Below are 142,982 nucleotides of genomic sequence, written 5' to 3' on the forward strand. Positions count from 1 at the left end.
CATTTTTTTTTTTTGCATATGCGTATCCAGTTTGCCCAGCACCATTTGTTGAAAAGACAATTTTTTTTTCCTTCAAATTGTCTTGTTAAAAAGCAACCTACTTGGGGCTGGGGTTGTGGCTCAGCCTTAGCACGTGTGAGGCCCTGGGTTCGATCCTCAGCACCACATAAAATAAAGACGTTGACCATCTACAACTAAAAAACCAAATTTAAATAAAGCAACCTACTTTTAACATTTAGTGTATTATGGGCATCTTTCTATACTAATAAATGGACAGAATAGCATCTTTTAAAAATAAATTTCTATAAAAATATAATGTCATAAAGGAAAATGCAAATATCATAATTGTAAAACTTGACCAATTTTCACAAAGTATTTGCACCATGCAACCACGATTCAGAGCAAAAATAGCACCCCAGAATTCCCCTTTGTCCCCGATCCTCGCCACCACCTCCAACCTCCGACCCCCTTCCCAGTGGTAGCTTCCACCCTGGCTCCTACCTCTGTAATTTGGCTTCCCCTGCTTTTGAGCTCTATGTAAACGATGTCTCACAGTTTGCATGCTCTTTGCACCTGGCTGCTTTCACCCAACATTCCACCAAGGCCGAGGGACTCCTAGGATGTGGAGTTATCACAGGTTGTTAGGTTTACAGCATCACTTCTTAGTATTTTTACTTTGCAAATATTTACTGCATGCCAGGCCCTGTTCTAGGCCCTGGGAGGGGGTGGGAACAAGGAAGAAGGTTCCTGATCCCTTAGAGTGAGAGAGACAGCAAAGGCTATAAATCAATAGAACACAGAGCCTGTTGTGTGGAGGTAAGTGCTAAAAAGGAAAACCCAAAATAAGGCCAGGAAAGGGGCAGTGGGGGATTGCAGTTGGACACCTAATAGTCAGGGAAGGCCTCACTGAGAAAATCACAGGTGAGCAAAGACCCGAAAGAGGTGAAGGAGCAAGCCATGTGGGTTTCTAAAGGAAGCGCATTCCAGGCAGAGGGGACAGCAAACGCAATGGAGACGGTGGCAGGTTTGCCATATCTCAGGAACAGCCGGGAGGCCAGTGTGGCTGGAGGAGTTGGAGTCAGGGGAAAGCGGGGCCGTGTTGGTCAGGGTTCTCCAGGGGGACAGAGCCCATGGGATAGGTAAGTAATTATAAAAGGGGAGGCACGTGGCTTACAGGGTCAGAGGCTGGGCACTCCCACAATGGCTGTCTATAGGCTAGAGAGCCGGAGGAGCCCGCAGCCGCTCAGTCCAAGAAGCTGAAGCCCCAGAAGAGGGACCAGTGAGGCAGCCCCCATCTGAGACAGAAGGTCTGGGAGCGCCACCGAGAGTCACCAACGTGAGTCCTCAATTAAAGGCAGAAGAAACTGGAATCTGCAGGTGGTGGCAGGAGCCAAAAAGAGCACTAGCTCAAGAAGAATGAGCTTCCTGTGCTGGCACCTCTCCCCTCCTTCTGCCTTTTGTCCCACTGGGGTCCACGTTGAAGGGAGCCCCCACCCACTTTGCTTACCCACATCCTGGTCATCTCTGCAGGCACATGTGACAGACAAGCTGGTGGTCAACATCCTAAGACAGATCTGTACCCACCCACTCAGGCCCCTAAAGCAGCATGTGCCCTCCTCAGCAGTGTGGGGTAGCGGTTAGAGCATGACCTCTGGTGTCAGAGTGTGGGGCTAATGTTGGCCTTGGCAGGTTACCTGGCTTTTATGTGCCTCAGTTTCTTTATCAGCCAATACCCAGTAGGTGGGATTAACTGAGTTAACCGTGTAAAAACGGATGATATATAGTAAGCACTACTCCAATGTCCGTTATTTCCTTATTTCTCATTATTTTTCTTTTGAGTTAGATTTTGCTTTTTTAAAATCCTCAAATAAGTGTTTTTTATTTTATTTTATTTTTTTTTATTGTTGGTCGTTCAAAACATTACATAGTTCTTAATACATCATATTTCACAGTTTGATTCAAGCGGGTTATGAACTCCCAACTTTACCCCGTATACAGATTGCTGTATCCCATCAGTTACCCTTCCATTAATTGACATATTGTCCTTCTAGTGTCTGATGTATTCTGCTGTCTGTCCTATTCTCTACTATCCCCCTCCCCTCCCCTCCCCTCCCCTCCCCTTTTCTCTCTCTACCCCTTCTACTATAAATCATTTCTTCCATTTATATTATCTTGTCTTACCCCTCCTTTCCTCTTATATATCATTTTGTATAACCCTGAGGATCGCCTTCCATTTCCATGCGGATTTCCCTTCTCACTCCCTTTCCCTCCCACCTTTCATCCCTGTTTAATGTAAATCTTCTTCTCAAGCTCTTCGTCCCTACCCTGTCCTTGTTTACTCCCCTTATATCAAAGGGGTCATTTGGTATTTGTTTAAAGATTGACTAGCTTCACTTAGCATATGGATAAAAAAATGTTTTTTATTTTAACACCTTAAATGTACAACCATCGTCGTCTGCTTGGAAGAATAAGTTCTAAAGTAACTCTCAATTAAACACAACCAAGCTCTTAAATTCCGGGAGGGACGGCTGCAGGGCCCGTAGGCCAGACTGCGAGAGGCCGGTGTTTAGGCCCCGTTAGTGCGCAACCTGCGTCCTCCGGCCTCAGCTTTCACAGGAAACTGAGCAAAGAGAAGCGGAAAGGCCCTGCCCACTCTGACCCAGCCTGTCATCTGGGTCGCGTACAGTAGGCTAAGGTGACTAAGACTTCTGGTCCCTCAACGGCGCGTCGTTTCCTGCTGACCACGGACTTTCCCAGCCTGTTGCACCGCGCAGGGCCCGGGGTGCGCGCGCGTCTCTGGGCGGGCCGGGGTGGGGCCTGCTGCCAGGACTCCCGTTCCCTCCGGGTTGACCACGTGGCCCTGAAGGTGGCACACACTTCGCCAGGGAACGCGGCCAGGGTCGCGCAGTCCCGCCGGCACCATGTCCTTAGGATCCACGCGGTCCCAGGAGAGGACCGGCCAGCCCACCCGAGGACCGCACGGAGCGGGAGGCGAACGGCCTCCTCGCCGCGGAGCAGGGCAGAAGTGGGCGGGGCCGAGGGCGGCCGAAGTGGGCGGGGCCAGGTGAGGCGGGGCCGAGGGCGGCCGAAGTGGGCGGGGCCCGGGAGGCGGGGCCGAGGGCGGCCGAAGTGGGCGGGGACGAGGGCGGCCGGAGTGGGCGGGGCCGAGGGCGGCAGAAGTGGGCGTGGCCCGGGGAGGCGGGGCCGGGGCGGGGCGAATCCTGGACCTGCCGGATCCCCTGGTGCAGGGGCGTCCCGCTGGGGCCCGAGGATCCGGGTGCCGGCCGCTGGGCGGTGAGTGCTCGTCCAGGCGCCAGGAAGGCAGGCGGACAGTGGGCACCGAGGGTCCCGCCCCGGGGTCACTTGGCTCCGGAGCCAGGCTGGCCGCCCGGCTTGGGGAGGAGTGGCCTCGGTTTCCCCCAGGGGAGGGAGAAGAACGGGGCGTCGCGAGGGCGGGAGCCCCCTGGCACGCTGCGGTCACCGAGGGTGAGGGCTCTGGGGTGTGGGCAAATTGGCTGGAGTCCCCAGCGGTCTCTGCAACCTGAGAGGCTGTGCCTTGGGGCTGGTGGGGGCTGTGGAGGGAGGAGACTGCGTCCTTTCTCTCCAGGGCCAGCGAGGGACATCGCTCACCCTGCCTGCGCCCTGTAACTCTTACTGGGCTCTCTGGCCTCTTCCTTCCCCCTTGGTGCGGAGAAGGCCCTGTTCAGATCCCGCCCCTGCCCAGACAGGCCCACCCACCCAGGCCTGCTGCTGTGGGCCTCTGCTTTGCCTCTCAGGTTGGGGGAGCAGCCACCTGGTCTTACCTGTCTTCAGGCAAATTGAAAACTCCCACTCCGCTGCCTTGGGGTGCGTCTTCCTGGAGCGTGGACCCAGGCTCTCAGATGCTCCGACTTTCCTGGCTCTTTCCCTAAGCTCTTTCCCTGTCGCCTGGCTGTCCATGGACCATGACCTGGTCTCCTCCAGGGTCCCTATTCTACAGAGGGGGAAAAGTTGGCCTGCCACCCCTCCTCTGGCCTCTTAGTGAAGACCAGGTTGCTATCCCCACTGGCCCTGTGTTATGGCACTGCCAGAGCCCCTGGTCTGTTGGTGACTCAAGCCCCCTTTGCCTCTCTCAATCTGAGCCTGAAAGTGCCCCGTCCAGCCACCTCCCTCCCACCCTGGTGGGAATTCCTCTGCAGCACAAGCCCCAACCCTGAGTGTGTTAGTTGTGAGGTGGCTGTTCAGTGTCCTGCAGCTGCAGCTCTTGTTTCATTCAGCTAGCGGCGGTGGCTTGCCTCTGTCACCCCCTTGGGTCCTCGTGTGCCATTGGAGCCACATAGAGCAAGTGCATTCTTTCATTCCTTCCAACAACCTTTCTCAATGCACCGAGGGAGACAGGGGAGACCAGGCAATGGAACATCAGACAGCACTCCTGCCCTGCTCTTGTGGAGTACACACTCTAGAAAGGAGCACCAGCCGAGAAGTAAGCAAACTCATGGCATCTCAGGGGGTGAGAAGAGCTATGGAGAAAAAGAAAACAGGCAAGGATGGGTGCTGTGGTTGGGGGTGGCAGTTTTGTATAGCATAGACAGGGAAGGCCTCTTGAGAGGGTGACCATGGAGCAAAGTCTTAAGGAGGTGAGGGACAAGCCAGGTGACTATTTTGGGGGGGGGGGCGTAGAGAGAATGCCCATCAAGCAAAGAGCTGGTGCAAATGTCCTGAGGCAGGAGTATGACAGGCAGGAGCAGGCCTGACTTGTTCTTGGAAGGAGGAGGAGGCCAGTGTAGCTGGGCCAGGAGTGGGTGAGGAATTAGGAGGAAGTGAGTGCAGAAAGGTAAGTGGCAGGGAGCTGAGTGTTCACTGCATGGGTCATTGAAGGTGACCGTGTGGGCCACCACAGGGCTCTGAGTGAGGGAGTCCACCTGCTCTGCCTTAGCAGGTTCAGCTAGCTGTGAGGCTGAGAGTGGACGGTAGGGCACGAGGGAACAGGAGGACACAGTGAAGGGGGACCACGCAGGACAGAGATTTCAGATTCAGTGAGTATGCTGAAGCTTGGGTTGCTAGGATGTGGGGTGCAGGAGAAAGGTAGAGCCTAGGAGGACGCTGAGGCTTTGGCTTGAGCATCTAGAAGTCTGGGGCTGCCATCGCTGAGATGGAGCTGTTTGGGGGAAGGTCAGGGCTTTGGTTTTGTGCTTTTCCAGCTTGAGATGCCCCCAGACATCCATGTGGTGTCGAGTGGGCCCTGGGAAGAGTGGGGGGTGGGACTGGAGCTGCTGAGGACAGTTAGGGTTCGTCACCAGGAGGCGGTATTTCAAGCCAGGAGAGCAGGTGGGCTCACTCGGGGAGCGGGTATGGAGGAGAGGTCCAGTCCTTGAGCTCTGGGGCCCCGGGACCAGGAACCAGCCAGAGAGAGAGAGAGAGGAGAGAGAGAGAGAGAGAGAAAGAGAGAGCGCATCCGGTGGGACGGGGGAGGAGTCGGAGTCTTGGGGGGAGCACATCAAGGGGGAGGAGAGCCGTGGGGGCCGACGCCTCTGGCAGAGGAGACCAGAGGAGACAGATGAGATTGTGTCATGGGAGGTCACGGGTGACCTCGACCAAAGTGGCCATGGGGGGTTGGGGGGTTGGAAGGGCCATTGGAGGGGACGAGCAGGAGGATTTGAGGACAGCTGTTCAGCCACAGACGGGGGCAAAGGGGCTTGGAGCTGACCGAGGACAGCCGCCAGGGAGGAGGAATCAGTCCCCTGTGTCCCGTGGGAGTGGTCTCGGAGGGAAGAGCAGCCAAGGGCAGGGGAGGGAGGAAGACCCTGTGGCCAGGGGAAGGAGGGATTGGATCTAATGGCCCAGGGGAGGCTTGGCCCCAGCTCGGACCCAGGCAGCCCTAGCTGGGCCTCCTGGGGCCTCCCTCTGCTTGTGTCTGCAGGGGTGGAGGCTAAGATCTCAACCCACCTGTTGTGACTGCAGAGAAGCCGGCAGGCTGTGATCAGGGAGGAAGGAGTGTGCGGGTGCAGGCCTGAGCTTGGGGGTAAGGGAGGTGCCACGTGGGTCACCTTGACCCTCTGTTTCACAAAGTGGTGCCTTTCTTTGCTTCAGCCTCCCCAAGTAGTGACTCCTAACCTCTAACAACTAGAGAAGAAAAGGCAATAGAGGCCGACTGAAGTATTGATCTAAAGAGGGGGAGTCTGCCCAGGTGGTAAAGGTGCAAGTGGTAGGATTTCAGGCACAGTTTTTATGGAATAAGCGATGAGTGAACATTTTTACCTATTTCCCTCCCTTCCAATTTAAATGGAAGCAGGAGTAACTTAAGCTAGATATAACGAAGAACTTCCTGAGTTTATGAACTTCCTGAGCTGGCTAGTGAGGTCAGTCTTCTTTGCCAGGTGTTTAAGAGGAGCTAGAGCCACGCCTGCTGAGAGGCGGGGCTGGCTGCGTGGGTCCCTGGGGATTCTCCTGGCTCTGAGGTTTCCACCAGATTGGCACAGATGGGATTTTCCCACGGCTGGCAGGAGGACAAATCACCAGGCCTCATGGCTTGGGCCAGCCTCTCCCTCTGAGTCCCTTATGTCCCTAGCCAGGCAGCCCCGGCCTTGGCATGTTTGGGAAGGGCCTGCTCCTTGCAGCTCCTGTCCCTGGGAGTGGGCACGTCTGCTGGGTGTGTCTCGGGTCTCCAGCGGGCCCTGTCCTGCCTTTCAGTGAGGGCCACCCTGGACGCACCAGGCTCTGGGCCAAGATCACGGTGCTCTGTGGCTGGCTCCGGCTTCCGGCCCATCCTTTCGGGATTTCCCCTGAAGGTGGGGTCTGTGGGCGACCCAGGACTGCCCGTCCAGTGCCCCGCTCTGCTCAAGGCTCACCCACAGGTGGCCTGGCCTGCCTGCTCCCCCGCTCCTCCTGGTGGGCTTTGCCGAGAGGCTGGGCTGGACTGTCCACATGAGAAGGCGGTAGCGGATGTCCCTCCCTGGGCATCCCCGGGTAAGAGGAGGGGCGCTGCCTGGGCTCGGCCTGGTCTTCACCGTCCCCTTCTCCTGGCTGCACCCTGCTTGCCAGGCTGAGGGCCGAGGAGGGTGCTGACCCCTCTTGTGGGCTACTCTCAGGGAGGGAGAGTGGGGGCAGTTACTGCCTAGGACTGGACAGGGGTTGGGGGCTAGTGTCTCTGCTGCTGAGACTACCCCAGGTCCCACCCAGAACTCCACCGCCCCTTGCTGTCCTCCCCTCCCTCGTCCCTGGTTGTTGGTGGCTCAGTGAGGACACCTTCTTGACCAAGGAGAGCTGTCTTAATTCCTGGTTTGCAGTGGCCTGTGCATAGGGACACCGTCTCCCCCACGCTGCCGGACACACAGGTCCAGGTGACATGCAGGCCAGGCATGAGGCCAGTCTGCATGTCGCTGTCTTATGAGAAGGTGCAGGATGCTCCCGTCCCCCCCCTCTCTGCTTGGAGGTTTGATTGATGACCCTTCCCAGGGTCCTCTGCTGGGCCAAGCACGTGCCAAGCTTAGGGATGGGGGCCAGGAAGGCTAGACCCAGGCTTTGCCATGGGCCCAGCAGGACAGAGGCGAAGCCCCCAGGCCACTTGCTGCCCGTGTCCCTCAGCTGTCCTCTTCCGTGCCTTTCTTCCTTTCACTTTCGTTTTCCCTGGGCGCTACACCAGCCCTTGTCCCTGACCCTGTGACAGTCACAGAACTGACCATGTTGAGAGATTTTCTCTGCCACTCAGGGGTGCTGCTAGGGCTTGGCGCTTCTGGAGGTCACTTCCCCTCAAATTCCCAGAGTCTGGGGGCTGAGCCCAGAGTAAGCCATTGATGACGGCCACAGTGACAGTGCCAGCCTGTGATGTGTGGTGGTGTGTGTGGAGGACGTGAGGGCTGGGGTGTGTGTGTGTGTGTGTGTGTGTGTGTGTGTGTGCGCGTGCGCGCGTGCAGACACTCTAGCAGGCTCTGAAACAACTTAGTCTGCACCACGGTTTTCCACCTCACCTCGCCTGGTGTCTCGGTAGCCACATTCCCCAGTTGGGTGGCTGTGGGTCACCCACACAGGGGTGGGCCCGAGGCCCTGTGGGGAACTCCAGTACAGGGGTTAAGGGGATGCCTCCTGAAGTCGTGCTGCGTGCCTTCAGGTCCCAGCTCTGCCTCGTGCATGGTTTGTGCAACCCTGTGTGCCTCAGTTTCTTCCTCTGTAAAAGGGGGCTGAGCACGGCACCGATTTCAGAGTGGCAGGCAGGCAAGTGGATTCACGCAGCAAAGCATTTAGGATGGTGCTCCCGCATTTATTGAAGCTGCTTGGCGGGAATCCGAGCTTGGTGGCAAGGTACTCTCTTCCTGCCTCAAAGAGAGCCAATTCCCTGATCCCCCAGGAGACACTGCTCCTCATCTTAGCTCCAGCCCTTTTGAACCTCTGAAGCTGGGGATGGAGCAGGAGATGGGAGCCAGGGATTCTTGATTCAGTTCTTGGCTGCTTCAATCTTGCCGTGGGACCTGGAGCTCGGGCCTGGTTTGCGGTCTGTACCGTGGAGAGCTTGGGGTGCGTAACGCTGGGGGGGGCGCCACGGTTGACCAGGTCCTGGGGTGGGCTGGCCGCCCCTCCCTGGCTCCTGGGGAAGCCTCCTGAGCCCTGCTCTCCGTCCTTCTCTCCCTAGGTTGTGAGATGTGCTCCCCGGAGGCTCTCCAGGCACAGAGGAGTCACCTGGTGGGGCTGCTGGTCTCCGGGTCCCTGGAGGGCTTCGAGAGCATCTTGGACTGGCTGCTGTCCTGGGAAGTCCTCTCCTGGGAGGACTACGAGAGCCTCAGCCTCCCAGGCCAGCCTCTTTCCCGCTTGGCCAGGCGCCTGCTGGACACTGTCGGGAACAAGGGCGCTTGGGGCTGTGAGAAGCTGGTCGCAGCTCTCCAGGAAGCCCAGGCCGGCGGTCAGTCCCCTGAGCCACGTGGCGGCTGGGACCCCCACTCACTCCACCCAGCCCGAGACCTGCAGAGTCACCGGCCGGCCATCGTCAGGAGACTGTACAGCCACGTGGAGGCTGTGCTGGACCTGGTGCGGGAGCGCGGCTTCATCAGCCAGTACGAGTGTGATGACATCAGACTGCCCATTTTCACGTCCTCCCAGAGGGTGAGGCATGGCCTAGGGTCGGCGTTCACAGGAAAGGCTCTTAGTCATCAGACTGACTGTGCCTGGGAGGGCAGCCCGTGGGGTAACGTGTCCCCGGGATTCCCCCTAAAGAGCAGCCAGGAGGGGAGGAGCTGCCCTTGGCTATTGGCAGTGAACCACTGCTGGTGAGGGCAGGAGGTGGGCTCCGGTTCTGGTGCCGGAATGATGCAGGGTCAAGGTCAGCTCGGGGTGCTTCCGACTTCTGTGTGGAACCTATGCATCCTTAGTCTCTCCTGTCTCAGTTTCCTCATCTGAACAGCACTCTAAATAGTTCCATACTTATCTTACGTGATTTTGGGGAGAATTTAATATGGCACATAGGAAGCACACATCCATGTCACCCCTGACTGCTGTTATAAGCCACGTTCTGTCCTTGCACGTGCTTATCGCTGTCTTTTAAATGAACAGCTCAACAGAGCATAACTCTTCACTATATTAAGTCTGTATCAATAATTGAAATAGCACGCAACGCACTAATGTGTCCTCGTAGGATTTCTAATGGGAAATCATGTTAGATCACAGGCGTTTGGAGCCGGGATGTAGCTGTCCCTGAAAATACGATGATTCAACGGAGACCGCAAGGACAGAAAAGCGTCTGTGGGTATTTTTTTGAAACGCTCTGTTTTATTTTCCTCAAACAGCGATGATTGTCAGGCCTCCAGATGGAAAAGAGGCATTCACATTCCACTTGACAGAATAGGGAATTAAGGCCCAGGAAAGTGGTTTGGATGACGGTGGCTGAGCAGAGAGCCACTGTGGGACCACAGCTTTGACCGTTCATTCACCACTAATTCATTCACTCATTTCTTCAGCCAGACGCTATTCAGAGCTTATCACATTCCAGGCTCTTACCTGACGTTGGTACTCAGAGTCCATGGTACTATGGTAAGTGCTCTGGAAACACTTGCTGCTGAAATGAATGGATTGCTGAGTGAATGAATGGAGTGGAGTTCAGTTGGAGTTTTAGAATGGTCTGAATTGGGGAAATTTGTAGTTTTTATTTTTGCCTGTTCTTAAACACATATTTGATGTGTGGACCTAGGCAAGGCTCGGTGGAGGATGATGAAATAAACGACTCTGTTTTCAGGTTGATTCAAGTTGGCTAACTATTCACAGTGCAGACACATTGTGGTCCTGTCTAACTGGTGCAGATAAGACCTACGCTCACACCCCGAGAGCCTACCTGTTCAAGTCTCTTGTGTTTTACTGGAGGGATAGAAGTGGCCCACCCAGGAAGTTACAGGCTAATGTCTGGTTGTCTCTGATCAAGTGATCAGCAGTGTGGTCTGGTCTGGATGCTCTGAGGGATTTGGAGAAGCTAGCTGAGATGCCTAGGGCCCAGACAGAGGAAGTATTTGGATTGGTAAAGAAAAAAAAATGGTATAGCTTATGGATCAAAGAAGAAATCATAGTGGAAATCAGAAAGTAATTAAGATCAAAATAATAATGAGAGCTGGGTGAGGTGGCCTGTAATTCCAGCAGCTTGGGAGGCTGAAGCAGGAGGATTGTGAGTTCAAAGCCAGTCTCAGCCAAAAAAAAAAAAAAAAAAAGCGAGGTGCTAAGCAACCCAGCGAGACTCTCTCTAAATAAAATACAAAATAGGGCTGGGGGTGTGGCTCAGTGGTTGGGCACCCTGAGTTCCATCCCTGGCACTGCCCCCCAAGTAAGAATATTATTATCAAAGTCTATGAGATGCAGCTAAAGCAGAATATAGAGGGAAACTAAGGACCTTAAAATGCTTAGGTTGGGACGAAGACGGGCTAGATTTCATAAACTAAGAATCCCTCCTGAGAAAGAACTAAGTGGACCGCAGAAGCCACATGGAAAGTGGGGACTGAGCTGAGCTGTGGAAGGGACAGTGGGGAGCAGAGCTGAGGACTGGGGGAGGGGCCAAGGGCGGCCCAGCGAGCTCTAGGTGTTTAGAATCCACCTTTCTCTGAGTTTCCTTCAAGTTGTGCTTTGGTGTTTGGTGCGCCCCCCCCCCCCCACGGCAGAATTTCGGATTCAGTGTGGGTGGTAACTGTGGTATGTCCTATTAACGTGACCCCCACGGGGAACCTTGCAATTTCCTACACAGAGGTGCTACCACTGACCATTGACAATGATATCAGGTTGGGGGCTGAAGAGGACTGTGGAATGAAACAAAATGCAAGCTAAGGAACTAAATCCATAAAGTAACCTTTGCTACTGTTGCTGCCTCAATGTGTCTGCACTATAAATAATCAGCCAGCTTGAAGACGGAGTAGTGTATTTCCTTATCCTCAACCTAGCCTTCCCTAGGCTCCCTTAAACATCAAATATGTGTTTAAAAGGACCTACTATGTGCCCCACGCTGTACTCAGCCTTTTCCCTCTACTACATCATTTAAGCCTCACTACGTCCTCCCAATGGTGTGGTGTGACTACAGTCTTCCTTGACAATGTGGAAACCATCCAAATTGCTCATCTGGGAAGGGGCCAGCTAGAATTTGAATCCAGGTCTGTTTTTCTCCAAAGTTTAAGTTGTTTCTTTCTTTTTTTTTTCCCTCGGGGAGTGAGGGGAGTATCAGGGGCACTCAACCACTGAGCCCTCTCCCCAGCCCTATTTTGTATTTTATAGAGAGACAGGGTCTCACTGAGTTGCTTAGCACCTCACTTTTGCTGAGGCTGGCTTTGAACTTGCCATCCTCCCGCCTCAGTGCCCTTCGCTGCTGGGATCATAGATGTGCACCACTGCATCCAGCTCTTGTGTTCTTTCTCTGTCATAAAATGTGAGGGCTTCCTGTGGTTTTGCTCAGTTGGGAATAACAGTTGTTAGGAAACCTGAGACTGGTAACACCAGCTGTGATATCAACTGTCCGTGTGACTCATGCAACTGCTAAAGTTAATGGGACTGGGGTGTCAGAGTGAACTCTGAATTGCTTGCTCCTGTCACAATATTAACTTAAACATTTTTAGATTGGGAAACATACCATGCCTACAGAGTAGTGGATAAATTTCATACATACCGGATAAATATGTTGCATCACCCCGATTAAGAAATAGAATGCTATCAGCACCCAGACCCTTCTTCAGTTGCAGCAACCAGAGCCAACGTCTGGCCTAACTTTGGTGTTAATCATTCCTTCACTTTATGGTTTTAGCACCTTTTAAACTAAACCCTTAAATGCTGGATTTTTTTTTTCTTTTGAAAAACTGAGTAGCAAGCCACACATTGTTGTGTGAGGAAAGGACCAAATTGCCCTTTCTAAGGTCAGTGTTCCCAGGTCAGGGAAGCCTAACAGGGTCTTGTGGATGTGGACTGGCCCTGCCTTCCCTGGGAGTTTATAGGGGACTCTGGGAGGTTGGTGGACAAGGTCAGGCTGGAGGATCAGGAAGCACTGGTATGAGAGTGGAGCTGCATGTCCAGTGGGAATATGGTCAGGGGACGTGGGTTTCTCTTTCACCCAGTTGTGAGCTCACTAAAAGCTATTCTGGCTCCCAGGAAGAGGTCAAGACAAGCGCTTCTGTGGGGTGAAATGAATGTCCTCAGCTGACTTAGCAGGGTTGAGAGGAATGATGCTAGCTCCTGGTGAAGACAAGTCACAGACAGATAAGGATGAGGGCCAGGCTTACCTGTGATCTCGGAGGTGACGGCCCTAAGATTTGAGTCAATGGTGATTCCGTCTAAACAGGTGGCCCTCTGTGTAGCCCCCAGCCATCATCCTGATATTGGCCTTCCTGTGTTGGGTTTCCTGTATCCTGAATACTAGTCTTCTTCTTTTATTATTTATTCCATTATGATAGATCATATGTCTTCTAGTAAATTCATTAGAAAGAATGTGTATCTGTCATTTCAACCACACTTTATTGACAGTTAGACTGGGTATGAAATTCTATATTGGCCATCATTTTTCTTTAGAATTCTGATGACATTATTCCGTTACCTTCTCTTCCGGATGTTGTTGCTAAGAACTCTAAAACCATTATATATGTCTTTCTGGAAGCTTTTCAGATTTTCTTTTGGTCTTCAACGTTCTGAAATTTCACACTTATGTGCCTCGGGTGCTGGATACCCAACAGGCTCTTTGAATGCAGAAGCTCATATCTTTATGTTCTGGGAAATTTAATTGATGAGTTTATTCCACTTTATTTTTTCTTTATGCAATTATAATTACTTGAATGTTATAATTTCTTGACTAACTCTTTAATTTCCTTCTATTTTCCATTTCTATTTTTTGCTCTATTTTATATATGATATTCTGTATTGTAAACTCTTAAATTTTTCATTTTTGCTATCACACTTTTAATATGCAAGGGCAATTTTGACTATTCCTTCATTATAGCATCTTGCTCTTGTTTTATGAATACAATCTTTTCTTTTCCTTAAAGATCACAATGATAGTTATTTTGTTGTGTTTTGTTTGCTTGGGTAGGTTAGGTTGTTTCCTTCATCACACATAAACTTTTCTATCCAACGAGTTGCTTTCCCTTTCCCCACTGGTTTGACTTTTACTTCCCATATTAAATATTTTCTTTGGGCATATGGTAGTCCTTGGTTGTCCTTCTTGTTATTGAAATAGAGAACTTTAAAATTCAATGACTTTGCAGGTAAAATTTGTCTGCTATGCATTCCACTGTAGAGATTTTGGGAAATGGCAGATTAAGATATCTATCTATCTATCTATCTATCTATCTATCTATCTATCTATCTATCTATCTATTTATCTGCATCTTTAGACTTTCCTTCTGGATTGACCAAATTCCTTGCCTAGACCCACCTGGAGGTAAAGGTCTGATAACCAGAGTCCTGGGAGCCCAGGGGCTGAGAGGCAGTGGGTGCTGGTAGGAAAAGTTTCAGTGTTCAGCGTTTGTTTGCACCGGGTCATTAAACCTGTGTTTGGTGTATGATTAATTTAATTGTGCCTGATGTCTCATAATCCAGAGATCCACCTCCCACTTCTTTTTTTTTGGTACCAGGGATTGAACCCATGGGCGCTTAACCACTGAGCCCCATCCTCAGCCCTTTTTTGTATTTTATTTGGAGACAGGATCTTACTGAATTGCGTAGGGCCTCACTAAATGGCTAAGACTGGCTTTGAACTTGTGATCCTCCTGCCTCAGTCTCCTGAGCTGCTGGGATTACAGGCATGTGCCTTCACGCCCGGCCAGGGATCCTCTCTTTACCCTTTCCAGAATATCAATAGGCCCACTTTGCCACAGCAGGCGGGGATATTTGCTGGTGGCCTGGAGTGGGCATCTGGAGACCTAGTTCACAGACCACTTTGACTCAGTGCTTGCCTTTGTCATTTTCTTTGGTTCCAGAGGTACCAGATGATGAGAGTCTCAGAGCCCCCTGACAGATTCTAGACCTATGCACTTCCTGACTTCCCTATTGTTGGCTTGGGATTTGGCTTCCCGGAGTCTTCTGAGTCCCATCTTGTTCCTTCATTCAGCCAGTTCTTGAGCCCTGGGAGTGGGCCCGGTACTCTTCTAGGGGCAGAAGGAATTGAGCTGCAGAGTGTGTTAGAAAGTGCTCGTGCCGCAGAGAGTGGGTGGAATGTTCTGGACGTGGAGAGGGTAGGGAGAGCAGGGAGCAAGTGAGTTCACGTTTAAATAGAGTAGTTGAGAGATCCCACTGGGAAGATGGAATCTGGGCAAAGAACTGGAGGAGGGGAGGGAATTCGCTGTGGCCCAGGTGGGGAGAGGGCAGTGCAGGCCGGGGATGCAGCCAGAACAGAGGCCCAGAGGCAGGAGCATGCTGGGATTCCCAGGGAATAGGAGGCCAGTGCTGAGTCGGGTGGGCAGGGGAGGTTGGGGTGCAGCTGAGAGCCAGACGGTTATGGACAGAGACTTTTGTCTGTTTTGTGCCATGAAGTTTACTGTGGACTCAGGGTTTGATGGTGCTGTTTAACAGGAGGTGTGAGGATCTTTTATTTATAAAGGAGATGATGGGGTAGGGACACAGAAGGGAGGCCCATTTGGCAGGCTCTGAGGTTTTCTAGGTGAGCAGGGTGTTCTAGAGCGGGTACGGGGGAATGGCGCGGCTCGGCAGCTGTCGACGAGGCCATGTGTGGGCACTGAGTGCTCAGAACACGTGGTCCACACGGATATTCTCTGAGTGCATAAGACACACCAGATTTTAGAGACAATATGGAGGAAAGAATGCTGCATTATCACACTCATTTTTTTTTTATAATACTGACTACGTATTGAAATGGTAATCCTTTGCATATCTTGGGTTAAATGGAATATATAGTTAAAATCAATTTCATCTTTTTAAACATTAAAGAAGGTGGCTGTTGGAAGATTTTAAATCTCGCACGTGGCTCACATTTGTAGTTGATTTCTAGTTCCATTGGGCAGTGTTCTAGGTATACTTAATGGTGCCCAAAGGATTTCTGGTGGATTGAAGCTTCAAGGGTGACTTCAAACCTCTGGGGCTAAGCACCTGGAAGATGGCGTTGACTTCAGCTGACATGTGGATGGCTCTAGGCTTGGCACATGTGTGGGTGTCTATGAGTGGAGATGGCAAATGGGCAATTGATGAGCCAGGCCCAGATTCAGGGACCAGTTCAGGCTGGGGCTCAAGAACAGAGATCATGTTCAAGCATGGAAGCCACGAGACTTGAAATCGCTTTTCTTTCAAGTCATCGACAGCATCTGGAACCATTTTCCTTCTCTTTGTACATTTGTTTATTTTTTTAGGTATTTACTTCTTGAGGGGGCTTGGAGAAGGAGCCAGATTGGATGAGTGTGTTCATTTCACCAGTCAATATTGTACCAACTTCTTTTAACTCCTGTGATAATTTATTTGTTTTTCAGGCCTTTGATTGTGATGGCAGAGAGATCCTATGGCGTTGTAGTTCATATAGAGTCTCTTTTATCTTAAATGCTTGAATCAGAAGTGTCTTGGTTTTCTATTTGTTTTTTTCAGATTTTGGAATATTTGCATATACATAATAAAACATCTTGGGGATGTTTTATTATGTAAATCTAAAAGTGCAATTCATTTATGTTTCATCTACACCTTACACACATAGCCTGAAGATAATCTTATACAATATTTCAAATAATTCTGTGCATGCAACAGTTTCATACTATGGAATCATCCCCTTGTGATGTCGTGTTGATGCTCAGAAAGTTTGGATTTGGGAGCATTTCCTATTTCAGGTTTGCAGATTAGAGATGCTCAACTTGTACTTGGTCGAAACCTTCCCACACCCCTCCTCAGCCCTTCTGGAGAAATAATGGCTTCTTCTTCTCCCACAGGCAAGGAGGCTGCTTGATCTTGCCGCAGTGAAGGCAAATGGATTGGCTGCTTTCCTTCTCCGGCACATTCTGGAGTTACCAGTCCCATTGCCCCTGCCTTTAGTGGGTATGTGTTTGTTCTTCTCAGTTTGTCAGAAAGGGAAAGGAAGTCAGCGCAGATTCATGGTTAGTAGCAGAGCATGCATCCGTTGGCACCCACATATTGGCTCTGCATCAGCCTCCCACGAGAGTCAGTTTCCTCATTTTAAAGCTAACATGGCTCCCGGACTCATCGGGCTTGCAGGGAGGGAATGAAAGGATGAAATTATTGACCTTGTCCCTTAGCTTTGATCACGTCCTGTGCTGCATCGTGATTACTGGAGCTGCCATGAAGCAAGGGCTAACCACAAGAGCTCCTTACCGTGCCAACTCTTGAAATCTGCACTAAGAAGATCCAGATTCACTTTTAGAGCTCTGAAATGTAGCTACTCATGATCAGAACCTCAGGGACCAAGTGGATTTAGGGAATGTGGCACCCCTCAGTGCCCATGCTCACCAACCCCACCCAGGAATGGGAGAGGCCTGTGCACACAGCTACCACACACCAGACAATAAATGCCCTTTGCAATAACCCTGGGAATTAGGTGTTTCCTCCACTTTACAGATGTGGAAACTGGGCAGGCAGGTTAAGTGACGAAGCAGTGGAGACGGGTGTGACTGCAAACTGTCCTCACCTGCACTGTCTTGAGGGGAGAAGAAATCTTCCATTGTAAAGAGAAGATGCAAGCCGGGCGCTCCCTGAGTCTTGTTCCAGCAGCCTCGAGAGGCAAAGCTCATCAGCACTGAAGGCCCTTGAGCTGTGTGCCTGGTGCTGACAGATGGGTTTCTCACCCTGAGTCCTGGCCTCTCAGCAGCAAGCGGGCCTGAGGGCAGGATGGCTGCAGGCCTGTGCTTGGCATGTGGCTGTGTGTCACCTCCTTCAAGAGCAGGATAGAGACATCAATGCACAGTACCCAGCTGTCCCTTGGTTAATGATTATTGATATCATCAAGCATAGCTGGCGAGGCAGGCACTGGGGACACCGTGCCATGGGGGCAGGTGCTGCTGAAGGTGACAAGTGATATGTCTATTGATATCTTTAAAATGAGAAATTTTTTTTTTGAGGAATTTGGTGTCGTTAACCATGGCATGTGAATCTGCGATGGAAGTCAGGGTATTGGAAAGAAAGGTCTATAGCTTCTGGTGTCTGCTTAGTGCTCTTGATATAGCCAAAGGGCAGAAAGAGCAACAGTAAGCATAGCTCTGGGAGCAAAAGAGGTGACACGTGTCTGTAGTCCCAGCCACAGGAGGACCACTTAGCCCAAGAGTTGGAGTCCAGTCTAGGCAGCACAGCAAGACTCCATCTTAAAAATGACCAAAAAGTAAAACATAAAAAAACATAGACACAGAGCAACTGCAAAATTCATTGAGCTGAGAGCTCTCTGCAAAAATTACCTGTTGGCTCCTGGGTCGAGAACAAGCAGGCCAGTTTGGTTGGGGGCAGTGCGACTCTGATGATGTAAGCGGTGCTGATGTCCTACCAGCCTAGCTCTTGGGACTGGCACTTCTCTATTTCCCAAAAGAGGAACTGACCCCTCACACAGGAAGTGGTTTGCACACACTGGAACCAGGATGATAAAGGAAAGCATCAGCCCTCTGGATGCACCCTGGGCACGCGAACTCTCCCTGCAGAGGGGACAAGAGGAGGATGGGGACGTTCAGGCAGAATCGGGAGGTCTTGTCTGAGTGCTTGGCCTGGGAACCACGGTGTCCTTGAGGCCCTCCAGTGCCCAGGCCCACTCAGATTTTTGCAGGTTCCTCTCACTGCAGCCACCTAATCCCTTTTACCATGTAAGGGAACGTAGTCACAGACTCCAGGAATCAGGATGAGGACATCTTTGGCCGGGGGCCACTGCAGTGCCTGTACCAGTAATGATAACAGTGAATACCACTTTTGGGTTGTTTACCAAGTGCCAGATATCCTTCTAAACCCCACTCATCTCACTGCTCCTGAAACAATTCTTCAAGATGTGGATTGTTCCCATTTCTATAGATCAGAAAACCAAGGCCTGGACAGGTTAGGTGGTGTCCCCAAATGAATGGTGGATGCAGGTTTTTTTATTTTTTATTTTTTATATTTTTAGGTAAAGATGGACACGATACCTTCATCTTATTTGCTTGTTTATTTATTTTTATGTGATGCTGAGGATGAAACCCAGTGCCTCACACGTGCTAGGCAAGCGCTCTACCCCTGAGCCAGAACCCCAGCCCCTGGACCCAGGTTTTAAACCCAGGTGTGTCTGACTGCAGAATCCTAAGCCCTTAGATCCTGCTTCCCTGCAGGAAGATGAGTGGTGAGGGGACTTGTGTGAAGCCACCGGGCCAACACGGTGGGAACAGCATCAGAACACAGGTCTCGTGACTCGAGCCCACTCCCCACAGTCAGTCTGGAGCCAGTAGTAGTCAGGGCACTGGCTGATGTCTTTGGAGCATTTACTTTGCGAGGGACGTTGTTCTTGGCATCGGACATACGTTATCTCAGTTGATGCGTGGTAAAGTTCCATAAGGTGGTGACCGCCAGTCTCCCCACATCACAGGGGAGGCAACTAAGGTTTAGGAAGGTTCTGTGGCTGTCTTCGAAGTCCCCAGCTAATGGGTGCCCACTGGCCCCTCTCTCCTATCAGCACGTTCCTCCGTGCAGCCTGCTCTGGCCGGGTCCCACCTTGACCACAGTCTCGTCCTCATCTGCTCTTCTGCTGTCTTCCAGCTGCAGATTGCCGGAAGTACGCCTCCAAGCTGAGGAGCACGGTGTCCGCGCAGTCCCGCTGCCTCAGCACTTACGACGGCGCGGAGAATCTGTGCCTGGACGACGTGTACACAGAGAACACCCTGGAGCTGCGCACGGAGGTGGGCACGGCCGGGGCCCTGCACAAGAGCCCCGCCACCCTGGGCCTGGAGGAGCTCTTCAGAGCCCAGGGACACCTCAACAAAGACGCGGACACCGTGCTGGTGGTGGGCGAGGCGGGCAGCGGCAAGAGCACACTCCTGCAGCGGCTGCACTTGCTCTGGGCGACTGGGCAGCACTTCCAGGACTTTCTCTTCGTCTTCCCGTTCAGCTGCCGGCAGCTGCAGTGCGTGACCAAACCGCTGTCCTTGAGGACGTTGATCTTTGAGCACTGCTGCTGGCCCGATGCGGGCCAGCAGGACGTCTTTCAGTTCCTCCTCGACCACCCCGACCGCGTCCTGCTGACCTTCGACGGCTTCGACGAGTTCAGGTTCAGGTTCACCGATGGCGAGCGCCACTGCTCCCCGTCGGACCCCACGTCCGTCCCCACTCTGCTCTTCAACCTCCTGCAGGGCAACCTGCTCAAGAACGCTCGCAAGGTGCTGACCAGCCGTCCAGACGCCGTGTCGGCCCTCCTCAGGAAGTACGTGTGCACCGAGTGCCACCTGAGGGGCTTCTCAAAGGAGGCCATCGAGCTTTACCTGAGGAGGTGCCATCCTGAGCCTGGGATGGCCGACCGCCTCCTCCACCTGCTCCAAGCGACCTCAGCCCTGTACGGCTTATGCCATCTTCCTGTTTTCTCATGGATGGTGTCCAGATGCCACCAGGAACTGCTGCTGCAGGACACGGGGTCCCCAAAGACCACCACAGATATGTACCTTCTGATCCTGCAGCATTTCCTGCTGCGTGCCTCCCCGCCAGACGTGGCCTCCCACGTCCGGGGACCCGGCCTCTTCCGAGGCAGGCTCTCCACCCTCCTGCACCTTGGTCAACTGGCTCTCTGGGGCCTGGGCCTGTGCTGCTACGTGTTCTCTGCCCAGCAGCTGCAGGCAGCCCAGGTGGACCCTGATGACATTTCTCTTGGCTTCCTGGTGTGTGCCCAGCGGGTGGTGCCAGGGAGTGCGCCAGCCCTGGAATTCCTGCACATTACTTTCCAGTGCTTTTTTGCGGCCATCTACCTGGCGCTGAGCCCTGACGTGCCCGTAGCCTCGTTCAGACGCCTCTTCAACTGCCACAGGCCGGGCAGCTCTCCACTGGCCCGCCTGCTGCCCACACTGTGCGTCCAGGGCTCCGGGTGTGAGGAGGGCAGCGTGGTGGCTTTGCTGCAGGAGGCCGAGCCGCACAACCTTCAGATCACAGCAGCTTTCCTGGCAGGGCTTCTGTCCCAGGAGCACCGGGACCTGCTGGCTCTGTGCCAGGTGTCCAAAAAGGCTCTGCTCCGGCGCCGACGAGCCTGTACTCGCCGCTGTCTATCCCGCAGCCTCCGCAAGCACTTCCAGTCCATCCCACCAGCTGTGCCGGGTGAGGCCAAGAGCATGCACGCCATGCCCGGGTTCATCTGGCTCATCCGGAGCCTGTATGAGATGCAGGAGGAGCGGCTGGCGCGGGAGGCGGTGCGCGGGCTGGATGTCGGGCACCTCAAGCTGACGTTTTGCAGGGTGGGCCCCGCCGAGTGTGCCGCCCTGGCCTTTGTGCTGCGGCACCTCCAGCGGCCCGTGGCCCTGCAGCTGGACTATAACTCTGTGGGTGACATTGGCGTGGAGCAGCTGCTGCCTTGCCTGGGTATCTGCAAGGCTCTTTAGTGAGTGCGGCTGGCATGGCTGGTCGGGCATGGCGGGGGGGACAGGACTGCAAAGTTAAGTGTGGGAGTGCCCGTTGGGATCCAGATGTCCAGGCGCACCCCCTGGTACGACACAGGCCAGACCCTTCCCCATTCTGGGCTTTAGTGTCAATATGTGACAGCCACGCCTTAGTCAATGTCCCGTCTGCTAGGTACGGTGCTTGCTGCGCTTTCCAGTATGATTTCACTTAATATCCACAGCCACTCTGCGCCGGCGGCAGGGCCGTTATTATCCCCCTTGTCCTTGTTTTGAGGCTCAGACAGTGAAGTGAGTCACACAGCGGCTAGCATTTGTCACTCCCTGAGTTCAATCCCCAGTGCCATGAAAACAAACCAACAAATAGAGACAGTCACAGGCTGGGGCTGGGGCTCAGCAGTAGAACACTTGTCTCCCAAGTGTGAGGCCCGGGGTTCACCATATATTTAAAATAAAATTTAAAAAAAGGTATCATGTCCCCCTACAACTGAAAAAAATATTTAAAAAAGAGAGACAGTCACACAGGAAACTGCAGACTGGGTTTCACATTTTTCTGACTATCAATTTTCTGCTCTCCATCTCATCTCTGTGGATGCACTTCTAAGGCTCTAGGAAAACCTCAAGGTTATGTGCAGAGTTTTTTTGGGGGGGGTGGGGGGCATTATTGAAGTCAGGGTCACTCGACCAATGAGCCACATCCCCAGCCCTTTTTGTATTTTATTTAGAGACAGGGTCTCACTGAGTTGCTGAGCGCCTCACTGTTGCTGAGGCTGGCTTTGAAATTGCGATCCTCCTGCCTCAGCCTCCAGAGCTGCTGGGATTACAGGCATATCAATTTCCCTAGCCCTTTTGATTTTTATTTTGAGACAGTGTCTCGCTTAGGTTGCCCAGGCTGGCTTCTGACTGGTGATCCTTCTGCCTCAGCCTCCCAAGTTTTTGGGAATGTAAGTGTGTGCCACTGTGCCCCACGTGGCCCACTTTTTTCCTATCAGGTAGTGCAGTATGCAGGTGGGATTTCAGCAATACCCAGGGGAGGGAGCACTGCAATTCGGTAGAACCCAGGAAAAAGCAAAAAGTTGTAGACGGAAGTTAAAATCTGTTCACAATCTTCAGGGGCTTTGGGGCTACTTTCAGTGACCTTTATTGACCCCAAGCAAAGGGTGAGAGACCTCCTTGAATGTATGAAGGGGATGTGTCTTCTCTGAGGCAAATCAGCAAGCCTTTTTTTTCTCCATGAAACAAACACATGGAATCTACTTGAACTTGTGCATTGGCTTTCATTAGCCCCTAGATAGGGACTGTGGTCATAAGTTAATCACGTAACATAGATTATGGGTAGTTAATCATCCATGGTATCATGTGTCTTATGTACAATTAATATAGAATGTAAGTATGGCTGTACCTGTTGTGGTCTTGGAGGAAACAGATCCCACACTTAAACTGGGATAAGCTGAGGAGAGTCTAATAAAGGGGCTGTCTGCAGGGGTCACCAAGAGCCAAGGGGAATGGAGCAGGCCCTGGGGCTAGTGGTGGTGGGGAAGGACCTGAGGCTCAGGGAGGGTGGACTTATCAGCTGAGAGGAAGGAGTGGCCAGGGCATCCTGAGCCACCTGGGCTCCAGGAGAGTCAGGCTTGGCCCTGGTCAGTGCCTCTGGTCAGTGCCTTCCTCTGCTGAACCACCGAGGAGGCAGATCTGCTCCTGCTGCTGATGGCCACAGACGTCAGCCTCCCAGGACCAAGAGCCCGGCAGAGAAGGGAGGCAGAGCATCTGGCACTTCCTCTGGAGGGAAGAGGTGTGGTCTTCTGGCTGGGGAGTCGGGAGGCCCGTCTGTCTGCTAAGCTGGTTCTCCCAGGGGTTCTTGAATCCCAAGAGACCAGAATGATCCTCACAGACCAATCCGTCCCTGGAATTCTTCAGTGGGTCCTCTCTGACTGATCAGGAGTGTTCCCATGTGGTGTGCAGAGGGCGGTAGGGAGCTGGGCGTGGTGGCGCACGCCTGTAATCCCAGAGGCTTGGGAGGCTGAGATACGAGGATCGTGAGTTCAAAGCCAACCTCAGCAACTTAGCGAGGCACTAAGGAACTCAGTGAGACCCTGTCTCTAAATAAAACACAAAATAGGGCTGGGGAGGTGGCTCAGGGGTCAAGTGTCCCTGAGTTCAATCCTCAGTATCAAAAAATAAATAAATAAAAGGGCTTTAGGGAAGCTGTGGGTCTGTCTCTATTTTCAGAGAAAGGTCAGGCAGGCTGTTTCCAATGCATGGTGCTCAGACTACAGTGTGCAGAGTTAACTGATGCAGTGCAGATTTCCGGGCCTGCCCCCCGTAACTCCCATTCAGTGGATGGCCTCGGTATCTACAGCTGTCCCACACACTGCGGGTGATTCTGTCACAGCTGCTCTCACACCGAGAACCCCTGGTCTGGAGGAACCAGCTTGATGTCTCCATTAGCAGTCGCCACCATTTGGATAAGCATTCCCCAAAGGTCCACGTGTGGAAAAGCTTTGTCCCCAGAGTAGCACTACTGGGAGATGGCAGGACCTTTCAGAAGTGGGCCTTGTAGGAAGTCTGCAGATTTCTGGAGGCGTGCCCTTGAGGCAGACGGACTGTGGGACCCAGCCTCTGTCTCTTTCTCTTTGCTCTTTGGCTTATGATGTTAAGAATGTTTTCTGCCATGAGTGGCTGCCTTGCCATCGTCCCCACAGCAACCAAGGCCCATGGACCATGAACTGGAACTCCTAACTGTGTATCCAGATAACTCCTTTCTCTTTATGTGTTAGTTCTGGGAGAGATTTCATCATAGAAACAGGAAGTGAACCAGTGGTTCAGGCCCTCGACCAAGATCCATTGTTCTTTATCCTACGCACAACTAGAAGGTTGCTTCCTGGGCATAATTGTGTGTGTGTGTGTGTGTGTGTGTGTGTGAGAGAGAGAGAGAGAGAGAGAGAGAGAGAGATGCGTGGGGGCGAGGGGCCAAGCTCCTCTCCCACAGCGCCAGGTTGCATCTCTCCACTGGAGGAGTTTCCATGCCAACTGCAGCCCTCAGCCTCTAGGAAACCCTGGATGTGAAGCACCCGATGCAGGGTTCTTTACACCCTGACTCCCTCTGACTCTAGGGTGATGGGTTTCAAAGTTTTTTGACGGTAACCCCACAGTGAGAGGAAGCCGTAAGTAGACGCACCCGCATTCAGAACTTCTAAATGAGAAGCTTCATGAGATGACTTTGCCTCGTGAGCTCTGAGACGCTCTGCTCTCTTCTTCTGTCCTATTTCAGTTTTAAAAATGCTGCTCAGGACCTTCAAAATTGGTTCTGTGACACACTAATGGGTCACACGACCTGCAGCCTGAAAACCGCTTCTCTAGAACGGGCACCCATCTGAGGCCACAAGGGGGGCCCCACGGTGTGGTGGACAGGGGTGGGATTTGGAGCAGCCCACTTAAGCTCAACCCTGTAGGTGCTGTGCAGCTTTAGCAAAGTCGCTTCACGTGTCTGTGCCTCAGTTTCTTTCTAATGAGCATCATAGTAGTGCCTGCTCCAAGGGCTTGGGGTGAGGATCAGGTTACTGTTGGGAAATGCCAGGACAGGCACACAGAATGTTCCATACGTGCCAGTGCTCCTGATGACAGGTGACTCGTACCATGTGCCAGGGGCTCACAGGGCTGTGTGTACAGCCTGGAGAGGGTGATAATGTGATCGTTCCCTTCTTGTAGATGAAAGAAACAGAAAATAGCCAGTAAGAGCCTGGTCAGGATCGGAATGTCCCGATGAGGGACTCTAGTGCCTGAGCTGATAACCACTGAGTCAGGGCCATTGTCTGCAGATTAAAAAATCATTGCACAGATGTTAAAATACATGGACCTCTGGGCCCCACCCCACGTGTATGGAAGCACCAGTTCAGGATCGATGCCCAAGAATCTGTATTTTAGGGAAGCGGTCAGATGAGCTCATGCTCAGGTGAGCTAGAGGGGGCTTGCTAGGCAGGATCTGCCCTTCAGGAGTAGTGTCCTTGGGTCAAGGACAGCCCAGAGAGGCTTCACTATCTACAACCTGTTATGCACTGGTTGGGGCCAGTCTCATCCAACTCTCCACAGTCTGCTAACTAGAAGGTGGTGACCATCGCTGCCCCCAGGGTTGGCCCATCTGGTACAGATCAGCCTCTTTCCACTGGGACCCTTCAGTGAGCCGCTGTGATGACCATCATCCTTTTGCAGAAATAGAAATGGGGCCTGGAATTAGACCTGCGACTGTCCAAGGATTCCAGTGCTCTTCATTAGGGACTCTGAATCCCCGGGGCCGTCCCCACCATAGTCAGCCACCTGGCCAGGAATGCTGGGGGGTCTCCACGCTTCCGGGGTGCTCTGTCTTGGTGGTGGTTCCCAGAAGCACATATGCTGGCACTTTGGGGATGTGAGCAAGACTCTCTTTTGGGGTGCTGTGCATTTTCTTCCTGAGTTAGCTCCATTTTTCCATTGATTCATTCCATCTCTTTTAGTTTGCGCGATAACGATATCTCAGACCGAGGCCTCTGCAGGCTCATTGAGCACGCTCTTCACTGTGAGCACCTGCAGAAGTTAGCGTAAGTTGGGCTGGGCTGTGGATGGGGGGCCTTGGGTACCCCAGGCTCATCCCAGGCCACGCTGTCTGGGCAGCCGAGAGTGTGAGGGGCTGGGGAGGGGTGTTGCATGGCTGGCAGGTGCCGATTGGGGCAGCCTTGGGTTTGAGGGCTCACTGGCCACAGGCCTCACCTCCACATCTCCTCTCTCCTGGGACATCACAGTTTGTTCAACAACAAATTGACTGACGGCTGTGCACACTCCCTGGCCACACTCCTCACATGCAAGCAGGACTTCTTGGCATTGAGGTAAGCCCTGGGTGTTCCTGCTCCCTGGAAGGTAGTTTTTGGTGGGGTCTGGGTCTACCTGGCCCGGCCCATGGTGGGCTTGTGACTTCCTGACTGAGCCCAGGGCAGTGTCATTGTGAGCTGGGTTCCCGCACTGCTTTGATCTCCTGTGGACCAGCTCTGCTCAGGGGCAAAGAAGAGTTTCTAGGCCTTGTCCTTCCCTGTGTCTAAGAGTGTCCCAGGCTCTTTGGGGTTACAAGGTTCCCTGATGGACACTGAGGGCGTCCTGCTGGGGGAGACATGTGCCATCTTTGTCCCAGTGCTGCCCCAGCCATTGGCTGAAATGCTCCTGGAAGGTCTTGTCACCAGCTGGAGCAGGCAAGGTCTGTACTCCCCAGGAGCTCTGCCCGGCTGCTGCTGCAGAACCTCCGGGCCTCAACTGGAGTCTCTCTCCTCCCAGTTGCCATTTTGCATCCCCCCCCGCCCCGGCTTTTGGTTATTCTTGCCTCCTGTCATGTGTGTGGCTTTAAAGGAAGACAAAGTAAAGCATTGCTTTATGGAAAGAATCTATTATTTTCACTTGCTGGGCTGGGCTGGGTTTGGGGATGGAAGCTACTGTTTTTAAACTTGGCTTTGTAGCTCGTCTCAGTCGGAGCTAGTCGGAGCTGCTGAGACCAAGGCCACCGGTGCCATTTTGCACAAAAGACTCTATTCTGTCATTACCACCTGCTCCCCCAGACTGACCTGGTTACCTGCCCAGGGAGGGCTGCAGGTGGCACTGGGGTGCTGTACCCGCATTTGAAGTCCTGGGTTTCTGGTCAATGCATCAGAGTCCTTGAAACTAGAGGCTCTAGAGCTGAGCTGCCCACAGTTTGACTCTAGGAACCCTTGGCATTTGAATCCTCATTAGCTGTGTGACCTTGGGTCAGCCTGGTAGATGTCTCTGGGCCTCCATTTTCCCCTTCTAGAAAATGAGGATGATGATTATAGCCCCCTCTGAGGTTGTTGTGGTGGTCGAGCGAGTTATTATGCATGAAGATCTCATGCAGAACAGTGAGTGCTTTGTGTAGTGAGCTCAGCCACTGAAAGATCGTGGGCACGTTATGTAAGCTCACAGCTTGCGAGTCTTCTGTGAGTCTCCAGGAAGGAACTGCACGGCCATCAGATTTGCTGGGGAAAATGTGTCCAAGGGGAAACGGGGAGGGGGCTGGGGAGGCTGAAGAAGCTTGTACTTCAGTGTAGCTCCGAGAGAGCTCAGCAAGGCCATCAGGGCGCCTCAGGCCAAATCCATGGGGCTGGCTGGTGTCTCTGGTCACTGGGAGGGAGCCCCTTGTGGGAAGCCTTGGGCCTTGGTGCCAAGGCGAAGGGCATGGATTCTGGGGCCTTGGTTGCCTGCAGGGAGCTGAGGCTGGAGGTCGGGGAGGTGCCGTGTCATGGTGCTGCACCCCTTCTTAAAGGGAATAACAGTGCCCACCCTGCAAGGCTGTTGAGTCAGAATGACTTAGAGTTCTTTGAACAGATGAAATTATATTTTGATTATTCCAGGAAGTGCTGGGTGGGAGAGAGCTCTGGGGTTTTTCTGACACTCTTGGACATACCTGAATTTGGCTTCAGCTGGACTCTTTCTGGTTGGGACCAGACCGTCCTCCTGCCCCAACACTCCCCTGTGTCTCTTTGGGGGTTGGCAATGTCCATGCCCAGAGGCTCCTCCCTCTTCCCACTGCCTGAGCCTGCCCCAGATCTTGCAGAAGAGGTAACTAGTACCTGTGGCAAAGTGGTCTGTGCATGTCAGCAGGGACGTGCTGGGGTGACTGAGACGACTGGGAAAGGTGGGACAGAGTCGTCTTCAGCTCTTGGGAAAACTACCTCCCAGGACAGCTGCCTGCTATGGCTCCTGCCCAGACCTGTCACACTATGTCACCAAATAGTTCCTCCTCCACTTTCCTTCGGCTGGGGACAACAAAGTTGGAGCCACTGAGTGAGCAGGTAGCTGCTGCACTCTGGCACGGTCTTCAGGGCTTTCCTGCCAGGCCTCCCTGCCCCTGGCCCTGCGGAGCCTCGTCCCCTGCCCTCTGCTGTGTCTCAGCCTCCTGTCTTCCCTTCCAGGCTGGGGAACAACCACATCACCGCAGCGGGGGCCCAGGTGCTGGCCCAGGGGCTCCGAAGCAATGCCTCCCTGCAGTTCCTGGGGTAGGTTGGACTCTGGGACAGATAGGTCCGCGTGGAGGAGTCTGGGGACTTCCAAGAATGTAGGGCAGGTCAAAACCACCAGTTGTCGGGCCCCAGAGGGGGGCTGGGCCCCCTGGGGGAAGGGCCAACGGAGGAGTGAGTGGGTGGCTCTCAGCTGCCTCTGTGCCTGCTTCATCTGATAAGCAGGAAGTTCAGGATGTCAGGGCCGGGGGAGGCAGCACCCTGAACCTGGACAGGAAGCCTTCTGGTCCTTGGGGTGCTTAGGGCTGTGCTTTGGCTGTATCTTGGAACCACTCTGTGCTTCTGAAAGACACCATCACCAGGGCCCCATCCCAGACTAATGCCATGCACATACCCGGGGTGTGGGTCTCTGTGAGGGCCCTGACCTGGAGGGAGGGAAGTGGGAAGGATGGGAGTGTGCCGCCTCGGCTCTTGAGCACTCGCCCTGGCAGTAGGGCCAAGCTGGCGCCTGCCAGGAAGGGGAGGGGGATCATCCACTGACTGTGAGAGGAGCCCACACCCCACAGGGCTCCAGGGTGGGGCTTCCCCTGGTTGCTGGGCAGAGCATCTGTCCCTTTAGGGTGTCACTCCTGCTGTCCCCAGCCGTCCCTCGGCTGTCTCATGTGAACCTGTTGTACATTTGACAAGAACAGGGATCTGAGACCAAAGAAGAGAGGAAAACTTTAGGGCTCAGCTCTTCCAACCACTTCACAAGCAGACAAGTTGCCCGCCAGCTCAGTTGGAGGCAGGTTGTTCTAGAAACCAGCACCTGTTCAGGCTGCATTGGTAGCAACAGGGTTAAAACAAACTAAGTGGGTCAGAGGGGACGACCCAGGAGGGGAGAGGGTGGACACCATGAAGTAGCTGGGGGTGCTAAGAAGAACAGAGACATGGAGCTGACTTGTGGGAAAAGAGGTAGACTTGTCCTGGGTGGTCCCTGGGGCTAGTTACAGACGTGGGTGGCAGCTACCAGGAAGCAAATCTGGACTCAGTGTTGGGAAAATGTCACAGCTCTGTGAGCTGCTGTTGAGGGTGGGTTCCATGTCCCTGAAGGTCTGGGATGGTTGGGCCTCTCCTGTATTTTAAGTCTGTGATTTAAGGCCACTGAAATCTGAGAGAGGTTGGGCCATCCCACCAAAAAGATGGCAGCAGGTCCACTATGCTGGGACCCAAGTGAGAACTTTGTGTCCCCGTGAGAACTCTCTGGGATTGGGTGGTCCTGCCCCTCTGGCTGGGGCTTCAGGGGGCAGGCGAACATGAGGACAGTTCTAGAACCCACAGCAGGTATCCACTAACGATCTGTTGACTCCATTGGTCCTCTCAGGCTCTGGGGTAACAAGGTGGGTGACAACGGTGCCCAGGCCCTGGCCAAGGCCTTAGATGACCACCAGAGCTTGAAGTGGCTCAGGTAAGCTGCAAGGTCCGCCTGGCATTTTTTCATAGGGAGATGGGAAGTGAAGAGGAAGGAGACCAGGCCAGTCCTGAAGGCGGCTGAACTTCTTTCCATCCCTCGGTGTTAGGTGGTGGGGGAGGAAGAAAGACCATTGGTTTTGGAGTTGGGGCCCTTGAGGCTTTCCGGGTGACTCTGGAGATGACTCTTCTCCTCTTGAGAAGTTGTTTCTCCACCTGCAAAATTGAGGATCTTAGGCCAAATCAGTCATATGGTATCTTAAAAGACCAATTGCAATCCACCGGTCGTGGCTGTACAGTGTCCCTCGTGAGAAAGGATCTCCAAGGCTGCTCCCGGGCTTGAGGAGCGCTGGGATCCACTAGTGCACCCCGGGTCAGTGGGCTACGTGTGCCATCCGTGTTGCTCTCCGTAGGTTAGCTGGTCTCTGAGGTCTCTCACTGCTCTGATGCCTTTCTGTTTCATGACCGTGTCCAGCCTGGTGGGGAACAACATTGGCCGTGTGGGTGCCCAAGCCTTAGCCCTGATGTTGGAAAAGAATGTGGCCCTAGAAGAACTCTGGTGAGTTCGGGGGATTGTCTCTGCTCTGGGGAGGAAGAGAACAGCCTTTCTCGATTGCCTGGCCACATCCAAAGAGCAGCTGTGTGCATAGGACAGAGAGAGGGTGACTGAGTGATGGATGGATTTTGTCTTTTTATGTCTTGAGAGGTATGAAGCTCACAGATCCTGATGTCTAGCTCCTGATTTGTTTTCATTTAATACTTTTTATTAGTTTACTGATTTGTTTACTGTCCTCCCACAGCAAAATGGGTAAGAGTGCAGACTCTGGCATCAAGGAGGCTGTAATCTTAGGCAGGTTAAATAACAGTCTCTGAAACTCAGGTTTCTCACCTGTAAGATGAGAGTGAGAATGTTTCCAACTATAAAAATATGTGTATAAAAATTGTTAGGTAGTGCCTGTGAGAGCTTCATATAGTGCCTGTCATATGGGTGAGCACACCACAGATGTTAAACCATCGCGGCACTGAAGTCACCACTACGATGGTGGCAGCTGCTGCTATGACTACAGCTACTACTCATACTATGACAGCTGCTAATGATGAAGTTTGGTTATATATATTTTTAATATATATTTTAGTTGTTGATGGACCTTTATTTTACTTGTTTATTTATATACGGTGCTGAGAATTGAACCCAGTGCCTCACACACATGCTACGCAAGCGTTCCACCACTGAGCTACAATCCCAGCCCGAGTTTTGTTATTTCAAAGTGAATCTGAATTCCTAAGAACACTGAGTGTTAGAATTAGGGGTCACCTTGGAAGGTGAATGGAATTTGGGGGAGTTGAAAGGTGACCCATGAATTGTGCTCATGCTGTTGACCTGAAGCAGACTTCCAAGTTTTCCATCCTATAGATATTGTTAACAGAGTCTTCAGTTCCAGGGTCGTCTTTGTAGTTCCAAATTATATCAGGGAGCTAACATGCTTAATGTTACATTTTTCCAGGAAGCAGAAAAAGCACTGAACCACATAAACCTTGCCAGAAAATGGATATTGAGGATGGGTCACGGCTCTTGGCAGGGCTCACTAGTTCTGCCAAAGTACCACTGATTGAATCCTGATTGGATTTTCCCCTTATCATTTCTTGGTGGAGTGGCACCTGTGAGCATATCAGTTATGATTAGTGTTAAAAAAAAAAAACTTCAGACAAGTTCATTTTAGCAGAATTAATTTGAAGAAAGACTGATTCATGAACTGGGCAGCACTTAGAACCAGGAGAGGTTCAAAGAGCGCCATCCAACCATGGATACACAGGATTTACAGACAGGGAAAGGAAGTGACATACAGCCTGATTGGTCACTGCTCGGCATTGGTTTTATTTGGACACAGTGTGATGAATTAGCAGCCTGTGATCGGCTGAAGCTTAGCTGCTATGATTGGCTGAGATTCAGCTATTTGTTACATGAATATTCTCTTGGTTTGCAGTTTGTTTGTGTACTGAGTTAGGTTGCAGTTAGCTACAAAGGAACTCAAAGTATGGAGGCAACGTCAGGCCAAATTTAGTTTAACTTAACACTGCATTAGGCTGCAAGGGATCCATCTACAAGGCTTATACCAGAAAAGGATTTGTTTTTTCATGTATAAGTAGTCTGGAGGTAAGCAGTTTTGTTATGGTGGCTACTAAAGGTAGCAGAGGCCTTGACTCTGTCTCTATCCTTTAAATATTCTTTATTTTCCTGTGGCTTCATCCTCAAGGTTGTTTGCCTCATCATCACAAGACAGTTGCTCCACCTGCATCTATTACTTCTGTATTCCAGGACTTAGTCTACAAACCTGAAAAGCACAGGCCAGCTGTGACTCTCACCTTTCAAAAGCATTCCTGGAAGGCTCAACTGTCAACTTCTCCTATGTATCAGTGACCATGTATTTGTAACTTAGCCAACCCTGGTTTCTTTAGAGAGTGGGAAATATTTTTTACCAGTAAGATTATGACTGCCCAAAATGAAAGGAGGTTTCCATGGATATGAGAGAGCCAGGACCTGAAGGAGTTTATTATATAGAAGAGCCCTGGAGTGAATTCTCTTGCAAAGATGTCCCTGGAATTGAGAATCCTTAATCTTACCTTATCTGTCCTTACCTTATTTGTAGGTTTAGATTTTCGGATGTTGGATGTGGATTACTGACATCATATTCCATAATAAGTGCTATCATGTCAATGGGATTTTCTCTTTCTCTTGCCAGTCTGGAGGAGAACCATCTCCTGGATGAAGGTGTGTGTTTTCTTGCAGAAGGACTGAAGAGAAATTCCAGTTTGAAAGTCCTGAAGTAAGGACCCTGTAAGCAGGAGCTGGGGTGGTAAGGACTGGCCTGAGGAGCGGGTTTCTGGATCTGAGATCTGGGCAGCTTCCCAGTCCACACGAGGTGGCCTGGTTGAAAACAGTCCTACTGGTCTGGGTGGATAAGGATCCTGGTGCAACTTGTTGACCTGGGACATGGTGTCAGCAAGCTTGATGGGAGAGCAGTGGAGTCAGGCAGAGACGGACGGAAACCCATGAGTGTGCTTAGTAAGGAACTGGAGCTCCCTGCTGCTGGGACCTCCCAGAGTCAGGGTAGAACATGCCTGGTCACCTCCCAACCAGTGGATGAGGAAGCAGGGGCATCTGTCCACCCACTACCTGTCCTTTGTGCAGCAAGGCATTGCATTAGTCAGCTTTTGCATTACCGTGATCACAATGCCTGACTAGAACAGCTTAGAGGATGGAAAGTTTGTTTGGGGCTCACGGTTTTGGAGGTTTCAGTCCCCAGACAACCAGTTCCATTGCTCTGGGCTTAAGGTGAGACAGCACATCATGGGAGAAGGGCCCGGAGGAGGAGAACCCTCTGCTCAGTCAGGAAGCAGAGGGGGTGGGGAAGGGATTGCAGGGAAGATGCATCCTCCCAGAGCCTCCCCCAGGGACCCGCCTCCTCCAGCCTCACCCTACCTGCCTGAGTTACCCCCCAGCCACCCAAACCTGGAAGGACTGATGGGGTCACAGCCATCACATTCTGATCATTGGACCTCTGTGTATTCCTGCATGAATAGGAGCTTTTAGGGGGACACCTCACATCAAATCATAACAGTGTGCTTGCTTGCGGGAATGTGAATTCTCCAGCTCGTCCTCATGGCTGAGTGTGCCCCTGGGGCCGGAGAAAGGTCTCAGGCAGAGAGGGGCAGGTCTTCCCGGCAAGCAGCCCTCAGAGTTGGAGGTGAAAGCTGGGAGCAGACGTGGGCAGGTTGCCAACCCCTCGGGGCCTGGTTGGGCGTTTTGGATGCCCAACACCAGGGGTCTCTCTTACTATGTGAAGTGGGCACAGGTGCTGCGTCTACGCATGAGTGCTCTCTCCCGGTCCTTTGACACCTGTGCACACATTCTTTCATGCCCACATTCCCCTACATAGGTGGTCACACGAGAAGGGTTTCTCCTGCTTGGGGCACCGTGGGGAGAGTGGCCATAAGGACAGAGCAGCCCCCACTCCAACACCTCTTAAATTCTGATGGGGAAACAGATAATGAGCCAGCCAATGACAAGGTCATTTCTGATTCCACAAGGTCAGGAAGAGGTTGCTGCTCTTGGGCAGGGCCTCTTTGAGAACCCGGAGTCTGAATTGACACCTGAGCCGCAGGAAAGCACCTGCCATACTGAGGTCTCAGGGAAGCGCGTCCTTGGGGCAGGAGTTCCCCTGGTGACCCATGGAACAGAGGGATTTCTGCTGCTGGGATGGAGGGGGCGGGGGGAGGAAGCCCCAGAGCCACGCAAGGACTTGGGGTTTCACCCTAAGGGACAGTGGGTGTCATCAGTAGCCCACTTAATGACCCCCACAGGCTGTCAGTGCATCTGCAGCTGCTGCCCAAGGTCTCGATTCACGGGGACCTCAGGGCACCACAGATGGCTGCCTCTTCCACCGGGGGAAGGTGGGGTCTTCCCTGGTGAACGCGGCTCAGGAAACACACTTGTCTTAGACACAGGTGCTGGGCTGCCTCTGGATGAGCGTCAGCTCTGCTCCAGACCATGTCCTCTCTGGCAAGGCGTGTTGGGTTGCTTTGCAGGGGCCAGGACGTTGCCAGTGTTTGGGGGAAACACATCCACTCATCACGTGGGCCGCGAGGCCTGGGCACAGCCCGGATTTGCCTGAGCTGGATGCCAGCTTTGCACAAAGCAGGGCCCTTGGCAGTACCTGGCCCATTGTGACCAGGTGTGGATGTGTCGAGTTCACCCTCCCTCACTGTCCCAGACTTATCCCACAGATGCCAGGCATGACGGGGGGGTGGTGGTGGTGGGAGTGCTTGTCCCATGCTACGTTGTCACCAGCTTTATTATTGAGCATCCTGAACTACTGAACTATATCATGTCCCACTGTTTCCCCATAAAACTGAGCTGCTGGTGTGGAGAGAGAGAGAGAGAGAGAGAGAGAGAGAGAGAGAGAGAGAGAGAGAGAGAGAGAGAGAGAGACCCACATCTTTCTTTTTCTAGCATATTCTCTGCCAAGCATTGGTTAGAGTCCAGGCTGGGCAGCCAGACAGCCCGGGTTGGTATCCCAGCTCCCCCACTGCCAGCTGTTTCTCCTTGGATGGGTGCCTGGGTGGCCTCAAGTGTGAATGGGGATAGCAATTGGCCCCTCCTCATGGGGCTGGGCACATTCATTGATATAATCATGAACTGGCCTATAGAACAGCTTAGCATTGCCTCAGGGTCAGCTGCAGGTGGAGGGGAGACAGGGAGTGGATGTACTACAAGGCAAAGCTTTAAACATAAGGGTGATGTGGGAAACACGGAGCTCTTCCCCTCCTACCTGGGCTGGAGCTCATCTCCAGCCTCCTGTGGTTTCTAACCTGTGGTCCTGGGTGCCCTGAATCCTCCCCAGATCTGAAAACATTAGCTTGTTGATATTTTCTGACAGTCAGGCACGGTGCCCCATGCCATCCTTTGTTCAATTCTATGTGGTGGGTCCCCCTTTATGCCCATTTCACAGATGGGAAGTGAGACAAATTTGCTGGAGACCAAAAAGGAGATGGTGCTGGGTGTGGTGGGGTATGCCTATGAATCCAGTGACTGGAGGCTGAGGCAGGAGGATCCTAAGTTCAAGGTTAACTTGAAGCAATTTAGTGAGGCCCTAAGCAACTTAGCAAGACCCTGTATCAAGATTAAAAATAAAAAGGTCTGGGGGTGTAGCTCAGTGACAGAGTACCCTCTGGGTCCAGTCTCAAGTACCACACAATAAAAAGGAGATGGTGCAGGCTGGATTTGAACCCTGGAAGTCCCCTTAAATGTAGGAACTTAGCCATTCCACTACAGCACCCTCCTAAGGGGAGGGTTGGGAATCCCAGAGAGGAGAGGGATGTTCTAAGGGCACAGGTGAGCTCAGGTAGGCTGGCTAGCTCTCAAAGTCTCCTATAACTGGAGATTTTGAGAGCCTTGGTTTGCTCAAGAGGCAAACCAAGCATCTTTGAAGCTCACCATCTCCTCCTCTTCTCCAGGTTGTCCAACAATGGCATCACCCGCCTGGGTGCAGAAGCCCTCCTGCAGGCCCTCAAAAAGAATGACACCATCCTAGAAGTCTGGTAAGGACCCTGGGAAATCCTCCGAGCCTCAGTTTTCCTATCTGCAAAGTGGGTAAAGGGGAGAGAGGAACACAGCACCACGTTCAAAATCCCTTCTGACTCTGACACTCTGTGTCGCTCTGCATGTGACGGAACTGGATCTCTGGCTGGGAAAGAATTCTTGGTGTCTCTGATCGAAGATCCATTCTTTCGTTTTAAAATCATGAGTACTTACTCAAAAAGTTCAGCAACAGGGTAGGATTGGGAGTGTGATTGAGGAATGAAAATAAGAGAAAAGAACTTGATGCCTGCCCTGGTGAGGATCCTCTGCAGTTCTGGATCCTGGAGGTTACCCCCTGGGGAGGCTGGGGCTCAGTGTATCCACAGCCGTGCAATTTAAAACCACAGTCCTTCATGCATTTGGAAAAAGCATCAAGTCACGACTTCAGAGATGTATCCTCCTTGTTTCCAGGGATCTGTTTCTCACTCAGACAATAAGTAGAAAGTGTTACCCTGCTCTAGCTCATTATGAGGGAATGTTGCTGTCTGTGTTTCGGGTACCGATATTTTAAAACAGTAAGAGATCTGCTATGCAAATCTATATTTCAGGGTTTTCTTGAAAGAGCCAGCAAGTCTGGAGTCTCATTTGCAATGCCCTTGATTAGAGGAGGGGAGAGGTGGGCAGTCTCGGGCTGTGCTGGATGCAGACCCCGCCATGCCTGCCGTCTTAGAGCAAGACCTTTGGCTTTTGTATTTTACCTCCCCGTCCCTGGAAGCTCTGACCCCTATTTTAATATAGACTTTGTCCTTTCTGCCAAAAGTACATTGAGGCGGCAGCAAAGGTGGATATCAAATGATGAAATCAAGTACAAATCTGTTTGTGAAAATTCGTCCTGGGCTGGAGTGGTTTTGCTTTCTGTAAAATTGTGGAACCCCATAGCCTCCAAGGTTCACTGGGTCCTGGGCTGGGTGGGGGGGGTGGTTTTTATTTTTTTATTATTTTTTTTAAACCATTGCACAGTCCTCAGAAATGTCACATTCTGTGTCCAGAGAGCAAGCCAGTGTCAGGTGGGTATTTTAAGGGCTTGGATACTGCTTGCTGCCTGTCAAACAGGGCTTGGGAGGAGGTATCAGGATTTGATGGTGGCATTCTTGACCGATTCCGTAGCTGCCTTAAAAAGAAGGGCCGGCCTGGGGAAGTCTGCAGCCAGCCTGGCTCAGGGCGGTGGACTCTTTCTGCAGCGTCACTGAGCCTTGTTCATCGTGCAGAATGATTCATGAGCCGCCCTGGGTGACCGAGGGTAAAAACAGCACCAACTTCCCTCCCCCGACTGCCGCAGCCGGGCCAAGGGGTCAGCCCCTCCCAGGCATGGGTGGCCAAAGTGGCAGCTTCCCTTTGAAAGCCCGGCTCTAATTTTGTCCTACATCCAACCTCTCTTCCCTTTATCCTTTCCAGGCTCAGAGGCAACAGTCTCTCTCTGGAGGAAACCCAGCAGCTCAGCCACAGGGACAGCAGACTCTTGCTTTGATGTTTCCAGGCCGAGGCTCATTTCAGTTGGTTGGTGAGGAAGCTGTGGTCTGGACCCTGGAAGCTGGATTGGCAGCAGCCCATTCAGACAGAGCCCTGTCCTGCCCCGGGATGAATCTGTTTTCAGAGAGCACCACAGGTCACCCGACTCCACAGGAGGAAGGCACCGCAGTGCCCTTCAGAGTGGACTTCCCCAAGCCTACTTCTGCTCTCAGGTTCTGCCCCAGACTCAATCCATGGGATGGACAAGAGGGCAGCCCCTCCCTCCCAGTCTGGGCCCGGGCCCAGCTAATCCGCCAGGGTTCTGAGTGGGGGTCAGTGGGACCCTGGGAGTCTGCTGAGTGCCTGCCTGGTCCTGACCCACAGTCAGCGGAGAAGGTACATCCAGGAGACAGCTTTCTGCCCCTCCACCTCCTGGTTCATCCACCCAGTGGCTCCCAGCCTGCCTCCTCCACTACCCTGCGGAGACCCAGAGGGCTCCCAGCCCTGGCCCTGGGTATGGAATGGGCCACAGCTTCCCCTGCTCTGCTGCCCAGGACGGAGCTAGAGGGAGACATGGGGCAGCCTTTTGTTCCCTAAGACATTCTTAGATTTGCAAGAAAAATAGGATCATGCTTCAGCTCGGATACACATGGACTTTTATTTCCAGTGAAATCAATTACACTTCAGTTAAGCTTTTGGAACTAGCTCCCCATCCAAATGCAGCTTTTAAAAATTAATCTGGGCCAGAATTCCAAACGGCCCCAGTAGGCTTCTGGTTGATGCCTCTGAACTGAACTCTGACAACAGACTTTGGAAACATTTCCATAAGAGATGGTTCCATTTCATTTGTGCAGACTGCTTCAGGATATATAGTTATGGATTGGAAGTTTACAGGGGCAAAAACAGACCCTTCTTTCAAAGCAATGTTCTTTCTATACTTTTATTTTTTTTTTCTCTCTCTCTCTCTCTCTTTTTTTCTACTGAAATTGAATCCACCCAGGGAATTATAGCACTAACCACATCCCTAGTCCTTTTAATGTATTTTTTTGTTTTCAAAGTTTGAGACAGGTTTGAGGCTGGCCTCAAACATGTGATCCTACTGCCTCAGCCTCCCTTGTAGCTGAGTTATAGATAGGTATGCACCACTGTGGTTGGTTGTTCTCTCTGGATTTTTCAAAATGATACACGTAGAAACCTTTGTAAACTGTTAGGTGCTGCACATGTGTTATTACTGTAAACATTATTATGTGTGAAAACGGGCTTAATATTTGTAAACTACTTTGTTTTATTCTCCCCAGTTGATACTTTCATAAACCACAAGATGACGAACTTTTTCCTGTAAATAATCACCGAGGAGAAAACTGTTGAGTTACCAATGCCATCTTCGTTGTGACCACACATTTTTAAATATTCCAAAAACTTGTCAAATTTTAAAGCACAATGTTCTTCTCAAATGGGGGAAAGGAATGTTTTCAACAAGATAATTTATTGCTGAAGGCAGAAGCAATTCTTAGAAATAGACTGGCAATCAAAACGCATTTGGCTTCAGCTTAGAGACTCTAACTCAGTGTGAAGTTCTCAGCTGTGCCTGAGCCTCACCACGTCCCACTGAGAGTCGGAGCAAATGTGAAAAGGCCCCCAGGGCCTCCCTCAGTTCTCTCCAAGTGGCTGCAGGAGTCTTTACCAGGACAAAGATGGAGATTTGCAGGCTGCTGTCCTCTGCTGGTGGCCTCTCCTGCGGGCCCTGCTGAAAGGATTTTTAGCTACATTTAATGAGCATGGGCTCAGGTGGCCGCTGGCCACAGTGGAGTCCAGACTCTCTGAAAGGTTTCGAGTGTGTCTGGCTCCCTCAATGGCGCCATCTCCCTGGGCTCTGAGCTTGGGCAAGCCCCTGGGCTCTTGGTTACGGGCGCTGTGCTGCTGCCCGGCCTGTGCTTTCTGGTGCGGAGGGTCTGGAGGGAGGTGGGGATGGAGCTACTCTCACTGAGGAGTGAACACAGCAGCCCATTCGTGCAGCGCCATCTTGGGTGTAAATTCGTCTTTCCTGAGTCCATTCAGCAAGGACTTATTGACCAGTGGTGTTGGGACAACCTGTGGATAAACACAACAGACATACTCCCTGTCCTCCAGGCACTTAGCTGAGGGTGGAGGAAAAGGCAGGAAGAAATTAGGACCATTGAAAAATGTCTCAAAATCAGGTCCACTGCAGTAAGCGCTGGGAGGGAGGCTGTCGTGTGGGATGGGAAATGCCTCCTGGAGGCCGGGGCGCTAGAGGCTCGGTTGCCAGTCTGTGGTGCTCATGGGACAGCGAGGGACCTTCAGGATGTAGGGCAGTTAAGTCCCTGGGGACATGCCTTTGAAGGGGATATTGGGATCCAGGACCCTTCTTCTCTCGGAATTCCTGGCCTTCAGGAAGTGACCGGCCTCCTCTGACATGTACCCCCTTGCCATGATGGTACTGAGTGCCACCAAGGCCCAAAGCAATAGGGACAAGTGACCTTTCCTCCTTTTATCTTAGGTACTTTGTCACAGCAAAGAAAAGCCGGCCAAGAGAGAGATGAATAAAGGTGCCAGGTAGAGGGGCCCTGCTTCAGGCCACGGAGGGGTTGGTCTGAGCCAGGACCTCAGAGGAGGTGCCAGGTATGCTGTGTCCCCAAGAAGGAGGAGGGGCTGGCCATGCTACGGGAGAGGGGGAGGGAAGGCCTTCCAGTTACAGGAAGGAGCTGTTTACAAACACTCTGCAAAGGGCAGGAGCTTGCCGTGTGCGGCAGACTGCTCAGCCCCCAAAACCATCGGGCCCTGGTCCCTGAGACCCGTGAAGGCTGTTTACATGGCAGCAGGGAAGGGGTAAGGGAGGTACTGAAGTCTTGGACTTTGCAGACGTGATTAAGTTCAGGATCTGGAGATGGGGAGAGCATCCTGGATTATGTGGTAGGACCTAAATGCTATCACCAGTGTTCTTATAAGAGAGAATCGAAGGAGCGGTTGACAAGAGAGAAGGCAGCCTGGGACCACCGAAGCCAGATGCCATGCTGCTGGGTTGGACGGTGGAAGAAGGGGCCAGGCGCCCAGGGGTGCAGCAGCTGCTTTAGAAGCCTTTGGAAAAGGCAGTGACACAGATTCTCGCTTGGAACTTTGGGGGGAGTTGGTAGCCCTGGCTACCCTGGGTCCATTCCATGTTGGATTTCTGGCCTCCAGGTTACAAGAGAATATTTGTGTCACCTGAAACCACCAAGTTTGTGGCAGTTTGTCACGGCAGCCAGAGGAAACTAATACAGTAGGTTGGTGGCCAGCGGAGGGGAGGCTGTCACCGGACGGGTTTGCATGAACAGTTTAGATGGCCATGGTTAGGAAGGTGACCTTGATCTTAGAATAACAGCAAGCCCAGAAGGATTCAGAGCGGGAGAGATGTGACCCAATGACCTTCTTTGCTCTTGAGTGGAGATGGGGCTACAGGAAGAGAAAGTGGGGAGGCGGCCTAGTGTCATTGCAGGTGAGAGGCGGTGGGCCAGCCTGGGGTGTCGGCAGTGGAGGTGGACAGAAGAGAAGGGATTCCAGGCATTCTGGAGGCAGATTCTCAAGAGCTTATGGGTAGACTGGATAAGAGAGCTCGGGGGAAGGCAAGGGTCCAGGATGCCTCCTAGCTATCTGCCTTGAGTACCCAAGGACTAGGATCAATAGAAAGCAAATTTAGAAGGGGAAAGAACTTCTGTTCTGGATTGCCAAGATTGAGATGCTTAAGTGGAGAAGTCAAGAGGCGTCCAGGTAAAGCCAAGGGTGGTACTGAAATCTTGGTATATTAACTTTGAAAAATCTAGCAGCTATCATCAAAAGCATTCTGGGCCTGTGTAGGTAACCAGTGAACTAGGATCCTTTTTTAAAAAAATATTTTTAATTGTTGATAGACCTTTATTGATTGATTGATTGATTTACATGTGGTGCTGAGAATCGAACCCAGTGCCTCACACATACCAGGTAAGTGACCTACCACTGAGTTCCAGCCCCAGCCCCTAGGATTCTTAATCTTAAGGTTCTCTGACAGGGAAGCTACCTGAATGGGCTGTGATCGTGGCTGGTGGCTTATCCAGAGGAGACAGAACCCAGATTTATGACTAAGAATATTTATTTCCTCTGTGCAGAAAAACAAGGTATTTGTGCATGAGAATTTTCAAAAGAGCCTCAGACTTTAATTATATTTACCATCATCCTGGAATACAAAAGTGTCAATCTGAGTGTTTCTGCTAGTCCCCGGTCCTCTTAATAATGCCAAAAACAGGATGCTGGAATGAACACACCCCACTGAAATGTGAGATGAGAACAGTTCCTGGTTGTACCAGTGTATCTTCCAGCCTCTCTCCCACTCAGATGACTGGTCCAGGCCAGGGGGTGGAGCACACAGGAATCACCCTGGCAGTGCCCATGTATGGGGCACCTGCATCCTTGGGGCCCTGGATAGTATTACAGGTGAACAGTAAGGTGACCCAGGACACTGGGATTGACCTGAACAATTTCCCCTTGGAGAGCCGCATTTGAAGAGACTACAGCTGTGCAAACTAGAAATACAAGATCTTTGTCTTTGCTGAAGACTCCCCCCGACCCACCGTCCCCGACCTTTTTTTCTCTTCTTTAAATTTAGTGCCAAACTATCATCAGTTCCAGAACCATCCACCAATCCAATCCTCTAAGCCTTGACGGTCCCCCATCACTCTCCGTGAAAACCCTCTCAGGAGCTCCGCCTCGTGTTCTGTTTGGAACACCTCCTTTCTTGACATCTAGAGTTCTATATTCCTTCCCACCTGCTGCTTCTCTGCTGTCCCCTAGGAAACAAGGACCCCCTGAGAACCCCCTTGGCCTGGATTCTTTCTTTCTTAAATTTATTTCCTGGATTCTTGCAGGAGTGTCTTGAAGGTTTCCCTTTCTCTGCTTCCATACCCTTCCCCGTGTCTGGTCTCTCTTCGGGATGTCCTCTTTCTCTAGACAGTGCTGTGGCTTGCTCCATTTCCTCCGGACCTTTGTTCATACACCACCTCATTGAGGGAGTCCTTCCCTGAACCATCTGTCTGTGCTCAGCCATTCCTTTCCCCTCAGCCTGTGTAAAGGTGTACAACCGGGTGTTCATTTGTTTCTTCCTTTGTGCTATGGTTTGGATTTTTTTTTGGGGGGGGGTGGAGTACTGGGCATTAAACTCAGAGGCACTCAACCCCTGAGCCACATCTCCAGCCCTATCTTGTATTTTATTTAGAAACAGAGTCTCACTGAGTTGCTTAGGACCAAATTACTGGCTTTGAACTTGTGATCCGGAGTTTGGATCTTGAATGTCTCCCAAAGGCTTGTGTGTTAAGGGCTTGGAGATCAGCTTTGTGCCATTGGGAGGGGGTGGGTCCTTTAGGAGGTGGGGCTTAGTGGAAGGAAGTTAGGTCACTCAGGGGCGTGGCCTTGAAGAGGCTATTTGGATCCTAGCCCTTCCTTCCCCCTGCTCTCTCTTTCTCTCTCTGGCTGCCATGAGGTGAACAGGACTTTTCTGCCACATGCTCCTACCATGATGTACTTTGCTGCCACAGCCCTAAATCAACAGGGACAAGTGACCATAGACTGAAACCTCTGAAATCATGAACCCAAATAACTAACAACGCTTCCCCTGGAATACCAGCTCCTTGAGAACAGGAACAATACTCACTGCAGTGTATTCAGAGTCTATAAAGGTGCCCAGCACTTAGTAGGTGCTCAATATTTGTTGATAGATGAAGGATTCGCCCTACTTAAAGGGAACAGAAAATTCAAGTTGGGACAGGTTGTAAGAATAACCCCCCACCTCCACCCTCTTGACACTGCTAATGCCTCCTTGCTATGGAGGAAGGTTCTGCTGGACATGAGGCCAATCCTATTGCACCAGCTGTCGGAGATTACAGATGTAGCACAAAGTTCTCAATGGTGAGCATTAAGCCTTTCTGCTCTCTGTGTGTTTTTAAATCATACCCAGAAATCATTTGTCACTGATATCAAAAAATAGCTCAAAAAAGGAGAGCATAGGTTTATAGTTCAGCTGGATTAGTTTAAAGGTGATTAAAGTAAACCCTTTTATCTCATCATAAAGAGCTTGTAGGTGGCCAGAATAAAAGCCCCCAGGCAGAATGCTCAGTTTCACCGGGAGTTTCTCCTCCTTGAAGGATAAGCACATCTCTGAGACGGAGGTCTCCCAACTCCTCATCCATGGATCAAGACAGGTCACTGGGATACTATGGAGAAAACAGTGGTACCCTATCCTTACCTGTGTGGACGCCTGGTCCAGGTCGCCCCTTGGCTCAGAGCTCATTCTGAATGCCCGTGTGCACAGGGGTGGTGGGAAAATGGCTGGAACCATGGGAGGCCAGATGTGTGATTGGAAGTTGCCCTTTACTGAGGTGGGGACAGCAGGGGGACTGCAGTGGGTGTGGGCACTATCACCTGATCACTTTTGGTGATGGTGAGTGGAGAGGTGGAGTAGTGGTGAAATAGGAAGTAAACATGGAATCTGATGAGGCTGGAAGGAGAAGGAGCCTGTGGCAGCCACTAGGAAGCCTGGGACAGGACCTGAGCAATAACCTCAGCCAGTGCTACGGAGAGGGCTTCTGTGAGTCTGACCATCTGTGACATCAGAGGCTCCAAGAGGCTCTGGAATTTACCAGCTTCCTTAACCCTTTTGCTGCCCTGTTTGCTCTGCCTCTTTCAGTTCCTTCAACATGTCATGCACCTTTCAGTTCCCTCTGTGTGCAGTGCTTACCCTCACCTTCAACTGCGGCCATCATTCCTAACTCAGTGTAAAGTGGCTTCCTCAAACAGGCCGTCCCTGAGTGCCCCACCACCCTTCCTGTATGCCCAAAGCAGTTCCCCCCCTGAACTCACCAGAACTGTAATTAAGTTGGGTGATTGTGTAATCAGTGGTTTAAAGTCCACCTTCCTTGTTAGGGGCAGCACTGCGGTGTTGACTAGTCCTGTTCAGTAACTCAACCGCCACTTGCATAAACCCAGGGGTCAGGCTGGGTGCAACAGGCTGAGGGGAGGAGTGGAGAGACAGAGGTGATCAGTGGGGACTAGAGCCATCAACTACGACCCCTCCGGACGAGGCTAGACTTTAGCTGGGCCCTATATGAAGGAAGTATTTGGAAGTTGGGATGAACCGTTCAGTTGGTGAATCCATTGAAAGAGAGATGAAAGAATCCTGGATGGAATAAGGAAAATCAGCTCTTAACCCATCTCCTGGGTGACTATGGGAAGTTACTTTCCCCTCTCTGGACCTTAATACTTCTTCTATAAAAGCAGAGGATGGTTGATAAAGGACTGCAAATAAATAGCACTATGACTCTGTTCTGTCATATCACTCCATGACAGGCCCCTGTGAGTCTGAACACGTGGCTTCAGGATAGTCACCAACATACAGTTCTGAGCAGTCGTTACCCACTGTTAGGAGATGGTAACCGACATAAGCCTGTTTGTCAGGCTTGGCTTGGATGACATCTCTTGGATGAAATCAGGCCCAGATACTGATTCAATGGACATGTGACAGGAGGGCTGAGCAAGGTATCTGACCACTGCTGGTGGGAAAGAAAGCCCTACCAGTACCAGATGCCACCATCAGAAAGGACATAAAGATGCTCTAGTCCAGGGGTGGCAAACCAAAATGTCTTCAGGGGCTAATTGATAATACAAATGAGAGAAGTGGTCCAGAGGCATAAAATAGTGAATGGTGAGAGAGATGGCAAACTAGAGAAAGAGAGAGCTTGCTTTGTCTGAAAGACTGAAAACCCCTCTCTCTGCTTTCTCTTCTTTTCCATTCTTCTTATTGTATGGGTCAAGCAAAAACAGCCTTCAGAATGAAATTTTTTCTCAGACAGCCAGACTGACTTATGAGTCTACCAGCTTTATTGGAGAATGTAGATCTAGAGGGCAATGGTGCTGTCTAAGGCCACATGGCAAGCCAGGCTGTAGAGGCTCATCATATTGCTCCTGTCTGGGGTGTGCTCACAAAACCTGGGAAACAGGATAAGGGTGTCCTAAGGATAGAGAGGACCGAGGTTTAGGTTTTCAAAAATGTTCATTTCATTCTGAGTGATTATGGAAAGGGAGAGGAGGTAGTCTGTTTAGGATCACTTTTAGTAATCACTCACGGTATTTCTTTTATGTACTCATTGGTTTAAATCTCCCAGATCCCCAGAAACATGTCACTTTCCACTGGGGAAATTTGTGTCATGATTAAATGCGCGCACACACGCACATCCCTCCCCCTTTCTCAGTATTAATCACCTTCCACCATAATTAGTACTTAAAATGTCAAAGGAGAAGGAATTAATTAATGAGAGTATCCAGTGCAGCAAGGCAGGCTGCAAAGCTCTTGGACTGATTATAAAAAGCATTTCCTTAAATATTTTGAGCACTTTTGGGAATCAGAAGCCTCTCTTTTAATTGAAAGATCCTTAACTACACCCCAAGTCCTGGCTGGTGGCCAGGGGTGCAGGGCTGACTGATGAGGCTCGTGGAAATCCCTTCTTTACCTCCCTTAGGAAACCCCTCTACAAACTGGGGATGGATGGTAACTGAGGTTCAGAAACAGCTGGGACCCCAGGACGCCTCTGAGAGGGTAGTGAGAGTTTTAACCTTTACTGAGCTCCTACTGCGTGCCAGAAACTTTAATATGGCCTGACACAATAGTCCTGTAAGACAATTGATACTCTTTATTTTACAGATGAGGAAATTGAGACTCAACGTGGTTGTGAATTCCCCCCCCCCGCCCCTCGTCACGCGGCGAATGGAGAGAGCAAAACTTTCACTCTTAGGTGTGACTCTAAAGCTTTGCTCTTTCATGAAATCCTGGAACACTGTTCCCAGCTCTCATCTGGACTGCTTCCCACCCGTTTTGACAGCTGAGCCAGGAGCCAAGACCTGAGTGTGGGAGGTGGGGCCGGCAGCCCGGCACCACGCCCTGGCTCTGGCCTCAGCCAATGGTGACGCGGCACCCGCAGCCTTTCGTCCAATCAATCGGGGCTTCCCGCCCCCCGTTCCCGTTCTTCTCCGCCCCTTCTCTCTGCTTTCCTTTTGGTTCCACCGAGCTTGACAGAGCGGAAAGTCCCTTCTGCGGGCGCCGCGCCGACAGCCATTGGAGGAAGGTCTGTCACAGGAAAGCCCAATCAGGACGCACGTAGAAACGCAACTCGGGCTGCGATTGGTTATCGCGGTGGTTGCCCCCTTCGCCCCCGCTTCTCCCCCCCACCCCGGTGGTTCGGAGGCGGGGCAGGTGGGGGCGGGCCCAGGTAGCAGGTTCGGCTGTGCGGGGGCCCCCAGCGCGTCGGAGGTAAATACTGGGGCGGTGGGTGTGGAGCGCCGGGGCCGGCCCGGGACACTGGCTCGGCAGGCCAGCCAGGCGGCGACGCCCCGCTGCCCAAAGTGGTGAGTGAGCTGGGGAGCGAACGGCTAGCGGCCGCATCCCCCCGGGCGCTCCTCGCCGGCCTCAGGGCGCCTCTGGCCGCGGTGGCGACCGTCGGGCCTCGGCGCTGGCCCGTTAGCTGCCCCGGCTAGCCCGAGACAGCCGGGCCCAGGGGGTGCTGAGCCCGCTGACGTCAGCCCGGGCTCCCCGCCACCCACCCCCAGCCTTCCCGGAGGGCTCCCGAGCCGTGGGAGCGTGGTCGCCGCCGCCGGGACCTGGGGAGGAGAAAGGGCTTGGAGTGGGAGCAGCGCAGGACTCAGACTCCCTTTTTGGACTCCTCCCCATTTACAGACGGGGAAGCTGAGGCACGGGCCTCTGGCTGGCTCCCTAAGGCCCTAGTTGGCCCCGAGAGCCCCGGGTTTTAATGTCTCACGTCCGTGCTGTGGGGCGCATGGATCTGTGGTATTGGGGGCATTTGTAGCTTGGGTCCAGGAAGAGCAGTGGGGATTCTGGCCTCGTTAATGGCGTGTCCTGCGTTTTCTTTCAGTTTTGCCTTTCCAGGGTGAGGATGGTTTTGCACAACTCGGAGTTCTTTAGTTGAAAGCTTGTGCCCTGTTGAGACAGGTATAATTTCTTCCTGTTTTTCTTTGGATGGTTTTATTAAGGTTCTCTGGGGGTGGGGGGGAATCGTGAAGTCTTGAAGGAAGATGGTGTTCTTGAGTTTGGTGCTCAGCTGGGTCAGCTGCCAGGTTATTCATGTACTTGGCATCTTTTCTATTCCATCCCTTGGCATTTGCATGTTTTAGGATGGTTGTCATCTTTCAGCCACCAAGCCTGTATGTAGCCTTGCAGTCTCCCAGCCTCCACCATCCTTTCCACCTCCCTCTTCCTGATTTTCCCTGAAAAGTTGTGTCCTTAGCTAAGGAGCATTCATACCTTCCTTTTGAGTTGGGTATAATTATGGATCTTAATAACATTGTTCATTTTGCAATCATTGGCTTTCAGAGAAAAACCCAGGCCTCAAGAGGGTGTGCATTCAAGTGTCGATTTCTGTGCACCCCCTCATGCCCTGATAGGTTGAATGGCTCTAAGAATTTAGCCTGCAGGTCCCCACTGGGTAGTGGGTGGATTTAAACTAGAACAGTACAAAGACAAAGTGATTTGCTGAAATTTTTATTTAAGTTCATATACTCTGAATGTTAATACTGCCTAGAACATTTTCTTAATGTTCTGCTGAAAAATGTAAGGCATTCTTGCAAATAAGCTTGTATTGGGTGGTAACTTTGGTGAGGAGCTGATAAGGCAAGGGCACTTGTTATATAAAAGAAAGACCAGCAGCAATGATTTCTGTGGTCTGGCATGCCTAAGCTGTGGTTCCCATTTGATTTAAGGAAGAAGAGAGAAGGGAGTGTTTACACTATGCACTGTTTGTTCCTGATTTTCACAGTATGACCTTAAATTTGTTGGGGGATTTTAATATCGATGTAGAGTTTAAGAGCGTCATATGTGGTGTGAGGTTCTTGGAAGCTGGTTTCAAATGAACCTCAAAACAACTTGTTTCATAATTGTGAAAATTACCTTATTTGTTTCTACCTTATTTGTAACAATGAAGTGGAGTAAAAGTTGATCTTGACTTCCCTTATCTAGAGAATTAGTGATGTTCTAGACCAAAATAAATCACTAAATGATCCAACTCTTGAATGTTTTTCTTTTGTTTAACCTGAAGAAGCTTTGAATAATTAAACAGTTAGGTTGAGGAAATGGCATTTTGGCTTGAACTGTTACCATTTTGTCTGGGCCCTGGAGGTACAGAGATGAAGGAATTGGGCGATTCACATTTTTGGAGTTCAATGGCTAGGTTTAATTCTAGTGAGACAATAGTGTTCCTTGTCCTTCTGACTTGAATATTCAGATGCAAGAGTCAGATGTTTTTTGTAACCTTGTAAGACCCACCTGTTTTAGGGACTGTGTGCTTGTGTCACATATTAATCTATGAGAAAAATTAAAACCAATTAAGTCTTTTTACTGTTATTGGAATCTCTGCATTTAGGAATATATAAATTCTCTGTTTAGGAACATAACAACTTGTTTCTTTAGTGAGCGTTGTTCTTTCTTAAAATGGTAATCATTGTAGCTACCTCGGAGCATTTGAAAAAGGCTCACATGTCCTCTTTTTCCGGTGTTCATGCTGATCTCCCTATCTCTTTGCCATTTATAATTAAGGGCAGTATTTGATATTCTAATTTGTATTTTGATTTAGATAGCTTCCTGTAGTTTTTGGAACAAACAGGGTATCACAGGAGATGGCAGAGTTCTTTAATTACACCTGTCTCTGTAAGGTTCTTCTGAATGGTATAACCTGATAACTTGAAAATGCAAATGACATTGTAGCTTCTAGATAGGTTAATCACTGTCAATTTTATGTAGATAATGATCATTTGTGCTTATGTGTTGCTCTTAGAACTTGATAATTCTTTAATAATTTTATGTAAGACTTATTTCTTGATCATCTCCTTTTCATTTCATTCATAGGAAATTGACTAATATTTGTGCTTTTCAATCCTCAACTTGGTTTAATGATTTTATCTTCATACAGTTAAATGCCCTTCACTATGAATCTAGACCATCAACAAGCTCAGATAACCAGATATGATTTCAAATCTATGTGACACTGAGTTGTTACCTTCAGTGTTCTCGAAAGAAAGGCCTTCTGTTCAGCACCGTTTGGGTCTTAAATATACTACTGTATTCCAATTCTTTGATAATCTTCATTCGGTACTTACAGTAATTATCAGAATATTCATGGTCTGGTCACTCAGTTATTGAGCCTGAAATATGATAGTATTTAGATGAGTCATTTTTCTTTATTCACCCTCACGGTGATTCTGCTTATAAAGTATTAAACAAGAGCACACAAATGAAAATTGCACTGCCCCTTCACTTCCCTACCCATCCCCAATTTTGAGTTTGGCTGTGTTTTTGTCCTGTGTTGCCTTACTGCTGCTTCTGGGACCTTTACTTAAAGGCAGAAGCTGAATAAAATGAGATGACTTATTGAAGGCAGTCATCCTATCTCAGATCTTCTGTATTTGTCAGTGTCTAATACAGTACTGTGTGCATCAAAATACTAAACCCACAGCCAACCTTCTTGATTGACAAAATCTCATTTACAGTGTGATTTAAATCTTTCCCTTGATTCAGGCAAGGTTTATTGCTTGGCGTTCTTAAACTTTATTTAACTATTGTGCATAGCCTAGTGAAAGAACGTTGGCATTGTATTCGTTACTACAGTAGGAGGGAATATGTATTGGCATATTTCTGATGTAATACTTATGTAGTATTTTGAGAATATTAATGATCATCAGGTTTATCATAATGTATACCTTTAGGCCAGAGCCTTAATAAGCTTTCCCATTCAACTTTCTCTGTCATTTGCAATAACGATAATCAATTTTTTAATACTTTAGTTTCAAACCTTTTCTTAATGTATTTTTTCTAAAAGAGGAAAGGCACATGCTTTTTATTTTTGGATAATGTGTTTTGAATATTTTATAACTTTTGCTTTGACTCTTCTAAATGTCTGCTATGCTTTTATTTAGTCTAAGTTCATGAAACCCACTTGTGCTATTGCAAGTTAGCAAAAAAGTTACCACTTCTTGTGTAGTTTGCTTTAAAAAATGGTACTTGAAAACTACTTTTGCCCTCAACTTTTTAATAACCTGAGTAGTCATATCAATTTTTATTGGGGATGCTCTTAAATAATTTGCAAATATCAATTTTATAATCAAATTTATTTAAAATATAGTGTCCTCATTCATTACATATAATAATTTATTTTGCTTTGATATTTTTTTTGGCACCGATGGTTTTTATTTTAAATTGTGATATGAATTTTTTTTAAGATAAGAGACTCTTTTATCGGAGTTATTGGCATATAAGTGAAAAGATTAGAGGAAGTTACTGATTTTAATATTTGAAGGTTATTTTTAGAAGTTAAAAAAGTATTTCTTTTGAAAATATAATTGATTTATCCTTAAAAAAATTTAACACCCCTCTCCTCCCCCCCCACACAATTTAAATACATTTTTAAAAGAACCAGAACAACAGCTCACTGCTTTGGAGGTGCTTTTTGACTACTTTAACCTTCTAAGAGCAATCAAAATAATATCTTTGCAATAAAACCTGTGCACTTTACTCCTAAAGATCCTTTCAGAATTTGTGTATTCTTTTTGGTTTTGGTGCTTTTTTTTTTTTTTAACATACAGACATATCTCATCATCTGGCTTCTCAGAACTGATGAGAAGCAGTAAGTTGGAAAGCAACAAGGCTGTAAAAGGAGTCAAATGTGTACTACAGGAAACCACAGAAAATGGCTGATTCCAAGAGAGAACTATAGATCTATAGAAAGTGGGCAAGTGGGCACAGAAGTATGAGGTAGAGTCTTTTAACAAAGTAACAAACAGCCTTCCATATTAAGAGTCACACACAATAATTTATATTCCTAATGACGATTCACTGGTCAAGAAAAAAAATAATTTTCTTGTTGAAAAGTGCTGACATTTTAAAAGCAATTTAGTGAAAACAAGCAAACACTTCATTTTGGTACTCTAAAGGCATAAAGACAAATAAAGGGGATGGATGGCTGCTTGGGCAGCCCTTTAAGGGATTTTGTTTATGCGGTGCCAAGAGTGAGGTGTCCACAGGTGTCTTATGTAAGTGGCAGATGTAAATTGATTCCATTCCTGCTGAAGTAGACAGTGCCCTCAAGTGGAATTAAAGCAAGTACATTACAAAAGAAGAAGAAAAAAGAGGAGAACCACTTGATGCCACCTTTGCTTCTGTCTTCACTTTATGTTGTACAAGTGCCACAGTAATTTTGATGTGACAGGGCACTAGCCTCTCACTTGTCCTGGATAACCTGCAAGTCTAATTTTGACTTAGAGAGGGACAGACGTGCAAAAACTTCACCAGGATGAAGTACTGCATTACTTAACAATGCTTTCTAAAAGAAATATCACTCTGTATATAGATTGTTTCACTGTGAAATGATTAAACTTAAATTGGTTCTTTAGTTTTAGGAGCCTTTATTTTTTAATTGCAAGAATAAAATGGAGAAATTCAATAGTGCTATCAATTGCTGCTGTTAGCCAGAATAATGGAAATAGATACCTCCATCTCAAAGGTGGATGAAATAAGTACTGTATTTAGAAACCAAATAGGCACATTATTTATGTGACAGAGAATAGGAACTGTTGTTTTCAGCAAAATAATTCAAATAAGGAAATACAGTCCTCAGTTTGAATTAATGAAATTATGTAGTTTTTAACCATTAGTTAAAGTAGATTTGAGAAGGAGTCTTTTTAATTGTGAGAGATGGTTATCTTTGTAAAATTTTAAATGAAAATTTGAAGTCAAAGAAGAAATCCTTGTATGCATAATTGAAATTGTGGCATAAAACACTTCATATTTGATAGAAACATCTGCAATTCAATATCATTATAGTGCAATTTTATCTCTTTGTTATACAGTACAAATTTTGATGCTACAGAATTTATTTTTAAGATAGTTTTAATACAATAAAATTATAATATCTGTTATTTGGGACTGTGAGAAATGAAATGATAACTATGATTAAAATGATTAGCATTTTCTTGTCTAAGAACAAAATGTACAAGATTAAGGAAATGAAATTGAGTCAGAGGTAAAATGTTCCATTATCAAAATAGAGCATGCACATAAGAGAATTGTGGTTGAAGTTTCAGAATGTGATATATTTTTATTGATAAAAGATGGTCAGTACTAGAATGTATAACTTTTAATTTAAACTGTGTATTCAGAAATGAGAGCCATTTATTTATTTATTGTGTGTTTTGCTCAAAAAGGCAGCTTATCCTTTTAAGTTAGGCAGAATCCATTAAAAATGTTACCTTTTAAAGTGTAAAAATTCAGAATATGTATATGAGGCTAACCTTTAAAATTTTGGCTAGAATTTGATTTTATAAATTTTAGAACCTTGGAAATAATCATTATTGAATTATTTTTGAAGGTACTTTACAATTATATTTCTTTAAATCTGCAGCTATAGTAGATACCAGTATATATGTCTTTTAGCTATTTTTGGAGATTGTTCATTTGTGTGTGTGTGTGTGTGTGTGTGTGTGTGTGTGTGTTAGTCAGATGAGACTTTTAAAGCCTTTGATTTTAATTAGTTTAAATTCATTTTAATTCATGGAGAATGAAATCTATTTATTTTGCTTGTTCACTAGGCATTTTGATTTGCTGTCTTTTTACAGCATGGACACCAAATTGCTAAAAACATACTTTGGGACTGCCAGTGAATTTATCTTTTGCAATTTTATGACAAACTTACTAGTGGTTCATTTTTTTGAGTTCATGTTCTGAAGTCACTATCACAATGAGTTCAGGCTTATGGAGCCAAGAAAAAGTTACTTCGCCCTACTGGGAAGAGCGGATTTTTTATTTGCTTCTTCAAGAATGCAGTGTCACAGACAAACAGACACAGAAGCTCCTTAAAGTACCAAAGGGGAGCATAGGACAGTATATCCAAGACCGCTCTGTGGGGCACTCAAGGGTTCCTTCTGCAAAAGCCAAGAAAAATCAGATTGGATTAAAAATTCTAGAGCAATCTCATGCAGTTCTCTTTGTTGATGAAAAGGATGTTGTAGAAATAAACGAAAAATTCACAGAGTTACTGTTGGCAATTACCAACTGTGAGGAGAGGCTCAGCCTGTTTAAAAACAGAAGCCGGCTGAGTAAAGGCCTCCAGGTGGACGTGGGCTGCCCTGTGAAAGTACAGCTGAGGTCTGGGGAAGAGAAGTTCCCAGGAGTCGTGCGCTTCAGAGGACCCTTGCTAGCAGAGAGGACAGTGTCAGGCATATTCTTTGGAGTAGAATTGCTGGTAAGTTTGATTTTAGTGGGCTGCATGTGTATGTTTGTGTGTCTGTCTGTATTTGTATGCATATATATGTTTTTACTCCTTTAAGCACAAAGTAAGTTTTCCTAGAAGTGTTCTCTGATTTTTAAAAAAATATTTATTTTATTTTTTTGTGGTGCTGAGGATCAAACCTGGTGCCTCATGCCTGGTAGGCGAGCGCTATACCTCTGAGTCACAACCCCAGCCCAGTGTTCTCTGATTTTAATATTCACTGGTTTACTTTATTTCTTTGTTCTTATGGTGCTGGGAATTTAACCTAGGATCTCATGTATGCAAGGCAAGTGCTCTACCATGGAGCTATGCCCCCAGCCCCAGGATTAATTTTTAATGATGAATTGAGATAATGTAGATGATGCTTGGAAACTGTATATGACAATATGAACATAATTATAGACTTTCTATATCTTTGAGATTTTAACATTATTTATATTAAAATTAACTTCAATTGTAATTAATCATTTTAAAGCATGTTAATTATCCTGTGACATTATCATCTACAGGTTTCTCAGTTCTTCTTAATGTATGCTACTAAATAGTGACAATTTAGATATAAGATTTTTTAATAAGTTGCAGCAATTTAAACTTGCTTATAGTTGTCCCTGATAATAAATGTGAGAATTATTTTGGAATTTATTTTTATTGGACAGAAACCTGATGACTCTGTGAATGTTTTCAAACTTAATTTTCAAGAACTTAAATATCAATGTCGTTTTGATATTCTTGTGAATAAAATTACATGCCTTATTTGCTTCTTTTAAAATTTTTTAATTTGTTCTAGTTATTTATACATGACAGTATAAATGCATTCACATTTTGCCCTATTTGCTTCTTGATTTAATTTTTTAAAGTAGTGAAACAGGAATCTGAATGCCAGTTAAGCCATATACTACCTGGATTTCCAGGTTGCTTACTTAATCAATCTAGGTAACTTCTCTAAATTTTCTTCCTCATCTATATAATGTACATAATTTGTAATGTTTTTGTGATGTATTGATATAGGACTTAGCACAGTGGCTATCATACGGTAAGTGATCAGTAAATAAACTAATGTTGCTAATAAGGTCAAAATTTCTTTTTATGACAAAACTAATGTTTGAATCACAATGTAGACTCCATTCTAGCCTTTTCCCAATCCAATTATGATTTGGAATTATCAGGTAATTTTATTTCAGCGTAAGATGTAGCTGCTTATGTTTTAAACATCCTAAGTCCAATAGCAACAGTTAATTTATATTTCTTATTATCTGTGCCATTTAGAATTTTTTCCAAAGTAATATCTCTGAAATCCCTAGGGTAGATCTTCTTTCCTGTAGATTATCTTTCTATATTTATCTATCTATCTTAAAAATAATCTCTCTCTTAAAAACTAGGAAGAAGGTCGTGGTCAAGGTTTCACTGATGGGGTGTATCAAGGGAAACAGCTTTTTCAGTGTGATGAAGACTGTGGTGTGTTTGTGGCGTTGGACAAGCTAGAAATCATAGAAGATGATGATAATGGACTGGAAAGTGATTATGCAGGCCCTGTGGACACCATGCAGGTTGAACTTCCCCCTTTGGAAATAAACTCCAGAGTTTCTTTGAAGGTTGGAGAAACTATAGAATCCGGAACAGTTATATTCTGTGATGTTTTGCCAGGAAAAGAGAGCTTAGGATATTTTGTTGGTGTGGACATGGTAAGAAAATTTTGCATTATATTACCATTATGAACATATGTATTAGTTTTATGATTAATTTTGGTACAAATTGAACACTTTAAATGTTTAAAATGTACTAATTTGGTTTACTGTAAAAGACACATTTGAATTCATCTTAGGTAAAGAAACATTGAAATAGGACAGGAATCTGAATATAGAATTACATTTACTCTTTTTCTGATTTGCATAAACTTGAATAGTATTTTTAATTTTTGAATTTGCCTTATTATAGCTATACAGTAGACAAAAAGACAAAAGAAACCTAAAACAACAATGGCAAAAAACCCTGACTCCCCCACCCAACACCAAATACATTATGTGATGTATTTTGAAAAGTTTTTTTTGAAATATATGTTTTCTTTTTGTAGTATTTTACAAATTGTATTGGCTAGTCTGATTTTTATGGTAATATAAAAAATGGTTTATAGGAAATACCTGAGTAGAAAAAGCCACTCTTCTTTAGAGGAGAAGACAATTGGAGTACTCTCATAGGAAATCACTCATTAATTTTTTTTATTGTGGCAAAACGTGTGATAAATAATCTTTTTAGCTGCCTTTAAATGTATAGTTTATTGGCAATAAGTGTATCCTCATTATACCATCTTATTCGCTTCCAGAACTTTACCACCATTCCAAACTGAAACTCTATACCTATTAAATCAATTGTCTACACTCTCCTTACCACCTGGTAATTGCTCTTCTTTCTTTCTCCACTAATTTACCTGTTCTAGGTACTGCATAGAAGTGGAATCATATAATATTTGTCCTTTTGTTTGTATCACTCGTTTGAATGTTACCTTATAATCATAATTGTTAATAATGATACATTCCAGTGTGGCAAGTTGAATTATACCTGTGGCATAAAGAGAATGAGAATAGAAAGGCGGGGAACATTTTTATCATAGATGGGAAATATGGGCGAATTTTTGTTAAGTACAAAGAATGAGATTCATGCAGGATTACAAAACATGAGGATGAATTAGGAGAGGATGTAAGTAATAGACTCTCTACTCACGATGGGAATGTTTTTAGTAGTCATTTGGATGTTTTTAGTAATCTGTATCTGTTCAGGTATAATCTGAATAGGATGGTAGAATGTGAATGTTCTAGCATGAGTGTCTATTTATCTTGTGCTTGGAAATTCTAGGAAATGCTCTTTGATACTCATTAGTTAGTACTAAATTAACATTTGCTGAACTCTTAACTATGTGAAGTTAGAACTGATGTAAAACATGTGGGTTTCTCAAGATAGCTAACTATAAAGAACTTCTTTCAACCACAGTCCTTAAATTTTAATTCAATATTTAGAGGAGAAATGGTAGACTGAGTGGAGGGAAGGTGGAGGAAGAGACCACTCGTCACTGGTGTTAGGCTTCAGGTTGTTTGGCCTAGGCCCCAAACTTGGCAAAAGTCATTTAGGCCTTGCCCTCCTTAGATGGTATCTGCAGATCATCTGGCTTACCCAGGGCAGGCTGCCTAGAGGTATGTCCTGCCAGCTCTTCCTATTGCTTCTGTCCATCCCCCAGTTAGCTTGTTCAGGTGTTGGTTCCTTGAGAGGAAGGTTGTGGCCAATACAACTTTCTTTAATATTTCTATTTCCAGGGTCATATTAGCACACTGTACACATTGGTGCTCAGGGCAATTGTCTGGCCAATCCGTCTATCAATGTAGCTTCATGAATAGTGCTCTAGTAGTTGGTGCTATTTTGATGAATAATATTAAATAGAAAAATATTCATTTTGGAGAAAATTTTGCAGACCCATATATGATAGAAGAACAATTAAAAATAGACTTTCTGCGTACAGAAAAGCACACAGTAGTTCAAATTGATTAGGTGCTCAGGGAATTATAGGGATAGGTTTCTGGTGAAATAATGTTTTATTAATTAATTTTTTCTATGAAAACACTATCTTTTAAAACCTCAGATGGGTGTTATTCCACAGACTTGTATTTATTGTCCAACAAAGTATGAAAAAACACTTTCAATTATTTGTTCATTTCTGTGTTTACTATAACATACTTGTTATTGGTTCTTATTTTCCCAAACAAAAAAGCCTTAGTACTAAAGCAATTATTTCTAATATATATGTATTTTTTTTGAAGCTAACAGTTAAAGTTACCAAAGTAAGATATTTTGGAGGATTCTTTTATGGAAAATAGACTTTCATATTTTATATTATTTGTGTAATTTCTAGGATAACCCTATTGGCAACTGGGATGGAAAATTTGACGGAGTACAGCTTTGTAGTTTTGCAAGTGTGGAAAGTACGATTCTTCTGCACATCAATGATATCATCCCAGGTATGTTTTCTTGATGTTTTATATATTTACAAGCTAGAGTATCTAACATGTATTTTGTCATGAGAACTTAAATATACACTTCAAGATGCATGTTTTTAATTTTACTTTTATACTATAGAATCTCCTTTCTTACCCCCTAATGAAAACAATAAAAAATTTTATTTAATTTAGAAGTATGTGAGGGTGGGGTGTCATTTATATATTATTTTTTACTTTTTTATCTTCTGGAGGAAAAATCCCTTTCTGATAATTAGAAGATTCAGGAAACACAATAAACTATATGTTGGAGTAAGATGTTAGTTTAAATTGGAAGCCTTTAAGCAGAAATTGGTTATCTCATCTCATCTAATATAATGTGGAGAAGATTCTTGCTGAAGATTCTTTCTAGTTTTGATGTGGTATCATATCATACTTTATGAATGTGGTCAGAAACAAATTCTCAACTTTTCATCTTTAAAAAAAAGTCCTAAGAACCTTTATTTTGTCTCATACACATAGCAACTAATGGCAGGGGTCAGGTAATTGAAAGGTTCCTAGTGAAACAACATTAATAGTACCATCCATTCTTGTTCGTAGAATTCCCAGTGATGGGCGAGTGCAGAAAAACTGACAGACAATCAGAGGTGGTGTTGTTTTATTGAGCATTCTACCACTATGAATTAAATGTCTGAAAGACTGCAGATAGACTATAGACAGGCATGTGGCACTCTGAATTAGATGACCTATATACTCTTAAATTCTTGACAACTTATAAGGTAGGTCTTAATGATCCCCATTTTGCTGATTAAAAAATCCCCCCAAACCTGGAGCTCAAGTATGACTAAGAATGTCTAAGATCAAAGTGAATGCTAGAGCCAGAATTCAAATCCAGGCCTGACTGATTATCAAGCAGTGCTCTTTTCTTTTTTAATGTATTTTTTAATTTGTTCTAATTAGTTACACATGACAGTAGAACGCATTTTAGCACATCATGCATAAATGGAGTGACACTTCTCATTCGTCTGGGGTACATGATGGAGTTACACGGTCATGTGATCATACATGCTCATAGGGTAATAAGGACTGATTCATTCTACTATCTTTCCTACTCCCTGCCCGTCCCCTCCCTTCAAGCAGTGTTCTTCTCAGCACTTCCCCAACCCCAGTTCTCTGTGTATTCTTTTGATGTGAAGACCTGCTTAGAAAACCGTACTTCTCAGTCTCTCATACTTTTTCCATGGAGACTCAGTGTCTCTAATTCTATGAGAGTGGAATTTTTACTGTAGTAAGGATCAAACTGAGCTGGCAAACTAAATTTTTTTTTCTTGTAGTATTTTTCTATTATTATTAATTTTGACACTGAACATTTTTTTTGTTTCCTACAGGTCATTTTAGGTCCTCAGTTTCTTGTTTTGTAAAAATAAAAGGCTAATACTAGATGAAACTTAAATTTTCTTCTAGCCTATATGGTGTGCCCTTCCTTGTTTTCCTGTTGGTGTGCAAGTCATAAATGCTTGTTTTACAAAGTTAGAAAATACTTTCTACTTTACTTTAAAGAAAGAATACATTAATTTCATTGGAGGTATGAGAGTCAGATGATAGCTTTGTTTTGATTTTGCTTGGGAAAAGTCTGACATGGCATACTTTGCTTTTCTTGATTTCTTTAAAATTAGCTCTTTATTTCTTGCAAATTAGATTCCTTGCTATTTATTTGCTTCCCTTTGGAAACCATGGTTTATATTCAGAGGAAAGCACACATGTGCTTTATATTTTACTTAGTAATATTGAATTCACTTTTTCATGCCTATTAATGGCATGATAAGTTACATTTTATGAATTGAAATCCTTTTTATATAATGAATGCTTATTGTTTAAAAAGCAGTACTATAAAAGATCATTCATTCAGTTATTATGAAGCCCTTGCTTAGGCTTCTTTTGGATGTTGGATGTATAGTAGGAAGCCAAAATTCTTCTCACAGGGAGCTTTCATTCTAACAAGTGGAGACAGACAATAAATAAGTAAAATATAGGTTAATTAGGTGGTGGTGAGGCCAAAGAATTATAACAAGGTTAGGGGAGGAATGGGCTGGGAATGGGATTCTTCTGTTTCATACAGAATGGTCCCAGTGGACCTCTCTAACGTGACGTTTGAATTCTTGATATGAAAGAAATTGGAGTGCCAATCATGGTGATGCACATTCATATATCTTTAATCTCAGTGTTCAGGAGGCTGAGGCAGGAGGATTGCAAGCTCAAACCAGTCCCAGCAACTTAATGAGGCCCTAAGCAACTTATCGAAACCCTGTCTCAAAATAAAATGGACTGGGGATGTGGCTCAGTGGTTAAGTGCCCCAGGATTTAATCCCTGGTGTGTGCGCGCGCGCGTGCGTGCGTGTGTGTGTGTGTGTGTGTGTGTGTGAGAGAGAGAGAGAGAGAGAGAGAGAGAGAGAGAGAGAGAGAGAGAGAGAGGGGGGGGGGGGGGGAGGGAGGGAGGGAGGGGGGAAGAGAAGAGAAGAGAAGAGAAGAGAAGAGAAGAGAAGAGAAGAAAGAAATTGGGGAAGGAGCATGCAGGTGGATTCCAAGGGGTAGGGCCATGACCACAGCCAGCCTGGGTAGTTTGAGCAATAACAAAGAGTTCCTTGTGATTGCAGCCGACTTTGTGAGGGAGAGACCGACAGCAGAGAGTGAGAGCTGGACAGGTGGGCTGTGGGCTGTGGGATGGAGTCTTGGCCTGTACCCTTGGGGAGATGAAAGCCATTTGTGGGTTTTTAGCAAAGGATACTTTGTCTAATTTACATTTTTAAATGACCACTCTGGGGTCACATCTTAAGAATGGACTATGTGGAAGACAGACACAGGGGAACCCAGAAGTAGACTTATGCAGTTATTCACCTGAGAGATGGTGGTGGCACGGGCTGCGGTAGTCTGATGTCTGATGAAGTGGGTGAGAACTGCATGAATTTTGGATATAGTTTGAAGAGAGCTAACAAGATCTGCAGATGCTTTGGGTGAGGGGTGTGAGGGAAATTGACATGAATTCAAGATGATTCCAAGGTTTGGACCCAGTACCTAGAAGGCTATAGAGACCATTTACTGAGGTGGGAAGGACAGCAGGAAGGAGCAGGAGTGTGTGTGTGTGTGTGTGTGTGTGTGTGTGTGTGTGTGTGTTTGTGGGGGTGTTAGGGGGTTGTTTTTGAAATTAGGATTTTATTTTGAATATAAAACACACCTATTAAATAATTTGAGTTGAATGTTTTTATTAATGTCATAAGAACACTTCTTTAATTCTTTTGTAAGGATGGGTATAGTGCTATTTTTTTATATTTGAAAAACATTTTGTGGAATTTATTTGCAAAAGGGTGTGTAAAACATGTATCAAGAATAAATAATGAACATTTCTGTAACTTGGCATCCCGGTTAAGAGAGAGGACTTATGTATATCAAGAAGTACACATGTCTCTTTCTCTCATACTAACAGTATGCCCCTGTGGTAACTGCTGTTTAGATAATTGTTTTGTTAACTACTTCCTAGATTCCTTTACAGTTTTATCATATCTCTATGCCAAAATAATACATTGTTTCATGCTTGTTTTTGAACTTAATATAAATAGAATCATATCGATAATTAACTTAAATTGTATTTTGAGATTACTTTCTATAGTGAGGGTATTGATAGTTCATTCACTGTCACTGTTTCAAATTATATTTCATTGGGAGGAGATCCCACCATATAGTGAACCATTATAATATTAACGAATGTTTGGATTTGGGGTTATTTCCACATTTTCTTCCACACTTGGTACTGATTAAAAATTTTGCCAGTCTTGATAGCTGAGTAATGATATCTCAAGGTGATTTTAAAATGTAGTTCATTGATTACAATTCCCTATCAAGTTATAGAAACAATTTTAATGAGAAATAAATTCATACATCTCAAGTTTTAAAAAACACAGTAAGTTATCTTGTTTCCTTTTTTATCTCTTTAATCCCAATTGCCCTCTCCCTCATCCCTTGCATCCCACAGGTACTGTTTCTTTATGTATATGTGTGTGTGTGTACACATACACATAAATATACATACATACACACACATATACATACACACACATACAAATATTTTCTTATTTTTCATTCTATTTTAATATAAAAAGCATCCTAGGTATTAGGTACTAGTATGCTTTATTCTAATTTCATATTTTAGAGCTCTTTGTATATCTGAATAGAGAGGTTCTTCTTATTTTTTAGAATATGTTTTCTATTGTGTGGAAAAATAATTTCATAATTGATTTAATCAGTTTCCTATTGATGGATATTGTGAAGTGTTTTTAACTTTATACTATTGTAAACAATGCTTCAGCCACTTTGAACATATGTATTTCCACATGTACTGGCATATAGATTCCCATGTTTGTTTATGATGAAAAGGTACCTGTTTTTGTATTATTGTAGATATTGTTTTCAGTAATGGATATTAAAAATTTATATTTATGCCAGGATATAAATACAAGGGTAACTTAAAGCTTTTTTATGGGAATATGATTGTTAACTTTTTTTGCAATTCGATAGGTGAAAAATATATTCCTATATAGTTTTAAGTTACATACATGAGTGATATTGGACATCTTTTCATATAATGAAGGACAATTTGTAATTATCTTTAATTGTTCATTCATATATGTTGTCAATTTTTATATTGGGCATTGGTCTTTTTTTTCTCATTGGTTTCTTTTTTGTTAGGGTGGTTCGCTCTTGAGATATGAGGTCTAAATGTTCCATTCCTCAATCCTATGTGTCATTTGTCTTTTTAAAAAAATCTATTTGTTTATCTAGTTAACCTTATTTGTTTTTTTGCGTAACAAGATTTACCATTTTAACCATGTTTAAGCGTATGATTCATTGATGCTTTAAGTACACTTATAAAGTTGCACAACCATCATCACTCTCTACATCCAGACTTTAATCCTCCCAAACAGAAACTCTTTGTCCTTTAAAAAACAACTCCTATTCCTTCCTCCCCTCAGCCTATGTTAACTTCTAATCTCTACCTCTGAATTTCTCAATATTTCTATTCTAGGTACCTTATATAAGTGGAATCATACAATGTTTGTTCTTTGAATCTGGCATATTTCCCTTAATATAATCTTTTGACTTTGTTTTGGTGTTTTTTGCCATTCAAGATTTGAAAAAACTTTTTATGCAATTGAGTTTATCAATTGTGTTTTAGATTCCGGTTCTAAAGGAATTTCCCTATATTTTCTTCTAATACTTTTGTGGTTTTATTTTTTACATATGCATCTTTGATCCATCTTTATTTTATGTAGTGTGTGACATGAAATATGGATCTAATTTTTGTTTTTCCCTTCCAGATAAGTACCCAGTTGTCCCCAAATCATTTATTAAAAAGCCTATCTTTTCTACTAGTTTGAGCTGCCACTTTCATTATATAAATTGCTTACCAGCACATCAATACCATATTGTTTTCAGTGATGCTTTATTTTATATATTTATGTCAGTAAAGTTAATCCCCTCTTCTTCCATTCTGAATTTTCCCCTTCTACATTGTCTTATAAAAGTTTGATGGCTTGGCTTTTTACTTTTAATTCTGCGATCTGCCTAGGTTTGATTTGTGTGGGCAAGGAGACACAGGGTCAGGTGTCCAGGTTGGCCTGCCATGCTTGCTGCGTGGTTTTCCACATACGTATGTATGGCCACTCTCGGGCTCTTCTTTCCCTACACTAAAGCCTTTTGGCCTCATCATCATAGCATTAGAAGAGAGCTTGACACTTGGGAGAGTACCTTTCCTGTTTTTTTTTTCCCTCTGTCTTTTTTTAAACGAGTGTCTTGGCTCTTTTTGGACTTGGCTATTCATCATAAATTTAACTATCAACTGCTCAAATATTACATATTATGATTTTGTTTGGAATTTCAACTAATCTATAGAACAATTTGGGGAAAATTGACATTTTTATTACTTTAAAACTTCTGATATATGAGCATTATATATCTTTTTATTTATTTAATTTTATTTTAGTAAAATTACAGTTTTCTTTAGGCGGGCTTTTTAAGCATTTTGATACATCATAAAGTAAAATCATTTATTCTTTTTGTTTTAACTTTTTTATTAGCGCATTATAGTATACATAATGGTGGGATTCATTGGGACATATTTATATATGCATGTAACATACTTTGGTCAATTTTACTTTCAAGTACATGCCCTTCCTCTACTCCCCAATCTCCCACTCACCCCCACCTTTTTTGTCTCTAGCATCCACATATTAGAAAAATATGTGATCCTTGACTTTTTGAATCTGGCTTATTTCATTTAGCTTAATGCCATGAACCATTTTTTTCTTTAAATATTGACAAATACATACAAAAGATAATGACAAAAAGTAAGAATGTTTGGGTACTAAAATGGTTCAATTTAACAATTTTATATGATTAAAAGAAGTATCAAGCAAGGACAGAGAGTAGTGCAAAGTAATGACCTTATTACTCAGGCTCAGAATAGTGCTAAGTGTCTTAGCAACAGAGTGGAGAAAGCTACTAGTCATACTGCTGTCTTCCCCACCTACTGTACACCTTTGGAATGATGCTTTTGCAGTAAAGATGCATACAGAAGAAAACAGTTATTCTCATTCATGAATCATTACAGACTTCCATTTCTTTAGGTAGCTTCTCAAGTTTGTTTCACTTTCTTGAATGTGTGAGTTTATCAATTTCATCAAATTTAGGAACTTTAGGTCCATTATTTTTTCACGTTTTCTTCCATCCCATCCCACTCCATGCCTCAGGAACTCAAATAATACATGTGTTAAGCCTCTTGAATTGTCCTACAGCTCAATGATGCTCTCATTTTCTTTATAAAAATGTTTTCTCTCAGTGTTTCATTTTAGATACTTTCCAATGTTATGGGTTTAAATACATTTCTCATGATTAATCTGCTGTTAACTCCATTCTGTGTATTTTTGTTGGAGAAGATACTGCTAAGTGAATTAGCCAATTCCCCCAAAATAAATGCAGAATGTTTTCTGATTCACAGTGGGGTAAGGAGCGTGAGCATGGGAAGAATAGATGAACTCTAGATAGAGCAGAGGGGTGAGAGGTTAAGGGACGGGGCAGGGGGTTAACAAGAATGGTGGACTGTAATAGACTTCATTATCCAAAGTACATGTATGAAGTCACGAATTGGTATCAACAGACTTTATATACAACCAGAGATATGAAAAATTGTGCTGTATATGTGTAATAAGAATTGTAATGCATTCTGCTGTCATTTATTTTTTAAAAACATCAATAAAAATGATTGGAAAAAAAAGTAAGACATTTTAAATAGTGTTTTTACTAATGCATAGAAATACAATTAATTTTTTTAAAAAGATGGCTTTATTGAGAACTAATTCATGTATCTAAAATAGGTTCATTTAGTATACAATTTAGTATATTTCAATCTACAGATATGTGAAATCACTAATACAACTAGTTGTTTTGGGTACCAGGGATTGAACCCAGGGGTGCTTAACCACTGAGCCATATCCCCAGCCATTTTTATATTTTCTTTAGAGACAGGGTCTTACTGAGTTACTTAGGGCCTCGCTAAGTTGCTGAGGCTGGCTCTGAACTCATGATCCTCCTGCCTCAGCCTTCTGAGCTGCTGGGATGACAGGCAAGCTATCACACCTGGCTAATACAGTTAATTTTAGATTTTAAAACATTTTCATCACCTTATTTTTTTAAAAAGTGTTTTTAGTCGCCATTCTCCTAACCCTTTGTCCTTTTTAGTCCTAAGTAACCACTAGTCTACTTGTTTCTCTTTGTGTGTGTTGAAGATTTTCTGTTTGTACTATGTTTACAGCAACTATATTTTTCTTCATGTCTGTCTTGCTTTTAATTTGATAAACTTCTTGAATTTGTAAGTTTATCTCTTTCAGAAAAATGAAAAAATTTTAGCCATTATGGCATCAAATATACTTTCTGTTCCATTAATCTTCTCTCATTTTGTGACTTCAGTTAGAAACATATTAGAATTTTTTATGTTGTCCCTCAAGTCGAGGTTGTGTTAATTTTTCTCAAACTTTTTCTCTTTATTCAGATAATTTCTATTGCTCTGTCTTTGATTTTACTGATTATCCTTCATTGTGATCAGTAACTCATCTATTGCTATAACAATACCTAAGACTGGGTGTTTTATGAAGAAAATAGATTTATTTAACTCACAGTTTTGGAGACTGGAAGTCCAAGATTGGGTGAACTTGGTTTGGCCATTGGAGAGGGCCTCACAGCAGATGATATGTTTTGAGTGCTTGGAGAGGGAAAGGGAGAGATCACAGGATGAAATAGGAAGTCAGAGAACAAAGAGGGCCAGTCTTGCTCTTCTTATAACCAGCCACTTGTTCTGGTGAGAACTCACTTCATGAAACTATTATTAATATCTTTCAAGGGTGATATTAATATTAATATTATTAATATTAATAATTAATTAATATTAATAATTAATATTAATCTCTAATTGCTTCCACTGGGCTTCATCTCTCTAAGATTCCACCACCCTTCACTGCCATACTGGGGACCAATTTCCAGCTCATGAACCTCTGAGGGACACACTCAGACCTTATCCAAACCCTATAGCATCATCCAGGGAATTATTATTTTTTATGTACTGCATTTTTAAGTTTTCCAAAGTGCTTTAAACATTTTCTATTTGGTTTTATTTTGATTGTTTAAGTAATTTTTATTTCTTGGATCAGAGATTTTCTTTTTTCTCCTTTATTGTGAGCACACTTTTTCTTATACCCTGAGTTTAGTTACAGTTACTTCTTTAAAGTCCTTGGCTTGCTAATTCCAGCATTGAATCATCTATGGGTTGGTAGTCATTGTGATTTTTTTCTTTGGAGAACAAGGTACAGTTTCCCTTTATTTTGTAGGTTGAACAATTTTGGATTATATCTGTGCTGATCCTTACTTCTAAATTTTGATTCTTCTCCTAATCTGCCTGCTGTTTTCACTCAACAATGCCTGAAAATAGTTGTTTTTATATGTGGTCGGTATTTATGTCTATTATCTATAGGGGAAATGGTCTAATAGGAACTCATTCTGTCATAGCAGTCATTTCTACATACTGTCCATTTTAGAATATGGAGACATTGATTCAAGAAAAAGGAAGGATTTCTTTGAGGAGGTATGTTGATGTTTATGATCAGATTTTATTCTAATAGTTTTTATTATTTGAAATATAATAAATTACTTGAAATATAATAAATGCATTATTTTCACTGCATCTTGAATTTTTGAGGTTTTTTGTTTTCCTCTTGCTTTCACATTAGTAGAAAACCTTTTTAAGAAGAAGGTCCTTTTAGGTCTAAATCAGAACGTCTTAACTGGGATGATTTTGCCTGCAGGGACATCTGGCAATGCCTGGAATCATTTTTGATTGTCAAATCATGGGATGATAACACTCATATCTCATGAGTAGAGATGCTGCTAAATATCCTACATACTCAGGGCAGCGAACACCACAGATAATGAATGATCTGGTCCAAAATGTTAGTAGAGCTGGGTTGAGATATCCTGTCCTAAAAATATTCTGGGAGCTACACTAAGTTTATAATGCTAACTTGCTTGATGGCTGAGGGGAATCCCTTTTTTTTTCTTTCTTTTTTTATATATTCTTTCAGGGAAAATAATTCTGGCTAATATCATTTTTATAGGATCATATAATTAAATTTCATATTACTAACCAAATCAAATATGTTCAAGGGTTCCTTTCTAATTCTTTGTGGTGTGTGTGGGGATGGTGGTAGGAAATGTCGAAAGGGTACTTAGGAAAGCTCACCACCTTATGGCATTTTAGATTGAGTGTGGCTGTCCTTTTTACTTACTTTGATTGCATTTCTTTGAATTTTGCATTTTACAACAAAATATAATTGAGTAATTTAGGAGACCAAGGAAATATTTAGTTTAATATTATCATTAAAGAAAGAAAAAGATACCCTATGAAGTAGGTTTATATATAATTAATTGATTATTTTTCTCAGTTTGCTGTAAAATAAGGATTTTAAAATATTTTTAAATTTGTTCTAATTAGTTATACATGGCAGTGAAATGCATCTGACACATCATACATAAAGTATAACATCTCATTCATCTGGTTATACATGATGTAGAGTTATACAGATCGTGTAATTATATACGCACATAGGGCAATAATGTCCAATTCACTCTATTATCGTTCCTACCCCCATACCCCTCCCCTCTATCTAGTCCAGAATACATCTATTCTCCCCCACCCCTTACTGTGATTTAGCATCTGCATATCAGAGAAAACATTTGGTCTTTGGTTCTTTGGGATTGGCTTATTTTCCTTAGCATAAAATATTCTCCAGTTCCATCCATTTAATAGTCAATGCCATAATTTTATTATTCTTTAAGGTTGAGTAATATAGTCTAAAGATTTGAAGTGCTTTTTTTTTCATTATTTCTTTTTTTTTATTGATTGTTCCAAACATTACAGAGCTCTTGATAAATCATCTTTTATACATTAGACTCCATTGGGTTTTGAACTCCCATTTCTACCCCAAATACAGATAGCAGAATCACATCTGTTACATACTCACATTTTTACCTAATGGCATTTTAGTGACTGTTGTAATCTGCTACCTTTCCTATCCCCTACGATTCCCCCCTCCCCTCCCCTCCCACCTTCCCTCTCTGCCTCCTCTGCTGTTGTTCAATTCTCACCCTTTTATTCTCCCTCCCCCTTGACCATCATAACCTCTTATACTTTTGTGTATCATTGAAGGTCTTCTACCATTTGCATATCCTTTCCCTTCTCTCTCCCTTTCTCTCCCCCCATTCGTCTTTGTTTACTGTTAGTCTTTTCCTCATGCTCTTCTTTCCTGTTCTGTTCTTAGTTGCTCTCTTTATATCAGAGAAGACATTTGGCATTTGTTTTTTAGGGCTTGGCTAGCTTCACTTAGCATAATCTGCTCTGCTTTTTTTCTTACTCCACTTCTTTATTTCTTTCTGAGTATTTTTTTTATTCTTAATTTGGTTTGCTATCTAAATTATTTTGGGGTCTGTGGTAGCATTTGAAAAGAAAAAAACTACCATTTCTATTTTTCTGTGAATGGATTGATAATAAATTATTTTTACTAGTACTTATCTTAAAAAATTATATTTTATTTAGATATTAGTATAGAATTAAAATTAGTTTGGTGCTCTCTGGAGTCATTGTCAGGCAGACTGTGATCCTAGTCCTAGTTGTCATTGGCATCATTGTTGGCTCCAAGCAGTGACTAGAGGAAGAGAGCGAGTTTCCCTTTCTTTTAAAGCTGATATTCAGAAACCTTGAATAGGAGATAATTAAGAATGATACCAGCTTTTATAACATAATACATAAATTACACTTATTTGCAAACAAAATAAAGCTTGCAAATAGACTTTAAAAACTTAAGTTGTTTAAGTGAAAATTAATTTAGTTTATCTGAATGAGTCGTCTTCTCTGTTTCATATCATCATTAACACTCTTTTCTTGAGGGGGAAAAAAGAGTCACAGTGTCTCCTTTTAGTTCCTTAGTTTCTTTTTTTTTTTTTGCCCAATTACCTTCATTTGTGGGACAAAATTAATATTATCAGCCTCTAAGAAAGGCTCTTTTGGAGCAGTTGAACAGCTGCTGAGATTAGGGAGGGATTCTTCCCAGGCAGTCGCCTGTTACTGATGGCTCTGGATACCTTTGACTGAAAGATGCAGGCATCTTAAACCTGCTGTAAAACTGTTTCTCCCTTCATTGCTGTTTCAGATGGTTAAACACTATAGCACCTCTAATTTGACATTGTGTTCAAGTTCTTGGGTTGTGATGAAGCATGTAAATTGATGCCACCCATAAATCAGACATTTCCTATTTTTGAGCTCAACCTGAGACGTCTGTTCCAGTTGTGGGGGTTAGAGTGCAGTGCTGTTTATTTTTTATATTATACTATATAGTATATCCACTTATGAAGAATTTTAAAAAGGCATCTCATGGGATTTTTCCCTCCCGATGTTCATCCCAGCTACCTCATTTCCTTTGTATCCTTCTTAGTCGATTTCTGTGGCATTCAACATTTGCATGTCTTTGCACTTTATGAGTCGTCTTTTCAAAACTTTTTTTTCTAACCAACTTTATCTGCTAAGATATAATTGACATACAGTGAACTGCACCTATTTAAGGTATGCAGTTTGATAAACTCGGGCATATGTGTACACATGAGACCATCACCAGTCATGACAGTGGACACATCCACTGCCCCGCCGCCCCGCCTGCCTCCCCGACAGCCACTGATCTTTCTCTCACTGTGCATTTGTTCATGTTTTCTAGAATTTTGTATAAGTGGTGTAACTCAGATGTAGTTTGATTATTTCACTCAGCATAACTAGTTCTTCTTTCAAAAATTTATATATATATATGTATATTTATTTTTTAGTTGTTGATGAACTTTTATTTTATCCATTTATTTATACGTGGTGCTGAGAATTGAACCCAGTGCTTCACACATGCTAGGCAAGTGCTGTACCACTGAGCCACAACCCCAGCCCATAATTAGTTTTTGATTCATCTCCCTATTGTCCTTTTTATTGCAGATAAGTATTCCAGTTTTTTTTTTAATTCATTGACTTGATGGACATTTGGGTTATTTCCAGTTGGGGGCATTACTCACGTAATGCTGCTTTGAAAATTAGCATACAGATTTTTTATGGACATATGCTTTCATTACTCTGTGTACATGTCTAGACATGAAATGGCTGAAGCTATTGTTGGTAATTGTTTAGCCTACAAAACAAAACATCAACAACAACAAAAATCCCCCCAAACTGCAAACCTGCCATGACGTCTTTCCAAAGTGTTTTCGTTATTTTACATTCTCAGCAGCGGTGTACTGGAGTTCCATTTCTTCCACATTTCTTACTATAGTCTGTCTTTTTAATTTTAGCTATTGAAATAGATAAATAGTGGCAATATAATTATGGTTTTTAATTTGCACTTCACTAGTGACCAAATGTCAAAGATTTACATATGCTTATTTGTCATCTGTAAATCTTTCTTGGTATAGTTATCTGTGCAAATCTTTTGATGATTTTTATTGGTTTTTTATTATTGGGTTTTGGGAATTATTTATAAATTTCAAATGCAAATCCTTTATCAGATATATGATTTGTAAATACCTGAGATTATTAGATTCACCCACAGAGAGGGCCATTTACCTGGTTTGTTCCAGTGGTAATGTCTGGTAAAACCATAGTCCAGTATCACACCAAGGGTACTGACATAGTGCGGTCAAGAGGAAGGACATTGTCATCACCAGGATCCTTTACGTTGTTCTTTTAGTACTACACTCTTTCCCTTGTTCTCTCACTGCTCCTTAAGCTCTGACCACCACTCATCTCTTCTCTGTTTTTCCAAGTCTGTCATTTCAGGAATATTATTCAGTGGAATTGTATAGGATGTAACTTTTCAAATTATTCACTCAGCAAATTCCCTGGAGGTTAGCTCATGCTGTGTGTATTAGTGGTTTCTTCCTTCTTATTACTAAATAATAATTGATGTTATGGTTGTACCACTGTTTAATGATTTATCCATTGAAATATATCTAGTTTCTGGACATTAAGAACAATGCTTTTATAAACATCTGTGTGTAGGATTTTTGGTGAATACAAATCTTCATTTCTCTGGTATAAGTGTCAGGTGTACAGTTACAGGTAATATGATATTTCCATAGTTAGTTTCTTAAGAAACTATTACTGTATTTTCCAGAATGACTGTGCTATTTTACATGACCACCAGCATTACATGACTGATCATCTTTACACATCCTCACCAGTATGTGGGATTACCACTATTTTAAATTTTAGCTATTCTGAGAGATGTGTGCTGACAGCTCAGTGTGGTATTGAGTTTCTCTGAAAGCATCTTTTCCTGTGGTTATTGCCATCTATATATCTTCTTCAGTAAACTGTCTCTTCATCTATTTTGCCAGACGAATTGGATTGTTTGTTCTTTCATTGTAGATTTTGAGACTTTTTCATATATTCTAGATACTGATCCTTTACTGAATTTAATATAATTTGCAGAAATTTCCCCTAGTCTGTTACTTGTCTTTTCATGCTCTTAATATCTTTTGCAGAGCAAAAGAAATTTGGTTTTTATGAGGTCAAGCTTATAGTTTTCCTTTTATGGATCATGCTTTTTATGTCAAGTCCGACAACTTTTCTAGACTTGGAAGATTTTCTCTTAAGTTTTTAAAAATTGAAAGATAATTCATATGCCATTATATTTACTCTCCATCAAAACATACAGTTCATTCAATTCAGTGATCTTAAGTACACCTACAATATTGTATAACTACCACTTCTGTCTAGTTCCAGGAATTTTTCAAAATCCCAAATGGGAATTTTTCAAAATCCCAGAAAAAGGACTTGAGTATTGATTCATGCTACAACATGAACGAACCCTGAAGTCCTTTTTCTGACTAGTGAAGGGACATACCATATTTTCCTTCGCCTTCATCAGCTGATGGACATTTGGGTTGTTTTTATTATTATAAAAAATGTTGCTATATTTTCTGTGGACGTATGTTTTCGGTTTACCTGGTTATATACCTGGGAGTAGAATCGCTCGATCATGTGGTAATTCTGTGTTTGTCATTGGTGGAACTGCCAGATTGTTTTCTGAAGTGCTAGTACCATTTTACTCTTCTACCATTAATGTATGGGATTTCTTTTTGTACTCTTTTCTCTTATTTTTTTTTTACTTTAAAGTTATAACATGTTACATTTAAGTGTATGTGTCATTTTGAGTTAAAATTTTTAATAAAATATGAGACTTAAAAAGTTCTTTTATTTTAAACCCAAGAATATCTAATTGTTCCAACACCATTTGTTAATAATACCATTTTTCCATTGGATTGCTTTTGTACCTTAATCAAAATTCAATATTGTGTATTTATATGGGTCTGTTTCTTGGCCCTCCATTCTGTCCCATTGATCTGTGTGTTCTGTTTCACTGCCAATACCTCACAGTCTCAAGTGCTATGGCTAAATAGTAAGTCTTGCAACAGGTAAATAATTCTTCTCTATTCTTCTTTTGCAAAACTATTTGAGTTAGTCTATATCTTTTCCTTCCCTTTATATACATTTAAGAATAATCTGTAGTCTACACAAAATCTTGAGATTTTTGATTAGAAATCACATTAAACTTACATGCAGCTTTGGGGAGAATTGACATCCTTTGGTTGGAGAGAGCTGACTTTAGTTGGCTTTATTTTACCTGCCTGCAGGGACGTTTCCAGGCTGTTGGCTTCTGTGGCTGGGATGTAGATGAGGCAAGAAGAGCACCCAGGGAAGTCCTCCACCACGCTATTGCTTAGGTCCTAAAGTCTCTCGATGGCCTACCAACTTAAAATATTTGTTTTGTATGCCATTATATTTAAAGAGTTTTTAGTTGTACTTAGCAGGAAAAATAGGGAAAAGTATGTCCACTCCATCTTTCCAGAAGTGCAAGTTGCATCTTCATTTTTAACAGTAGGTATTAGAGATCATTTCATATGAGTAAAGTTCACAATTAATTTTTTATTTAAATTATTGAATTGTGTTTCATTTTATGGGCATACCATAAACTTTTAAAAACTAATCCCCTACTGATGAGTATTTAGGCGCTTTTTTTTCAGTCTTTTGCTGTTAAAAATGGTGCTTCTGTGAACAACTTCATCATATGGATCAGTTTGCATGCATGCCTGTGCAGAAGGCTGAGAGAAACTTCCTGGGAGTTCTAGAATTGTTGGGTCAAAGGGTATGTGCATTTTACATTTTGATAGCTGATAACGAGTGATCTTCCATGGAGATTGAATTACCTTGAATGTTAGGCAGGACTTCTGGTCGTGTGAGACAGAGCCCCAAAGAAGGATATTTTGAAGTACTAGGTCTCAGTATGCAACTCTGAAGTTATCTATCAGGTCCCATATAGATAAAATTTTTATGTACAGTTTAAAATAGAAGGAAAGTATGTATTGTGATCTGTAATCAAATTTTGGATTGTTGCTGTGTACAGTTTGTTTGCTACCAGGTTTTATAATATCTCACTCTACTCAAGTAAACATGTTTTCCTCACACAATTTTTCTGTGGATGTTAAATTCTCATTTGGGTCTGAATTATACTCTGTGGCTGATCAATGAAGCAATTTCTCTGAACTCAACACATCATTCAAATGTACAAACATTTCTTTAGGTTTCAGTAAAAAACTTGTTCACTCGTTTACTATTATAATTTTCAGCCCAAGATTATCCAAGGGATTTTTCTCTTTTTCTGATTAAATCAAGAGTAATGGCTAAGGTTTCAACTTTATCATTTTGATTATGATCCTTGCTGTTTCTATATTATGTATACTTAGGTTTGCTTTCTTTTGCTTAAGTGTCCATGTTGTTGTGTATGTCAGTAGTTCATTCCTTTTTATTGCTATATAGTATTCCATTATATGAGTAGACCACAATTTGTTTTATTCCTCTGTAGGATAAATTGTTTCTAGCTTTTGATTATTATGAATAGAGTTGCTGTGTGCATTTTTGTACATGCATTTGGTGGATGTGTATCTTGCTATCTCTATCAATATTTTTAATCAGAACCATTTTAATCCTATAAAATTATCTGGTGAATATATTCCTTCGCTTGTTTATTAGCCTTTATTTACCTTTTCCTAAGTTGATAATCTAAAATTTATTTAAGTTAGAAGGCTTTGCTTTATTATTCAAGAAGTTTTGGATCATTAAAGTAGTTATGACAAATTAATGACAGCTATTCGGTATATAATTGTTGGAGGGTAAATTAGATGTGGTATGTGACCTTTTATCTGCAGAGACTTCTGTTGGATTGTCTTAACCCTCAAAGTTGATATTTGGTCCCGTTTTTTTAAATATCTTTATTTTACATTTATGTGGTGCTGGGGATTGAACCCAGTGCCTCGTACATGCTAGGCGAGCATTCTGCCACTGAGCCACAACCCGAGCCCCTTGGCCCCGTTTTTGATAAAGTCTTTGGTAGAAGGTTACCATAGTTTCCAACTCCAGTGCTTCCAGCTCCTATTCCAGTCTTTGAAGGATCACCTGTGGAACTGTCACCACTGGCTCATCATGTGACCTGTGCTGCTGCTGCTAGGATGTGTGAACAGTTTAATGGAGTGAAGACATCAGCTAAATTTGTTACAATGGCTACTAACTGTGATGTCCATATATTATAGTATACGTGTGAATGTCTTTTTTTCACATGGAGTTATATGCAGTCAATCACAGTTAGTTACAGTTAGTAGTGGTGATTAACTTTCTTTAGTCAATTTATCTGCTATAATTTGGTAATATTTCTCAGTGACAGAGATTTTCCTTCCATAGTTTCTGTCATTAGTGACATTGATATATCTGAATGGTAACATAAAAGTTAGCATATAACATTTCTTTTGCTATACTACTTGTTAAAATCATGGTTAATCAGTATAATTTTTGAATTAAGATAATACTGGCATGTTCCATAATAATATTGGAGTATTCCATTTCATTATTTTCTGAGACATTTAAGATATGTAGCATAATAAATACATTTCCCTCCTCCACCTGTGGAAAAAAGTTACCAAGCACCATTTACATATAATTAATTTAACATGTTTTCCTTTTTTTAAAAAAAAGTGATATTTTTCTTTCAGAAATGTTCTATTTTGACAATGTCAGATTTATAGAAGATTTAAAACAGTAGTGAAAATATTTCCTAAGAAACATTCTCCGAATGTTACTATTTTGTTAACTTGTTTTTTTTCTCTTCTTCTCCATTTCCAGATAAGTATAGGTACATAACAGTTTTTATCTCTGAACTATTTGCAACATTCACACAATGTCATTTTATTCCTAAATACTCACATTTTCTAAAAATGAGAAATTATCTTCTATAACTATGGTGCAGTGATCAAAATAGGATAACTATATTATGAATATTTACTCTACAAATCTTATTCAAAATTTGCAAGTTATTTCAACAATTGTCTTTGAACCAAAATAAATCCAATTTTGGGAATGTCAAAAAAGTGATATTTTCCTTGTATTTAAAATGTAAAAATTTTCCTGTTTTTTTCTTTCTGTGCTCAAAAATCCACTGTGGGTGATATCGTTTTTGCTGATATACAGCTTTATCAGGTATGACTCTTTAAGTGTCATGTTGGGATTCACAGATGTGTTGTTGAACTTTTCAAAGGAAAAACTTTCCACATTGACTCTCCTACATATATTTGAACAGTATTTATAAATGTCTTATGAGTGTTACTGAGCTTTAAGGTTCACAATGGTCTTTGTATCAAAAACAAGTTTGCCAAAGAGAAATTCAAAGAGTGTTCAGAGTGTTTTCTTTAAAAATATTTGTTGTACGTCTTTGACTTTCTGTATTATTAATCTGTATAACCCTCTGTGTTTTCTTGTCTATATGTGTAAGAGTTTGTGTACACATGTGTGTCGTTCTTAACATATATATGTTTTTAAAAACAGATACATAACCAGTGTCTTCCTACCTATGATACATATTTCTCCCCAGGCTTTCTTCAAACTGTTTCCCTTAATACATGTTAATAAGAGATACTCAGTAGAGTGGCACAAAAAGTATTTTCAAATAAGTACACTATATCCATCCTTGAGAGATTCACAGTATACTTCAGCATATCAAAGATTCTGGTTTTATGCAATAAAAAATTATCTATTTTCTCTCTCGGCATCTAGAATACTTGAGTGTGGAACCCTTTATGATACGTAGGGGTGGGCCGGGCACACCGAGTTGGGAAATGCTGCAGAAATCATGAGTAAGGTTTTCTTTAAAATATAAAAATAAAATTGGCTACATATGATTACGTTTTCAAGAGTTAAAAGTATTTAGCTGAATTGTATTTGGGGGTGATTTTCTTGTTGCACTGCATTTTGAAGAACAGTGTTGATTTCTTTCCCCTCCTGGAGCCATTACCTCTTTCCTTTGATGGTCCTCAAAGAGAATTTGTAAAACTGTAAAAATTGTGCTTTTTGTTGGAAAGCAGTTTTTTGTTTTTGTTACTGTCATTGTTTTCTTGATTGTTTCTCTTCTAAAAGAATTTACTTTTATCTACAAAAAAAAAAAAAACCCAAAACCAAAACCAAAACATGTTTACTGTTTCAGATAGCGTGACACAGGAAAGGAGGCCTCCCAAACTTTCCTTTATGTCAAGAGGTATTGGGGACAAAAGTTCATCCAGTCATAATAAACCAAAGGTTACAGGTATGGATTAATAGGATATAATTCTTGGTGACTGATGTGCTGTCTTATTTGCCCAGGCATTAAGAAAGGTTGTAAACTATCACAACTTAATGTATATTTAGACTTACTTCTTTCAGGCATTTTAAGTAGTTAAACTAAAATTTTATTACATGGTGTTGCCTAAGCCAAGAATTCCCCACCTTTTTTTCCTGGTAAGAAGTTTCCTATGAGAACATCTGTCTTTAGCTGGCCCATAGTCAATTGGCTTTTGGGATTCCCTACTTGTAATCTTGTATATTTATAATTGCAACTGTATAGACTAGTGTTATATAGGATAAAGTGTACTGGAAGGTTAATTATGTGGATTTGGCTAACTAGATGTGGCAAAAATTAAATTCCAAACTGCAAAGGAGAAAAACATTGTCTCTTTTGCAGAAACTTCCTCACAATACATGTGGAGTTCACAGTTCTTTTTCTGTTCACTTCCGCATGCACCATAGGGTAGTTTTTAAACAAGCTCAACAGTTCATTTAAAAGGCTGTAAGAATTTTTGTTAACTCAGATGTGGGTTAGAAGACGACTATTTTTTCCTCAGTTATCTAGTTGAGCAAAACTATTATGGCTTGTTTAGAAGGAAATTATACTTAAGGAAATATTTTATATGGTATTAAGTCCTGAGATTTAGGGTTAATTGCAGGATATATAGGTATTTTTATTTTAGCCTATAGATCTATAAAGGATAACTCAGACTTATTACTCTCATATATACAAACAATAACTACATACTTTCCTTATTCAAACTAAAAAATTTTGGGGATTGAGGATCTTGCTGTATTGTCCAGGCTGGCCCCGAATTCATGGGTCCAAATGATCCTTCTGCTTTAGCCTCCTGAGTTGTATGTGTGTGGCACTGTCTCTGGCACCAGATTTTCTTACGACACAGTGTTAATTGTGTTATCGTAGTTCTGAGTTAATGGTGTAAAGTCTAGAGCTATTGACTGTAAGTTGAAAAAATAAAATCTGCTTTAGTATGGGTTCTGGAGACTCCACTGTTCTTTAGGATGGCCTGTCTTCTTAACGGTACTAGAGCAGGTAGTGTTAGGAAATGTCTGTGATACAGCTCTATAAACTTTTTGTTGCACTTGATAAATCTGATATAAAAGATTTAATAGTGCCTTGTTTATTCTGGCATGAAGAAATCAAACAAGAAATTTGATGACCAACAATTCCAAAATGTTTAAACTTTAATTATTTTATTTTTATGTATTTATATTTTTTTGTGGTGCTGTAAATTGAACCCAGGGGAGTTATATCCCCAGTGAAAATCTTAATCTTTTTATTAATTTTGTGCATTGATTCATATACCTTTTTTAAAAGGATCTATTTTAAAAATGTATCACATACTAACATTTGAGAAATGAAATGTACTGTGTGATTTTTGTCTTTGCAAGCATCAGAGTGTACATACTTACACAAACCCAGGCTATGTGGTGTGATGCTTTTGTATATAAGTTTGTTATTGGCCAAAATGTTTCTATGTGTTATAAATCTAATAGGTTATGATTCTAATAGGTTAAATTTGAAAACTGATAGATTCTTCAAATGAAATTGGAGAATGGTGATGTTGATATCTAGAAATAAACTATAGTATTTCTCAGAATACTTAAATATTAAAAAAATTAAACACTCTTTAACTTATTCCTATACCTCTTCCTGTACCAACTCTACAGGTAAGAAATCTTTTTTTTCATGTTGCAAAAATGGCTGCCAAATTTTTATAAGAGGAAGACAATAATAAAATCTACTGTGTATCTGTACAACTGTTGGTTATATTTAAAGTTGTTGACATGATATGCATATTAATTTACTGTTAAAATAAAAACGCTTTACAGCATATTGACTATATTTTTAAAAGGAACTTTTTTTGTTCCATAGGATCTACCTCAGACCCTGGAAACAGAAACAGATCTGAATTATTTTATACCTTAAATGGGTCTTCTGTTGACTCACAACCACAATCCAAATCAAAAAATACATGGTACATTGATGAAGGTAATGTATAATTCTAGTGTTCTTTATAGTGATTCTTTCCTTTTAACTCATCAGAGAAAAATGACTTTTTCATCAGTATTTGGAAACAGAATTAATAGACTTAATATTGTATAAAATTTGAACTGCACTACTGCTAATAAAACATTTAAATGTGTTAATAACTTGTATTTTTTTTTAAACTTATCTACTTAGGGTAGATCTGTAGAATCAATTGAATCATTTAAAGACTTTTCTGTGGGTCTATTTTGACCTCTTTAATTTACTATGTCCCATCATCTTATATATTGAATACCTATAACTTAAATTGAGCAATTTTATAAGTGTCCTATGAAATTTTGTAAGTTTTTATGGATATCTTGTTATGTAGGATGATGGGACATAATGGAATTTATAGCACCTTCTTTAAAAAACTATCTTCCCTTGGTTCAGGGACATAATTTTTTGATTTATTCATTTTCTTGTTCATTTGTTCAGCAAATACTTACTGAGGCTTACTCTGTGCCAGGCATTCTCTAAGGTCACAATGGTGGGGAACAAAGTAGCTATGCTCCTGCCCTTTCTGAGTTTATGGTCAAATTGTTAAGATTGAAATTAATCAGATATAGAAACAGATGTAGGATTGCAGTGGTGACAGACACAGTGCTGTTGGAGGAAGGATCCGGATTTACCTAGGGGCGTGGTGTTTCTTTTAGGAAGCGGCATGTGCTTAGATTTACCAGAGGAACTGTGTGTAACATGGCAAAGGAGGATCCAAGAGCCTTTTAGGCAGAGGGAATCGCACAGACAAAGGCCTTGGAGAGAGTGGAGCTAGCCTTTGCCAAGGACTAAAAAGAGCCAGAGTAGCTACACAGAGACGGCACAGCACTGTAGGGATGGAAATGGAACTGCCAACAGGCCGGGACACGTGGAGCCTGGGGTGTCCCAACAACAGGAAATGGAGAGCCACTGAAATTTTCTTAGCAACCTGTGGTATGACCAGGTTTGCCTTTTGGAGAGATTACCCAGGCTGCAGGGAAGGCAGTAAATTGAAGTGGGGATAGGTCCCAGAAATTTGATTGTAGTCCGGGATTAGACTTGGAGAAGGGATGGGGAGAAAGTAGATGGAGATGTGGGAGTTGACCTGATAGGACTTACAGATGAGTGAAAGTGGGAGTTGAGGAAGGCGTGTCCTGGTGACTCCTAGTTTCCGGCTTGTGTACTTAGGTGACGAAGGCAGGTGAAACATTGGATTTTGAGTGTTTTGTATTGGAGGTGCCTTTTAAACTTACTGGAGGTGAGTCATCAAGTAGGCAGTGGGAAGTACAGGTCTGGAGGCTTAGGAAAGGAGCAGGTACTCGGGAAATAAATCTGTAGGCTGTCCTCATAGAGGGCGATTGAAGTCCTTTGAATGTATTGCCTCTGGAGAGTGAGGGGGAGAGTATGGGTTGCAACTTAACCTGGAGGCGCTGAATGGTTGAGTGGGAGGACAGTCAGTCATCAAAGGAGACGGAGAAAAGATGACCAGGGGGATGTGGGGAGAACCAGGAGCTGTGGTCTCAAAAGGCAAGGAACAAGCAGACAGCAGTGTTGAGTCCTGTGAGAGGGCAAGAGAGGGCACCACGGAACCCCCTTGGCTCAGTCACCTGGAAGTCACTGATGACCTTGGTTCTGTTGGGTGGAAGAATTCCACAGGGTCCAGATTGCAGTGTGCTGAGAGCCTGGAGGGAGGAAATGAGACGTGAGGCCGATGGAGACACGTGGAAGTTTGGGTTTCATCTGAACTGTTCATATTCATTCATTCATTCATTCATATTTTCTCCCTGTCCCTCCCTCCTGTCAGTAAAGCCCAGTTGTCACCACGTGCCCTGGATTTCCCCTTCTTCACATCATTAGACTCTCCCCTGCTTCATTTCGGCAGCCCTGGCCTTAGTGCAGCTGCTTTGTCCCTGCCTGAATTCGCCTGGTGGTCTTCTAACTGGTTTCCCTGCCTCAGACTTGTACTTTTAAGGTTATTCCAACAGCAGTGCCAGCTGCTCCACCAGCACCCCAGCAGCGCCGTCCTCACCACCCTCCTGTAGTCGACCTTCTAGCCCACGGGCTGCTCGCTCCGCATTGGGCTGAGCACTCGGTGCACATTGGTTTATCCTCAAAACCACTTTATTTTTTGCTGCTGTCTTCTTCACACAGTCTCTATGAATGTTTCCCAGCTCTTAAAGATAAAACTCAGATTCCTTAGTTTGGCATGTCGGGCTCCTTGTGGTGTACTTCTGTCATTTTCCCTGCTCCAGGCGTGCTACACTGGGCCGTTCTTAGGATGTGTTGTGAATACTTGGGATCTCGATATCTCTCTCTCCCTCCCTCCCTCCCTCCCTCCCCCCCCCCCCCCCTCTCTCTCTCTCTCTCTCTCTCTCTCTCTCTCTCTCTCTCTCTCTCGGATGGTCCTTCTTCCTGGAAATTCTTCTTCCTGTTTCTCCACCTTTGAGGCCTGGCTTGCTCTTAAATCATCTCTTAAGTCTCAGACTTTTGAGTCATACAGAAAGCCTTTTCTTTCCTTTCCTACTTCTAGGTTAGGTTCATTTTCCTCAAAATGATCTCAAAATGTTTTGGGTTACTTCACTTTCCTGTTTCCTTTGCCAGACTGTAAGTCTGGTGTTCAGCCCAGGATGGCATTCAGCAGATTCAGTAATTGCATGCAAACTAATTGAAAATAGATTTACGTACTATAGTGGCTATAATGACTCAATAGTTATGACATGGATTCAGTCCCAGGCTGATCCATATCTACCAATGCAACATTTTGCTATTACATCAAAAGACTCTCATGTGGAAAATGACTCAAAGGAAGTAGTCTTTGGTTCTGTCTCCTGCACTCTGTCATTCCAACTCTGAGTGGGGGACCACGAGGGAGGCAAGGATTCTTTCTTCCCAAGAAGCAGGAGGCTTATTTAATGGCAACGACTGTTGTTGAGAGGAGTTTCAGCTCTCCAGTAACTCAGGTCCTTTGGGAACACAGAGCCTGCTGGCCTCTGGGTGTGTACAAGGCCCAGCCAGGGTGGCTGTCATGCACTAGCACTTGCCCTGTGGTTACTACCAGAACTGCTAATGCTTTGTCTACGTGGTGATTTCTTTCCAAGAAAAGGAACTAGTAGCTGGGCGCGGTGGTGCAGGCTGTAATCCAGCGGCTCAGGGGACTGAGACAGGAGGATCGCAAGTTCAAAGCCAGCCTCAGCAATGGCAAGGCCCCAAGTAAATCAGTGAGACCCTGTCTCTAAATAAAATATAAAAAAGGGCTGGGGATGTGGCTCAGTGGTTAAGCACCCTGGGTTAAACCCCTGGTACCAAAGGGGAGGAGGGAAGGAAACAAGTAAACCATAGGTTTTTCATAATCTAGGTAATGTCAATGTTTGTTCATAATTTTGTGTTTCTTATTTTTAACACAGTTTTGTAGCAGTGGAATATTCCTAATTTCTTGATTCTATTAATCTGATCTAATGTACAATACATTCTTGAAATACCATTGATCCTAAAAGACCTATTTGGAACATGGAAAGTAATGAACTTTGGAGTAGGTGTTCATCTTTAAATCAAAAAAACAGAAGTAATTTAGTTGTAAAAAGAATATTGTTCCCATAGTTAATTTTACTTACAAATTTAAAAGAGCTTTTCTCTACAATATTTGATTAATTTATACTTTTTTTTTTTGTAAGAGAGTGGGAGAGGGGAGAGAGAGAGAGAGAGAGAGAGAGAGAGAGAGAGAGAGAGAGAGAGAGAGAGAGAGAGAGAATTTTTAATGTTTTTTTTATTTTTTAGTTCTCGGCGGACACAACATCTTTGTTGGTATGTGGTGCTGAGGATCGAACCCGGGCCGCACGCATGCCAGGCGAGCGCGCTACCACTTGAGCCACATCCCGAGCCCCTAATTTATACTTTTTAAAAAACAAATATTTACAAATATTTTCTTGTATTCCAACTGGTTACACCAAATGCTGTAGATTCAACCATGGGAAAGACAAACAAAATTGCCATTCTTTTGAAACTTACCTCCTCGTATTGTGGTTTATATGATAGACAGTGAGTATATAAACAGATAAGGTAATGGGAGATGGCGACATTTACAGTGAAGGAAATGAACCAGGTGCAGCAGTGGAGTAGGAAGCCACCATCGCAGGGTGTTTTGGAAAGGATATGTAGGTTGAGATCTCAATGATGAAATGAAACTGCCAGAGAAAGAACTTGACAAGAGCATTCCAGGCAGAGGAAGTAGAAAGCGCAAAGGCTCTGAGGGGAGGAAGCGTATTTGAAAAGCAGCAAGTAGACCAGAGTGGCCACAGGGTAAGCAAGAAGTGGTCTGTAATGAGTTTGGACAGGCAGGTAGGACACCCCTGGTCTGGGCAACAAGTCTAGAAATTCTAAGAATCCTGGAAAGCCACTGGAAGGTGTCAGCTACACATGGTCACCTAAGATCTTTAACTTAAAAAAAATAGCCTCACCAGTTGTTGTATGATGAATAGATTGAAGAGGGACCAGAAAGGCAGCAGAGAGACACTGGGAAGAGTCTGGTAGCAGGCTGATCCGTGATGGTGGCATGATTAAGGAGATGATGGCAGAGGAGAAATGGGTGCACTCCAGATAGAACCCACAGAACTTGCTTTATGAATTCAGGTGTTGGTATTAAGGGGGTTCAGTGTTTGGGAAAGAAAAGACTGATATTTATAGATTTTAGATTAAGTCTCATTACTAAGGAAACTTGGCTAAGGTATAATGAACAGTAGGTGGAAAGTACAGTGAATACCCAAGTAGTCATTACTGAGTTTAAGTAAAAGACCATTATAATTACCTTTGAAATTCCTGGGGTTCCTCTTTCTAGTCCCTCCTCTGAGCTACCATCATCTTAACTTTAATATTTTATCATTTTCTTGCTTTTCATTGTAGTTTTATAGTATATGTAAACAATATATTGTCAGTTCTTTGTTTCTGAGCTTTCCACATAAGAAACCAGATTGTATATATTCTTGCATAATTTTTCTCACTCAACATTATGTTTCTAAGATCATGCAAGTTATAGTATGTTATTGTAATTTATTCATTTTCATTGCTGTACAGTATTCCATGATATTACTGTCCCACAATTTATCCTTTTGACCAATTGGCGTTCAGACCAATGGTCCATTTGACCATTGTTTTTAGGTTCTTACTATCATTGGCAACTCTGCTAGTAACATTCTTATGTATGTGTAGAGTGTATAACTAGAAGTAGTATTATTGGTACATTATTTGCTAAATAATGCCAAACTGTTTCTTGAAGTAGATATACCAATTTAAAGTCTGCTAAAACAGAATACCAAATATTGAGTGGCTTATAAACAACAGAAACTTATATTTCACAGTTCTGGAGGCTAGGAGGTCCAAGATCAGATTTGCAGATGTGTTAACAGGTGAGGATTTACTTCCTGATTCAGGATAGCCATCTTTGGCTGTGATAGCTCATGGTAGAAGGTCAAAGGAGTTCTCTAAGGCCCCGTTTATAAGGGCGCTAATCTTATGTTGAAGGCTCTGCCTTCATGACCTAATCCTTTCCCAAAGACTTCACCTCCAGATACCCTCACATTAGGGATTAGGTTTCAACATGTGAATTTTAGGGGCAGAAACACACAGTCCCACAGCACATCCTCATCAGCACTGTGTAGGAGTATCAGTCTTAGGAATAGCTAATGTTCTAAGACCTTGAACTCTTGAAGTGATAGCTCCTGCTAGCCTTGGCTTTAATTTGTCTACTTCCTACAAAGGCAAGGATCTTTTCATTGATTTGTTGGTGACTTGATATTCTTCTTGCATTAATTGCCTTTACAAGTCTTTTTCTATTTTTTTTCCTAGTTTTCTTTTTGTCTTATTTGCAGATCTTCTTCAAGTTGTAATCTTTTGGTAGCTATATATATATATATCACAAATGTTTTCTCCTTGTGGCTCAAATTTTTGCACTCACTATGATGTGATACCTTGTAGTGATTAAGTTCTTAATTTTAATATGATCCTACTCATCGGTATTTTTTCTTATGTTTCATGTGCTAATGTTTAAGAAATTTCTTTCTATCCTGAGTCATAAAGAACATTCTTCTGTATTATCTTCCAGAAATGTATAGTTCTGCCTGTTGTGTCTGTTTTCAAGCCATTTGGAACTGATTTTGTGTAGAGTGTGAGTAGGATTCCAGTTTAATTTTTTAAACATATGGATAACTGGTGTCTCCACACCATTAAGAAGTGCCTTCTTTCCCCACTGGTCTGCAGTGCCTGCCGTCAGCGGCATTAATCATTTTAAGGAAACAGCTTTTGGCTATGACATGATGATGTGTTTGTTTTCTCTTTCACTATTCCCTGTCTTTGTGTTTACTTTGGATTGGATCTTCTTCCTTGTAATAACAATTTGTCACACTGACTTCTGTTCTTGTGTTCATTCTTGCTTACTTTTATGGGGAGGCCATTCTGTGCTTCCAGATCCTCTGTTGTATGCTGAGTTCATTAATGTCTGGGCTTTCTTTTTTTTTCTAAAATAATCTGTCTATAAATTTCCTTTAGAGGTATTACTTTGTGTTCCACAGCTTTTCTTTGTTTCCTCTGTTTCACTCCTTTCATCACTCCTTTATTTTGAAAACATTGTCATCTTTTCTTTGATTCATAAAATTTAGAATTATTTCTTAAAAATGTTGGTGTCTTTTGTACTGATTCATAATTTGATTGGGCTATGGATAAAGAATATAGGCTATATGACATCAATAAGTAATACATTTTTCTTTTGTGTGAACAGTTGGGTGCCATTTAGTGAGGTAGAGAAGTTTGCAGGTGGGCAGAGAAGCAAGAATACTGTTTTGGAGATATTAATTTGCAATGCCTGGAAGAATCCTCACAGAGAGGCCATGCGGGCAGTTGGAGTAGAGCTATATGTTAATTTTTAGATATGTAAACCCTATTTAATGTTTAAGGTGTGTTTGTGATTCTTGAATATATTTCTCTAATTAAGAATAATTTTTCGTAGTTGCAGAAGACCCTGCAAAGTCACTAACAGAGTTATCTTCAGAATTTGGACATTCGTCACCGCCGCTGCAGGCTCCTTCCATGAACTCCTTATCCAGTGAGAACAGATTTCACTCTCTACCATTCAGCCTGACAAAGGTGCCTAATTCCAATGGAAGCATTGGTCACAGCCCGCTTTCTTTGTCAGTTCAGTCTGTGATGGGGGAGCTGAACAGCGCGCCTGTCCAGGAGAGCCCGCCCTTGCCCATGTCTTCTGGCAACTCTCACGGTCTGGAGGTGGGCTCGCTGGCTGAAGTCAAGGAGAACCCTCCTTTCTACGGGGTCATTCGTTGGATCGGTCAGCCCCCAGGACTAAATGAAGTACTAGCTGGACTGGAACTGGTAATTTAATTTGATCTAAAAATTATAATTCTTTTCTAAATGGGGTTTTGTGCAGAATATTTCCTATTATATATTTCTTGGCAAATCATCGTATATGTCCAAAAATTTGGAGAAAAATTTCATGACGTGTTGCCTGAATTCTTTTTGCCACTCCTTAGGCTTCTGCCTCACCTGTTTCTAATGTTAGTTGATCCATGTCCAAAAAAATAAGAATTGCGTTTTAGGTTAATGTATTTCGGCTTCTTATATTGAGTAGAATGCAATAAGGGAAGCAAATTGTTAATTGTTACCAGCTTTTACTTTTCTTGTTTCGCCTTGTTCCCTATAAAGCTAAATCACTGGCCTTAGAACTAACCATCATTTTCTCAGGTCTTTTGGTATCTTTGGTAGAGGGAAAGATTTTCCTTTTGGAGATTAGGAAAGCCTGTTTGGCCTTGCACAATCAGGAGAGGGGAATTTGAATACATTTAGCTTTTATTAAAATGTATCTCTTGGTTTGTTTGCTTATTTGTTTGTTTTCATGCTAATGAGCACTATTAGAGGAGTACTTAACATAATTGGCCTCCTCATTTCCCTGTGTGTGTGTGTATTTAGCATTGCTGGGGATTGAACCCGGGGCCTTCCTTACCTGTACCAGGCAAGTACCTAACCACTGAGCTACACCCGAGTTCATTCCTTGGTTTTAATACTTGTGAAAATAGTACAAAGAAAGTCAGGTAACCAGGGAAGGCCTAGGCAGGTGTTCTGAAAGGGAATCATTGAGGAGTTCCTGTTGGATTAAGGAATTCACTTCTTAAATCATTAGCTAAAGGTTCAATGCTTTGATTCCGCAACCCTGCATCCCCTTTTTCTTGATGCAGTTTGCAGTACACGTGGAGAGGGAATTCGGAGAAAGGGTCACTAGGAGCAGCTGCGGGCGCCTTAGTTCTGTGTGTCTGTCTTCGCGGCGTGGTGTAATGCATGTGGAAGCCTTTCTTTTCCAGGAAGATGAATGCGCAGGCTGTACAGATGGAACCTTTAGGGGCACTCGGTATTTCACCTGTGCCCTGAAGAAGGCGCTGTTTGTTAAACTGAAGAGCTGCAGGCCTGACTCCAGGTTCGCGTCCCTGCAGCCTGTTTCCAATCAGATAGAGCGCTGTAACTCTTTAGGTATTGGATGCTTTTCATTTACTTACCAATCTGGAATGACTTCATTTCATACCATTATGTATTAGGTGACAGTGACAGTGTCTAAGTGATTTTCATGCCAATTGCTCATCAAGTTTTCAAACCAGTAAAGATTGTTACTTGGTATATCTGAAAGTTAGTTAGCCTAGAAGAGCCATTTTAAAAAGTGTTAGAATAGTGTCTTGGATCTAAAAGGTGGGAGTAGGGGGATTTGTTTTTTCTTCTTATTGATTACAGATGTTTACTTTTCAGCAATACAGGAGCTAGGAATTGAAATGTGTTCCTCTTTTTTGGCATCAACTTCCCCTATAATGTATTGGTTAAGTATATCAGTCAGCATGTCTTATCAAGAAATCAGTGTTTGTCTAAGTAGTTTTAGATTAAGGCTGAAGGAGAGCTGTTCTCATCACTTGGAAGAGGTGGTGGCTTCCTGATGCTATCCCTTCCCACTTCTGAATAACAGTGGTGCAGCAAAGAGTAGGTGTAAATAGGAAGGTGTAATAGGAAGGCCATTTTAATGAAGCATGTTTTTCTTACTGTTGAAAGAGTACTTTATATTTTTTTTGTTTTCTTTTTGGGCTTGAAAATATGAGACATTGTGGATAAATAATAAAGTATTTTAGGAGCAAAATATTTTGCTTGACAGATGCTTTTTACACGTTACTTGATACTCTAAAGTGCTTTTCAAATTGTGGGGGAATCAAGTTTGAAAATGAACAATAGTGTTGTTTTACATGCCAAGTTGAATTGATTAATGAAAGTTGATAAACAAATGTTTTTTATCAAAATACCAAAATATATTTTTAAAATGAAGACACAGTTTGAAAGTTTCTTTTTAATGGTTTAAAAGAATTCTTTTCATTTTTTTTATCTTTTCAGCCTTTGGAGGCTACTTAAGTGAAGTGGTAGAAGAAAATACTCCACCAAAAATGGAAAAAGAAGGTTTGGAGATAATGATTGGAAAGAAGAAAGGTATCCAGGGCCATTACAATTCTTGTTACTTAGACTCAACCTTATTCTGGTAAGTTTAAAATGAATGCAGTAGGTATAGAGTGTGTGTGTGTATGTGTGTGTGTGTGTGTGTGTGTGTGTGTGTGTGTGTGTGAGGGGGGGGGCGGAGGGGGGCTGCCAGCTACCTGAGTGGAGACACTAGGGACTAGGGGTTAGGAGAAGAAGGGAGTTTGCTTACCGTAATACACTTCTTGAAGCTACGGAGTGTTGTCACCTGTTCCTATATCCACCACATTAATATGAAAAGTAAGGCAGGGAACAATGAGCCAGAGCTGGATGACAGTGATGCACATGGAGCAGGGCAGCTGGAGCGAGTAGGCACGGTGTCTTTGAACATGAATCAAATAACATGACTTGCAGTAAGCTCCTGGTCGATGTGTCTGTCTTTGTTTTAGTAGGTAGAAGGAATCTTTAAACTGCTTTCTTTAAAAAAAAAAAATTATGTCCTATAGAAGCCCTGTTGCTCCTATATATGTAGTTTTTTCCCAAAGTGGAACAACTTAGCATGGCAAGAATCATTAGACTCTGAAGACTGAACCAGGAGTCTTTAGGCCCTAAGGATCTTGCATTGCCAGTTCAATCAATTGTATAGAATCTGGGAGTTAACATGACATGTTAAAATTCTAAAAGTAGGAAAAAGAAAAGATGGTAGGCCATTGTGATGATAGAGTACTTTCAACTCACAGATGTTTTGTCAGGAGCAAACCTTACGGCATTGAGATAACATTCAGTAGATTTCTTGATAAAAATCTGTATTAGACAAGTTTTGTTTTCTTTGAAACCAGGAAGTTTCTGTTGTTACTTGTCGAATTCCTTGCGACTGAAACACTCAGGGTCACTCTAAGGGAACTGGGCTGCATGAATTAACCACACAAGAGACAGAGATACCTTTTTCTTTGGGTTCCTGTGATGGCCCCTCTGACCTTAAGGGTCCACAGAAAGAGAAAGAGCATGAGCGCGCGCTGACCCCTTTTATTGAGGAGAAGCCATTCGAATGAGGCAAGGGGCCAGGTTTCAGTGGGAGGCTGAGTCTAGCTTCCTGATGTCTGTTGTCAGCAGGTTGACTGACAGCTGGGAAAGCCACACCCAAAGACAGAGCAAGAGAAGGGGACACACAACAGGCGTTTCCATGGAGCATTCTATCCCAAACAGGGCCAAGGAGTAATATCACAAAAGAACAGGTGAGCGTATGTAGCTCAATCCATGGGGTGACACGCCTGTGTCCAAAGATGGTCCTCAAACTTCCAGGACCAGGGCAATATCCAGGTCACTATGAGATGTAGTGAGGGTCAGAGCCTCTCCGGCTCAGGGAAGGAGAATGTGAATCATTCATACTGGATCCCACAGTTACTCACTCACAAGTGATTTTAAGGGAATTTAGGTATTCGCAAAGTGGCAAAAGGGAGATAATGTTTGAGATAGAACGTTCCATGGAAACGCCCATTGTGTGTCCCCTTCTCTTGCTCTGTCTTTGGGGGTGGCCTTCCTAGAAGTCGGTCAACCTGTGACAGCAGACATCAGGAAGGTACACTCACCCCCTGAAACCTGACCCTCTGCCTCATTTGAGTATCACACTGAGTTGCTTTTGCTTTGAGAAGTAGTTTCCAAACGTCCTCCTGTGTTGTCTATTGTGGTGTGACTCAGATTTGTAGACCCCCTTTTAACTTTTGCAAAGAAGTTTTTTCATCATATTTTTATCCTTCAACACTATCAATATATAGTTTGCCTTCTTGGCTTTACTGTTCTTAACCTGAACGAATCTGAAGACCTGAAGATGGGACCTGGGGGGTCTTCACAGGGCTCTTGGTTGCCCATGTTCATGAAGAACGTGAATGTTTATGCTCTTTGTTCTCTTAGACTTTGCTTCTTTTCCTTTTGTTATTCTTTTTAGAATCTATTTCTTGAAAAATGATCTGTTTATATCATGAGGGAAAATAATGATTTTATTTTGCAGCTTATTTGCTTTTAGTTCTGTTCTGGATACTGTGTTACTTAGACCCAAAGAAAAGAATGATGTAGAATATTATAGTGAAACTCAAGAGCTGCTGAGGACAGAAATAGTTAATCCTCTGAGAATGTAAGTACAAGGAAGATTTTTTGCCTTTAGATGGTATTCTGTTTGCTGTTATCCTGTCTAGTAGTAAATTTATGTCCTGTTTTCCTGTAATAAGAAATGGGAAAAAATTAGTTGTCATGGTGAAATACTGATTTTATTTTAGGCTTTGTTCTTTGTATTTCCATTGCTTATTTAATTTCTTAAGTCTGACCAATGCATAGAACATAGTGTATTCCCTGAAATGCTTTGAACCATTTTAGTGGAGTATGCAATAAGTTAGCAATTGCAGTAGGTATAGAAAACTGATACATAGCATTTGGGTTTCTTATCTTTTGAAACAGTTTATTCCAACAGTACTACTAATAATAATCATACTAGTTAGCAAATTGGTACAGTATGGCTTCTTAATTTATATCAAAGAAAAAAGTAGGGAAAATTTTTATTTATAGAATAGCTACTATTCAATATTTCTGTATTAGAAACAGATGAGATGTATTTTAGTAGCATGTTTTATTTTGAGGAATATATTTAGGCCTCTTTCCATCTAATTTTAATCAAGTGCTTAATCAGGTGATTAATTTTTCATTTCTGGTTTAGAAATTAGAATGAAATTTTTTTTTTTTTTTTTTTTTTTGCTTTTGGCCACAGGAAGCAATTTGAACTAATCTAATCGCAAGTGACAGAACACCATTTAGTAAAGATTTTTGATAAGAGGTAATAGAGAGATATGATAATGTCACATTATAAAATTTAAACTCTGAAGAATTAGGCCATGAATCATAAAACAAATTTGGAAATACAGAGAGAAAAGTATGTAATTTAAGTTCTGTATTAAGACTAATTAAAAATTTGTGACATACTTTTCCATTAAAACAAAATATAGTTTAATATTTTGACCCAAAAAAGAAAAAAAAATAATACTGAAATACAATGAGTGTTCCAGTGACCTACTATATTTTATGACTGGGAAAGTTAATTATAAGAGAATATATTATCCCATTTATGTCTTTTGTTTTCTTTAAATTCTGTAATGAATTTTATAATTGTCTTATCCTTTAAGATGAGTATGAATCTTGATTTTCACATTAATTTTTTGTCTTATGCCAACTTAGTTCTCTATTTCTTACTCCCAGGTAATTGATAGTAGAACAAGATAGGTCAAATTCAAAATTCTTTAAACATATTGCCACTTCTTCCTTTACAAAACATCATAAGTCCATTAATAAACATTTTTTGTATACTGTTGTCCACCCAGTTAGAGTCATAGTTTATGACGCTCTAATCTCATCCACTTCAAAAAGCTTGTGAGGTGACCTTTTGCAGTCAAGAGTCCCTGTGTTTGCATCTCTATTTTAGCTAACTGGTTTTTTGATAATAAAACCCTGCTCTCAAAAGCAGAGACCCTATCTTTACAACCTTTCCCCTTCTCCCAGGGGCTAATCCCTTGGGTGACTGTGTAAGTGGTAGCTGCTCAGTGTCTGTCGGTTGCAGAGAACTAATGAGTAAATATAAAACAGTATAAAAATGAATATAAGATTGGCTGGCTCTGACTTGTGTTAAGCCCATGGTGGAGTTTTGTCAAGGATCTCATTGATTTTATCCTGTAGTCAGACAAGATAAAAGAAAATGGTATATTGGTGACGATTGGTTTGATTATAGATTTTAGTTTCAATACCTCATCAATTCCCTTTCTCATTTCCTTTGGAAGTTGTTTCTTCTTTAGTATTAAAAGGATATTCTCTCTCAAAATAATATATGCTGTTTTATAATGTAAATTTTTAAAAATTTTTAGGCAAATATTATTTAAAAATCCATCATCCCAAACTTTTAACATTATTTTTTTCTTTTATTAGTATTTAACAATCATTTTTAAGGTATATAATAGTGTTTGGGATAATTCTAGTTCTAGTTCTGTAATTTTTCATTCTTTAATCAAAGCTTATATTTGTGTTCTTCAAAATCATTGCCTCGTCTATTAATTCATGACATACTGGAGTTGTTATAAGAAATGTCTCATTATTAAGACATGTTGAATAATTTACTATATAAGCCCATGTCAGCAATTAATGGTTTTTTCCTCACATAGATATGGATATGTATGTGCCACAAAAATTATGAAACTGAGGAAAATACTTGAAAAAGTTGAGGCTGCATCAGGATTTACCTCTGAAGAAAAAGGTGACCACCTTAATTTATACTATATGCATTGAAAATGACTCAAAAAGATATGAATATGCTAATTGCTAGCTGAAACATTGTTTGTGTGGTGTCGGGTATAGTTTTAGCTTAAAATTTGTGGAGAGCAGAGCTGGGCATATGGCTCAGGGGTAGCATACTTATCCAGCATGCAAGAGGCCCTGGGCTCTATCCTGTCCCCACCACTGAAAAATTGGAGTTTTGTCAAGGATTTCTTTGAGCTCATTACAATGCAAACAAGATAAGCAAAAAGGAATTGTTTTTCTATGTGACACACAATTTTCTCCATGTTTTATAAATTCATCTTTTCTTCTACAAGTGAAGAATGATGTGGAAGAATGAACCCCTTTAAGAAGCTGGCTGGTTCTAGTGTATTAAATGAACAGATGCAAGAAAGAGTTCTTTTCTTTCCCCCAGCCCTGACCCTCTGAGTCACTTCTCTCCTGTGGGGAAGGGTCTATGTGCACCATTGGTTTTCCTTGTAAATAGAAGGTACAAAATGGCCTTATATGTACAAATACACATATGTACATATGTTTATGGTCAGTATTTTATTCTGTTCATAGCTAATGGATTTTCTCAAAGATTTAACTTCTGACTTTGATCTTATTAGCAATGTACTTGTAACCAGCTATAATGTTTGGAGGCTGATAGTTATTTAATCAGCAGGAAAAAGAGGGCACACTTCAGGTTTTATTCTATTTAATCTTAAACCCTCCAAACCAAAAATTATTTCACTGTATATAAATGATTATATCCTTTCAAATATAATAAAATTATATCAAAATTGAAATATAATACTTTACTATAGCCTTCAAATTTTGTTTGTATTTTTTCCTTTTGTCAGGAAAAATTGAAAACTATGAGTTTAATTGGAATACTACTGAATGAACAAAATCGAATTCAGTATAGAAATATGGTTGTAATAAGTAAAGAATAAAAGGATTTTAGCATTTTGTCTGACTTATTTGATTTTTATTTTCTCCTAGATCCTGAAGAATTCTTAAATATCCTGTTTCATCATATTTTAAGAGTAGAACCATTGCTGAAAATAAGGTAACTTTTAAATTATGATAGAAGTATTGTTTAGGGCTCTTAATCCTGTGAGGCAGGTACACATGCAAATGCATCTTAATCATTGTTATCTCTGTCGTGCCAGACTTGACTTGAAGAACAAATCCAGTGGCAGTTTATGTCTTTGACCCACAAAATAAAAATCACTTTATTTTCTTACAAAACTAAAAATGAATGTTTTTGTAATTTCAGTTAATGAACCTTGTAAGATGATCTCATTCTAACTTAGTCAAACACTGGAAGAACATTGCTTTTGGCCACCCACCAGTCAGCCACCAGTCGGCTCCTGTGTCCTCAGTTTTTTAAAATGGTCTTTTCCTTCCCCACAAGTTGAAGGACACCTCAAATTTAATGCCTTGAAGTTCTTAGTGTTCTAGGTGGCTGGACTTCCCAGGTAGTTTGAGTGTCCGAGTCTAAATGGGGGACAGTTTTCCATTTTGGCCTGGGTTTCTCTGTGAAAATGCTGGTAATGTACTATCCTCTTCCTTAAAAGCTGATTATAGGCAAACACTCTTACCTCTGTGCCTTGAGTGATGTTGTTTGATGCCAGTGTGGAGCTGATGGGTGAGAAGGAAGAAAGGGGAGAGCCACAATTACAATCATGATGGTGTTTGGGAAGTTCTAAGAAATGAAATAAGACATGATACAAAAGCATCAGGTACCCATTTATTACCTGGACAAGCATAAAATAGTCATGTGTGCATCTGGAAAATCCTAGAAAATTGTCTAGAAATTGTTAGAATTAACAAAAGAGTTTGTAATTTAGCCATGTAAAAATAACCATGGAAAAATCAACCGCATTTTTATATACCTGCAAGCCCAAAGGAAGAAGGGACAATTTCGTGCTTAAAGAAGGTAAAATATTAAGCAACCAATTTTCTTGAGATGGATTTTTAAAAAGACTTAAACAGAGCTGAAAGGTAATTTAATTAGTGAGAAAGACTGTTTTTTAAGTAGGAAGATTAAATAACTTGAAGATGCTAATTTTTTTGTTTGGTACCAGGAATTGAACTCAGGGGCACTCCGTCACTGAGCCATATCCCCAGCCTTATTTTTGTATTTTTATTTAGAGACAGGGTCTCACTGAGTTGCTGAGCACCTTGTGGTTGCTGAGGTTGACTCTGAACTTGCAGTCCTCCTGCCTCAGCCTCCCGAGCTGTTGGGATTACGGTGTGTACCACCACACCCAGCTAAAGATGCTAATTTTTATAACATAGTTTTCACATAAGCAGGACTTAGCCTTTTTTCTTAACTGAAGAAGGTGATTTTAGAGTTCTCTATCAAGTGAAATGGGAAAAATATTGAATAATTCCTTTATTTAAAAAGTCCTATTATAAGCTTAAAAAGGCAAAGCAATAGACACTAAAATAGTATGTGATACTGGTATAACATTAGAATTATCAATCAATAGAACTGGACGGAAAGCTTAGTAGTATGCCAGTATCTTGGAAATCATCCTTCAAACACAAATGAGGAAAGAAAGATATACACAAGGCAGGGCATCTGGCGGGCAGTCGCGGAGAAGAAGGTCAGTTTTGTTTTCCATCTCTTAAAGAAATAAATTCCAGATTCTAAAAACAGTTGTGTTTTTTCCTTTTATTTCCCTAACCCAGCACACCTAAATGGTGTCTTACCTCCTGTGTGAGCCTGGGTGGAGATCTGCAGCGGCTCTCAGGGAGCGAGGAAGGGCCAGACCCTGATGGAGTCGGAGGCCTTGGAGTCTGGAGAGAGCTGGGGAGCCCTCCACTCCCTGAGGGCTCACTGATCCCCACCCCTAGGCAACCTCTGTTATTGCAAGTCACTGTTTAAAGACAATAAAAGGATATTTTAAGTTAGTACTTTTTCCCCAAATGTCATTTTTCTCCTGAACTCATCTCTATCTGCCTGAGGGAGAATCAGTAGAGCAGCAACAAGAGGACCTTACAAACCAGAGTAATAAATAGTCCAACGGAGAGCTAGCTATTGGACAGTTTTAAATGATTGAGGAGACAGAAGAGGGACTAGATATCAATGGAGGTTAAAAGATTTGATCAACAGCATCAAAAGATCAACAGAAGCAAATAGGCAAGAGTGGAATTACCAGAAATAGGAAATACGTCATGGGTGGAGGAAGCACCTCACCAGGGGTAGTGCACCCTGAGCATAGAGTCAGAGAACAAGGAGCGGACGAGCCATGAGGAGGGTACACCCTCACACAGAGAGGGGACAGGGAAGGAGCAGCCGTGCAGGAGATCTTCAGAACTTCTGACAGACTTAAATTCTAAGAATAAAGATGTACAGAATTCTTTAAGAAGCAGGAGTAAATTACCCTGAGAGACTTATTACAACATGTACTTTAGAAAGACAGACTGGATCCAGAATGAAAGAGTGGGATTCAAGAAACACGGAAGAATCAAGAAATTGGTAAACTTGGGTAAATTAACTTTCACATTTAAAAAATAGTGACATTGCTGTAATAGCAGTGACTAATTAACTGCAGGTGCAGCGTGAAGGTAGAGCTCAGTCATGGCCACTGAATGAGAAGGTGGTAATCAGAGCAGGCAGAGCAGAGCAGAGCAGAGCAGAAAAAACAAGCGGGACAGCATCCTCCAGCAGGAAGCAAACGGGACTTTTCTATTCAATGCCGAGTCCTTCTCATTATAGAAGGTGGTCTGCGTATTCCTTGTGGATGTCTGTGGGGTAACCCAGGACTGAAGGGAACGTTAGTGGCAACGGTAGAAAGACCAAAATATCTCTGAGTCCACGAGTGTTCTCATGTCCTCATCGATGTCCAGTTTCTTTTGAAGTGGACCCATTTATACCCTCCTGCCCTTGGGTTTTCCTTAGTGGAGAATAGTTCTAGGTTCAGAGTTGGCTGCAGTCATATAAACCTTGTCGTGATTCCTTAGGGTTTTAGCCTTCCAAAACCTAAGGAGTGAGGTTCACACCCCATTCTTCTGCCCCATGTCACAGAGCCCTGTGCTTTCTACTTCCGGATTTTTGTTTTTTTCTCTGTGTTTGCAAGTCAGTGCTCCCTTAAATACCTCTCCTTCCCTGTCACCATCATTATTTCTTCTTCTTTTGTCTTTTTAAAACTTCATTTGTTCTTTTTAGTTATACATGATAGTGGAATGTATTTTGATATATCATGCATATATGGAGTACAATTGCCCATTTTTGTGGTTGTACATGATGTGTATTAATATATGAACATAGGAAAGTTATGTCTGATTCATTCTACTATCTTTCCCATTCCCCCCACTCCAATCTGATGCACATGCCCACCCCACCCTGCCACCTATTGTGAGTCAGCATCCACATGTCAGAGAGAACATTCAGCCTGGATTTTTAGGATTGTGTTATTTCACTTAGCATGATAGTTTCTAGTTCCATCCATTTAATGGCAAATACCATAATTTCATTCTTCTTTATGGCTGAGTAATATTCCATTGTGTATATGTACCAGATTTTCTTTATCCATTCATCTGTTGAATGGCACCTAAGTTGGTTTCATAGCTTAGTTCTTATGAATTGAGCTGCTAGGTGCATTGATGTGGCCACATCACTGTAGTATTGCTAATTTTAAGTCCCTTGGTTATATGCCAAGGAGTGGGATAACTGGGTCAAATAGTGGTTCCATATCAAGTTTTCTGAGGAATCTCTATACTGCTTTCCAGAGAGGTTGTACCAATTTGCAGTCCCACCAGCAATGTATGAATATACCTTTTTCTCCACATCCTCTTCAATATTTATTGTTACTTGTGTTCTTGATAATTGTCATTCAGACTGAAGTGAGATGAAATCTCAATGCAGTTTTAATTTGCATTTCTCCAATTATCAGTGATGTTGAACTTTTTTATATATTTTATATACATTTGTATTTCTTCTTCTGCGAAGTATCTGTTCAGTTCCTTTGCCCATTTATTGATTTGAGTTTTTTTTTTTTTTTGTGTGTGTGTGTGTGTGTGTGTGAAGTTTTTTGAGTTCTTTGTATAACCTGGATATTAATGCTGTATCTGAGGTGTGGGGGTGGCAAAGATTTTCTCCCATTCTATAGGCTCTCTGTTCACGTTCTTGACTGTTTTCTTTGCTGTGAAGAAGCTTTTTAGTTTGATACCACCCCATTTATTGATTCTGGGATTTTACTTCTTCCACTTTAGAAGTCTTGTTAAGGAACTTGGTTCCTAAGCTGACATGACAGAGGTTTGGGCCTACTTTTTCTTCTAGTAGTTGCAGGATCTCTGGTCTAATGCATAGGTCCTTGATCTCCTTTGAGTTGAGTTTTGTGCAGGGTGAGAGCTAGGGGTCTAATTTCATTTTGTTACATATGAATTTCCAGTTTTCCCAGCACCATTTGTTGAAGAGGCTATCCTTTCTCCAGTGTGTTTATGGTGCCTTTGTGTAATATGAGATAACTGTATTTATGTGGGTTTGTCTTCTGTTCTGTGTGTCTTCTGTACCATTGCTCTTCATGTCTGTTTTGGTGCCAATACCATGTCATTTTTGTTATTGTAGCTTTGTAGTATATTTAAGGTTGGTATTATGATGCCTCCTGCTTCACTTTTCTCACTGAGGATTGCTTTGGCTATTCTGGGCCTCTTATTTTTCCAAGTGAATTTCTTGATTGCTTTTTCTATTTCTATGAAGAACATCATTGGAATAGGAATTGCATCAAACCTGTTTAGTGCTTTTGGTAGTATGGTCATTTTGACAATATTAATTCTGCCTATCCAAAACCATGGAGATCTTTCTGTCTTCTAAGGTCTTCTTCAAATTCTTTCTTAGATTTATGTAGTTTTTGTTATAGAGGTCTTACTTTTTTTTTTGGACATATGTGAGAGAATCATGTGATTTTGTCTTTAAGTCTATTGATGTGATGAATTACATTTATTGATTTCCATATGTTAAACCAATCTTGCATTCCTGGGATGAACCCCACTTGATCATGGTGCACTATTTTTTAATTATGTTTTTGTATGCAATTTGCCACATTTTATTAAGAATTTTTGTATCTATGTCCATCAGGGATATTGGTCTGACATTTTATTTTCTTGATATGTCTTTGTTTTTTGTATAAGGGTGATGCTACCTTCATAGAATGAGTTTAGAAGGGTTTCTTTCTTTTCTATTTCATGGAATAATTTGAGGAGAATTGGTGGTAATTCTTCATTGAAGGTCTGGCAGAGAATCTGGTTCTGAGCTTTTGTGGTAGGCTTTTGATGGCATCTTTAATTTTATTGCTTGAAATTGATCTGTTTAAATTTTCTATATCCTCCTAATTCAATTTAGGTAAGTCATATGTCTCCAGAAATTTGTTGATGTCTTCTTCAAGGTTTTCTATTTAGAGTATACATTTTCAAAATAATTTTTGACTATCATCTGTATTTCAGTTTTATCCATTGTGATATTTCCTTTTTCATAATGAATTTTAGTAATTTGAGTTTTTTTCTTTCTCTTTTTTAGCGTGGCTAAGGGTTTATCAATTTTATTTATTTTTTTCAAAGAACCAGCTTTTTTATTCTAATTTGTTACATATGACAACAGAATGCATTACAGTTCACATTACACATACAGAGCACAATTTGTCATATCTCTGGTTGTATACAAAGTATATTCACACCATTCGTATCTTCGTACAAGTTCTTAGGGTAATGATGTCCATCTCGTCCCACTAAAAGAACCAACTTTTTGTTTATCAATTTTTTTGTATTGTTTCTTTTCTTTCAATTTCATTGATTTCCTTTTTTCTACTGCTTTTGTATGATTTGTTCTTCTTTTTCTAGGACTTTGAGATGTAATGTTAGGTTATTTATTTGTTGACTTTCTATTGTTTTAATGAATGAACTCAATGCAATGAACTTCCCTCTTAGCACTGCCTCCGTGGTGTCCCAGAGATTTTGATATTGCTATTCTCATTTACCTCTAAGTATTTTTTAATTTCATCTCTGATTTATTCTGCTATCCATTGGTCATTCAATAGCATCCTATTTATTCTCCAGGTGTTAGAGTAGCTTCTATTTTTAATTTTACCACTGATTTCTAATTTCATTCCATTATGATTAATAGAATGCAAGGTATTATCTCTGGGGTTTTTTTTTTTGTATTTTTAAAGAGTTGCTTTGTGGTCTCTTTTAGAGAAGGATCTGTTTGCTGCTGAGAAGAAAGTGAATTCAGTTATTCATTGATGAAATATTCAAAATATGTCTGTTAAGTATAAATTATTAATTGTATTTTTTATTTTATAGCTGCTTTATTTAGTTTTTGTTTAGAGGATCTATTCAGTGGAGAGAGGTGTGTTAAAGTCATCCAGTATTATTATGTTATGGTCTGTTTGATTCTTGACATTGAGAAGGGTTTGTTTGAGGTACATGGATGCTCCATTATATGCAGGAATAAATATTTATGCTTGTTATGTCTTGTTGGTATATAATTCCCTTAATCCGTATGAAATGTCTTTCTTTGTTCCTTCTGACTAACTTTGGCTTGAAATCTGCTTTATGTGATATCAGAATAGAAAGCCCTGCTTACTTATGGGATCTATGTGAATGATATGTTTTTTCCTAACCTTTTATCTTCAGTCTGGGGATGTCTTTGCCTATGAGGTAAGTCTCTTGGAAACAGCATATTGTTGGGACTTGTTTTTTTAATCCAGTTTGCCAGTCTGTGTCTTTTGATGGATGAGTTTAGGCCATTTATATTCAATGTTATTATTGAGAAATGATTTTTATTCCCTGTCATTTTGATATATTTCTGGTTTTTAATTTGAATTAGTTTTTCCTTTAATTGACTATGCTTCTATTGTATCCTCCCTTAGCTGATTTTCACTTTTGCTTTTAATACCTTCTTTATGAAAAGTTGAGTACATTTTATAGAGCAGGCTTTCTAATGGTGAATTCTTTTAACTTTTGTTTATCATGGAAAGTTTTTATTTCATTGCAAATTCTGAAGCTTAATTTTGCTGGGTATAATATTCTTGGCATCCATTTTCTTTCAGAGCTTGATATATATTATTCCAAGACCTCTTAGCTTTGAGGGTCTAAATTGAAAAATAAACTGGGATCTGGATCAGTTTCCCTCTAAACATGACTTGTCATTTTTCCCTGGCAGCCTTTAAAATTCTATCCTTATTCTGTGTATTAGGATTTTTTCTGTTGTAATTTTGTATATTTGTGGTCCTGTAAACCTGACTGGAGCAGCAGCAGCTGTGATGCTGGAAATTACTTCCTTATTTTATTATATCCAATCTCCAGACTCTCCAATCTGCTTTGAATGTCCAGTATTAAAGTCCGTAAACCACCACCCCCCTTTGTTTTTCATTCACCCACCTTGTCAAGAAACTGCCTGTCTGCTTAGTTTCACACCATGGAATAGCCAGGAGAGTGACCTTCTCTATCCTACTATCTTGAAACTCCCATTTCGACTTCTTTTAACTACTCACCTCCACTACTTTCAACTTTTTTAGTTTCTTGTCTTATTTTTTTCCCTGTTTGCTATTTTTCCATGATTTTTGACTTTCACAGGAAAAAAATCCTGGCTTTTTGTAGCCATCAACAACCAATTAAAATGTTGGTACAGCATAACTGTCAAGTTTTCAAGTTATCATCTATTCTTATTATTGTGGATTCTCAAAAATCTTCTGCCTTGTTACCAGACAAATTGTGTTTATTTGGGGACCTAATTTGTTTGGGGAAATGGAAGATTTCCTTGTTTATTTTTTCTTTCAGTATTGGGGATTGAACCCAGGGTGCACTATCACTGAGCAACATCTAAAGCCCTTTTTGTTTTTATTTTGAGACAGAGTGTCACCAAGTTGCTGATGCTAGTCTCGAACTTGTGATCCTCCTACCCTAGCCTCCTCAGTTGTTGGGATTATAGGCATGTGCTGCCACTTCCCACTGGAAGTGGAAGGCTTCTGCAGGCTGGTCTCTGAATTGCTGATGTTTTATTATGAAGACTATGTTAATATTTTTTCTTAAAATTTTTGAAATCTAGATATATATATTTTGAAAAAAATAGTCTTACTCTAAACTCAGAAATTCTTTTAAAAAGTTAATAGTAAACTTAAAGATTATTAATCCTTTTGATAGAGTTAGTCTTACGGATTAATGGCATTCTGTAGTAAAATATTTAGAAGGGAAAATGCTCAATATAAGGGTTCCACTGTGGTTGGCATATTGCATGTTCTTACTTGGCATTTACTGAATAAATGAGTGACCCTCTAAAGAGTCAGCCTGCTCTAGCAGAAAGAATGTGATAAATAGTTGCTAGCACCCCTGGGTTCCATACCTTGATCTGCTGGTAAGTTAATATTCTTATCTATTAAAAAAAAAGAAAAAGAAAAAGTTAAGTTTTGTCTAGAAGGTCTTCTAAGAGTCTGTCTTAGTTACATAAGAATTTATTGTCTTGTTTTAAGCATTAAGTGTAGTTTGCTGAATGCTGAATTTGGATGGTAAACTAAATGATTTTAGCTTCTGGCTATTGTTCACACAGTGTTTCTTGACTGGTGATGTTATTTCATGATTTTTTTCCTGGTCATCAAGAGAACTTTTGAATATAAAACTAAGACAAGAAATCATTTAAAGGTCTGCTGCATTATTACATTTAGGTCAACCGAGTTGCTATCTTTTCCTCTGTTGTCAAGACTACGCAAAGCCATACCATTTCACATTCTTTTGTTCTTAAATCCTGTTGGAATGACTTTATATTCTGATTAAAGCATTTAATAATAAAGTACATATTTACTTTACTCTGATTTAAGCATTTAATAATAAAGTACATATTTTTTTCTGTGTGCTTTTAGATCAGCAGGTCAAAAAGTACAAGATTGTTACTTCTATCAAATTTTTATGGAAAAAAATGAGAAAGTTGGTGTTCCTACAATACAGCAATTGTTAGAATGGTCTTTTATCAACAGTAACCTGAAATTTGCAGAGGTTAGTAACACCCACTCACTGTGTTTTATGTGATGGATTCTTAAGACTACTGGTAGATTCAATGTCTGATGATTTTAACCAAGAATAGTTTGAAACACACTTTGTTAAAAAAGCATAAATTTTAAAAAATGTACATTATTTCAACTTTGTCCTTATAGAAAATTCTTTAGACTAAAGATTGAACTTTTTAGATTTTTGTTGCCAAAGAAAACATGATGCTGATTTGTAACTTGAATACTTTTTATATAGTTTAATGCAAAGAAACATTGATTTTTAAAAAATAATTGTCATTTTACCTGAGCATATTATTCAATTATATTAAAAGGGAATATTTATTTTCCCTACATTAAGAGGCAGTGTCAACAAATTCATTTACGTTGGATTGTTAATGAACAAGTGATAAAAATCAGTTTTTTTTTACTATGAGTATTCTTATGATATTAGTAGTGTGTGCTTATGGCTTATTTTTTATTGTATTCATCTCTGAACAGATGTTTTGATTAAATCTTAATAGCCATAGGTATTTATTTTTAAGGAATCTCATCCTTCTGAAGACTGTTTCTGTATTATATTTGAAAGAAAAAAAAAAACCTCTTTCTCTAAAACTTTGATTAAGTATGAACCTAGAGTTAAATGGCACTATAGTCACTGTATTATTTGGCACCTGAGGTTGTTGCTCCCTGACCTCTTGGAGTGGGTGTGTCTTGTGGCTGGGGACTATGTGAAGACTTGTGGCTAGTATTTTGCTGCTCTGTGTACACTCATGTATGAGCCACTCCACATTCACCTGTGCATCCAGTTTTACAGGCCACCAGCATCATGGCAACAATCACTGCTTAGTTTGTCAGCTAGGACTATTTCAGTTTCATAGTGAAAATTGTTTTTTCAGCATTTTGATTTCTAAAAATATGTATTTCTTTTAAGGCACCATCATGTCTAATTATTCAGATGCCTCGATTTGGAAAAGACTTTAAACTATTTAAAAAAATTTTTCCTTCTCTGGAATTAAATATAACAGATTTACTTGAAGATAGTAAGTATAAGATTGCTGTTTGTTTGTTTTCCTTTTTAAGAAATTGTCAGGTCATTCTCATTAGTGGTAGATATAATACTTCTAAAAGCTGTAATCCAGAATCTGAAGAGTTTGGACACACTAAGCCAGGAATTTTAGTTCTTGAAATTTATTTCAAAAAACAATCAGAGATGAAAGTAAACATATTATATATAGATATTCTTATTGTAATAGGATTAAAAAATTAGTCACAACCTAAATATTAATATGAAGGGAGTAGTTAGATGAATTGTATATCTATACAATGAAACTTTCTGCCACTAAAATTCTCTTTTTGAAGACCAGTGTGTATACAAATGGTCCTGGTGTAGTAACAGGTGAAAAGGTAGTTACATTAGTTTCTACAAGAGAAGCCTATGCAGATATGTGTCTATAAAACACCACCAATGTGCAGATTTGTAACTATTCATATGTAAAATTATTAGTGAAAATCCATCATATCAACAGTGGTTATCCCTTGCTAACTAAAAAATGGATGCCTTCAGTTTTCTTCTTCACACTTCTTTGTATTTTTGAATTTTCATTAAATGATGTTTTATAACCAGAGAGGAAAGCATCCTAGAATATATTATCTTAAAAAATGTTATCTGGTCAAAGAAAATGTCTTAAAAGATATTCCAAATTGAAGAAAATCTAGTTAAAGTTTAAGAGAATGGGAGAGAAAGACTTTTTGAAGCCCTTATTGTCTTTTTTAATGCATAGTTCTTCTTTTTAACATTTTTCATGAAAGAATGCATGTGTTAAAGGCCCCTCCGCTCCCTTCCCTCTCCCCATGCTTCAGCTCCCAGGCAGTGCCGGATCTGTGGCGGGCTTGCCATGTATGAGTGCAGAGAATGCTATGACGACCCCGACATCTCAGCAGGAAAGATCAAGCAGTTTTGTAAAACCTGCAACACTCAAGTAAGTTTGCCTTTATTTAATGAATGTGGAACCTTAAGGTATTTGTAGTTGAAAACAGGTTTCAGGTTTTGAAAAGTTCTTTTAAAGGTCATGATTAACTTTAAAAATCCATAATAAAATGACATTGTTTTTGCCTCTTCTGTTGACTTGCTGTGAAGCACTTGGTGGCTGTTTATCAGGATGTCATCAAGAGAAGTGAATCCATCACTTGAAACATGAAGCAAGGTGCACTCATGCCATTCTTTCATGGTCAATTTTAGGTCCATCTTCATCCCAAGAGGTTGAATCACAAATATAACCCCGTGTCACTTCCCAAAGATTTACCTGACTGGGACTGGAGACATGGCTGCATCCCCTGCCAGAAGATGGAATTATTTGCTGTTCTCTGCATAGAAACAAGCCACTATGTTGCTTTTGTGAAGTACGGAAAGGACGATTCTGCCTGGCTCTTCTTTGACAGCATGGCGGATCGGGATGGTATTTAAAACACCTTCTTCCTTGTGTGGCAGCCTGTTAGTGTGCAGGGGAATGGCTCATAGTGGGATAGCCTCTTCTGAGTTATAAGATATTTTGTGAGAAAATCCTTTCAGGAATATGTTAATGACTTAAATAACAGCTCTGCTGCTTAAACTAAGGAATGATATTGTTGTAATAATTGGCCATGCATATGATCTGTATTAAAGAATCTTAAAATTCTTATTTTAGGACTGAAAGATTTTATTTTTTGCTTCCTTTCATTTTTTAATAAACCTAGTAACCATTTATTGAGCTCTTACTGCCAAATTCTCTGGGAATACATCAGTCATTCTATCCAAATTCTTGCAAGATGGGAGCAATTGCAGTTATTTGATGTGAAATCTATATTTTGCCCCTTTTTTTAAGAAATGAAATTGGCCAAATTATGTTGTTATATTGTGTAAACGCATGAATATGTAACAAGAAGTCTCACTATTATGTACAACTATGAGGTACCAATAAAAATTGAAAAAAAAAAAGAAGAAAAGCTGAGTTTTAAGGTTCCTAAAGGTACATAACTTGTATTTAACTCAGTCTTTCTGATCTCATAATTATGGTGGGTTTTTTTTTTTTTTGATACACTACTGTATATTTTCTTCCAAATGGCAAAAGTTAAGAGCAGAAGTAAATACCCTCTTTGCTGAAGTAAGCCTGTTCTGTATGTAACATGTTTCACCCTGAAGTGGGGGAGCAACTGAGCTTTCTGGGTCATTTGCTAGGGCACTCAGTCATCATTGGGTACACACCTGAGTGCCAGAGGCTTGAGGAGGCAGCAGGAGTGAAATAGTTGTCAAAAGAGCTACCAGCTGCTGGCGGAGCTTACAGGAAGGGTCATCCTAGGCAAGGCTGGGAAGTAAGTGTGACATCCAGGGCCCTTCGTTCTTCTTACCCCTCAGTTTTCCTTTAGCCACTCTCTCAAGCCCCAGTCTCCATCTTCTGGTGGCTCTCTAATAACATTAGATGCCACCAGGGCCAGCCTCTTGACAAGAGGCCCAGGCTCTGGATGAACAGTTCTCAACCTTGGCTCGGCTCTCAGCTGCTGGGTGCAGCCTAGCCCCTCTGTAAATGTGCCCTGCCCCAGTTAACATTTGCCCTTAACAGTGTGACTCAAAAGCACAGGAAAAGCATCAGGAGAATTTTTGTTTGTTTGTTTGTTAAACTGGAAGAGCTTTTTCCTAAATCAGAGCATCTTCACGCACAGATTGATAATATTCAAAACAAACTGTACCAAAGGTATGCAAATACATTTTGAAGACATAGGGAAATGTAGATGTGTTCATTTTAGTAGATCTGCTCAAATTGGACAGACTCTTGGTAAGCAAGCCGGGGTGCTCCTGTCTGGGAGGGTTATGGAAATGTGAAGAGCTGAGCGCTGTGCTCATGCGTATAGATCACACTGTTCCCTGAATAACTGAAGAGGAGAGAATCCTGGAAATTAGGTTGTGGGGTCTTTTCAGGATTACCTGTGCTTTCACCAGGTTAATTCACTGTGGCCTCAGAATCCTTTCAGATGCTGAGAGGAGAAGGCTGTCACGTTAAAGGAGCTCTCGCTTCTGGAAATCAGAAGTTCGCTGTTCAGAAGCTGAAAGTCAGTCTGCTCTATTCTAGGACTGCTGACTTGTTTTGGTGGGGCAGGGAGGGTCTGGAACCTCACTGCCCTAAGAAAGTTCTTTCTCTTTCTCTTAGGAGGTCAGAACGGCTTCAACATTCCTCAAGTGACGCCCTGCCCAGAGGTGGGAGAATACTTGAAGATGTCTCCGGAGGATCTGCATTCCTTGGACTCCAGAAGAATCCAAGGCTGTGCACGCAGACTTCTTTGTGATGCCTATATGTGCATGTACCAGAGTCCAACCATGAGCTTGTACAAGTAGCCGTGCTCATCTGGAGAGCTGAAGAGGCCGCGCGTACATTCCAGGGTGGCTCCTCCTCGCTGGGGCTTCTGTTCAGCGCCCATTGCCGGCAGTGGGTGTCTTTGTGGAGATGGTCTTCAGAAAAGGATTCATGTGTTTCCAAATCAACTGCTTTTGTGTTTCTGAAGTATTTAATAAGAAGCATTTTGCACTCTAGAAAGTACGTTTGTGTTGGTTTTTTAAGAAATCTAAATGAAGTTATTATTACCTGAAGCTTTAAGTTAAGTGCATTGATCATATGGTATTTTTTGGAAGCATAAAATTTTAATTGTGACACTTTAAACCTATTTTAGTCCATTGAGACTGTAAATAAATGTTTCTTCTTTATGGACCAAGGATATGAAATCATTTTTCCTTTTTAGCTATCAGATGCCTTGAAGAAGAAATAATTTGGTTTTATTAAGAGTCTACTTTCAATCCAGTTGTTAAAGCCGTACTGAGTTGACTTGTTAATTCTTTCCTATACAGTGCTGATTCTTGCATGTCTGCAATCTGCTGCGTTTCCATGTTTCTACAATAGTGGTCAGAAAATACTGAGATTCCCTTAATGGTGTTGTTTTCTATTTGTTCTGTTTTTGAGATCAGTGAGTGATTCTGTCATAAAATGTCCACTTTTGGATGTAATTTTCTTGGAGGATTAGAGTAGTCAGTTGAAGCTCTATAGTCACAGGAATAACTGTCAAGGAACAGGCTGCGCGCGCGCGTGTGTGTGTGTGTGTGTGTGTGTGTGTGTGTGTGTGTGTGTGTGTGATTCTATTTTATGGACAGAGAATGATAAATTTTATGAAAGGATTGGAATGATAAGTAAATTATGTATTGCTATGCAATTATATAGTCTATAAGAAAATAAAATTGGCTTATAGAATTACTCATTATCATTTCCCCAGAGACATTATTAGACATTTAAACCTCTATTATTTTAAATATTTAAGAGGTTATTTTAAATAAATCTCTAAATAAGATAGTTATTTTTTAAGTTTGATCAGTCACACTTAGTTCAGTTTGGTTTCACTTGAGATAGTGACAGTTATTAATCATATTTTATTGCAAGTTAGCAGCAGCTTTACAGCTTTATCCTCCTTCTGATTAATTAAGTAGAAAATGGATGTTTTCTTGGGTACTTTCCATAGTGTGTGTAGACCACAGTGGATGTTGTAGACTAGAACAATAGATTATACATGTTAATACTGTGGAATGTGTATTCTCTGAGTGTTCTTTTGTGGTGTTTGTTTTTCTGGGACAACTTCTTTTTCTTGCAGAAAGACAGAAAAGATGTCATATGTACATAGCATATGACTTTATAAAATGCTTAATGTCAAAAAATGGAGTCCTTACCAACCATGCAGTTAGCTTTTTAAAAGGCATTTTACCTTTTAGTTTCATCATTCCATCTTGCTGTGTCTGTTAGCTTTATAATTCTAAGAAGGTACAGAATCGCCTTCATTTCTTGATGAAGACGTATATACGTTTTGCACAAGGCTTTGTATGGCTGTGTGCTTAGGTCAGGATGAGGTGACGACTGGAGGAGGCACAGAGGCTGAGGAGCCCGCTGGCTGGCCCTGCTGGCATCACCCTGGGCTGAGTGAGGGTTGTGGGTGCAGTGACCAAGCTGTCTTCCAGCTTTGAGCAGTTCAGTCACCCTGTAACAGACATGCATTGGATGAAGAAATGGATGAAAGAGCCTATTGGCATGATTCTGAAAGGTCCTGGGTAGGAAGAATGGGTAGGACTCTATATCCAGGTGAGACTGATTAACAGCTCTAGTGGAAAATCCAAGCTAAGGAAGATCCAGGGCTGGGCTTGCAAGGTAGAAGATTGAAGGCTTGTTTGGGTGCTTGCATGGTTTCATAGCGTGGGGGTGGAGGCTCCTTTAAGTGGGAAGGTCCTCGTCCATAATTGGTCCCAGTATCTGCTCTAAGTGGAGCTGAACATCCTTTAGTGTCACTTGGGAGCCAGCATGCAGTAACGGATACCAGGGGCAAGCACTAGCGGGGGAGGCTGGGTTCTTGCCTTGCTCCTGAGAGCCATGGGGCCTGCTGGGAGCTTCTTCCCTACCTGTCTCTTCCCGCCCTTCTGGTTCCTGTTTCAGCAGACCATAGTTTGTTGCGGGCACAGTCAGGGCAGAGACGGCTGATGTGCCTGTTGGTTTTTTTCATTTTCAGTCTTAAGTTCTTAATATTTCCTTAGACATTAAATGTTTCAGTTAGCCTTTTTTCTTATCAGATCTACGTTCAAAATTACAACATAGCAGAATCATCTGTTTATAACATGGTTCATGATCCATAGTTAACAAATAGAAAATATAACAAGTTCCTCCATGTCCAAATAAGTGTGTGTGTGTGTGTGTGTGTGTGTGTGTGTGTGTGTTTATAGATGAGGGAGAGAGAGAAGTAACCATGTTAATAATATAGAGGCTAAGTGTATCCCATCCCTCATTATCAGCTTTATAAAGGAGTCTGACCCCATCCATAAAAGAATGTCTCCTAAGACTGGGAAAACAGAAGAAACAGTAACAAAAATCAGCATAATACAGTTGTTATAAGAATTTTCTCCTTAGAACAGTTTAGGATTTTTGTAACTTGTATATGTCAAATGCTTAGGTAATTCCTATCCCTTAGTTTCATTTATTTTTTCATATATGTCATTTGAGAATAAGCATGAGACAGTGATTAATCTTATGGCACTTATTTTGTCACTCAAATTCCTGGTTGTTTAAATGTGTCCTCTTCATAAATCCAGGAGTTACTCCCCTGTTCAGGGGGATTGGCTGGATCTCAATATCCATCTAGGTTATTTTGCATCTATTTGGATGATTGGAGACAGAGATGTGAGTGGAGAATTATTCAATATGAGGCCTTAGCTGAGTGACTGCCACCAATAGTATTTATGGGACATTGATTAGGTGCCTAGGATTGTGTCACAGGGTGCGTGAGGCCCTGTCCCTGTCCTCAAACAGCTTGTCATCTGACTTCAGCAGCAGGATAGCTATTAATTGTTCTTAGCTTAAGTTTGAGGGTTGTAGGAGAGACAATGTGGTGTGACCGGCAGGTAGAAGACAGGGACAAGACACCTGGGTCCTTTCTCTGTTCTTGCTCTGTAGCCTTAGACATCCTGACTTCTTGAGCTTTAGTTTGTTCCTCTGGATAATGAGACGGTTATGATTTTGAATTTTATAGGAAAAAATAAGAAAGCAAAAATTCCCAGGTCCCAGGCTATGCCGACTGGACCTGACTCCTCATGCCAGGGCTGGGAAACTATTGTTGGAAGCTCATCAGGTGAACCTGGTGACTAAGTGACCAGTCAGGTTGGAAATCACTGAAGTGGAAGACCTCAAAGGTCCCTTATCTTTTTGTGATTATGGGATCATGAAATGCTGTAGTATTAATCATTCTACATAAATGTGAGTAATTGAATATTAATCATATTTATCAGTGTTTACATATGGCTTATATAAGAAATGCATTTTAGTGTGTGTACCTAACCTAGGGGTTTTAGCAGTCTTTGGAATACAAGTCTTAAAAGCATATCTGATGTTATTTATCTGGACATTTTCCTTTCATTTTATTTCTTTAGGGGAAATTGAGGCTCTGGGAGCCAAAGAAATAGAAAAATGAAATTCTTATGTAAAGTTAAAAACAATTACATCATTTGTTGTTCTCTGCTTCTTTATGATGAAAATTTTAAAATGACATGGGAAGATTTTTCTGTGGGGCAGGGTCCTTTTATTATAAAGTAAGATGTCCTTGTTAAAAAAAGGAGAGGCCTAAGGCCTATAATAAAAAACAAGGCCGCCTCCCCTAAGGATTGGTCATTCAGACACCACCACTAACTCTCCATCATTGAAAGTCTTTGAATTCCCTAAAACCAGTGTGTGTGTGGAGTGGTGGGGTCTGGTGGGAGGGAAGAGGGTGTTAAAATGGAAACCATGTGCAGCAGACGGGGTGGAGAAGGGAAGAGGTGAAGCCCTAATCACAGACGTGCACAGGGCCACGGGAAGGCAGGGTTCTGTGGCTCTCAAGATTGCCCCTCTTGTCTAGACTTGTCTCTAGACTCCAGAGAGCCAGGCTTCTGCAGGACATTTGTCTCTCCCTTATCTTCCTTTTAGATGTCCTACTGTGGGGAAGAACAGGAGGAAGGGGCCTCTTCCTCTGACTGTAAATCCTAGAACAGCTGATGGGCTTCTCTTGGGTCCTAAAGCAGTGGTGTGCCAGGTGTGGTGGTGCACGCCCAAATTCCAGTGACTTGGGAGGCTGAGGCAGGAGGACTGCAAGTTCAAAGCCAGCCTCAGCAATTTAGTGAGGCCCTCAGCAACTTAGCGAGATCCTGTCTCAAAAAATAAAAAGGACTGGAGATGTAGCTCAGGGGTAAAGCTCCCCTGAGTTAAATCCCTAGTACCAAAAAAAAAAAAAAAAAAAAAAAAAAAAAAAAAAAAAAGGAAGAAAGAAAACATAGCAAAGAGCTGGCAGAGAAATAGAGTCCTCCCAGGTCATGGTGAGTGCGGGATTCCAGCCCGGGTAAAGAGCCTCAGTGGGTTTCCTGGCCCTGGGCTGGCCCTCCTCCCGAGCACTGTGGCTTCAGGTACAAGTCTTTTGTGCTCTTAAATGCTGTCCTCTGCCACCCTTTGTTTATTCTAGAGGGACTGTGCTGGGGACCCAGCTGTCTTTGGTTTTTATTATAGAATGGCCTTGAGCTGTGGGATTTCAGCCCTGGACAGTCAGCATCGTACCACAGACATTCATGGAAACCCCCACACTTCCCAGGGTGTCGTGCTTAGCAGAGGGTTGGTGCAGAGGAGCCCGTTTCCTACTGCATTTCCATTTCTGGTATCCTGTTCAACATTCTTTTTTTTTTTTTGCCTGAAGAATGTCCTGTATTTATGAAAACATTCTTTAAGAAAAACACCACATAAAATATCCCTTTACTATCAGATTGCTCTGATTTAGCCTTAATTTTGTTAAATTTTTTAGAGATGAATGAAGTGCTGCTGTGGAAAGAAATGTACTATATACTATTTCTGTATCATTAAAATGAAATTTTTATGGTTCCTTTTCCTTGAATTCTTTGGGGAATGGTCACGGTGACGGGAAGGCCGCAGGTGGGTCTCTTCCTCCACGTCCGCTTGGCGACAGCATGGCCGGTTCCTCTGGGAAGGGCTGTACCTGGGCACCTCTGTCCTCATCAAACCTCTGCTGTCGATGCTCGTCCTATCTGGGAGCTGTGCCCGGCCCCAGGAGTTGTGTGCTTCCTCGGTCTGGTTGGCATTTCCAAGCTCTGAGCCTAACTAAAACGCAGTTCCCACCCGCCTCAAAGTCATTCCAACCAGCAGTTGTTCCTCCCGTGCTTCATGTCCTCACCTGTGAACACAGCCCAGAGCTGTTTACTGTGGGGTGGTGTGTTCTGGTCCCCACCACTGCTAAGGAGGCAGTCGAGCGCTTTGTGACACTCAGGAATGACAACATGACCTTATAGGAACTGAAGTTCTACTCAGATCTTTTAGGTAATGGATACAACAAATCTCTTTCAGAAATGACTTGGCCGTTATGTCACTTAACTCTGCCAAGGTAGGAAAGGTAGACTGATCTTATTAACGTTGGCATTAACAATGCCTTCAGTAAGCCTTTTATTAAAAAAAAAAAAACATAGCTGAATAAACCTGCTGATAACAAAACTTCATTGATTTTCTTTGTCATATTCAAGGGTCATTATATTTTTGCATTGATTCCCATCTTCCTTCCTCTTTGGGTCTATTAGTGGGATAGGGATAGTACCATGTGCCCATCTGTGGATAGGCAGAGTCAAGTACAAATGAGTCCCTGCTAAGGAGGGCTCATCTGGCCAGAGGAACCTTAGTGTCACCCGGGCCTGTCTTCTGGGCCTCATGGCCCACGTTATCCTTTGTTACCCCTGAATTGCGTGGGTACTCTGTCCTGGGCAGTGGGTCTTGATCCTGGTTGTGGGTTGAATCCACCCAGGGAGACTTCCACAAAGCCACTGCTGTGTCCACCCAGGCCTCCTGGGATCTCAGATGATGGGGCTGGCGGTGGGCATTTGTCAGAGCTCCTTCCACTAGTCCAACATGCAGCCAGTGCTGGGCCCGGTTGTCAGAGAGATGGAGTGTCCCGAGGGACACAGGATCTACTTCTCATTCCCTGGTGGAACTTTCTGTTCCAATAAAAGACAGGACAGACTCCAAAGGGGAGGTGGAGACCCTGTTGTCAACTGCTGGCCTTGGGAACGTGATGGGTGTGTTCTGGAGACGGCAGAAGTGAGTTTGGAAGCAGGATGGAAATTTCCCTACTTGTGAAGAGGACTCGATCAAGATGGCTATAAAGGTGTGTCACGCGGGTGCTGTTGTCCTTGATCAGGAAATATTTCAAAATGTGTATGCATTTCGCATCACAAGCTTTAGTTGTCTAAAACAAAACCAGCCACCGGGTCGATGAGGAAGGGAGCAGGAGGGTTCTGGGGACCTGGGCAGCCTTCCCCTCCCTGCGCTGCACTGGGGACATTCAGGTTTGGGTGGGTCTCCAAGGTTGGTTGATGGCTTTGCAGTGCAGAATTTGTTGTGGGGGAGTTGAACATTTCTGGGATCTGATTAGGGCAATTAGGTGAGCCACCTAGAACTGGGCATCATGAAAGTCAGGTAACCGACAACAGCACAGTGATTCTCATCATAAAGTGCAGCTCAAATTTGCAAGTCTGTCCTCTTTTTGAACCTAACCACTTTCCTAGGTTTATGAGAGTTCTTAAATTTCAGAGGTCAGACCATCCCCTTACAAATAACACCCAAATCTGCTTTAAACATTGTCTTTTCCAGAGGAGGTAGTTTCCGATTGCATTAGGGCCTAAGAGTTGGCTAGGAAGTTGATTCTATCTGGTAGCCTTCCCCGGTCTCTCTCCAACCATCTGAGACACTGAGAAGTGACCTCTGAGGTCTAACCTTGTGGGTGCTAGTTGGTGCAGGTCTGACCAGCCTGTGGAACAAATGCAGTCAGCTGTGGGCCACTATGACCGGCTTCTTGCCTGGTCTAGTTAACCACAGAGGGTGCTCTGGAGTTGTGGGGTGGGGTGATGATATGGGGGTGTATGCATTTTAAACAAATGAGTGCTTTACTATTTCTGGCCATCTCTGTAAACTTCAGCATGTTTTGTTCCTATGCATTTCCAAACTGTGCCTGTAGGCCACCTCTGACAGGTGGGATGGGCTACTCTGGACAAACAGTTGCAGATGTCAGTTTGGTGGAGCACCTCAGAGAGGCCCTTGAAGCACTTCAGCCAGTGGGGGTGCTACTAAGTGTGACAGGTTTCGGGGAGCTCTGATTTGTAGCCTTTGCCAATTGTGTGGTATAAATACCTACACCACAGCTGACTGAAACTACCAAAGTGACATCTTTGGAAAAAAGGTCCAGCAGGATTCATATCAGTGTTCAGGGCTTTCACTGAACAGATTTGATATACATGAATACCCAGGCACAGACCAGAGGTCTGCAAACTGGTGCCCATGGATCAAACCCAGTCTAACGTTTTCATAGCATTTTACTAGAACATACTCACGCCCATTCATTTATGCACTAGCTACCGCACAGCTTTTGCTCTGTATGGTCAGAATACAGCGGTTGTGACAGAGACCTTATGACACGCACGACATGAACTATTTACTAAGTGACCCTTTACAGGACAACTTTTCTTATCTTTCACATAGATAATGGTAAAGTATAAAATAACATTGTCTAAAATAATTATGAAATAATTAGGTATGACATAATTAGGAAGTGAAGAATTTTGAGTGTTTACTACCTTTGTTTTAAATAGAACATTTAATCTTATGTTCATATAATTTAATTTTAATAATGGATGCATTTAAGAACTGGATCATACATTCATAAAAATTTAATGATTGGCTCCCATGAGCCCCGGCAGCAGTTCCAGTTTGCTACTCACCTCATCTCAGTGTCCCTGCAAGCACTTTTAGTGACCTGACCCTCTGACCATGTGGGTATGTGGGCTCTGCACCAGAAACAGGGGCCTTCTCTGATTCCTTCAGTTTTCCTTCCTTTGCATCTTGATCAGTGCCTGGCACAAAGTAGGTGCTCAAATATTTGCTGAATGAAAGAAGTCGTTCAGCCTTTTGTGAAGAGAAGCTACCACCCCATTCACGATTGTAGATCTGACCAGAATCCCATCACTGTCTGCATTTCTTTTGAGAGAGCACAAGAGGTGCCAGTCTCTGCCTCCCACATAATGCTTCCTCTTGGAAGTGGAGATGTCGTAGAACTTCCCATAAGCCTTTTATGAACTTTAAATGAAACCGTGTTTGAGAAGTGCTTGTCACAGTGCCTGGTGCTTAAAACCCCTCCCTAAATAGTAGCCACCGGAAACAGCAGCCGCAGCAGCAGTAGTGGTACTATTATCATCATGAACTTGAGAGAAAGTGGCAAATCTAATCAGCATGTCGCTTTCCACCTCCCTTCTGCCTCCATGATCTTATATTCAGGTCATGCTCTAGAGATTGTTTCCTAAGATTACTTTCTCAGCCATCTTGTCCTTCTGAATGCAGCAGCGCCATCTCGTGGTCATTATGGGTTATGACAATATCCTAGATACTAGCTCCCCAGTAAGTTAGCAAAGCCGACCCCAGGTTTGGGGAGCAGCAGGTGACTTTTAAAAGCAAATGTGGCAGGCAGGGCTACATGGCAGATTACAAATTATAATCAAGATGGTTTAAACTTTCTCTGTGTATTTTCAAGACAGCTGGTGAGCAGGGTCCATTCTGCTGGTGACTGTCCTCTCTCACAATTGACTGCCCTTTTGTCTCAGTCTCTCCATCCATCTTGAGCCTTTAGTCGCCCTGTACTAACAGCATTTAGAATGAGTTAGTGCCATCTACTGGGCGAATGCAGAAAGGTCAGGTGTGAAGTCCTCTGGCATCTATAGAGAAATGAATTACGAATCTACAGCTTCAGGGGGGAAACTTAGGTAAATAGTAGGACCCTGAAGTCACACCCCTTAGTTGGTGCACATCCCTCATTGTAAGCCTACCAGCTACTGCGTTGACTTTCTACAGCTTGCCTCATCAGCCACACTGTCGGCAAGAGTGACCTGGGGATCTGCTGCCTCTGAATCATCATGGAAACTTTAGAGACACAGACTGAGGGGTGGGGCACCAAAGTCATGACCTTCCTAGGTGACCTCTCGGTCTCAGTTTCTCCACCTCTCACACAGGGGACTTGGACTAGAGTCTGCTGTGACATTCAGGGTCTTGGTACACTTGTGGTGGTGTCTGGGGCTGGAGTGAGCTTGCTGACTTCTCTAGGTTCTTCCTCGGCCTCTCTTGTCCCTGACGATTGCACATAACTTCTGAGTCACATGGACATGTCATACACAGGTGCTTATTTTTAAAAGCCTTAATGTTTTACCTACCTTATACCCAGCCCTTGTGTTGCTGAGAATCTTTTCTAAGAAAATAATGATTATGTGTGTCCAACAGTAGCACATATGAGATTCCCGGCAGAATGATTTATCAAAAGATCAAACTTGGAAGCTTAAATATTCCAGACTTTGCTAAACGATGACCTAGCTGGACCAGGAAGTATGGCTCATGGACAATTCTTCTAGAACACTGTTTCTTAAGGGCATGGGCAATATTATTCATGCAACATTAGGTGAAAAACAAGTGGGCTATAAAAACGTATGCATCCTAATAGACCTAATTTTGTTTATAAAAATATTTGTGGATGGACCAAAAAGTGTGTGGCAGGGAGGACATGGACTACAGAGATTACAGGGACAGCAGATGGCTTTGTGTCTTTATTTTTCTCTTGTCAGTCTTATCCAAATTGAACCCAGCATTTGACTGAATGACAGGGGACGCGGGGAGGGTGGCTGGGCAGGAGCCATTTAATCAGAAGGAGATAATGAACCCAGGAAAGTTTGTGAGCTGTAAATCAACACTGTGGAGGGGTTGGGGATGTGGAGTGGTGATCTGGGAGGTCATTCAGAAGAGACGCACATTTTCACGTTTTGAAAGAGCCCGAGTGACCGAGTCCTGGCCCCCCTGGGGAGCAAAGGCTGGAGTCTGGGGAAATGGACAGAGGCCTGGGCTCCTGGGGATCACGGATTCTCTGACCCCTGGGAGGGAGTGAATGGCAGCTGGTGTCCCAGGGTGAGGCAAGAGCTCACCACGTGGAAGGGGTGGGCACGGCAGGTGCTGCCAATGGCTGCTGTCAACACAAAGCTGTCTCCAGACCAGGAGGGCCGTTCTGAGGATGGGGGTGCTGGAGGGAACGGCAGACGGTGTCAGGATCACACTGGGGAGACTGAGGCAGCCCAGGGGTTGTCACCACGAGGCAGGGAAGCGGGAGGTGCTCCATCTGGTGTGGTGTCAGACGCTGGCCAGGACCATCTGGGGTCTTTTCCACTCTGCCCTTCCCTCTGGGTGCAACTCTTCATGCAGCTGCCCAGGGAGCTCTCCTCCCTCACCTGCCAGTGGGTGCAGTGGGGGCTTAATTTTCCTGGTGGAGAAACTGAGGCCAAAGGAACGGGTGGTCTCTCCCGCATGAACAGCAACCAGACGACGCTCTGGTGCTCACAGCCCCCGGGCTCGAGAGGGGCAAAGCAGCCTCCCCCAGGGCAGGAGCCCCGCAGGGAAGGGGGAGGAGAGGGTGCAGGGCCACCAGACCCAGGCAAAGGCACCGCCCACCCCAGCCTCAGGTGCCAGACTCCAGGACCGGCTGAATGGAAGGTGCCGGGGAGAGGCGGAGTGTGGCTGAGGCCGGCATTTTGTGCCCTGAGATGGACATAGACCTCTGGGGGCCAGGAGTGGGAGGTTACGGTTTGGATCTGAGATGTCCCCCAAAGACCTATGTTTGAAAGGCCTTCATGACCCTGTAGGGAAGGGACGAAGGCTTCATGAGGTGAGGTCTAGTGGAAGGAAGTTTCGTCACTGGGGGCAAGACCTTGAGGAGGGCACTGGACATCAGCCTCTTTCTCTCTCGCTTCCCTGCTGTCATGAGGCGAACAGGCCCCTTCCACCATGACACACTGTGCCACTGTGAGATGCCGAAGCACCTCAGGCCTAAAGTAACAGGGCCAAGTGACCAGGGACAGAAACCTGTGACACTGTGAGCCAAAATAAACCCTTATGAAACTTAATCCCTTATTAAGTGGGTTTATCTCAGGTATTTTGTCACAGTCACAAAAAGCTGGCTAATGCAGATGGGGTTCATCCCGTCAGTTTAAAGCTGGAGAACCTGGGGCCTAGGGAGGTGGATGGTACCGGTAGGTGCAGGTGAATCAGAGGCAGAGCTGGGTGAGATCCCAGACATGGGGACTCCTACTCACACCTGGGCCTGTTCCCACCCTGGAGTATTTTGTGCCCAGCAGCTGGGGCACTAGGAGGGGGAACTGCTCCTGCACTTTCTCAGGTGGAGGAGGGTCTCCTGCACTGCATACTGGTGGACCTTCTCTAAATGGTGGGGGTGGACTGGCCCAAACGCTAACCTTCTTGGGCTTCTTGGGCTGCAAGGATTCCGAAGCCCGGTGGAGGTGTGCACTTGGAAGGGCCTGTTGCTAGCTCCCGAGTTTACCACATAGTCCCACGGCTGCCCAGGCCTGGCTAACTCCTTCCGGGTCTCAGACCTGCACCACCCTCCCTCTCTCCTCCTCGATTACTCACGACTTCTCCCCCACTTGGCACAGGTGGAAGGGATCCAAGACTTCCCTGCACAAATGCCACTCCCGGGCACCTTCCTGAGTGCCCAGAACATCCCAGTTCACCTCTGAAACTCCAAACAACCCATCCTTGTCTCCAAGGCAACCTCACTCAACTGATGCCATCCCCCGCCTCTTGTTTCAGTCCACCGTTTCCAGCAGTGGGCTCCCAGAGAGTGAAGACCATGTGGCCCCGTCTCCCCGCCTCCCGCATGGGGCAGCCCAAGTCTGGGGCGCTCCCTGTCACTGGAAGGTGGAATGAGTGACAGGCCAGGTGTGGGCGCCGGACATTTTTCAGGGCATTTCCAAGACGAGTGTTCTTTTGTGCCCATGAAGTCTGGGTTGTCGGGTCTGTCTATTCCCCTCCATGAAGGGGGCGGAAAGCATGTAGCCTGTGTCCTCGGGGCCAGAGAGGGATGTCCCCCTGCTCCTGCCCGACTGGAGGAACATGGGATCAGACAGACGGAGCCATTTGCTTTCCGTGGCAAATCCGCCCTGCAGCGGCGACGGTCTGCTTCACCCCACTCTCTCAGGACCCCTTGGGCCTTGGGCTTTGGGTGGTTGTACCCGTCCCCTCTTGCCAGGCCTCCCCTGGTATGTATTGGGGACAACAGTGTCTGGTCACAGGCAGGTCCACCTCCTTGTGGGCCAATGGCACTCACCTGCTCTGTGACACCAGCCCCCAGCAGGATGCCTGGACTCTGGTCGTTATGTGCTCCTTGGCAAGACTCTCTCCATGGCCCCAAGTTTCTCCATCTAAAAAGCGAGGTGTCCTAGATGGTGACTCTCCAGCTCACTGCTCCGTGGGCCAGGCCGTAACCTGAGGAGAGGAAGATGATTGAGAGGAAGATGGAGAGGAAGATGGAGAGGAAGATGGAGAGGAAGATGGAGAGGAAGATGGAGAGGAAGATGGAGAGGAAGATGGAGAGGAAGATGGAGAGGAAGATGGAGAGGAAGATGGAGAGGAAGATGGCCGGTGTGGGGAGGGGAGAAGCGGGAGTAGTGAGCTGGGCAGAGGCTGAGTTTCAAACGCCACCAGGAATTTCCGAGAGAAGTGAGGGTCCCCCATTTGTAAACTTCTGGTAACCTTTGTTCTTCAGCCCTCGATGGGCCAACAGTTCATGGACTCAGACATCCGCTGCTGCCGTGTCCTTCCCGTGGGGGGCACTGGCTGGTGGCAGCAGGGTGGGAAGCCCGGACCCGGGCGGGCTTGAGTTCTGACTGCGCGTCACCCCTGCAGCCCGCCAGCTGTCACGTCCCCAGGCCTCTTTGTGGGATGATCGCCTTGCTTCCGGGGCGCCAGAGCTAGCATATGAATTTTTGATCAGATTGCCTTTTGAGTGAGTCGGCTGTCACGAATAACAGGGCAGAGGGCGCCAGCCTCGTGTCTTTAACCATAACTGTTCCAATTAATTATGGGTTTAATTAGCATACATCGAGAGCGGCCCCGGAAAATAATACTTCATGGGTTACAGATGCTCTAGCAGCTGTAACATGAAGTGTGATCCCGGGCCGGGGGAGAGATAGTTATTAATAAATTACTCCCATTGTCAGAGACCCTTATTTATATAAATTAGCAGGGGATACATAATCAACTTTAACTGTATAATTTATAATAATTGATTTCATTTTGACTGACCACTAGCCGCTTACCAAATACCCTCGGAAGAAAAATTGCCCTATTAGGGTAAGTTTAATCCTAAACATAGCTAATGAATCCTATTACTTTAAGGTCATATTTGAAGCTTTTGTTAATTGTCAGAACCATTTTAAATTGATTAGAGTTAAATCAAATCAATGTAATGTTTAGAAAAACAATATTTCTAATGGATGAGGCCAGGCTGACCTCGAATAAACATATTTATCAACCGATTCCTGGTGACGAGAAGGGGAACAGCTGGGCCCATAATTCACGTTTGTCTATAATATGGGAAATGTCACCAGGCAATTAGTTATGTCAGGTAATGAAGAGGGAGCGTGGGGACTCCCCTCTGGCAGCTGGGGTGGAAGGGGATGGAATGTTCCAGTGGCTCACCTGCGGGCGGCCTCCCCTTCCTTCCACCTACACAGTGCTTCCAGAGTGGGTCCTGGGGCCGTTTCCTGAAGCTCACCTGGCCACCGATGGCCACTGGCTCCCCCAGCTACCCAGGCCTTCTCCAGGGGCTCCGTTCTGGCTGAGCCCAGCGCACACACGGGCTCCTTCATCCCTCGGGTCGGCTCAGGCTTTGCTGTGTCGGGAAGAGCCCTGAGCCCCAGGCTCCAGGAAACCTCCAGGTAAGGGCCGCAGGGCCACGCAGGTACCCGTCCCTGCTCCCCGACTCGGCCCAAGCTCCTAGAGGAAGTCCTGTTGCTCTCCTGAGCCCCGAGTCTCAGATGCCCACCCACGACAGGAACGTCAGGAGGGGCCACTGAATGCAGGAAGTGGACGCTGCAGACCGACTGGTGACACTCACCTGGCAAGTTCTGTCTGGCCGGAGCACACCACCTGCCACCTTCTGACCATTCACCAAAGGCCGAGTGCTTTACAGACGTCCCGCTGGTTTTGTGACATTCCTAAGAGGTGGGCTGTGGCATCTCCATCCTCCAAAGTAAGTCGTGTATCCAGGACGTCTTCCTGAGCCGCCATGGAGCCAGGATCCCAACTCAGGTCCAGGGGAATCCGAAGTCCTTTCTAGAGTCCTTGGAAAATAGGGCTTCTTGCAGGAGGGGGCCCTGAAGACGGGGTTTGGATTTTCAGAGGGGTTCTGGACAGTGTCCCCGACACTTTCTCCCAAGAACAAGGTCAAGGTGTGGGCAGAGCCGATGTGGAAGGGAGAAAGGTTTCCCCCAGGGTCCTGCTTCTCCCTCTGCTTCTTCCCAGCCCAGAGGGTGGTGATGAGTGCACCGTGGGCAGGTGGAGCCCCGGGGTGGTGTGGCCTCGGGCTGAGTCCTCATCAGAAACCACGTTGACGCAGGAAGGAACGGGGGCTCGGTTTCCAGGCTGCGAAAGAGGCCCCCACCAGAGCACATCCCATTTCAGGGAAAGGGCCCAGAGTGAGCAGGCGCATGAGGGGCACATGAGGAACAGCTCGTTTTCTGTGTCCCCACGTCTATCACCCTGGCCGGGCAGATGCACCCACAGGACAAGCCACAGTGGATGAGTGGCAGGGGGCAGGAATCTGTCACTTTTTATTTTAGCTTCTGCTTGGGGTCCTGGGGACAGATGGAGAAGGCGGGCCTGAAAGAGCAACACGGGGCGCCCAGGGGGGGAAAGCGCTGTCCCTCTGCCGGGGAGGTGGCTCTGCAGACCAGCCGGAGTGACCTCACCAGGATCCCCGAGGGCAGCGTTTCAGAGCTCCCAGGTGCCCGCCCCGAGGAAGGCAGGACAGCGGCTTCACGAGCCCCTCCCCACACGTGAGGGGGCAGGCCTGGAGGAGGCTCACAGCCCCCCGAGTGGGAGGCCAGAGAGGGCGACACCCGGAAGTCATGCCCCCCACTGCCCACAGGCTTTGCCTTCCTCCAGGGTGTGGCCGACCCCTGTCCCCGATGGCCAGAACTGGTGGGGGAGGGGTGTGTGCAGAAAACCCAAACCTGCCGGGCCCCCAGCAAGCCCGGGGCCTACGGCCACTGTGACAGTGACCACCCCACGTGGCCAGGGGTGTTCTGAACGCTTTACAGACGGAGTCTTAGTTGGTGCTCCCTAAATCTGTGGCATGGTAAGTACTGTCCTGTGTCAGGATCATCTTGTTTTACCAGTGTTTCAACCGAGGCACTGAGAGGCGGACACCTTGTCCACGGTCACACCCCTCGTGTTGGGGGGGGGGTGGCACTGTCATTTAGGCCATGCTCCTGCAGGGCCTGAGCTCATCGTCACTCCCCGACACCTTCTCTTCGGATGCAGAAGATGGAGGCTTGGGAATCATTTCTGATCATCTGAAGCAATTTGTGCCGGATCACAGGCTCCTTCAATGAAGGACGGCAGGTCCTTGTCATTAAAAACCACTTTTTAAAAACAAATATAACCGAAGCTGGTACCATTTGAGCCACGAAATAAATATCCACAGTAATGGATCGTAACCCTAAGAAAAAAAGGAAATACTCATGAGTCCACCTGATGAATAAATGATTGAATAGGTTAAAAGGGGGGGGGGAGGGGGGAAGGGACAAAAATCCTCCTTAAAGAAAATCGCAAATAAGATGCTTGTGCAGATGTCCCTGGCTCTGGGGGATGCAGCCTGACTCCAGTGGAGGCTGGCCTCAGTGACTCTCTTCCAACGGGGATGGTGGACCTAACAACAAAGCCCACCATGATGCACAATTACGATGCACCAGTTTAGAAACATGGAGAAAAACCAGCAGCTGTTTATGGAGAAGTTTTGCAATTGAGGAACATCCTCAAAATTTCTGACCAATACCCTTCAAAAGTGTCAAGGGCATGAAAGACAAGGAAACTCACAGACCCAAGGAGTGCCAGGAGTCCTTACGGCCAATGCCAAGTTGTCCTGGAACAGAAAAAGGACGTTTGTGTCAAAGCTGGAGAAGTCTGGATAGAGCCTCTAGTCCAGGCAGGCGGCTCGGGCCAAGGTCAGTGTTTCAGCTTTGGCTCACGCTTCCCTGTGAGAGATACGGACATCCGGGGACACTGGACGCAGGGCCGTGGGCACCCAGCTACCTTTGGAACTCTTGTGTAAGTCCAGAGTTACTCCCAAATAGAAAAAGTTTATTTTAAAAAAACAACAAATGTGATCATTATGGCTAAACAGACGTCCAACAAAGGTAAACAGCAAGCCTCCCTCTTCCCCTGGCTCCCAGTCCACTTCCCCAGGGCGCCAGGTGTCTACCCGGGCCACAGGCTGCTTTTCTCACGACCGAGGAAGCAGAGCCCCGTCTGGGGGTTGGAAGAGCTCACCTGAGAACTCAGAGAAGCTCCTGGGTGTGGGCCCTGAGCTCTGGCTGCCTGGGGGCAGGAAGGGGTGGCCTGAGTCTCCCTGGAAGTCCTACCCCACCTGGGGACGCGGCGGACTGTGGCCTCTGTGGCTCTGCAGTCCTGGGGTGGGAGCTGCGCACTGGAAGCCTCTGTGGTGGGCGCAGGTCACTGTGCAAAGCTGTCCCCTCTGGTGGCTGGTTTCCTGTGCCGTCGGGAGGGGCCCAGGCTGCTCAGGGCTCTGAGGGTGTCTCTCCGGGTGTTTCTGGATGAGCTTGCATTCGAGTCTGGGGACTCCACGGAGAAGACCCCACATGGGCCTGTGTCACCTCACCCCCCGAGGCCTGCGTAGAGCCAAAGGTGGAAGAAGGAAGGATTTGGCCTCTTTTTCTTGCTTCTGAAGCTGGGACACCTCATTTCACACCCACAGGCTCCCCTGGTGGTCAGGCCTTGGGGTTCAGACTGAGCCATGTCACTGGCTCTTCTAGATCTCTGGCTGCAGATGACAAACTGGGACTGCCCCACCCCCACCCCAGGGGAGTGAGGCGGTCTTCCATTCCCTCACAGTCAGGCTCTCTCTCTCTCTCTCTCTTCCCGTCACCTGTCCATCATCACCATCTCCGCCATCTCCGCCATCTCCGCCATCTCCGCCATCCGTCTCACTGGCTCTGTTTCTCTGGGCAACCCTAATACCCCAGTGGTTAAAAAATGGAAGATTCCGTATGAAATCTGGATCTCCAGCTTCTCTTGACAAACTAGAAGGGTTTGTTTTCCAGAAAGGACAAGGAGGGGCAGCAGAGGACCTGAACAAACCCTGAGCTCCGTCACCCCCCACAGTCTCCACCTGCGGCCTCCTGAGGCCTGGACCCCAGAGATGATCAAGTTTAAAACTTCTGTTATAAAGGGAGGGGCGTTCCGGGTGCACATGCCCCGTCTGTTTCCAGGAGAGGTGGAGGCCAGCCTCCTTCCAGGGGAAGGAGCTCAGCCTCTGGCTGACTGGAGGAGAAGGGAGCAGAGACCGGACCTTTTTGGAGCACTGACTCTCTGTTAGTTCTTGGAACACCCTGCTGGGGGGCTCTAGTTCCATTTTAGGGATGGGAAAGCAAAGCCTCAGAGAAGTGAAGGCTGCAGGCCTGACACCTGGTAGTGCCTGGCGCTAGGCAGGTCCTCAGTAAGCACTCTGCGAATGAATGAGTGGATTCAGGGGTGACTGAGAGCATGAAGTGTGTGACAGCTGTTACGGAGCTTAGCAGATACCACCTTGTCCACTAGACCAAGGTCAACGTCCCCAGGAGTGCATCCTTGGCTTTCATCCACTCTCATGAAATCCACGAGGAGGGCTTTCTGTCTCTGTGGCATTCTTCCCCTGCCGCAGTCCGGCTGCAGCAAAATAGCCGGGGGTGCCGAGCAACTTGTGTAGATTGATGCAGCAGGAGTGGGAGCCGTTTATTGTAGGACAGGAGGGGTATATATACATTCCACACAGCTTATCTTAATTAGCATAAACTAGATACATCAGTCAACCAATAAGAAATCTCCACACTTAATGGCTCGCTGGCCTTACTTCACAAACCACTCCCTCTGCCATTTTGCCAGGCGCCATCTTGACTTGTTTACAGACTCTAACATTCCCCCAAACCTACAGCTCCATTTTTAAATGAGAAAACTATTAAACAAACCCCAGGTAGGAGGCTGTAACCACAGGAAGCTTTGTCCTGATAATAGACGAACAATAGTGCATCATACATAGTCTCATTTTCTAGTACCGGTATTTCTAGGAGCTGTGTAGTATTGACACCATTTTGCAGTTGGAAAAACTGGGGTGCAAAGAAATGAGCTATATGTCACTTGTCCACATTGATAGCTAGCGAGGACTAGTGGAGTCAAAACTCCGTACCAGGTGCACTCGATCCAGAGTGAAGACGGCTGATCATTATGTAGTGAGGGTAGTTAGGTCCCCGGAAGAGGGGAGGTTTTCTTTCTGTCTGTCTTTTATTATTTTTTTAAATGAGGGATAGTACATTAGCTTGCTGTGGCTGCAGTAACAGAATATCACAAATGGGATGGTTTGAATCACAGAAATGTGTTGTCTCATGATTCTGGAGGCTACAAATCCAAGATGAAGGTCTCCACCGTGTCACCAGGGCTGGTTCCCTCTATGTCCCTGCGGCTGGCGGATGGCCCTCTTCTCCTGTGTCCCCTCCCATGACTTTCCCTTTTGGCAGGTCTGTCTCTGTGTGCAGATCTCCCCTTTTTATAAGGACCTCAGTCACATCAGTGTGGGTTCCACCCTAACGACCTTGATTCAAGCCGACTGCCCCAGTAAAGACCCTCCCTCCAAACAAGGCCACATGCTAAGGTACTGGGGGACAGGACATATCTTTTTGGGGGGATAATAGGGGGACACCATTCACTGCATAGCAGGTGACTTCAGGAATCAACGTCCTTTGGCCAAAGGCGTCACAGCTCTCTTGCTTTCCCCCGAGTGATATGTATCCAGCCAGGTCAGGCTGACTTGGGTGGGTGCCACAGCTCTAGAGTAGACGTCGTCACCTGCGCCCAGAGCTGAGCTTGGCTGTGGCCTCAGCCCCCCTCTGGCCCAGGCCTTGCTCTGACACATGTCACGTCTGTCCTGCTTGGTTGGCTTCCATTACCTTGGCTTGGCAATGCCTTCAAAGTCCCGTTCAAGGGTCCACTTGCTCCTTCCACTAAGCTTTCTCTGCTCATCCAAACAGAGAGCATCTCTTCCTCCATGGGCCCCCACAGCCCTGGTTCTGGATGTTCTCTGTGGAAAGAGCTCTCGTTGGCAGGAAGGGACTTGGGAATATATTTGCATAAACATCATGCAGGAGTCAGTAAGCCTCCACTGTCCACATGGGATTCAGGAGCATGGGCTGCCGGAGCTGGGAGAAGGGCCAATCCTCGCTCCTGTGTCACCCAGGTGGCTGTCACCCATCTGCTTCATTCCCTGCCTCCCGACAATGCCCTGCTTCCTGTGCTGCTGACAATGAATTGGGTCAGCCAGAAAGGACAGGTCAATCTGCTTGGCTTTTGAGGGAGACCTTGGCTGGCTTGTGGGTGTCTTGAGGGGAAGGCGGATCTTCCCCAGTAAACAAAACATCCCCTGTTCTTCAGGGCGTGGAGACCCACAGGACCAGGACCGCCCTGCGATTAAGACGTTTGACCTGCCAATGACCTGAGGTCTGGATTTTATTTTATTTTATTATTATTATTTTTTGAGGTCTGGATTTTAGTATCAAACGGAGATTTTTTCCTGATGGACTAGAGGGTTAGTTAGCTTTTTGTCACTGTGACCAAAATACCTGGAAAGAACAACTTAGAGGATGCAAGATTTATTTTGGGTCAAGATTCAGAGGTTTAGTCCATGGCTGGGCTGACTCCAAGGCAGAGGCATCGTGGCAGGAGGGCATGGTGGAGGAAAGCCGCTCGGCTCATGGCAGTCTGGAGGAGGTGAGGCATGGGGTAAGGACCCGTCCAGGTTACAGATCTAGACCCCAAGGGCTCACCTCCAACGACCTGCTTCCTCCAGCCATGCTCCACCTGCCTACGGTTTCCATCACCTCTCAAGTAGTCCATTCAAATTCTTATTCCATCAAGTGGATTAATCCATGGTGGGGCTAGAGTCCTCGTGATCCATTCGGTTCCCAAAAGCCCCACCTATGAACTCGCTGTGCTGGGACCAAGCCTTCCCCTCGTAGCCTTTGGGAACCTTCCCAGTGAAAACCATTAACCGTGAGTGAGGAGGGCTGGGAACTCAGGATCCGTAGCTGATCCTTCCAGGCCCATTTTCCCGAAGTAGAGACTGGGTTCAGTTAGTGGCCCTCAAAAATATCCACCCGGAGCTCAGAAAAGACCCTATTTGGAATAAGGGTCTACACAGCTATAATGAAGGTCAGGATCTTGAGATGACGCTATTCCTGGATGGGAGTAGACCCTAAAGTAAAAAAACAGAAAAGAAGACCCATAGACACCTGCAGGAGAACATGAGAGGAGAAAACGGAGACCAAGGCAGAAGACGTTAGTCCACGGCCAAAGAACTCCACGGAGGACCAAGGCTGCTGGCAGCCACCCAAAGGTGGGAAGAGACAAGGGACAGGTTTGCTCCCAGAGACTGAGGAGAGCCATGGTCTTGCCGACACCTTGATTTCACACTTAGAACCGTATGAGAATAATTTCTGCTGTTTTAAGCCAGTAAATTTGTTCAAATGTGTTCTAGCAGCGAAGGGAATGAACACACTTTTATTGTCCAAATGGTGGTTGTTAGGGTTTGGATGAGGTGTCCCCCAAAAGCTCACGTGGGAGGAAATGCGAGAAGGTTTGGAGGAGAGATGGTTGGCTGGTGGCCTTCACCTGATCAGTGAACTAATCCCTGGGGGGACTAACTGAGTGGTAACTGGAGGCAGGTGGGGTGTGGCTGACGGAGGTGGTTCCCGGGGGGACGTGGCCACGGGGTGTATATTTTGTATCTGGGGAGTGGGGTCTCCTCTCTGCTTCCTGATCACCCTGTGAGCCACTCCCCTCTGCCACACTGGCCCGCCATGACGTTCTGCGTCACCTGGAGCCCCCAGGAATGGAGCTGGCCTTCTGTGGACTAGGACCTCTGAAATCTCGAGCTCTCTGCAGTGGTTCCGGTCGGGCCCTTTAGCCACAGCGGTGAGGAGCTGACGGAGACACTTGTCAAGATGGCGATAGAAGGATCAGAGTGAGCCAGGACCGCGAGGCCCCGAGCTGAGGTTGTCGCGGCCTTCGCAGCCTCCAGGACTCGGGCACCCTCTTCTGCTGAGCTGTCTCTGGGTTTGCTGTCCACCCTGTCAGATCCTGGAGTGGCCGAGGGTCAAGGGCCTTCGTGAGAGACAATTGGCTTTGGTGAGAGGCTCAGGGGTGTGGGGCCGAGCAGAGGTTGGTGGGAAGGGGCAGAATGGGAAGCTGGGGAGAAAGAGAGAAGGAGGCGGGGGCCCTAAAGCCTGGGGTGCCCCCACAGGAAGCTGTTGTCCAGTTTGGACGGGGTGTTTCACCAGCAGGGGCTCTGTGAAGGGTCTTCCATGATGTCCCAGGACTGGCTGGGTCTGAGCCCGTAGCACTGACTACAGATAATTCCTTTTCCTCAGCCACGGACCCTGAAATGCCACCGTTATTTTAGTCAATTATTTCACTATTGTAACAACAGACCCAACAAGCACAATTGTAAGGGAGGGGAGGTTTGTTAGAGGTCTGAGTCATGGAAGGCCGGCTCCATTCCTGGGGGCTGAAGGTGAAGCTGAACATCACGGCAGGAGAGTGTGGCGGGGAAGCAGCTCACGGGTGATCCCAGAGCAGAGACACCACCCTCCAGATAAATACATACCCCAAGCCTTCCTCTCGTAAGTCACACAGGATTGGTGACACTCAGTTTCAGCCTTCTACAGGCTGAGTGACAAGCATACTAGTGAAGTCTCGCCCACACTTATTTCCATAGCAGTTTGTACAGCAGATTACAGCCCCTCCCCGTTCCCGTGGCTTTGCTTTCTGTGGTGTTAGTCACCCGTGATCAACGGTGGTTTGAATATTAATGGAAAATTCCAGAAATTAATATCTCAGAACTTGTAAATAACTTCATTGTAGTATATTGTATCATCATTATATTTTATTATTAGTTGTTGTTTATCTCTCACTGTACCTAATTTATAAATTAAACTTTGCCATAGGTATGTATGTATAGGGGAAATAAACCTGGTATTTATAAGATTCAGTGCTATCCTTAGTTTCAAGCCTTCACTGGGGGTCTTGGAACATACCACACTCAGATAAGGGGGAGAGTGTGACTATACCATCATGGAATCTTCTACAAACGTTCATATTAGATCCAAATTTTTTAAGGCATTTTATTTTATTTTTGTATGTGTAGTTGTTAATGGACCTTTATTTTTTATTCATATGCGGTGCTGAGAATCGAACCCAGTGCCGCACACATGCTAGGCAAGTGCTCTAACCACTGAACCACAACCCCAGCCCCCCAATTTTTTTCACATTCCTAATTCATTGACAAATAATATTTAGTTAATGTGATGGAAACGCAAAGAATACGGGCTTAATTGGATTTGGGAATGTGCACAGTTGACCTGGTGGTCATCTAACTCAATGGGGTGGTAGGGACAGGAGTGAGCTTGTGTCCAGATCAGAGCTTGTCAAACTCGTCTGTGGACTGCAGGAACATATCTGGGAATTAGGAATACATGTGTCATAGGAACTATCTGGGTGTCTGCTTAAAAATACAGATTCTGATTCTGGTTGTCTGAAACAGGGTATGAGATTTGACATTTCTGAAATCCCCACGCGATGCTGGCCCAAGTGGCCTGGGGAATGCTTGGAGGAGCAGGTGGAGGGAGAAGCAGCCCCCCATGGCAATCAGTCCGTATGTTCCATGTGGGGAGGGAGACATCGGTTGATCACAGTCACGGGTGTGGTGGGGAGGATGCTGTGGTCCGAATATGGTTTGTCCACTCTGAAATGTGCACTGAAGTCTGATTGCTGCATGGTGGGGTCCTTAAGAGGTCATTGGGTTGCTAAGGGGATTTAATGTATTTCACTGCAGTGAGTTAGAGTGGGTGGTTAGAGAGTGAGCTCTCTTGCTCCTGTCGCCTCTCTTTTGCATGTGTTTCTGTACCCTTCACTTGCCAGGTTGCAATACCCTTGCCAGACATGGCTCACTATGCCTTTGGACTACCCAGGCTCCAGAACCGTAAGCCAGAATCAACTTCCTTTCTTTACAGATCACCCAGCCTGTGGTCTTCTGTTATAGCAACAGAAAATCGACTAAGACTAAGGACTCCTTCATCGAGCTGATTTCTGCTTTCCTGTCATTTCTTTATGCATCGATTCCAGTTCTGGGTTTGGAACTGTACAGAAGGAATCACCACACGATTAGAACGTGATAAGAAGAGTGTCAGCTCAGGATCAGCATGTAGTTATGGCTTATTAAATGTTTCATGTTTGCATTTATTTATTGAGGCATACATACATTACACATCGTTTAAAAAAGTATCCAATTCAATGAGGAGATGTTGTTCAATGATAAAGAGCTTGCCCAGAGTGTGTGAGGCCCTGGGTTGGATCCCAGGACCACCAAAAAAAAAAAAAAAGCATATAAGTATATAGTTCACTAGTTTTGACAATATTTGCAATCATTTAGCAGCCACAGACAAGAGATAAAATATTCCTTGCAACCAAAAGATGTCCTTGTGTCTCTTTTTTAGCCAATGCCCTTTCCCTGTCACCCACAGTCCTTGGAAACCACTGATCTGACTTCTATTTTTATGAAGTCTGGCATTTTCTTGAATATTACATAAATAAAATCATAAATTGGGTCTGGCTTCTTTCACTTCCCGTAGTGCTTTTGAGATGCCTTTGAATTATTCTGTAGGTTAGGAGTTCATTCCTTTTATTGCTAAGAAGGGCTGTGACCCATTCACTCATCCATTGACAGATTTGGGGGTGGTTTCCAGTGCAGCCTGGTATGAATAACATGGCCCCAAACGTTTGAGTCTAGGACTTTGTGTGGACATTTGCTTTCATTTCTCTTGGTCAATAGCTACAGAATTGCTGGCTCATGAGCTCAGTATACATGGAATTTATCACAGATTTGGTGAAATGTTCTCCTAGAGAATTCCAGTTGTTCTATATTCTTAGCATCTCTTGGATGGTCAGGATTTTTAACTGTAGCCCTTCTAGTACGTATGCAGTATCGGATTGTATTTTTTATTGTAATTATTAACACATGAATTGTACAAATGAATGAGTCCCACTGTGACATTTCCATGCATGCATATACCATGCTTTGGTGGTAACCGCCCTCCACTTGCATTTCTGTAATGACTGATGATGATTCGGGATCTTTTCATGTGTTTCTGAGCCACTCAGACGTCTGTCTTGGTGCAGTGTCTGCTCGGCGGTGTTGTCGGCAGGCATCCAGTTCCCGTCTATGGGAGAACCTTTGCTCCATGCTCTTTTATGCCACTTGTGTGCCTTTCCCACCTGCATCCCGGGCCACACGTGTGCCACACATGGCAGCCCCAGCAGCTGAGCCCTGCTGCAGCCCCACCAGCCACCACTCACAGCCCTCCGGCTCCCTCGGAATCCCACTGGTCTCTTTCCTGGGATGGCTCCTGTTCCAACTTGATCAGTACAGGTTTCCCAGCAGCAGAGCTGGAGATGGGGATCTGGAGAGCTGGAGATGGGTCCCGGAAGTTTTCCTCAGAGAGACACTTGTCAGGGAAGGGATTCAACAGAAGGAGAGGGAGAGAGTAGAGCTGGGCGGTGGACCTCAAGGGAAGCCCGGTCTGAGTCACGGTGGGATCGGGAGCTCTGAAACATAATTGCCCTGCACTTGACCCTGCCTGGAGGCCAAGGTTCCTCGTAACCCTTGACCAGTGGGTCACTGACTGCGGGCTGTCCTTGCTGTGTGCTGGTTTACCTGCCAGGTCATCCGCCGAGGGCAGAGCTCCAGGGACAGGTGAGGCTGGGGCTGTAATCTGCCCAGCTCACAGCAGCTGGGGTTCAGACAGGGGCTCTGGAGGGGACAACAGCTCCCTAAAGACGCTGTGTGATTCACAACTGGCATCATGCCAGGCTACTTTCTCCAGGAGGTGGTAGGCGGTCGCGGGAGTTTCTTGTTCTTGGCGCACACGCGTCTGTAATGATGGTGAGATTTTTTTCAGCAATGTTCCTGACATTTTGAAGGGGTGTACGCTCCTAATTCCCAGCCCATTGTGGTGGCCTTTGCTCCTCAAATAACTACCCCTGCTCCTGAGTGATGTGTGTGTGTGTGTGTGTGTGTGTGTGTGTGTTAGCACAAACTCCAGCACTATTGCTAGTCTTTAATAAATGCTTGGGTTTGATTGTTTAAAGACTAAGAGATCGAAAGTCACAAGATTAGTCAATATTAAAGATAACACCCACCTGTCACCAGAGATACCACCGGAAGCTATGCTGGGGACCACAATTTGGGTCACACAGTAATGGTGAAGGATGTGAGGTCCTTTAATGTTTTGTAAGCTAAAGAGGAATCACCATGTAGCACTGAGAGAAGTGGCAGCTTCCGTTCACTTAGCTGTTAGTTTTGAAACTACACAATCCTTGATCATTTGTTTTACTTTGGGCGGGGGGTGGAAGGCGGGCGTGGAATTTCAAATTTTGCATGTGACATGGAGGCATGATTAATATTATATTACATGATTTCGAAATCACACGTGCAGAATTATCTTCTAGTACTTTTCCAGATCTATCTTTTATATTTAGCTTCTTCCTCGAGCAGGAACCTGTTTTTGCATATGAAGTGAGGTAGGGATCTGACTTTTCTTTTTCGAGTGAGAAGCTACACACCCAGATCTCATGCACTGAAAATTCACCGGTTCCCTGCTTTCCCTACGTGCGTGCTTGTGTGTGTGTGTGTGTGTGTGTGTGTGTGTGTGTCTGCCTTCGTGTGTGGGCTGTCTATTCTGCTTCTTTGGTTTCTTTGTCTCATCCCTTCAGCTTCATCCTCGTTTAAATACTTTATGGTCCGTTTTAATATTTGTTGGGACAAATTCCCAAGCAATTAGTTTCTTTTTCTCAAAAATTTTCTTTGTTATTCTTGCACATTTTCTCTTTCTAGTGAATTGCAGCGTGACTTGTCCAGTTCCATGACACGTCCTGTAGGGACAGCCGTTGGGATGGTATTGGATCTATAGCTTAATTCAAGGGGATGTGACATCTTTACAATATTGAGTGTGTCCACCCAGGTCTTGGGCTGCGCTTTTCCATTATCCATCGCATTTATGTTCCTCAGTAAATCTTTATAGTTTTTGTCACATAGGACCTGAGCATTGCTTGGCAGGTTTATTTCTAGGTATTCTATTTGTCTGTCTGTCTGTCTGTCTATCTATCTATCTCTATTTTGTGTCATTGTGAATGAGCCTGCAGGGTTTCTGGGCTGTATTTACATCAGGACAGGAATCTTCAGGCTGGGCTAAAAAGAAATGTTTCATCTACTTCCTTGACCTTGAGTGGAGATGCCTGTATTTCCACTGTGGCAACCAGGGGGTGTGCCTGAATGCAGAAGGGGGTTCACTTCCTTTAGCCTGTGAGCCTTGGGGTTCGACCCGGGTTGGAGGTGCACAGCTCCCATCTGCACAGGGGCAGTGTGGGCTCCTTGGGCCCCAGGGAAAACCCCTCTGAGCATGGCTGTTTTACTGACCTCTCCTCTGGTGGCTCTGCCCACTGGGCTTCATGGTGGATTGCTCTGGGCACAAGGTTACTTTGTGTCTTGCCTCCTTTCTCAGTGGCCCAGCTCTGTGGTTAGGCTGCCCACCCAATCCTACCTGCTTCCCACCTTCCAGGAATTGTGGATAATCTCTTGCTTGTTATAGACCCATTTTTATTTTTCTTTTTAGAGTACAACTCTTCAGGGATTCGGTGCAGAAAGACAGATAGACGGGCGCAGCCTGGTTGTCTTCTTCATCCCTTCATTTTGTGTTAGGGTCTGTAAACAAGTCAAGATGGCGCCTGGCATTTTGCCAGAGGGAGTGGTTTGTGAAGTGGCGCCAGCGAGCCATTAAGTGTGGAGATTCCTGATTGGTGGACTGCTGTATCTAGTTTATGTTAATTAAGATAAGCTGTGTGGAATGTATATATACCCCTCCTGTCCTACAATAAACGGCTCCCACTCCTGCTGTATCAATCTACACAAGTTGCTCGTCACCCCCCAGCTATTTTGCTGCAGCTGGACTGTGGCAATTTTGTATATTTGTTCCTGAGTCAGGAGAGACTAAGGAATGGTTCTTGGAGACACAGGGCCCAGTGGGGAGGAGGGGAGGTTGGGGATACAGGCAAGTGGGGGTGATGGAAGATACAGGGCTTGCCTTGGGCAGCCAGAGGGGCTGGGCTCCAGGCGGGTGTCAGGGCTGGCGTATGGCAGGACAGGTCAAGGGGGGCTCAGGGGTGGCTGTGTTCAGAGGTTGGTGTAGAAAGTTAACTGTGCGCCTCTCTGTTCCTTCTGTGCTGTGTTGGTGGAGGTTCTTCAGGGAGAAGATGCCAAAGGGACATGGATCTGGGTGGATCGGGGCTTTATAGGACGATGGCAGCTACGACGTGTCACAGCAGGTTGTCCACGGGCTGGAGACCTTGGAATGCCAGCAGGGGGACTCCGGCCAAGTCTGAAGGCCTCAGAATGAGGAAAACTGACCCTGTAACTCTGGGTCCGTGGAAGGAGGAGCACCGGCAGAAACCTGGAGTCCAGAGGCTGTGCGGCCTGGGACCGTAATGTCCAAGGCAGCAGAGTCTGTCCCAGCTCTCGGAGGAGAAAAAACTATTTACCTTCTGTAATTGTTCTTTGGGTTTCTGGAAAGTCAGAGGGTGCCCACCCTTATAGAGATCTTCCCCACCTGGTCCACTCAGAATCACCAGTTAATCTCTTCCGGAAGCATCCACACAGCCATGCCCACAGTGACGCGTTACCGTGTTTCTATTCCAGCCAGAGTGGCACCTGAGATTGGCCATCGCCCGTGATCTCTGCTCCCATGAGGGAGGGTGGAAGAGAAGAGCCAGGGGGATCCAGAGGGGAGGCTGTGGTCACTGCTGAGGAAGGGTGGGGAGACGGGCTCCCAGGGTCACCCTGAGGGCCAGGCCTCGGGTCACATCCTGCCCACAGAGCTGCCCTGGACAGTCCTGGGCACTATTGGAGGGTGCTGGTTTGGGAGCTGGGAAAACTCAGGAAAGCACTGGTTGTGACTGGGGCATGAGGTGCCCCCATCTCCTGTGAATGCAGGGATACTCAGGGGTGAGGTGATTAGCTAGGAGATGTCACCTGGTCGGGCCATCCTGGTCTGGTTTAAAGGGACTAGGGGGCGATCGTAGGCAGGTGGGGCGTGGCTGGAAGAGGTGGGTCACTGGTGTGTGTCCTGGAAGGGGGAATCTGCCTGCAGCCCTTCCTCCCCCTCCTCCCCCTCCTCCCCCTCCTCCCCTGGGCCCTTCTGCCCTGCTGTGCGGCCTCACTGGGGCCCAGAGCCGTGCCATTGGCCATCTATGGACAGATACCTCTGAAATTGTGAGCCCCCAATGAACTCTTCCTCCTCTAGGCTGATCTTGTGGGCATTTTGGTCCTGGTGATTAAACAGCTGACTAAACCGGCATTAGGTGACCTCGGTCCCCTGGGTCTCTCTTAGGTGGACAGGACGCAGGGGCTGGGCACGAGCCTCCAGGCTGCCACTCGGCAGTGCCGACGCTGGCAGGGGTCCACCTCCAGAGCTCTCATTCCCCCCCCCCGCCCCGGGCAGAGGTAAGGGCGATGTGGACATATGGGTGGCCGTGAGTAGCCCACTGTGGATGACTCGGACATCACAGCAATGAAACTGTCACAAACTGGCCTGGGACACTGAGGGCCACCGAATGGTGCCTTTCTAGTAATAGAAAAACATTGTGGAGGTAAAACCTGGGGACAGAGGGAGGCTGAGACAGTGGGAGGGGGGCTCCTGTGGCCTCAGGGGCACTCACTTGAGGCCCGTCCTGCAGCGCCGGGGTGGGTGCTCCCTCAGCTCCTCCATGCCTGATCTCTCTTCCTCCCCACAGAGAAGGACCAGGGAGCGGCCATCGACATTTCTGTAGTCACTGGAATCTGGAAGGGACACCAAGCCTCTTCCTACTGATGCTGCTGCAGGTCACCCTCCTGTCCCCAAGCAGCCAGCTCCAACTGGGGATGCTCCTGGGGCCAGCTTCCTTTGCAAGGGGAGCTGAGCACATTCAGTCCCCAAGGAAGACTGGGCCCTGTGTGGACCGCACTTCCAGCATTTCGGGAGGCGGGGAGGGATGGCATCTCCCCACAGGATCACGAGGCCACACAGATCCCACTTTCTCCTGGAGTCCGGTGGGAGCTTGTGGGAGTGCCCAGACTCGTCCCCTTGCACCTGTGTCGACAAGCGAGCTGTGGGGACCAGGGGGCCTCGTCTGCTTGGGCATAGCTAACCCTCTGCATAAGAACTTTGTCACCAGAGTTTGAAATCTGGAGAGGGCTCCAGAATCAACCCTTCAGACAAGTCCACAGGGATCGCCGCTCAGTGTGTGCTTCACCTCTAGAAAGTAGGAGCTGCTCCACCAGGAGCCCGGGCGGTTGGCAGAGTTGCAGGTGGCCCCATCGCGGTTTCTGCAGCCCGGGCCCTTGGTCCACACCTGGATCAAGCACTGGGTGGGACTCTCCAGGGGGTCCCGAGAGAAAGCGGAGACTTCAGAAAAGGGCACAGAAACTCGAGATCCCCGGAGGGGCAAGTTGGAGAACTTCAATACGTGATTCCTTGTTTTCCAAAATTTCTCTTTTCCCCTTATTTAATTTTTTCCCCCCCAGAAAAATAAAAACGTGTGATTTCATATGCTTTTCTCTGCATGTATTAAACAAATTGCACAGCTGAATTAGCTGTTCTCAAAACCTGGACATTCACCAAAAAGAAGTTTGCCAGCACAGACAATTAAGCTTTCTTCTTTGAACAATGGACTGACTGACTGGCACATTTGAAATGCGAGCGTGTTTTTTTCTCCCACTGTTCATCCTTCAAGCTGATAAACAGCAACAATGGGAAACAGCTGGGATAGGAAAACATTGGAGTTTGTATTTTCAAAGCAAGCAAGAAAGAAACCCGTCAGTGTGGGCCAGATCCCGTCTTCCGCCTGAGGGCGAGCCGGCATTTGGGGAGGAAAAAAAATACTATACATATTTCTAATCAAACATTACATATTTATTAATGTGCAGCTGGTGCATTGTATTCCGAGGGTTGGTGGGGGGTGTCTCTCCCCCCACCCCCACGCCACCGCCTTGTTCCTCTAATGTGTCTTGTCTGGCAGGCTGGTATTGTTCTGTAACTGACATTACTTTATAAGAACCCAGAGCCGTGCACATTTAATAGGAGTCATGGAGACAATTGCTCTCCAAGAGGTTCGGGGCTCTGTGACGTAGGCTCCATCTGAGCCCCAGCTTCTGTTCTGGGAGACGTCGGGGTCTGCAATGGAGGTACTTTTAAGCAGGTGCATCCGGGGTACCTGATTGGGGGAGCCCCCTGCCCCTGTCCCTTTGCCACCGTCCCCGACCCTGCCCACCGGGTCCTTTCTGTGAAGGCCAAGGCTCCTGCCCACGCGTCTGCACCCTTTCTTAAACAAGGGAGCAAATTTCTTTGGATGCTTATTGAGATTCAACTTGCCGTGCATCTCATCGGGAGCAGGGGTTGGATCTGTTCATTAGGTGCGGAGGCTCACCTTGTCAATTTCCATCGAGCGCTGGCACCAGCGATCACTTTATCATCATTTGTCAGCCGCCGCGACAGGTTTTACTCAGCTTGGAGTCCTCCTGGGCCTGCCGTCATAACTTCATTGGTGGATGGTAGCAGCTGAGTTCCCTTAGGTAATTGTCTAATAGATCCGCTTTGCCTTAATATCGGTTAAGGCGTTCAGTGGGAAAGAACGTGGCAGAGGGGTGAACCCCAGACAGGCCACGCACTCCTGCAGCTGGGACTTTAAACTCTCTGGGCTCCTGGCCTGAGAGAATTTAGCATGGGGGGGTGGGAGGGTTCTGGGCCAGGGGCTGTGCTCTAGCAGGGCCTTGCCCACTTTGGGACTCGGGTTTCCTGGGCAGAGCCAGCCATAGGAGGTCCCAGTTCTGAGCCTCTGCTTCACACTGGAGTCGGAAGGAACACAGAAATGGGCAAGAGGGCCGGGTAGGGACTGTAGCCACAGGAGGAGAGGGCACAGACTTCTCCACAGGGGTAGCCATCACTCACCAGTGGCCACATGTCACCCGGGGTTAATGCTGGTCAGGTAGAGGTTTGAATTTTTCAAGAGAAAAATTGGAATTCTGAATTTTTATGCCAACTGTTTTAATTGTTAGTGCTGCACGGAATTAAAAAAAAAAACACACTCTGTTGATACAATGTCTGTTGGCTTTGATGACTGATGATGATAGCCATAGCGCACAGTCTTGAGTACCAGGGCTGTCCCAGGCCAGTTTCACTGACCCCACAGTGTGGGAAGGCAGCTCCTGGCTCATCCCCGGGAAACGGAGGCACAGCGGGCAGCTGGCCAGGTTCAGCTGATGAGGTACTGGACTTCCAGGCACTTAGAGATCCACTGGCAGGGGACCCTGGGTCTGTGTGGGCAGCACAGGGGTCTGAGGTAGATTTCCTAGCCAAGACCCGCAACGTTGCACTGCTCTGCTTAGAACAACATCTAGGACGTCCTTACAAATGGGCACCTATGTTCTGGAATTTTCCGTTCTTGTTTTACTCTGTCCTTCAAGACCATTTTTTTTTTCTTTTTTAAGTGGCAGGGAATAACCAAGTCGTGACTGAGCCGAAGGACAGAAGTAAAGGGCTGGATGTGGGGGTTCCTGGCTGTGCCACGGCATAGGTCCATCCCACCACCTTGGGTTTACCCAACGCTGGGAAACCTGAGTCCTCTGGTTGCCCCACGTGGAAATTTGCCTGAAACTTATTCAGTCTTTAATAAACATTTGTGAGATTAATGTTTGGTGGATGTAAAATCTGAATTTAAGGTGTCCTGAACAAAGATTTCTTTCTCTTTGGCCAGGGACGGGCTCGCTTCTTGTTGTTTCTTTCTGGTTGTCATTTTTGCTCTCACAGACCTACATCCGCTGCACGTGCCCTTATGTGAGGTCCAACAGACACACGCACACATGCAACGTTTGTATGTGGTTCAACAGCACAGGTGTGCCCGTGTATGTGGGCTGACACGTAATGTACACATGTTTACACGTGGATCAGTACACGTGCACACACAGACCTTATTACACACAGGCACGAGTATGTGGCTCAACATGCATGTAGCTGCTCTCACAGGACTTAACACGCATGTGCAATGCACACACATGGTTCGGTCTGTGCACATGTGCCATTTACATGTGGTTCGACACACACGTGAATACACATTTCATGTGGTTCAGATACACCTGTGGGGTGGGGGGTTTGGCGATCATAGCCCAGGTTTAGAAGTGGCGAGTGGGTCTTTCTCACCCTGGCAGGAGGAGAGGATGGAGGAAGCCAGGGTCTGCGGCTGCCACAGCGATCGTTTGATAGGGCTGGTACCCAGGAGAGCCAGGAGGTGGTGGAGGGTGTGCACCTGTCAACAGCAGGACCCTTCTGCTGTGTACAGATGGGCCATCAGGAAGACCTGTCCCGATTCTGCAGGTGGCTGAAGAAAGCAGGTGGGTCTTGTGGCTGTGGTGTAGAGGTCAGCTGCACAGTGTCCCCTGTGCACACATGTGGATGCCCACAGGCACGTGCAGGGCACCATGGATGGCTCTGGGGAAGAAGGAGAATCTTCTCTCAGGCACCTGCCCAGGCACAATGTGTCTCTGCTGGCTTGAGGTGGCAACTCACCAACAGCAGCGGGTGGTGGCATCATGTCTTAGGCCACTGAAGGCTGCCCTTCCCAGGGTGGGGGAGCCGAGGGCAGGAAGAGCCTGTCCAAGGGGGGCCCCTGGCCTTTCACTCAGACCTGCATTTTGTTCCGAGGACCTTGTGGGTCCCCTGTCTTTTTGTAAAGAAGTGGTAGATTTTCAGGCAACGGAAGCAAATTCTGTTAGACTAGGACAGGGCAGGGGGCAGGGTGGGGGCAAACTCACCTCAAGGAGAGAAGAAAGGAGGTGAGGAAGGGAGAGTGCTCAGCCCAGAGAATAATTGATGATGATGATAGTAATAATAATAATAGTCGACAATGTAATTCCAGCACTTAGTCTATACCCATTTCTATACCAGGTGCTTTGCACGGATAATTTCTAGCCCTGACAACGAACGTGTGGGGTCCATTCCTCAGATAATATCACAGAGGCACAGAGAAAAGCCCTTTTTGGTCTGGGAAGCCCATCCCCTCCAGTCTCCCCACCTTCTAGGACCTGTCCCTCATCTCATTTCCGGTTGGAAAAGGAAACTCAGGGCCCCGGAGGCCAGATCTGCGCCTGTCCTGTCTGGGGAGCCCGAGTCCAGTCTTCCTGGTGCTTCCTACTTTCTCGGGAAGGGAACTGGCAGCGGCCTGTGCCCACCGTCCGGGCCTCCAAGGTTATCCCGATAGCGCGGGGCGCCTCCTGTGCGCGGTGCAGGCTGCAGAGCCGGCTGCAGATAAGGTCTGGAGGCTGGGCGTCCTGCATTATCGCGGCTCCTTAAGCCCAGATGAATATGTAAATGTCCCCCGGCCTCCTGGCTCGCGGCAGAGGGGGCCGCTTCCTCCGCAGCAATTCCGAGGGTAAAATTGATTAATATTTGTTTTCAAAATGACACGCGGTGATATATGGGCCCTTTTACAACTTAAATTAATACTTTAAAGAGATGAATGGTCTCCACCGAGGGTGTTAAAGTTCAGACCCAGGGAATTTGCATATTTATATTACAGTCAACTGATAGTAATTGTGGGAGCGGTCTGTAATGCCGTTCGTTTGTCACTTTCAGCCGTGTGTGCTTCTGCCAGGGACCTCATTAAGTCCCGCAGCCCCAGCCCCTCCGCCCTGCAGGACAGGGGCTGCCCGCGCTCAGGGGCCTGTGCTCGGGGCCAGGCTGAGCCCCACTCAGGCCCGGGCATCCCTTTAGGGTGGGGGGCGGGTAGGGTAAAAGCAGGCCCCTGGAGCCCACAGGTCCTCAAACAGGGCTGGTGAATTGTTCCCACAGTGACAGTCACCATCGGGTCCCCTTGGGCCCCCCAAAATCACTGCAGTACTCCTCTCCCAGTTAAGGTCCTCCCAGAGGCACATCTTGAGACCAAAGTCTGAGGGCAGGGCATTCTTTTGATAGTCCCAGAAACAACGGCAGAGAGAAGAAGAAAGACCATAAAGTCGGGGAGTGGTGGCTCTGGCCTGTAATGCTAAGGATTGGGGAGGCTGAGACAGGAGGATGCAAGTTAGAGGCCAGTCTGGGCAACTTAGGGAGACCTGACTCAAAGGAAAAATAAAAAAAGGGCTAAGTACAATCCTTGGTGTCAAAGAGCCAGAGAGAGAGAGAGAGAGAGAGAGAGAGAGAGAGAGAGAGAGAGCCCATTAGATGATCCATTAGCATTGTCACACAGGTGCTACGGGCAGTCGGGGGCACACTTTGGGGTCGGATTTTTGGAGGTGAGCAAGCTGGAGCACTTGGTCTTACTCTTCAGCTCCAACTGTCATTGGCTAAGGGCTGCTTCCTGGTGTCAATTCCTAGAAACCCGAGACCTGGCTGCAGAGGCCCAAGGGGTGGAGAATCCCAGGGGCCTGTGACTGTCCTGAAGGGAGAGTGTGTCGGGGAAGGCGAGCCAGTCTTACATGGCTCCCTACTTCTGTCCTTGCCTCCCCAGCTCCCATCTGCCCCCTCTCAGCAGCGGATCTTTCTGAAACAACGAGTCAGGTGAGGTCTCCCTTCTCAAAACCCTTCCCCTCTCCCCCTTTCCCTTTGAAGTGAAAGCCAATTCCTGGCCTGTGTGGCCTTTCCTGCCCCTTGTCTGATCCCACCTCCTTCCCTCTTCCCCTGGTTGCCCCCCTGAAGCTGCTTCAGCCTCCTTGTTGTCCCTGGATACTCCAGCCACCCCTGCCGCAGGGCCTTTGCACACACTGCTCTTCCCCTGAAATGTCTCCACGCTCCTCTGCCATTCACGGGGCAGGACTCAGCCCCTCACTTCTACTCTAGGGTCACCTGAGCCAAGCTTCCTGTGCCCACACCAGTATTTTTCCACTCCCTGCCCCTGCCCCTGCCCCCACATGTCATGACATTTCCTACTTTGTTTCTGCTTCATACTTCTGCTCACTAACAGATGATGCATTATTTATCTTGTTTATTGTCTGTCTCTCCCCCTGGAATGCAAAGCTCCATGAGGACAGGGACTGTCTGTTCCCTGCTCTGTCCCCAGCACTTGGCGCCCTCCCTGGGTTGGTAGACACTCAGTGAGACGGTGTCACATGAAGGAGTGGAGGGTGAGGTTGGCTCTGCTCTGCCTGAGTGGTGTGAGGGGTCCTGGTGGGCGGGCCAGCCTCCGGGGGGTGTGACTTGTGCAGGGACCTCTTGGCACGGCTCAGTGCTCAGGGGACACTTGCCGGAGATGTCTTCAAGTTTGTTTAGGGACAGTATTTTTGGAGCAGTTTTCGGTCACAAGAGAACGGAGCAGAAGGTTGTCCCCACACACCCCGCCCCGCACGCACCTGGCTTCCCATATCGTCACCGTCCCTGCGGTGGTGCGCTGGCGGCCCCCGATGAGCCTACACTGACATGTCATTGTCACCCAAGCCACCGTTGATGTTGGGGTTCACCGTGGGTGCTCCCCACCTGTGGGTTTGGCAAATTAATAAGGACAGGTACTCAGCGCTGCAGCGACAGGTGACACAGGGTCCACTGCCCTCAGAGTCCTCGGGGCTCCGCCCATCCCCCTCCCCCCCCCGTGACCCCCGAGTCCTTTATTGTGCCCGTGGTTCTGCCTTTTCTAGAAGGTCATGCAGAAGGTGGTCTGTCCAGCTGGGCTCCTCCGCGTGGTGACGTGTG

The 142,982-nt window shown here is 44.7% G+C and overlaps 2 protein-coding genes across 25 annotated transcripts; both read left to right on the forward strand.

The window, feature by feature from the left end:
* The first annotated feature begins 3,168 nt into the window (after positions 1-3,168).
* On the forward strand, positions 3,169-40,886 carry Nod2 (nucleotide binding oligomerization domain containing 2). 11 transcript variants are annotated; one of them, XR_013430870.1, is made up of 12 exons: positions 3,169-3,294; positions 8,606-9,072; positions 16,341-16,446; positions 19,126-20,944; positions 25,451-25,534; positions 25,736-25,819; positions 27,905-27,988; positions 29,313-29,396; positions 29,874-29,957; positions 32,047-32,234; positions 35,414-35,497; positions 36,933-36,987. XR_013430870.1 is itself a non-coding variant. In XM_078032285.1 (12 exons), exons 2-12 carry the CDS (start codon positions 8,614-8,616, stop codon positions 37,003-37,005), a joined length of 3,138 nt encoding a protein of 1,045 aa, XP_077888411.1. In that variant the 5' UTR covers positions 3,169-3,294; positions 8,606-8,613; the 3' UTR covers positions 37,006-40,886. The 11 variants fall into 11 exon arrangements, 7 of the variants coding, with proteins under 7 accessions (XP_077888411.1, XP_077888414.1, XP_005318225.2 ...); XR_013430872.1 differs by having other exon boundaries at positions 32,140-32,234; positions 36,933-36,979; XR_013430871.1 differs by having other exon boundaries at positions 32,047-32,253; positions 36,933-36,951.
* A 5,328-nt stretch (positions 40,887-46,214) lies between these two features.
* Cyld (CYLD lysine 63 deubiquitinase) lies at positions 46,215-111,898 on the forward strand. Of its 14 annotated transcripts, none has more exons than XM_078032294.1 (19): positions 46,253-46,406; positions 46,931-47,007; positions 52,650-53,302; positions 54,709-55,011; positions 57,228-57,333; positions 76,521-76,619; positions 78,534-78,650; positions 85,660-85,755; positions 85,846-86,039; positions 87,023-87,188; positions 88,086-88,227; positions 90,172-90,294; positions 92,360-92,451; positions 93,459-93,525; positions 102,323-102,455; positions 103,380-103,488; positions 104,309-104,427; positions 104,688-104,904; positions 106,630-111,898. In XM_078032294.1, the coding sequence occupies exons 3-19, from the start codon at positions 52,799-52,801 to the stop codon at positions 106,812-106,814; spliced, it is 2,772 nt and encodes a 923-aa protein (XP_077888420.1). In that variant the 5' UTR covers positions 46,253-46,406; positions 46,931-47,007; positions 52,650-52,798; the 3' UTR covers positions 106,815-111,898. The 14 variants fall into 14 exon arrangements, with proteins under 14 accessions (XP_077888425.1, XP_077888416.1, XP_021576938.1 ...); XM_078032295.1 differs by having other exon boundaries at positions 85,666-85,755; XM_021721263.3 differs by having other exon boundaries at positions 46,221-46,311; positions 85,660-86,039.
* Positions 111,899-142,982: the final 31,084 nt, after the last annotated feature.

Source organism: Ictidomys tridecemlineatus, chromosome 15 (assembly GCF_052094955.1).
Source record: "Ictidomys tridecemlineatus isolate mIctTri1 chromosome 15, mIctTri1.hap1, whole genome shotgun sequence".
Classification (NCBI taxonomy): domain Eukaryota; kingdom Metazoa; phylum Chordata; class Mammalia; order Rodentia; family Sciuridae; genus Ictidomys; species Ictidomys tridecemlineatus.

What these genes read in the sequence shown, in the direction of transcription:
- Nod2 (XM_078032285.1), top strand. Translation starts at nt 8,614, where the DNA reads ATGTGCTCCCCGGAGGCTCTCCAGGCACAGAGGAGTCACCTGGTGGGG. An exon ending in TTTTCACGTCCTCCCAGAGG is followed by an intron (nt 9,073 to 16,340) that starts GTGAGGCATGGC and finishes CTTCTCCCACAG; the next exon opens with GCAAGGAGGCTGCTTGATCT. An exon ending in GCCTCCCTGCAGTTCCTGGG is followed by an intron (nt 27,989 to 29,312) that starts GTAGGTTGGACT and finishes TGGTCCTCTCAG; the next exon opens with GCTCTGGGGTAACAAGGTGG.
- Cyld (XM_078032290.1), top strand. Translation starts at nt 52,799, where the DNA reads ATGAGTTCAGGCTTATGGAGCCAAGAAAAAGTTACTTCGCCCTACTGG. An exon ending in TTAGACTCAACCTTATTCTG is followed by an intron (nt 88,228 to 90,171) that starts GTAAGTTTAAAA and finishes TTTATTTTGCAG; the next exon opens with CTTATTTGCTTTTAGTTCTG. An exon ending in GTAAAACCTGCAACACTCAA is followed by an intron (nt 104,428 to 104,687) that starts GTAAGTTTGCCT and finishes GGTCAATTTTAG; the next exon opens with GTCCATCTTCATCCCAAGAG.